Here is a 144,179-nt window from a genome sequence, read left to right as displayed (position 1 = left end):
AGTGTACACTTTTGTTTAGTTTGGTTTGACAGTTCTCACCTGTTGACAGGCCCAAAATGTTGCACAAACGGGCAGAAAGTGTCGACTTGTCGGCAAGGCAAACTGTGTGCTCAGCCTTAAAGTGAGCCTTTGACTTTGGGCTGAGAGGGTCATTGTAGCTCGGACTGAATGTCGGGGGAAACGTGTGTTTGACCCTTTACTTGGAGTTTAGTCTGTTTATATAATTTATTGACAGGAAGTCCGCTTTCCATTAAGATTAATTAAATGTCTTTCCTGTTATTCAGCAACATTTCAGTCCCCATGAATTATTTTATTATATCTTATTTAAATGTGTTAAATATTTGTAACAGATAGCTTAAATCATAATTTAACTTTCTGAAACCTGAAGGTAATGAATAACTTGGTGAGAAATGCTCCACAAATCGCAACAAATGAGTAGATTTTTAGAAAGATATTTTTAAAAAGCTAGAAGAAAATGTCTTGGGGGAAAAAGCATATTTACAATTTTGGTATATGATTATTATAGTTTTTAAGCACTTTCTCTTTAGGTAATATCCTTCTTTTTACTATATTTCAGGTAATTTTCTTGTACATTTTACTATTTCTTCTTTGGTGGTTATTGCATTCTTCCCATGTTTTTTAAAGAAATGAAGCCAATTTGGGTCAGGTTTTAAAGGGTTAACATAAATACAGAATAATCCAAATAAAAAATACAACTTGAATACATGTTATGGATACATGAGCAAGAGGGTCATAGTTTAAGGTACAAAATTATGACAAAATCCATTATTCATATATTTAAATTGAAATAGCACCTGTTTGCCTTCTTTCTTCTACTCTGATCAAATGTTCCAATACCAATAGTTTATAAATGCGTCAAAACATTGATTAGCTTTAACAAACCCTCATAACTAAGTAAAGGGAAAAAATAACGTCTCCTGAAAATATTCAAGGCCTTTAAATGGAAACTTTAAACCTTTCGGTCTTTAGATTTAGATCGACATAGATCAGATTGAGAAATCATTAAACTGAGAATTGGTGTTGAAATAAATTTAATGCCAGCCAAAAGAGAAGTTTGCTGCACATTTCATAAGAGTTGTTTCAATAACACACAAGTGGAAAGCTCCGTAACACTTATTTACAGCCAGATTGATTTCAGCAAAACCTACTTAGCAGCTCTATATTTACAGGTCTACACATTGTAACTCTGAAGCAACTTTGTTCTGCGCTCTATTTTTGTAATCTGCCTTACAGTCAGTGTAACATCCAATTCATGAATAACCCCTGTAAAAAAACAAAGCAAGCAATGACACTATTAAGTACAAAAAAATAAACATTGTCTGTTGTTCAAAAGCTCAAATATTCTTATCTTTGGGTAGCAGTAAAAAGGCAGTGAAAATGACAAGTAACAAAACATGAAATTTATCAGGGACTATTTAATACGTCCATGTCTTATTCTAGCATTTAAAAAGGAAAAAGCACACTAATAAAGCGAGTTGCAATTGAAATACTCTCCACTGCATTCTACTGAGGATAAATTAGAATTGCACCCTAATTTGCAATATGATCAGTCATTATACAAAAAAATGCCCCGACTCTCCAAAAGATGCATAGTTTCACATGGTGGTCCCCTCACTGTGCATGTCTTCAAGAAGAAAAAAGTTCCTTCATTTTTGTACAACAACTTAAGGCTTTCTGCGCCTGGAAGAAAGAAAACAAAGGAGCACAAACTTTAATGGGCGTCATTTTAAACCCAAGGCGACAGCTTGAATCTTGTCATTTATGTGACATGGCAAACATTACACACACAAACACACACAAGGTTTAATTTGCTTACTTTTGATACCCAAAGCCAGAGCTCGTGCCTGCCACTGGAGCCTGATGGGAAGAAAAGGTAGACACATAAATTAGAGGTAACTGCACATGCATCAAATTATCCACTTCCTACTAAATTAACCATTTTCTCTGAGAAATAACCAGCTAAAGGCCCAATTTAAAAAACATGTAATTATAAATATGGTAATTTTACACTAAAATGACCACAAAGCATGAGCATAGTGTAATTAACAGTCATTTTATTTATTTATTTGTTTTTTTTTTTTTTTTAGTTTAATCATTGAGAGCTTACCCTGTTTTCTATGTCCTCCATCTGAGCTGGTCCTTCTCCAGACCCTGATCTCCTCTTACGACTGAAACGAAAAGGGTTTTTTTGTCAGTTATCTTGACAAAACATATATATATATATAAAAAAAAAGATTCACATAACTTTAACTTATGACATAAGATTAATCTAAGACTTCAGAATCTCTGCAGGATTTAACATGAACCTAATATCATTCTACTTGTTCAGTTTCACCAACATTTAATTCAGTTTTAACCTAATTTCTGTATTTTTTTAAACAAGGTTGGTTTGATAACCAAGATACCTAAACTACATATTTTTGCTAGTGTCCCAGTCTATTCCTCTCCCCCTGTGCACAATAAAAACTGTGTAGCGCAGTTTTAACATATATATTAAAATGTTTTAATTGATCCTTCCCTCATGTTCTCATCCAGAAAAAAAGTTACATTTTAATGTGTTTGAAAGTTCTTGCTGCAAAGACAAAAAGTATGCAGCACCTAAATAATTTTATACTCAAATTCATTCACAAAAATGCACTTGCGGTGTGAGAATATGCGAAAACTGCCTATTGTATGTATCTCATGGTCAGTTATTATATTCATAATTTTTGCACACGTCACACAGCTGCTCCGTTCACGTTAGCGCGTGTAACAAACAGATTGTATTGGAGGACATCCCATGTCAACAGCTGACTCGAAATCTTCAATCAGCCCCCCTTCAAAATATCAAAAGTATCCCTTTATATGTCAAGTTGCACTCCACATGGAAATATCTCAACCTGTAGCAGTAAATACTGTACCTTGATGCTGCTGCGCACTCTTGTTTTAGTGTCTCGATGTCTGTAAACTGCACCGCCTGTCCTCCACCTCTGGTCTTAAACACGTTGCCCTGAGAAAGTTTTTTTAAAAAAAAAAAACAACACACAAATGTCCGAAAGTAAAAAAAACAGTAAGAAACACACATTACTCACAATTGACAGCAAAAAAACACAAATCAGTGTCCCAGTGATACATAAAACAGGACCCCAACGTGAAATCAAACAGAATTTGATAAAGTCATGCAAAGCATTGAATAATCAGAAGTCTTAAATTAAGCAGATTTTTACCTTGATCAATTTGGTCTCGATCTCCCCGTCGGAGGCAAGCTCTTGATGTCTAAGCACATACTTTTGACATTTCGACAGAGCTTTCTCGTTCGGGGTCGACACCTTGATTGCATTGGGTATGATTGGCTGCATGACAGTGTCTAGGTCCAAATTAGAAGCAGGTTTGTGGTCTACCCATTTCTCCCCACCCGCAGAGTGTGAGCGCCTGTGCGTTGGATGAACCGGAGGGGCCGTCTGGTGATCCCAGTGTGAGAGAGACAAACCAGGTTATTCAGGTGTGACACCAGCAGGAATCACAGAAAGTTTATTGGGTTAGTAGTGCTGGTGGATCACTATGAGGATGTTAACTCGTGTTGAAAATAAATGTGCTACTGGAAGTCTAAGGGGCATGTCCCACTAGAAATGCTGAATTTTTTTTTAATATTCATTTGTTCATTTCAGGTTTTTCCAAATGTAGCTCTCCATATCCCAAACAAACAATGTTCTGGCCTTCCAGTAATACACATTTTCCAAAAGTAACTGAAAACACACTGCTCTGAAAACAGCCAGCCCAGAAGAGTGAATAACATGCAAAGCAGCACAAGAGTGATGTGAAAATGTGTTATGATGACATACAAACGACAGCTGCAACAATATACCGATATAAAGGTATATCGTGGTATGAAAGCTGACTGTTATCATACCGTCTGTATTTACTGTTTATGGTATTTAAAAAATGCAACCAGATGGAGAATCTCACCTGTGTCAAACTTTTCAAACATACTCGCACTAAAAAATAAGTTCAATTATAATAAACAGTTTGTTTAAACCAAAAAACAAACTTCTTTTTATTTTTCATTCCTTTAGGGGTCACTGTAACTGAAAATATTAAGAACTGTTTATTACGGCATACCTCGATGCCATGATGTTTTCTGAGATGGTTATTGTACCATAAAAATCTCATAACGTCGCAGCCGCAATGCAACACAATGCAGATGTGGTTCGCAGGTTAAAGACGTATTCAAAAGCAGAGGTGACTGATAAATGGTTTAGCAAATAAGTCAAGAGGGCGTAAGATCGAAACAAACTTGTTACATAAGGTAGCGCTTGAGCTCTTTACCAGAGACAGTTGGCGATGGATTTGGTTATAGTGCACAGTAAATATGCTTCGTTCTTTCAACGTCAGAGTGTGATGTTAACGTGCTAACTGGCTAACAAGCATCTTCAATTCATCCTGTCGGTCTTCTGGTTTCCCTTTTTGAATGACAAATACAGACTACCGCCCTCTGTTGGTGCGTGCCGTTATTTCCTGTCACACAGGCGCAGGACATACATCTAGTTTGGTCATTGGCTGTCGTCTTTGCGGTGTGTTTAATTGTGATAGTCGGCCTTTGTTGCCACTAGTTCTCTGAGGTCGGTTTGGTGTGTCTGGGCCCTTAGACCTGGTCTGAACACACTGAGCAGGTCGATAAGGAACTCCACCATTACTTGGTGTTACTTGGTGTGTTTTCATACTGATTGTTTCATTTCCCTTCATTAATCAGTCTTTTTCTGAACTGCTTGAACAAAATCAGTGACATTAACAGCGAATTGGAAATCTGTAACGATGACAAGAAAAACTGGATTTTTACAGAAAAAAGCAAATCACGAGTCTGGTCCAGACCTTGATAAAAAAAAAAAACAAATAAAGGAGCTGAATATTTTGTGAAGAATCTAAGTATCTCTGTATGGAAATGCAGATTTGAATTTGTCACTTTGGTCCTCACGTGTAGTCAATCCATATCTAACTCTGGTACTTCTAAATGTTGTAATTCATCTATACACTCACGTATGCGGGCATTCAGAAACCAGCAACATGTCTTTCAAACCCATAAAGGCATGAAAATGAGCACTAAATGGAACTAGCTGGCCAGATTATTTGTTACAGCAACTGATCAAAGTGGGACACTCAAGATGTTTATGCAAGCTGAGTACGTCAAGTGCCACATTAAATCACTCCAGAAACATGCTGTTTGCATTAGTCTTTTAAAATGTGCAATATTGCTGCTGCTGCTAAATGACAGCATTTGCTTTGATAAACAGCTATTTGTGTGTGTTTCAGTCCAATTTTGTCATTTCAAGTGGTCTACTGAAATGCATGACGATATAGTGCAAGGAAAAAAGCAGTTCTCGAGAGCAGTTGGCAACAGGAAGTACTACAAATACTACATACATGACATAACTATTCATAAGGCTTAAGATGCCAGTCAAGAGGATTTATAAGCATGACAGATCAGTCTGCATCTGGATGAGAGAAACACCAGCCTACACAGATGCAGCGCTTCTACTTGATGCAAACAAGCAAAGACTACTGATGACATTACGGGTGCAGATCTACACTGAGGCTTACAGAGAAAAACTAAATACATCCTTAAGGGTATCTAGGCTCTAACACACACAAACACACACACTAACCCTTGTGCCTGCCTCTAGGTCTAGCCCATTGACAAGAGTCGTAGCAGGGACCTCAGAGTCTGCGACCCAGCGCTGGCCTCTCCTGCGGCCCACACTGCTGGTGCTGAGGCATGACGCAGGAGTCCGGCTCCTGCTGTGAGGGGTCCTAGCTTGGCTGCTTGTGTCTACAGGAAATCTGTGCTCCCAGTCAGAGATACAGGAGGCTACAGAGGGAAAGGCTGAGGTGGAGGAGGAGCTGGAGGAGGTGGTGGAAGAGGGATAAGCGTCCTTAACTGCCCTAACATTGGCTCGAGTTTGGTGGGAAGGAGTTTGGCTGAAGTCCTGGAAAGTGATGAGGGAACGGGGCCAAGCATTGTGGATGTTAGGGACGCCAGATGAACACAAATACAACAACAGCGTGACACAGAAAAGAGGATGCTGTGTACGGTAAGCAAATAAATTGTCATGTTGAGGATTATCATAATTAGCAGCATGCAAAATTTCCACGTTAAATAAAGTTTCATGAGAGTGATGAAGTGCACACTGAAGGAACAGGCGGTATTAGAGGAAATAACTTACAGGAAGTGGTGATGGCGAGGCAGACCTCTTCTGGCCAAAGTTGCGATCTCTCTCCCGTGACGGTCTCTCAGGTTTCTCTGGACGCTCAGTTGTAAATGCAATGCTGCCGCCACCGCTGCTGCTGCTCTCTGTCACTATGGCCTTGAGCTGCTTCAACTTCTCATCCTTCACCCACAACTTGTTCTGCATCTCCAGCTGTTTGGCGTTCACTCTCCTCTCCTGTTAGAAAACACCAGCAGGAACCAACCTGAAGAACATCACTCAATTCATACATTCTCTAGAATTATTATCATTATTGTTATTTCATTTCTATATGAATGGAAAACCCAATTTTACTACAACTAAACTGCAGAGTTTTTGCACTCCAGACAGTATGAGAATTCTACATGATGAAGTTTGGAGGAGCGAAAAAAATGTGATAGACGATATCTGACATTTTGTTCTTTCAGAACAAAGCTTTCTGTTTTACATTTTGTGGTACAGTATTAAAAAGAATGCAACAATTTTTATTGAAGTATATTGGTCAATAAATTAAAACAACAATAAAATAAACTTGTCAATTTACAAAAATATATTCATTTTAATCTCACGTTTGCACTTTGTTATCTGCATTGAACACAACAAACAAATGATCAGTTGTCATTATCTGCCCTGAAATGTCACATTGGTGCATCTCTGTTCACCCCAAAAGCAAAAATACACATTTTACCTCTTACCTGTAGTGCTATTTTTACAGTCTAGACTGATTTGGTGTGAGTTGCCGAGTGTTGGCGATATTGGCTGTAGAGATGTCTGCCCTCTCTTGAATATAATGGAACTGGATGGCACTCGGCTTGTGGTGCTTACAGCGCCAAAAAACTTCTTTTTAAATACTCAACTTCCAAAAATCATGACCCAATTACTTAAGATAATCTACAGAACTTCTTGTGAGCAATTTCACAATGGAAAATGCAGGAGGAAGCAGAAAGAAGAAATATACAAAACCCCAAAATAGTACAGCTTCTGTAATATATTCCACTTACACACTCCTTTTCCCACTTGAGTTTGGTGTCTGTCATCATGCCCTGCATGCGCTGCTCCATGCGCCTCCTCTCTGACAGCTCTCTGTGCAGACGCTGCTCCCGGGTCTCCAGCTCATGCTGAAGTGAGCGTTTGTCGTGCTCATACATGTCTGTTGTCTTCTGCAGGATATCGATCTGAAGAGGGGGACCAGGAGAGTGAGAAAGCAGTCAAGACATTAAATAAAAGAACCTTTCTCTTGGTGGATTCTCATATTATTACATTTATATCCGATTATAATACTGTAAACCAAATATAGAAAGGAGCAGAGTAAGACAGCTTTCTGGTTGAAGGAGTCACCTTGTATTCCAGCGTTTTGGATTTTTTCTCTAGTCGTTCTAACTCCGCTCTCTGGCCGAGGATGACTTTGTCTTTCTCGCTCAGTCTGCTTCGTTGATCGTGGAGGAACGTCTCCTTTGCATTGAGCTGACTGTCAAACTGCTGCAGCATGGACTTCAGTGAATTGGCTGTGGGAGAACACATTCATGTAAGCTGATCATTCAGCTTTAACGGTTTCTAAATTTTATTTCAAAAGTAACAATAGCGCTCTTTAAAAAATTAAAACACTCCTGCCCACAAAATCCTGTTATCCTAGTTCAGTGACTAACCTCGAGCAGGGGCTCACCTACAACTCCGAATGAGCCAGAGCAGCCTTCCCACAGCTTAAGTTTAAGTAGATTTAAGACTTTTTAATGCCACTTGGCATGAAGTTGAAGACCAATTTTCTAATAACCAAAATTGAAGAACCATTTTATTTTACCCAAATGTTAATTGTAACATAAAACATTTTGTCCAGTAAAAAAGTTAATAATCCACCTCAAATGTTGGAAAACAGCCCTTTTTAGAGTGGAACACAGAGGAAAATGAACATATTATAGTATCATAAAGATATCTATTTGGTTTGCCAAAAAAGTGGAAAATATTGGGCCTGTCTTCTGGACGATTTTGTGTTTCTTAACCTGCATTCAGATTCTACCACTTGGATTCCCATCATTACAAGTTTAAGAAAAGGAATTTGTTAAATTATTTAAGAAAAAAATAGATGCTACAAAATATTTTCAGATTTCACATCAGAAAAAAGATTCATGAAATCCTACTTTCCATGTCCGAGCATTTTTAAGACCTTTGAAAGATTAATTTAAGTCAATTTAATACCTATTAAAGCCTTATTTTTAGATTAATGAGTTTTATTGCTGAACTCAAAAAAATCGTTCGGTCATTTCTGTCTAAAATGATCCATGTAGCTGGTTCTCTATAAATCAGATAATTTTTGATGGTGTGCAAAAATGGCCCGAACCAGTTTTGTTGAACTGCTCTGTCATCATCTGACGGACACGATGCCTCCTCTCCAGCACCTCAATGAGGCGGGGCAGCGTCTGATCATCAGCCGGGTCCACCAGCTCACAGCGAGGCATCGCAGGAAGGCTTTCCATGAGCTGACTCAGCAGAGCTGGATCATCCGCTGTGTGAATAAGGACAAGTCGTGGAAAAGTAAATAAAACGGTTTCATTTCTGAAATGCAGGAACAGACATCAGACTTGGGTTTGATGCTTTTCAAGACCTTTTCAAGATTTAGAAGAAGATTTTTTTAAACAACATTAAGACAGATTTTTTGACAAATCCTCTTTTTCACGTTCAAGTATTGATGGTTAAGTATAAAGGTAGGCAGAATATGTACGTGGTCCTGCGCAGGGGTAGATTTTATATAGAATAGTGGTGACTGGAGTGAGTTAGATTAATCAAGTTATTTTCCACAGATAAAGTGCAGGTATAAGTAAAAGGACAATATTAGGGTTCAGAGGTAGGTTTAAAGATTTGTTACATCATGACAAAAATAAATTAAAAGATTAATAAATGAAATTTGAGAGAATGTTTACGGCAATCAGCACTTCACTTGAGCCTTTTTAACCCTTTGAAGCCTGAAGAATTGTTTTAATTTCTTTAAAAAACATAGAGGGGAGGCAACAGGCTACTTAACAAGACATGACCCCAGAATAAGCAGAACTATTTGTAAAAAGTTACAAGAAAACTAAATAAATATAAAGCAAAAAAAAAAAAAAAGAGTCAAAAACAAACAGGTCAATTATCTAGAAAAGTGCTGAAAATTATATAAAAAATATGTATGTTTATTTTATGTATTTTATGATGTTTTTCCCGCGACATAATTTCAAATATTCAATTATTATTATTATCATAAATATAGTTTTCTGAACATTTTTCCCTATTTTTTGATCATTTTCTTATAGTCCTTCTGTCTTTTTTAAACAGATTTTTAAGTTAAGTTTCATGCATTTGTGGGTCATTTCTTGCTAGATTATTCATTGCCTTTTTTCCTTAGGTTTTCAAAGAAATTAAACCAATTTTCTCAGTTTTGAAAGGGTCACACAGCTTGTAAAAGATGCCTAAAAGAAAACTGGTGTCGATTCAGGTTTCAAACAGTTAATCCTCTTAACAAATTTAAGGGCGATTTACCGGCATTACTGGGACCTCCTCGCTCTTCCAGGCGACGTGACAGCTCATCTTTGAAGGCGCGGTTTCTGTGTCTGCGTCCTGCTGCGAGGCCACAGATTGGTCGGTCAACTGGCCGTGCCACCTCGACCTCCTGGGTCATCTCTGCAAAGCGCATCACCAGCTGCAGCACACACAACAGAAGACCATTAGAAATACACTCCCTTATTTCAAGAAAATTATCTGAAAATTAACAAAAATACCAAGTAGTTTGTAGTTTAATTGTAGATTGATGGCAAACCAGCCAGCAGTTGAGATGATAGTTCAGACATTTACATGGACAACATGATAATATTCGGGGAAAACACGTGAAATAAAATAGACAAGATTTTACCTTAACACCATTCTGCAACACAATCTCTTACCGTCGTCTCGTCATAATCATCAGCCTTTGGGTTGACGCACACAATCATCCTCACTTTTCCTTCTCCATCAAAGTAGTTTTTAAACAGATGTGTAACTTTAGAGTCCCTGTAAGGCACCATCTGGAAGCAAATAAAGGCTCTGTGAAACTGCACTAAATGGATAATTACCAACAATAACAACAAAGATGAATAATATTACTCTGCATAGAAATTAAATTACAGCTCAATAAAACGATGATACAACGGTGAACAGATGACAAAATACCAACCTTATTGGTTCCACACATCTGGTTTTCACGCAGGACTTCCATACAAGTGCGCAGTGTCATCAAGGACTGGTTAATATTACCTGTAATCAAAGACATTGCTGAAGACGTTCAGTGCACAAACATTAAGACTAAATACACCGAAATGACCTCACAACGTCTGCAGGTCCAAACACACTCCTCTGTGTGACTTCAGACAGAGGCCCACAGTAAGCTGACCTGCTTCACGGAGACGGTTTCCCTCCGCTCTGGTTCTGCTGGTGCGCTCACTGCCCGCCAGGTCAACCAGACACAGCTGACTCACATTCACCTGGTTTTTGTCCTGAAATTCAATAACGAGCTGTTAGCATCAACCAAACATCAGCTGGAATCCTTTGTGACACAAAATGTGAGTGTGTTTGTCTTGTTCTCTGTCACAGCCTGATATCTTAAATTGAATTTCAGAAAAGATGCTAAAAAAATAAGAATAAAAATCAATATGTAACTTTGGAACTGAACTTCACCTGCAGAATATGGTCCCCATCAGCATCCAGAGGAGCCTGGGCCAACTTTACTGTGAACACGCTGTGGGAGCGACTGGATTCACGGTTAAGTTCAGTGTTGGCTATCCTCCTTTTCTTTTGTCCTGGAGACACAGCAGAAAATCATAAATACAAAGTGTGACATTAACATCTTCACTAACAGCACATTAAGATTTGTTTCTTCTCTGTGCTCCTTTTTACTCGTTGAATGTGTATTAGAGTCGTTTTGAGTGTAAATCAAGTTTTAGATGATACTCGGGGTTGACACTCACCCTTCCAAAAGACTTCAAAAGCCTCCTCTGTAGATTTGACTTCAACTTCTGTGCAGCCGGCCACGTACATGTTGTGATTCTGATCTTCACGGAGAATCTTAGATTGAGGCGGTCTGAAAAGTTAATGAAAAGAATCAATGTAAATGTTGCTAAGACGATGATGTACGTCTTAAGTGGGACAAGCAGCAAAGACTAAAATGATGTTAGTGTCAAAGTTAAAATAACACACAATCTAAGTGGAGACACACAGACATATTCATGGGTACAGACACATGCACAAAAAGCTTGAGCCATTCAGGGAGGTTTATGGGTTTCCACAGTAACAGCAGGGAGCCAATCCTTCAAGCCACCAAACTGACACACAGCTAGAAAGCTTCACCTACGCTATGGGCAGGGATCTGGATTAATGGGATGGAAATGCACTTATGACCTACACGACAGCAGCTACAGCCAAGTTACTGCTACGAATAAACAGAGTATCGTGTCATGTGCTTTCACTGCCAACGTACATGAACTCATTGTTCCGTACAGGCGTGCCTCCAGCGAGCCACCTACCAAAAACAGGATTTTTAAAAATGCATCTTGTCAAAACAAAATAAGTGTCTCAATGAACTTATTCATCACATACAAGGGACACAGTGAAAATGGCTGTGATGCAGACTTGCGTCGTTGAACAACTACAAGAAAAACATTGGTCGGCACATTAGTTGCATGTGGCGTGTAACTACATGGGTGCAGTTGGAGTGACTCAATATTTGATGACACAGAGCCATCTCATACATACAATTCAACAAAAACAATCTAGATACAAATACGCTTTGCACAAACCATTCTTTAACATGACATTGTGTTTGAAAAAGCAAATGCAGATTTGAAATGCGGTCTTACTTTGGTCTGATTGGGTCAAACGGAGCATCTTCGAGGAGATCATAGATGTAGTTGTTGTAGATTTCGATGTAGGACACAAAAACACTGTAACAACAGTCTTCATCCACATTCTCAGATTTACACGCCTCTTCTGAGCTGATCATATCTGCAAACTCTGGGTCAGCAACCCTCTGCCTGAAAACAGAGAAAAGCAACATCATTAGCAGAAGAACAAGTACTTTAAATTAAGTTCTCTTTAATTTCATCAGTACTTGTCACACCATGAACAGCAGAGAAAGTAAAAAGTGAAGTGAGGTTACTTATAGTTACCTGGCAGACGGCGTTTTGGGCACAGACTGCTGACTGTCTCGCTTCTGTCTCTCCAGGAGAGCATCAACTTGACCCTGGATCTCCATGCCATTTTTATCATCTGTTTTAAACACCTGATGCAGATTTAAGACATATCACGTAAATGTCATATAAAACGGCTATTATAGTTAATGAAAACTTAAGTGAAAACTAAAACTGTGTGTGAAAAAAAACATTTAAGGTAACTGAAATATAAAATTAAAACTAGACTTCTGAAACTATTGATTTGATTGATTTTAAACAATAAAAACTAAACTGAAACAAGCAAACCCACTCTGGAAACTAAACTGGACTGACAACAAAAATGATCAAAAATAAAAAGTAATGAAAAATACAAAAATAAGACCAACTATGCAGAATATGAATGAAAAAAAAAAGTCTTACAAATCTCTTGGCCTGAAAGGGGCCAATGCTGTTGAAGAGCATGTCCAGAGAGCGGGGCAGGAGTCCACCTTCCCCAGGCGAGCCGGTCATGGTGAAGGTCTTACCACTTCCAGTAACACCGTACGTAAACAGCAGACCTAAAAACACAAAGTATCACAATTTCATAAACTCTTTTCATATCACTGGGGTGGATGGTGTTGGTGATATATATTATGTTGGTCAGATGATAAACTTGTTGTGTGATTATAAGTTAAGTAACAGCCAATTAGACTTCAGTAATTAATCATTTATCAAAATTGTTTTCAACTGATTTTGTCTGTTTATCCACGAATCCTTTCAGCACTGGTGAGGATACATGGTCAGTTTATGGGATTGTGCCCAGTGCACATCATTCATGAAATGTCTCAAAAAAACCTGAACTTACCATTCTTACAATGAATCAGGTCCTCTATCAGAGGCTTGGCAACATCCTCAAACAGCTCCATTTGAGTGGTATTTATACCAAACACTTTTTTGAAGGAGTACTGTGTCTAAAAGACAAACAGAAACCAAACATACAGAACATTTAAATCAACATGTAATAAACCGGTTAGTGTCCAAGAAAGTTTCCTGAATCTACTGAATACAACTATGACAAAAAACACTTTTATGGATTTTCTTTGCTAAATGAAAACAAATATAAAACCAAATCATTAACTTCTTATACAGTCGATGGTAAAACCCTTGGGGTCATTTGACAATGTGTAACTAAGTACAAATTAGATATTTGTCAAGTTAAATTGGAACGTATCACTGATGGCATCTTTTTTATCACTTTATCTGTTAATATAGATAATATCTCTTAACTGCGATAACAGGACAGACAAAAAGCATGTAGTATGTGGTCAGTTTGTTTTACACACTCAGGTGACTTGACAAGCAGAGAGGGCCGCAACACACTTACCTCTTTGTATTCCCCATTGCGGTTGGCTTTAAGGCCATCAGGAGCATGAAGCTGAATCGTGGTGCTGCTGATCATCTCAATGCAACATTCCTCATCTTCTGCTCCAAGTGGACGTATACGGCAGTATACCTGAGAAGATACATTAATGGATGATATATGTATATATCAATAGATGAATAGATGAGGCTTTACGGGATGGAGCCATCAACTAGAACTACATTCAGAAAAACCTAATTTCAACACATTATCTTGAAGATCACAAGCTATGATGTCCGTCATAAAATCTTAGAAGATTAAAGCAAACGTTTCCTGACGCAAACTCACAAGTTTGGCATTTTGTGTTGTAAGAATCACTAGATTAGTACAATGCAAATTCTGATTTTAGGTGGATTTTCTATTAATTTCTATTGAGGGCATATTTGAGGAAACAAGCTGCCTTATGACTGCGGTATGATATTGTTTCAGTTTCAGGAATAACAAGGTGAACAGTGTTTACTTACTCCCACGGGGTCTTTATCTATGTTGGATGCCTTTTTGGGGCCAGGCCTCCGAGGAGTCTTCCCTTTACTGCAAGTGATAAAAGAGTTAGAGAATCAATGTCAAACACAGAAAATAATGTATGCTATATTCAGTATATTACACACATAACTAATTAAAAATCCAGATAACACCTCCAAGTAGCTAACACTACATGGCCAAAAGTTTGTAGACACCTGAACAGTACCTGGGGCTCACACTCTAAGGTTCAGTTCATCCCCAAACTCAGAAAAATATACATTTTTTTATGGCTTAGGCTATGGCTTAGTCTCACCAATCATTTTCGAATTCACAATGAAAATTCAGACCTAGATACTTTTGTGTGTGATTAGAATGTAAATATGGTGCCAGAGTGCATCAAAAAAGCATCACAACAGAGCTCGTTTGTAAAAACAAAAAAAACAAAACAAAACAAAAAAAAAAGTACCATGGGGGATCCCCTAGGCCTCTGCTGAGGGGCCCCCATATGTCCTAAAATCTGAGAAATGGCCATGAATGTAGTGTAGTAGGCTGCATCGACTGGTATTGCCTCTCGGCAAAAATGAGTGAGGACAGCAAACACACAAAAGGTTAAAAACAGGAAATTCATTTATAATGTCTACTGATATATACTATTAATGTTTATTTATTAACTGGCCCCTGACCTCTTGTCATATTGCAAAGGTGGCCCCAAAAGCAAGTTTGCCAAGGTCAAACCTTGAACCTACACCTAAACTTTATTTGTGTAACGTTACATGTATGTGGAGGTCAAGACCGTCTGCATACTTTAGCCATACACTGAAATACTAATATTCACTGTAATATATGCCTAATATTGAGGGTTCCTACAGCCAAAGGAAAGTAAGATTAAAGACTTGTTAGACCTTTTTAATGCCACTCAGAATGCCATTTAAGGCTAATTTTAGAGAATCCAAGACTGAAGAAAAATAAAACATGAACTGACATCAGTTAGTTTGGATTAGGGTCTATTTTGCTGAAATATTTACTGCAGCATAAAACATGACATTTGAAAAGTTAGATGATCTGCAAGAAAAGTTGAAAACAATGAATATATTCTTCCCTACTGAAAACAAAAAAATACATTGTTCAATTATTTTATTTGTTCTGATGTTGTAAATGTATATGAGTGTTGTTGGTTCCTCTATCAGGATCTGCGTGACATTAAATTTGGTAAATCATTTTTTGAAAAATGCTGTAAAACTCCAAATACAAGTCTTGTCCCAATTAGATGCCCAGTCTATTACTGGCCCCAGTTTTGCTACACATTTTGACAAATGAAGACCTGAAGACCATGCAGTTCATTTTTATAGAAGTTCTTTGGATGTATAAAACCAGTTTTTGGCTATCCATTGGAGCTTACTGAGCTGCTGAGATTACGCATTAAAAAATAACAGTTTAAACTTTTGTCAGTATGGACATGCTACACACACGGACAGCTTGGTAAGACTCTACAAAACAGGTCATTTTACTGAAACCATGAGCACCAAAGAAGAAGTAAAACCGACAGAGTAAACAATAGAGATGAAAAAAGGCTTAAATAAACAATTTCGTTTTACTTGCATCTTTGCTGAGCAACAGTTTTGTAATAAAGGAATTAAAAGCTTGTCCCATATAGACGCCTGTCCCAAATATAAACCTGTTGACTTCAGTGGTTGAAGCAAATAATAGCCTGGGCTAGTAATTAACGTTTTAGGGCACATATTGCCAATTAATTTGAATTTTTACTATGAAACATCAGAGAAAAAGTACCAATAATAATACCAATAAAGACCCTTTTTATAGATTAATGAACTGAATGCCTTTTAAGATTTTGTAAGGATCCTGTAATATACTCTGTCGCTTCATTTCTTTATCAGTGACGCTAACTAGCCAAATTAGCACAGGTGTCGCTTGTTGCTAACGGCATTTCACAGGTGATGGTAAACAAAAAAACATGAACTAAATACATGAGATCGACATATTTATTTAAATTACCATATTAATATTAAGATAACAGAAAGTCGACTACGTTTTTCACAGAGATACTACGTGAATACGTGACAGACTGGCTGTAGTGTCAGTTGAAAGGTGAGCTCATAAACTGACAGTCAGCTAGCGTCAACCGGCTAACAGCTATGCTAACGTTACGAAGCTAATGCTAACTCTACGGAACAAACGCTGCTAGGTTACGTTAGTTATCTCGTTCGTTTCGCTACCCATTTGTGTAGTTGTAGACTTTTAGCCGTTTCTTGAGTTAAACGTAAAAAGGTGGTTATACTCACTTTTGTCTGTGCATTGTTTGTGTTGTTTAACTCCCCTGAACACAGAGCGCCTCTTCACGATTTCAAAAATTCCCTCTGTGACACGGTTTTCCGATCGGCTCATATTTCAACCAATCACAGAGCAGACACGGCAGCCAGCAGCGGAAGTCCCGCCTCCAGCTAGTAGTAGAAGTAGTAATAATAATAGTAATAATAATGATAATAATCATAATAATAAGAGAAGAAGAAGGAGAATATTTTATTTATTTATTTTATTTATTTAAAAAAGCAACACACACACACACACACACACAAAGACAGCAAGATTAGACAATTAAAAAAGTCAAAGTAAAAATTACAGTAAAAATAAGAGATATAAAATAATAATTATAAGAATTACATTAATTAAAAGCTGGACTATTTTTCAGTTTTCAGTTGTCGTTTAAAAATTTTCACATTAGCTCACATTAATTTATTTGTACCCAGTATGTTAAGATTTTTGTTTTGTTTTATTTTATTTTAGTACCTTTTCTCCCTTTGTTTTTTTACATTACATTTCCATTCAAAGCTTACTCTTAAAAGCACTTTCTTTGCAATGACCTTTCAATCTTGTAAGATGTTTGCATTTGTTTTCTATATTACTGTTTGCTGTGGCAATTTTTTTTTGTACTTCCCTGTACTTATTATTTATGATTGCTGCCATACTTGCTCTGTACATTTTCAATAAAAACCCTTAAAATAAAAAAAAAAAGGATTAGAACAAGCTAAATTGCCTCTATATCAAATATTGTAATACAAATGTATTTTTAAACTTTTAGAACATGTAGACAATGTTTTAAAATTGTTAATTTCTGTAAGTGGCTCTCCTCATGATGTAAACAAAGACACTATTTTTCATCTGAAAATAAAAAATAAAAAAAATACTCATATATAGTATTCCTAGTACCCACTACTAAAAATGCTAGGATTGAGAGGCTACCCAGATATCTTAATTAGTATTAATTTCATTTATACATAAATATTATTTAGGAAAATTGATCAAGGTGTCACAGAGTATGACATTACAAGGATGTTATCCTATAATTATACTGTATTATTTTCAGCAAATTCTACTTAAAAGACACCCTACCTTTAGTCATTTTCTTATGTGGTTATTATTGTTTCAATGATTAAAAAATGAATTGAAACCATCTCTGATAATACAAAATAGACTTCTCTTGACTATTTTAATCTTTCTATACAGTTTTACTGAACTGACACTAAAGTGACACACACACATGTTTGGTTAATAGTTTATTTTAAAAATAATAATAAATAACATTGTATATAAATACTTTTTTTACTTTGGCATGTCTCAAAGGGCTACAGGGACAGAAACAGCAATCATATGAGGGAGATAAACTACTCTGAAAACATTTTCTCTGTATCACATATATCATACATTAACAATAATTTATGGAGCTGCTACTTTACAGGCAGCTCAAACTCAAGAGCAAAACATTTTTCTTCCCTTGTCATGACTGTATCTTTTGTCTTGACGTGTTTTTTATGAGTGACAGTACAATCCAATAGAGTACAAGCACTATTATCAAAAGGCACAGTGTGTTAACGCAGCGCTTCAATTTGAAATTGGAAGTGAAATTTGCATTTTGGATTTTATATCATTTTTGTTCTTTGAAGCTGACAGTCTCTTCATACCCCACACGTGTGGAAATCAGATATCAAACCAATATTCAAAGCAAATATTTTTTTTATAAACAAACTGCCTCATAATGTAGCCAATATACCACATTCAAAGCATTTTGTTAAATTTTCATTGTATCCATGTGCAATTTACGTCCTTATTTTCATTGTTTTATCCTCATGTGTAACAGTAGTCATCTCAGCGATGTCTGAGGGCGTAGTACCACCTTGAGTTCAGTGCAGACTGCATGTTACCATTCAGTTGGATCCTCAAAGCTCAGGAGCATCTCTTAAAGGTGTTTTACACTGCCATTAAAAGTTTAGAATCACCTGTTGTATTGATGTGTATTTTAAAAGGTTTAAAGTGTAAAGTTTAGGGAGAACTACTGACAGAAAATAAATATGTTTTTAAATACGTAAATCAGTTTATAATCACCTGAAAATAAGAATTGCTGTGTTTTCGTTACCTAGAATAAGCCGTTTTAATCTACATAAGGAACGGTTCCTTTTCACAGACTAGATACAGGATACCAAGATGCACTGTAAAAAGAAACTAATTGTTTTAACTTTAAAAAGTTAGTGTCTGTGCTACCTTAAATTTTTAAGCTGAGTAATTTTCAGAAGTTACAAAAATTACCTTAACTTGTTTTGTCAAATTCAGTTAATTGAAAATTTTAAGGCAGCCCCAACACTAGCTTTTTTTTTTAAGGTGAAAGATCTCTTTTTACACTGTTGCGCCTAGGCCCCCGAAAAAGTTGCTCAAAGATTTTACATTGTGATGATAACACACATTTTTAAATCACTTTTCTCGGCTAAAAGTTTTACAAATGCATAACTTTCATGGTTCAAAAATTCAGAAAGACAGATTCAGATTTGACCTTGTTTGCAGTTCGAGGTGTTCGAGTTTTAGAGGCGTCTCTTTTACAATGGTGGTCTATAAGAAAAAAGATTTTTGGGCCACAGAGGATTTTTTCCACCACAATGGCGCGCTGCCACTGGCAAAAATATCGGAGCACGGCTGAGCGGTGTTCCTGGGGACCTGCTCCTCTTCCACCGTGTTGTTCTACAGTAGCCCAGAGCAGACACATTTAAACACTGGCTCTAGACAGAGCCATCTGCGTTTTTGTGTCAGCCACCGGAGTTTTCTTCCTGCTTGGCACACGGGAGAAGTTTCAGTTCAGCACCGCAGCTTGCCACTAAATTCTACACACTCAACCTTTGACAGAGATAAAAACCGAATAGACATAAAATGTATTATTTATATTTTAAACCATTTTAACCCCAAAAGAAGAATAAAGTGATTGAAACTGCCATATAATCAATGTCCCCACAGTGTCGCCTGACAGGGGAGAATACTGTTGTAACTTTGATTTAGAAATGTTTTTTTTTCCAGTCCAGAAAAGTCAAAGCCACCCTTGATCATTACTGAACCAGTGCAACTGGGCTCTAAATATTTTTACAAACATGTCTTTTGGGGGCCCTTGCAGTCTACTTAGTGGTTGGATTTAATAGGTTCAAACAAGGAATACAAAATTCTGGATTTTTTTTATCCAATATGCCGAAACATAACAACTCATTTGGCCGATAACCGATACCGATATTGATATATCCACTTTTTTTCCCCATCTAATTTTAGTGATTACCAAGTCTTTTCTGTCGTGGAATTAACATCATATCATGAATTATCATGCAGATAATGCAGCAGATGAAAACATAAATACAGTGCTTTTCCATGTATCTAATATTCATTAATTTTGCAAAATAAGAAAAAGCATGTTGGCTGATTCAACATTTTATAACCGATATTGGCCGACACCGATGGCATACCAATTATATCCTGCATCCCTAGTCTAAACTGTGATTTGACAGTTTGTAATATTTTCAGTGCAAAACCTAAAGTAACCTTCTCCAGCTTGTTACGGGCGTTATTGTGCACTTAACACTGATACAGGAACCCGTTCCCGTTTAAATTCAAACACATTTTGATGCTAAGCTTTCATTTTTTATAGCAATGACTGATAATTTGTTCTTTTATTATTAAATTGATGCTCCGAGGTATCTTTGTCTCTTTCTGCCCTTTCAGTTTTCAGTCTAGTGGAACCACTGTACAGCTCTTTGTTCTCCAAAATACACCTTTCATACAAAAATATCAGCTATTTGTAAAGCAGACTTTCTATGACCTAAAAGCATGGAACAGCATCCAAAAGTATAGAGTAGTCCTCTCAGCTGTTGGACCAAATCAAGCTTTTGTGGCAGGCGATTCCAAACTTTCAAAAGGCAGTGTGTAACAGCCATAATGCACTCTTTTCACGTGTCTGTAGCATGGGGTCCCTCAGCTGTGACTTATGAAGCCAGAGGTTGAGCAGCAGGGGCTGACCTTGGCTGAGGCTTTCTTCGAACCTTTATCACGTTTCTTTTCTTGGCAGACGGGAGCAGAGAGGAGAGGTAGACTGTAGAGGAGGATGATCGTCAGATTCACCACCACACAAAGAAGTGCTACACCCGCTGAGTTGGCAAAGGTGACGGGTATAGAGTGTTCGAGGAGCCACGGGCGCCGCGTCAACATGTCCTGTTCAGCGGCCTTCATCTGGAAGTGTGTGCCGAGGATGCCGCAAACGTGGAAGAGCTGATGGCTGTGACCTGCAGAGGGGGCAGTCGAGTCGTGTTTGAGCTCAGGCAGCACAACGACAGGTCAGAGAAACAAGAGCAGCAAAGTGAAGCCCTCACCACTGAGCAAATAAATCACATTGCAACAGAATGAAATAATCATGGAGGTGGTTATGCATTAGTGTTGTTTTGCAATGCTAAACACAATAAGGACACACTCAATGTGTCAATGTTAATCCAGTGTTTCACAAAGTTTGAGTGGTCAAAGATCTGAAACATGATATTAGACAGAGAGCAGTGCATTTACAAGCAATTTGACCGGGAAACTAATTCTTCCAATTCACTAAGTGCACATGAAAGCATTCAACAGCAACCTTATACTCCATCCACTTTTTAATGTTTATATCATTCTTCTCTAAAGAACTCTGCAAAATTTAAATCATATTTTTTATGAAAGAATATTGATGTAATTATCTATCAGTCATCTGAAAGTATTAAAGTATCTAACATGCATAACAACAGCAAAACTATATCAAAACATCTGTTTACAAACAGTATAATGATAAAATAATAAAGCTCTCATTAACCAGTCGTATTCTCAGTAATTTCCACACACATGCATGTTTGCTAAAACCTAATATTTAATACATTTCTGCATTAACGGTCTCAAGCACGGATGGATTATGTGCCTGTGCTGTTCATGTGTAAGTTTTTTAAGAAGTAATGTTTTAGTTAAAATGCATGTGTTTAGGAAGAGCTGAGCAAACAACTAGATGAATGAGACAGATTATCCTGCACAAGTTTGTGCAAGAATTTGTAAAAACGATGTTTTGACATAGTTTTTCTGTTGTAAAAGAATTTTAAATAATTTTCTCAGTTTTTGGATTCCTTATTCACAGTGGAGGCATGTGAGAAAAACTAAGTTTTCGTCATGAATTCAATGTAACGGGGGGTTGAAGTATTCCTTTAAGATTTTTTTGACCGTGGAAATGAGCTGTAAACATAACACTGCTGCATCATCACCTTGAAATTGATATGACTGAGCAAACACATACACATCAAGTAGATGTGACGCAGCGATTGGCACATATTCAACATGCTATGACATCAACAGGAGCGACTCCTGAGATCAGTCTTACCTATGTAGTCGAAGCTGCCAGGTGCCAGGCGCTCAGGTAAATGTGTGGCAAACAGGAAGCCTGTGAGGAACGCCAAGGCGATGTGGTTGTAGTGCAGGAGGTTGGTATCGTTGTCTGTGCAGCCCTCTCCTACACACAGAAACATCTGTGGACCCAAAACACACACACACACACACACACACACACACACACACACACACACACACACACACACACACACACACACACACACACACACGCACACACAGAGAGGAGATTTAACAGATTACAGTCTCAATTATTACCTCTTTTATCACCTTCAGATTTCTTAATGAGGCATGAGTTCCTTTATTAAGTATCTGTTAATGGAGCTGCTGGGTGGTTTGCAGTGTAAAACTGTGCTTAAAGTCTCAAGGGTGTAAAATGTTCCTTTTGTCACAGTAATAGGACCAGATTTGTATCATTATATCAGAATTTGTGTAAATGTATGTGCATTTAAAAAAGCCATACTACTATAATTACTTTAAATGTCTCATCATCAATGAACCTCATTATGGACATTATCACAAAATCATTTATGCAAACGTGTGAGCATGGAGCACCAGAGCCTTGAACATTTTTTGATTTTTCTCTATTTATTTGAATCCTTATTTTATGTTAATAATTTTCTCATGCTTGAAAGGTCTTCGTGTTCGTGTTGTTGTCAATTTTGTTCATGTATGTTTATTTTGTCTTTATAAACCAATAAAAGGAGAATTTAAAAAAAAGGAAAAAGCATGATTTTGTTGTCTCATTCTTCACTGTTTTGCAGAGAAGTTATTCCAGTTAAAGATTAAAAGGAGGAAATTTAAAGAATACTGTTTCAAAATAATATTCAGTATATTTTAAAACAGATTTATTGTACATATATATATAAAAATATAAAAAAGGTCACTGATGAATTGAGTAATTGCATCAAAATTCTGTTTAAGTTTTGAAAATGATCAGATATGCAATTAAATGTTAGATATTAAAGTTTAATGACTTTAATCACATATTACCTACTTTAAGAAAAAAATAACTGTATACATTAAAACCCATTTTATTTGCTGCTGGTTAAAATATTCTAACATAATTTACACAAAAGAAATACATCAGAGAATGAAAATTGTGCCAACTAACTCTGCTTTGCCTTACTTGCTTCGGTCTTTTAATTCCTCCTACTGTGTTTATTATTATGCAGCAACAAGCCTGTTTCAGATTGAATGTTACTGTTTCTATGACACACGTGTCACCTGTTGTGTGTTGTGTGAAGACAGATGTGTGTGAAGTGCAGAGCCGTGGCCCTACCCTGTAGAACAGAGGAATGTTGTCAAACAGGTAGGGGTAGGCGAAGGCCATGACACGGAGATATTTGCTGAACTTTGGACTCTGGCTCTCAGGGAATCTGAAACAAAAGAGGGCAGATGTGATTTTCAATAATGAGGAAAAATACTTATATTCACTGAGTATTCCTCATAGTGACACTGTGTTATAGCTGTGGAGGAAGATAAGCAGAAAGTTCTTGCAGCATCACCACTTGTAATGCCATGCACACCAAACACCATCATACTGAAATACTGAAGGAATTAAAATGGAATTAGAAATCCATATGTGTTAGTAAGTCCTGTGTTTTAATGTCATGTCATCCTGAATCAGCACAGTACAGTTCTCTGCTGAGGATCTGGTGTGAAGCAGCTAACAATTGCAGCAAAACAAAGAAATCTGTTTAAAAAAAATCATTTTTGAAATTTAAATCAAAGAGCTTTAAATATATAAATTACTTCATAAAGATTGTTTTGTTTTATTCAAAATATTTATTTATGCGTCACAGTACTTTAATATGCACAAGTTTAAGAAAAAATTATCATTCAATACCAGGACGAAACTCAGGGAGTCAGGTTCATACAGAACACGTTTTGCGACTCTTCCTCTGACCTGCCCAGCTAAAACTACAATTAGAGTAAATCTCTGTTTAGGGCTGATCCCTACAGTCGCGCTTCGGTAACACCCTTTGTGTCGAGCAGAGAGTTGCTCAACTGTTGAATGTCAACAGTGTCTGAAGAATGGAGTCCGCCCTGTCATGTCAAAAATCACATATATTTAAAGAATGAAACTGCATTCATACCATCAGTTGAAGCACAACATTTAAGCAGATTAGTACGAGCAGATGTTTAGCAAATACTTGTTCTTTACCTCTTCACGATGTCATGATTGTATTGCAGATATGGTAAGCCAAGCCTTGGCAGTGGGGAGACATGAGTGAAAGAACAATAAATTAGCCAGCCAATATTTATCCAGTACATGTAGAGATAACAGTGCTAACAGTATGACCACTGTTGTAAATGAAAGGGGAGGGACAGACAAAGGACAAAGACAAAGGTCCTGTAAGATTGAAATTGAAATATTTAGATTTTTCATGAAAACTTCAAGCTCCACTGTTGCTTTATCACAATGTTCAGGAAGATTTATTTCAAACATTTATTCACTAATACTTTGAGAGCAGTCACATTAAAATGTTGTGTATGGACCACGACAGTGGTGGAAAATGACTAAGCACATTTACTCAAGTACTGTACTTAAATAGAAGTTTGAGGTACTTGTACTTCACTTGAGTATTTCCATTTTATTCTACTTTATGCTTAACCTTGACAAAAATTTAGATGCGAATGTTGTACTTTTTACTCCCGACATTTCTTTGGTACCTTCAGTTACTAATTAAAAAAATGTCATAAAAACAAATTCATTTTTAATGAAGGACTTCTACTTGTAACAAAGTATTTTTACGTTGTAGTCACTTCTACTTGAGTAAAAGCACTTCTTCCACCACTGGACCAGTACTAGACTTTCAACTTACATTATCCTTAGAGACTGTTCATTATTTATTAGAGGACAGGGTAATCTTTTCAGCATTCAAGAGGGACTTTATTTATTTTGACTTAGGGGAGGGACACATAACTTTAAATGGTTGTATTTTTATTAGTATTATTATTTTTAATAACATCTGAATCCCAAAACCCCCAGGTGGATTAAGACATGTATTCTTGAAAGAAAAAAGGTCGCCATTTATCATAGCCAAGAACATTAAAAACAGAAATGATCTTCAGATTTTCCCTTGCCATTTGCTTGTTATATTGTTAAAAAATTAGGCCTAAATATGGTGTGAATTTTTAAAAAAAAGTATAGTGGAGAGAGGGTTTTCCCTTGTTATTCAGACAGACTCAAGAAAAAAATAATCCTGGGATGGACAAGATAAAAAGAAAAGTCACTCCCCTCCTCTGAAAAACAACCAACAGTCCCTTATTTACAGGTGAAACTATGATGTGATTGATGTTTGCCTTTGGAAAAAGTTAGGGATAAAATCACACTTGAAAAAAGACACTGGACATAAATATTCTCCTCAAAAATGTATACATAACAGTAAAACATAGACATGCCTACGTGTTACCAAGTTTGTCAACAATAACTGAATGTGAGTTACTTTGCAGCAGTTTTGCATGTATATTTAGCATATGAACATGCTAATATTTAGCAGCTAGCATGCAGTGTATTAGTATGTTTTGTGCTAACATCCAGTGCATTCCACTAGCAAAGATACTTGTAGGAAAACAGCCAAAATGATATTTAGCTCAGAGACTTAAAATTGGGCTTAGCTAAAACTAGCATTTTTTTCATGTGCACGCTAGCAAGTTAACTTTTTACTCTTTGAACATTAATTTTCTCACCATACCTGGAGTAGCAGGCAACGCTGGTGCAGAAGATACTGTTGAACACAGCAATGGGGATGTAGCAGTGGTGGAACAAACTGTTCACCCATTTGTCAGGAAAAACATAAGCTGAATAGATGATTGCCGACCCTGCAGGAGGACGCAGAAACGGTGCAAAATAGTCAACTTTTAACACACTTTAGGAATCTAATTCATCAACACTACTTACTTCAATCAGTAGCCTATAACTTTAACTGAAAATTACTGCTTAGGTCCATCTTAATGGCTCGCTTTTGCCTAAGAAAATATCAGTATATTATAACCATAATTATTTGCGATGCTGATCTTTGTTATCTACAAATGCAGCATATTTTGATTGAATTTGATTTCACTTGTCGGATTTCGACTTGCAAAACATGGCATTCGCTGTCTTACGTAACAAAACATTTTAAGATACAGCTTCCGTTTTTACTTTTGTAAGGTACACTAAATTTCATGCATCATGTACTTATTTTAAGTACCATATCTGGTTAGAAAGTAGGAGGTGGATTTGTTAGTCATTTTTTTAAACAAAATTTGGTTAGTGATATTAACTTGCGGGATTGAGCTGAGTCCTCAGATAAAATGAGTACAAGTATAATCCAAGTAAAATGTGCTAACATCTTATATGTTCAGTGTTTAAAAAAATCAAAAGCTTTAATCCTAAAATTGTTCTGTAAACGTTTTTCTAATAAATTATAAATATAGAAACTTCTGGTCCGCCTACATCTGATCTCAACTCAGCCAATTCCCCATATACGGACACAGATAATTCAGTCGGTTGAACAGATACAGATAACAGTGTACTTGCTCAACCCCACTAACTAGTTAAGTTATTGACAAAAGTTCATACAACAGAATCAGTAAAGGTGAACTGCATAAACTCACCCAGGCTGTAGAAACTGAGGGCGCCATAGTCAAAGAAGAAACAGATGTGGCGTGCCCGCGCCGACATGCTGCTGAAGGTGTGAGCACAGCTGGATGCCAGCGGATAAATGCAGCAGGTGAGCAGGAAGACCACCAGAGGCCAGATGAAGGAGTCCTGCCATGCTGTCTGCATCAGCACCACCGTCACCACTTTCCATAGGAAATACCTGCCGGAAAAAACAAGTTACATTAAATTGATGAGACTGAATTTGATGCAGCGGCACTGATTTTTTGTGTGTCTGTAAATTGCACTTCTGTCATTTCACATGACTTATTTTTGGAGCTTGATCATCATATCAGCAAACACATCAACCCATAAGAAAAAAAGTTTTGGCTTTATGTTAATGCAGAGCTTTACGTTGTTTTTTTTGCAGCCCAGTCGCCAAAGGGAAATTTTGTCATTGTACGTTTCTGTAAACCATGAATACGTTTCATTTTGTTTGATATGCATCATATCAATGCTTCTAGCAGCTGGCTTTGTCATCAGGAGATGGAGAGGAAGGTGCATGATGCCTATAGGTGAGATGTCGCCAAGCTGCAGACCACTGATCGAGACCAATAAAGAACAAAACTGGCTGTGTTTTCGGGAGTCATTGCTGTAATTTCATCTGCTTTTTAGGCGTCATGCAAAGTAGATTTCTTTTATTATCACAGCCTGGGATAGATCAATGATTTGCAGCAACACTGATTGTGACAGTGCACCTAGCATGTATTTTCCCCATATGCCAAATATGGTAAAAAAAAAAAAAAAGGACATCATAAGGTGGAAAATAGTAAAAATGACAAATTTCAAGGCAAAAGTCCAGAATGACATCCAAAATTATATAATACATGTTTTGATGCTTTGATGGCTGTGGGATCAAAAATCGCAGTTTGAGTAGGTCTCGATGTCACATTGTTTTGCACAAAACAGTATAAATGCAACAATTTTGTTTACACAGTGTATTTTAGACGTGCTGTCAGAGCTGAGATGGAAATTCCAAAATTAAACAAAAATATACAATCTTGCCAAAACTGTATGCCAAAATCATGAACACAGTCAAAATAATGAAATAATGAAGAATGAAAAGCGTGTAAAACGCACCAAACAGTCCCTAAGGTTTTAAAAAGAGGCTTCTTGACAAACAAAACTACAAAATAACAAAGTATAAACCTCCCGTGTGACACACAATGAACTTCTTTGGCAGACATAAACAGGATGGCATCAGACATACATACACAAATATATATATATATTTACACACACACACACACACATTCCCCACACTATGACAGCCAGCAACAGACAGCCAATTAGCAATGTGCATGGCATTTAAAAGACACACACTGAGCTTGTCATCCTTCCACCTGTCAGTACCTGTCAATGAAAGACGTTCATAATTAACTATTACTCAATTAAATCCCACATTTGTCAGCAACTGTCGGTTACATAACAGCTTTAGTTGTTCACAAAAAGCTCAGTCTTATCAGAGCCTTTAGTTCACCTTGTGTATCTGTTTCCACGTCTCAGTGCATCTCATTAACAAATCAGCCTTATTTGTGCTCTTCCCCGTCACTGAGCAGTTAACTAATTGAGGCAACTCATATGAAAGCCTCAAGCACAGATCTGCTCATTAGCGGCTTGCCTGTAGGCCTGCACTGTGCCCCCAAGACACAAACGCCCATGTGACCTGCTCCAAACGCATGCACGCACGCACACACACCCCTCTCTCTCTCTCTCACACACACACACACATGCACACGCACACACACACACGCACACACACGCACACACACACACACACACACACACACACACACACACATGCGCACACACACGCGCGCACACACACTCCCCGTATTGTGATGTCTAAGCAAGTGGCACCTCAGCAGGGAGGAAGTGCAGTGCGGCTCGTGGGAGCAGTAACCTCTGTAGTAACTTTAAACTCTGACTTCTGCTCACATAAACACACATTTGCAGAATGAAATTGTTGCATCAGTTAAGTCTTGGATATATGTAACCTTCATGCTGTGATGAAGTGTTTTTCAAACGGAGAGGAGACGCAGAAAGCTGAGGAGCTAAATGTTGCTTTTATGGAGCGCCAGTTAGAATGAACATACTGCGGTGAGATGTGCAAAAGACAGAAATGAGCCTCGTCCTTTCGGTTCCTTCTCTCACTTCTTTTCCTCTTCAGCTTTTAGACTTTCTCGCCCCATTTACACATGCACTGTAAACCTGAAATTATGTACATTATCCAGAGAAGCTGTATGTGAGAAAGAAATGTCTGAATCGTTTGAAATGGACATTTTTCACAAACTTTACCTTGCCAGCTCAGAGTACAAAGTCTATGTAATGTTCAATTGAGGCCATTTCTGAACAGAGACGGTCACTGTCTGAAGAATTCACAGCGATCGAACGGGCATGTTGATGACAAATTCACCATGCAATTGTCTCGAAACCAGAAGAAAACAAACATCCAAACGTAAAGAAGAAGGGTCATTTACACAAAGACGCCCTCAAAAAGGTCAAACTTGAAAGACATTGCGATTTGAGAACTTCTATCCGTGTGGGCCGAAGTCGAAATTGTCTGACGAATTTAAGGAACTGCAAGAGATTAGATTGTTTCTGACCAAATTAAGATTTGGTAACGCTTTACCCAGACATCACTGCAATTCGCCTAAACGTAATGTTTTTCAAGTACGTGAGAACGTGTCTGACACGTAATATCTCCTGTTGTTTCCGAAATGTGTGAAAGAAAAAAATCCGCAAAGTCTTCTTGAGTTTACTCAATTTTTGGGGTCAGCTAGGTGAGTCAACTCAGTCTGAGAGGTTCTGTTTGTTTCATTAAACTTTGTTGTTAAATCAATTAAACTTGAAGTTACGTTGTTTCATCACATGAAGACATTTTGTTTTGTTGAAATGACTTGAAAGTTTTAAGGCAGAGGTAGTTATGTTGTGTATAGGTGTTAAATGTGATATCCAATTTATAAAGCAGGTTTGATATCTCTCTGCACAACAGCTGCTCATGTGCTTCTAACAGCTATGTTCAAAAATGGATCGGTGGATTGTGGTTTGCAATGTGAGGCTGAAATGTGCTGTATGAGACTGAGAAGTGGACTCTTAATTTTGCTTTGGATAAAAAAATATCAGAGACAGTGACTCATCTGAGACACACATATCAAACCTGTTGGGTTAGTAGAATAAATATTGGCACTGTACGTTTCTGCAGACCACAGACATGTTTGCCAACATGTTTGTTCTTAAAATGCCCGTTTTTTTTGTGGCCAAATCATGGCTGGCCAAAAAAAAAAAGGTTTTGTTTGTTGGTTTTTCACAGCGGTCTGCAGCTAGGCAGCCACAGGTGTCACACAATCCACCTTCTCCTCCACCTCTTTATGACAAAGTCTGTTCACACAGTCAGAAATACTGTACATCACTTCAGAAATACTCATGTGATACATATGAAACATACAAGTTCCTGAAGACCTGTTTCTTTCAGTGTTTTTATGTGTGAATCATGTACTCTATCTTGAACTGTGTTCTCCTGCTGTGATGTTATTGCTGTTCTCATGTTTTGTTCTTTTAACTTCTCTCCTTTTGTACAGCACTTTGTAACAGAGCTTTCAAAAGGTACAATATAAATAAAATTTTACTCACTTACTTATGGTTCACAGGAACATAAAACGTCTACATTTTCTGCTGGTGACTGCCCTGAAATTGTCCTTAAATTATAAAAAATAAGGCTTTCTGGGTATTCTGGATTGATTTGATGAGGCGGACATTTATGCATTTCAAACCAAACAGTATAACTTGACATCTTTACAGTGTGTGGTGAAAAGGTTGCGTAAATGTATGATTAATTAACTGAATAATTGCAGCTGTACACTGGGAGTCCTGTTGCACAAACACTAAAAGGCCGTTGACAGGGAGGCTCTGCAGGAGGTGAATGGGACCACATGGTTGCTGGGATGATTGACTTCAAAACAAACCTGTCTATGAAATCCTTCTCATATTACTTAAGTAAATCCAGCCTGATGGCTATGAGCGATTTGGCACATATACCCGTGCCAAGTGTCTACAATATCTACAACGGCTTTATTACTATGTAAAGTCCCCTGCTCTCCTGGTGTCTATTTTACTCCTTGAAAAGTGCATTTATGGTCATAAATAGACACTGAGATCTCTTCCTGACATGTGCTATGAATACTAAGCAGACAGATACTGTAACTCTGGAAATGAGCCGTAAAAATTAATGGTAGTCTTTAGTCAGTAATGTGGCAGAACTGATATAATAAATCCTTTCTTTGCATGATAGTCGGTATAATAGAGCTGCAACTTATGAAACTGTCAGTCTGTGAAGCCACAAAATGAAGCTCTAAGTGACTCTGACCTGCAAGCTCTACAGGCAGTGCAAGATTCCTGTTTAAAAAAAGCACAGACTATCACGAAAACAAACATTATTTGAAAGTATTTGAAAAATCCAAAACAAGAAACAAATATCAAAATGCTCTCATCACATGTCAACACGACAGGTAGTAAACACACATTTAGTTTCTACGTTGTTAAGTTCACAGCAAAGCATTGCAGCAAAAATGAAATTTGTCAGCTGTACCAGGTGGGCAGAAAGTGTGTCCAGATGTTGAGCGTCTCATTGGTCAGCTGGAAGAGGCTCAGGATGCAGTCGGTGGCTGAGCTGCGGGGGTGCCGGTAGCCAGAGATGATGCTGTCCTCGTGAAAAACCTCAAGAGAGAAAAAATTTGATTAGTTCTCTGCCAATTTGACAGCTTAAAGAAATGCCAAACAAAAATAAAAAAAGACATGAGGCAAGGGAATTCTCTAGTGTTGCATGTGTAAGAGCAGGGATCCCCCACAGGTGTAAATATGATTTAAGGTGAAAGAAAGAAAATCGATACTCAATCAATGATGTAAAGGATACAGTTACCTTTTTAGTAGGGTTAGGGGACAAAAACCGATTCAGCATAGTATCGCGATATTTTGTGTGGCGATATTGTATCAATACACAGCCAAGTCTCTTTTTTTTAATTATATAACTTAATATAACAAATGCAATTTAAACTTTTAGTAGCCTCCTAAAAAAAATAAATTGATTGCTTTTTTAGTCCACTAGATACATTTTGCTGCAAGGAAAATTATTAAAGCAAAAATCTTTAAAACATCATCTTGTTAGATAAGACCATCTTTTTTTCCTTTAGGGGACACAAATTAAACAAATAAAGAGGGAGACATCAGGTTTTGGATGAACTATTCACAGCTCGTGTACATACAAAACTTTAATGAGGAGTCAGATACAGGTATTGATTTCTTGCAGGTTTCTGATTTAAGAGTACTCCTTTACCTACATTACATAACTTGACAGTTGATTTAGTCCAATGCAACTTCAAATATTTGTGCAGCCCTCTTAAACAAAAGCGTATGTTTTTTCAATCTTTGCACTCACAGAAGAGATTAATAATGTTTATTTAATGAAGTGAAATATAAAAGGTGTAAATACGTCAAAGCATGACTGTCAGCAAAATGAACACACCTATTTTTAACATTTCAGTTTTCTTCTCCCAACATTGCTTATTTGCTCAGTCTGATTGTGTGAAAGCTGAAATGTCCTGTAAAGACACAGTGAAGCTGAACTTACTTTGGGCACTTGATTGATGGTGAAGACTCGTGGTAACTTGATGAGGCTGAGCATGACGACTGCCAGGTGCTGCTGTCGCTGTCAGGGGGAAGAGCTGAACTGAGGCGCTGGCAGGGTGTGCCTCCGTCTTTATAAGGTTTGTGTTGCCTTGCTGCCCTTAAGGTTTTTCCTCTTCATCTCCTCCCTCTTCAAACCCAGCGAGAATATCCAGTGTACCTGTGCCACTCCTCCTCCTCCTCCTCCTGCTGCGTCTCTGGAGGTGGAGTGTATGTGCACACAGGTGTATACTCACAAACGCACACACACACACTCACAGAGAAGTACTGTTTGGCTACGAGATTATTCTGTAAAGCAGGGGTGTCAAACATATGGGCTGCGGGCCAGAACCGACCCACCAAAGGGTCCAATCTGCCCTCTGGATGACTTTGCAAAGTGTAAAATTTCAAAGAAGTAATTAATTCCAGATCACGACTGATTTATATCTCAGACAAATTAAAAAGTTAATGCGACTAAAATGTGAGGAAAATGTCTTTATTATTTGATATTTTTTTTAGGTTGCTGAAAAAAAAAAGATAATTCTTGACAATGACTGGTGAATTTCAGTTGATCACTATATCACTATAGATATCACTATAGACAGACACAAAAAATAAGCATTTTTATTGTATATATCTAGAAAATATTCTAAAGTAAAAGTCCAGTATTTCTACCTTGAAATGACTTCATATCTGAAAATCGTGGCGCTCTAACAGATACAATAAACCCCCATAAATTCTGACAATAACTGAAATAGCTGAGTTCAGGACATCACAAACTACACCCATACTGAAAAACGCAGCACTTTTGCTGTATCACTGTAAAATATTTAATGGTTTTACTGGTTTGGCTTGACATTAAATTGTGCTGTATGTGGCCCCTGAACTAAAACAGAGTTTGGCACCCCTGCTGTGAAGGAAGACACGTTTTTCAGCATCTTAACATTCACATATAAAGAGTGCTGTTTACAAAACAAAGCTCTTCTTTTCTGATTGCATAATCCTGCCTCAAAGAGATGACAGTCAAGCCGGTAAGGCAGGTTTCCGTTTTTTTTTTTCAAATTAGTTCAATGACACACTAACTGCTGCGTTTGACATTAATGGTCTGCACCAGAGGCTTATATTTTCCTGCCACAAACTCTCAGCAAGTGCAGCTCAGCTCAGCTCTGAACTCAAAAAGCTCTCTGAGTTTCAGCCGCGCCAGATAAGCTCTGACATCATGAATGAAGGGTGTGAATCGCTCTAGCAGAAAAGTCAACAGAGTTCCTTTCATGCCACTTTCTTGCACCTCTCCTGGTTAAACTGGCATGTCATCATCTGTCCGCTCAGACCCGACAACGACAGCCGTCACACCCAGCAGAGACGGCTGAGCCCAGCCTCACCTCCCCGGGCCTGTTATCTTGTTCAAACTGTGAAGCAATGAATGCAAACACGTTCCGCTGCGACCGCAGAATTAGGAAGTGGAAAGCAGATGTTGTTTATGGTTTGTCTGACAGTTTGTGACACAGAAAGGGAAAATTTAATTACATTTTGCTGGTGTGATATATTTTTTACTATGTCGACATCACTTTCTACAGAAGCTCTTTTGCGTTCAGCTCATTAATCTATTACAGAACGTCAAGCTCGCTTAAGTTTAAACACATACGATTAGTTAATGCTTAATCTCAAAGGCTTGATGGAAAACTCAAATTATTCTGAAATGCCTAATCCTCAGTATAAAGTCCATTACTGATGCTTATGTTTAAGAGAACAGTGTGCAAGATTTTGGGGAGTTAGTGACCTCTAGTGGAGACATTACAACCAGCTGAAACTACTCCTGGTTTGGATTTCTTCAGCGATCTTTGTTACGGAGGTTTTTACCTTATAAACAAAATGATTTCAACCAGTAAAAAGCAGTTTGACATTACAAATCAATGTGTCTTGCACGCTGTTTGGTGACAAGCCGCTAGCGCAGCAGCTGCTAATGTGTGCTCACCTTTCATAGCCAAAGGCAACCCGAAGTGCTTTACAGATTAGTCAAGTCAAAGTTCATTGTTGCCAAATCACAAAGTATGCAACAAGGGCTTTACAAAAGTAATCTCAATTTCAATTTGATCGATAAAGTCCAATACTTCATATCACAATTAGCATTGTAGAGCTTTACAACATACGACATCCGTCTGTCCTTCGACCTTCAACTTACGATCCAGACGTTTAGGAGGTTTTTATTGGGAGTGAAATTATCCGCAGAAGTCCCCTCCCCCCAAAACAAACAGACCAGGTGATTAAAAGCCGCATAAACACTGAATAAAGAAGTGTCATGTAAAAGAAAAATATCTGTGTTTTTATGACAGTGATTTACAGAGGAGCTGCTAACTACAACAGCTGACATGAGTATACAAAAATGTGAAAGGCCTTATCTAGAGTCTGTGTTTGGTTTGTCCATTCTGGGATACTGTAGAAACATGGTGGGCTCTTGCTGTAGTCTTGTTAATTAAAAAAAAAAAATAGTCGCCATTTAAAAAAACAGGCAGCAGGCTGCAGTTAGTCCACGGGCCATAGTTTGGTCACCCCTGTCCTTAGGTAGTAAAAAACACAATGATTCTTATTTTCAGGTGATTACACACTAAAAAAAATACACTTATTATATTTCATTCCATTTCTGCCAATATAGCCTCTGAAATACAACACACTGGACCTTTCAAGCTCCACATTTTATCGTACTGTTCCTTTAAACTTTTAGCGCAATCACCAAATCATCAGCCATCCTTTCATTAAAAAACACAGTAATCCATCACGCTGCTGCTGTCTGCAATCACAGCAGCTCAGTGCCATGAAATCATACACGTAGTGCAGCAGAGCACCTTGGGACCTCATTCAGCTTTCTCTCTCAGAGGAGCAGAGCTGCAGTCAGAGCGGAGAAACACAACGGATTCAGGGCAAAAGAAAACAAACCAACAGGAGATGAATGTCTGACTGCAAGTCAGCTTGGTTTGGCCTGGAGTCACTTAGTTAATATGTAAGTCATTAGACTTTAAGTGGCAGCAGTGTAAACAAAGTCAAGTGCGGAGGGTTATACCCCAGAGGATAGAAAACAAGGTCAAATGACAACAACAAAGTTATTTGTAAGAATATGATGAAAAAGAAAACACAGAGAGTGAAATCACAGTAGTCGCCTTTGAAGGGAGAGAACAGATCAGCCCAATATACCTTCTTAATTTTATGTTTAAGGAAACATTGTATTTTATTTCTTTAAAAATAAATTTGGCAATATCAGTTATACTCACCATACTTTCTTTAACAAGTCACCTGCTGAAAACAGTGTTCTGCCGCCCTCTCCGGTTGAAGGTTTCATGACTGTTGCACTGATCATTTGGTTGGGTCAGGAATGTGATCTGTGGCTCCAAAAACGTGGCTGGCACAGTGCTGGTGTGTGTCGGTTTGGCGTGGTTATCTCAGGTTCAGTTTGGCACACAGTGTGGCACATGCAGGTCAACAGCTCTGTGCACAACATAAACAAAACACCAACAGCACTGTGAACAATAAATACTGATAAAAACACACCTCACATGGCTTCTACTGTCTGAATCCAAACAAAAAATGTTCTTAAGTGTTTTTATCAACACTTACAAGCTGTAAAATGATTAAAGTTTATCACACCATCTGTACTTCCTGCTGCTGTTTGATCATCAGCTGATGGAGATTAAACATCAGAACTGCCACCTCATGGCGTACCGCTCTCCACGTCACCACATTGCTTCTCCCATTAATTGTTCTCACCTGAAACCAGCTGCGATGTCATTGTGTAGTGTGAACCACCGGAGGTCGACAGAAACACAATTTCCAGGTAGTGTAGGCAGAGCCTTGTACCACATTCAGAGCATATCTTACGTTTTGTTTGTTATACTTGAGTTGACCGTGTTTCAGTACAACAAGTCCGAAAAAGATGTTGTTAGTGATAACAGTTCTAGCCAGGATAGCCTCTGTTTGCAATATCAGCTGATAACAACACATTAGGCAGTATTTTGGGCAAACAACACTTTAGCAACATGAGCACAGACAAAAGTAGTGTGTCTGGGACTGTTTTAATGAAACACAAATAAGACAGAAGTGCTGATAAACAAAATATAACTTCAGCTTTCCTGAATGTTGATTTACGGAGCAGTTATATTAAGTTTTTAGATTTGGGTTGGTGAGGTCCTGCTGGCTTGAAAAAGCTGAGATCCAACTTCAGGGCGTGCTCCTGTTAAAATTTCCAATGATAGCTTGGAAATTACAAATTTCAAAGTGCAAATGAAATACCCAATATGATTTAGTGCCTAAGTGCACACAGCTCATAATATGAAGTTTTTGCTTTTGCGCTGTGAGGGTCTGAGGACTCAGGGATGTCATATGTTGTAAAGCCCCCTGAGACTAATTGAGATTTGTGATGTTGGACTTTACAGATCAAATTAAAAGTAATATTGAATTGAAACTACTATTGTTCAGCCTCAGCTTTGTGACTGGCCTACAATAAACTTTGACTTGACTAATGTGTGAATACTTCATGTAACAGTTGGGTATGAAATGTGCAGTATAAATACATTTGCCTTGCCTTGTCTGTGAGCACAGTGCACCAAAAAACAGAGAAGCTCAGATTGCAACACAAATGTTATTCTCTGCCCACAATGCCATTACTCCACTATGTCTTTACACAGCAAATAGTGGTTTGCTGCTATGTTAATGCTCTGAATACTGCATTCAGTACCTTTCAAATATATATTCACTAGTGCATCACCAGATTATTTTGTGGTATTATTTGCAGATGGTGATGATATTTTGTTGTGGTTACTCCTCTTATGTTAGACAATTTTACACAGAATAAATCCATAATCAATGTAGTGAAGTAAAAAAGTACACTTTCCTATAAAAATGGAGTAGAAGTATAAGTATTCATTTTATGAGACGGTGTATTCATGTTTTCTTTTAATTTTTCACTTATTTTTATGGATGAAACCTAAAAATTACCCTGAACAGAATGTCTTAGAGGGTATAGTTAAATATATTTCTGATGCAGTACCTGCTGATACTTGTACTATCTCATCTCTCCACAGGGTGTCAGTGCTTTCACACAGAAGCTGCTCAGGTGTGGCCGTGAACAGGTACTGCAGCTGATTATGGCAAAGTATGAGGAGCAAAACCCCTGAAATTTCCACTTGAAATTTCAATGGAAGGCTTTCTTTGAAGGGGCTCAGTCCTTATATTTTATAGGGTTTTACCTTTTTTGTTTCTCTTTTAAATTATTTCATTTATCTCTCAGTGACCTTGCACTACAAAGCTACTTTTTTTTGGAGACATCACAGGGAATTAAAGTGCATCACTGCAGGGACAGAAAGGTCTTTGAGCGCTGCGTGCTTCTTTTATTGACTGTTAATGAGAAAAAGTAACTAGTTCGCTTCAGGCCAAAGCCCCCCTACACACATCCCCTCCCCACCCCCCCTCTCTCATGCAAGCCAACTGAGCCCCCTGTGGCAAGTCCTCAATGTTTGTGTAACATCAGCACAACTACTAAGTAGCTTCTCAAATTAAGCATTCATGGAGTCGTTGCTGCTGATGCAAACGCTGCTTCTTTCATATAAAAAGAACTTTGTTTTTGTTAACTACTGAAGACCTAAAGCACAAATATTTACCCTTGAACGTTTAAATTACATGTGTTCAGTGGTGACAATTATTTGAATTTCCGTTACTCCTTTATTTTTCCCAGGGAATTTTTGTACTGCTTACACCAAAACATTTTATTTGTCAGCTGTAACATTGCAGATACAGATTTTTTCAGACAAAACATGAAATGTGTTGAAATCTGGCACACTAAATGCTTCATGCATTTTACCAACACTAATAATAAAAATCCATGATGATAGAAAATGATGGAAATATTCTGATCTTTTACTTAGTAAAAGTAGCAACACTGCAATTGAAAAAGTATAAGTCCTGGAGGGAAAATGTCGGTAAAAGTACAAAAGTATTATTGGCAAAATTTACTTAAAGTGTCAAAAGTAAAAGTACTTATAATTCAGACAATGTGTTAGCTGGATTATACTATTGTATATTATTTTCTGGATTATTATTACTCATACACTTATATGCTAGCAGAATTTTACCCTTGTAGTTGATTGGGGAGCTAATGTCAGTTTTATGTACGTTAGTTTAATAGGAGCATGTTTGTAAATGAAATCTTAACGTCTAAATTAACAGTTGTCAAGTATATATAGTGGAGTAAAAAGGATATATCAACCTCTTAAATTTCAAGAAGTGGAAGCATGATGAGGAAATAAATCTATATTGTCCATACTGGATCTATAGTGTGTACACTGTATTTATGATTTACCTCCAGCTATTTATTCTGTATATGATTTCCTACTATTAGCATTTCTTGTACTACACCTACAGCATGTGTACTTTTACATATAACTACGGTGGTTCAGAAACTGTGGGGCCGTCCCACCTGGGGGGACACAGAGTCACTGCAGGTGGGACATGGATGACCAGGAGAAAATATGAAGTGAAACAAAGCTGAATATGACGTATGTCAGGTAATTAACCCATTAAGAGTTTGCTGATGCTACTGCATTGGTTGCGGGCATGAATTTACTTCAGTTTCTGAAGGGGGGGGGGGGGCTCTAACTGCTGCACATTTAATACTACTCATACTGTATATATTGAGTGTATTCTATGGTGGTCATGACATACTGGTATTGATGCTAACTGTGATATTTAAAAATGAAATACCATGTTAATACAATACAATACAATAACACTGAGTAAATAATCGAGCACCTCTTAAATCATTTCTATTTCTTTTTGTTCTCGCTTTGTGTCCCTCCCCCAACACCATCTGGTTGCCTTTTCAATCATTTTAGTGTATTTACTCTTTTTGTACAGTTCTAATATTGTTACAGATTCTCTGCTTGTCTACATTTAACCTATTACAAGATGAATTTGACTGATCGCTTTCATTTTATTGTTTTCTATAGACATTGCAATAATATTGTTATTGTGAATGTTTTAGGCCAAAATACACGTGTAGTCAAAGTCTGATATCATGCCAGCCCTAATGTATTCATAGCTTTTACTGTTTATTCCACATTCGATTTATTCTATTTTGTATTTCATTATATACATATATTTCATATTTAATCCTGTATATACTTTGTATACATATTCTACATATATATACTTATATTCAGTACTTGATTAAATACTATATTACTTGTAATCAGTTCTTTGTGCAATATATACAAAGTTAAATCGAAATGTATACCCAAAATATTCATGTAAAGCACAAGTACCTCAAATCTGTACTGAAAAGATCCGTGTGAGAGATTTAACAAGTGGCATCTAGTATGAGGTTTGCATATTGCAACCAGCCGAAATTTCTCTCCCTGCAAATGTCTCTTCACTGAAACACTGAATAAAGCAGTTTCATGTTATAAAATCGATGTTTCTGACACTGCATGTCACAGAGTCTGTTAACTACAGTGGCTGAGGAAAAGTGCTAATGGTCCTATTTAGAGCCAATGTTTGGTTTGTCGATTGTGGGCTACTGTAGGAACATGACAGTGCAATATGACAGACTCAATGACGAGGACTCGCTCCCTATGCTAATATTAACAAAAACACAACGATTCTTATTTACAGGTGATTATACACTATAGAAAATATACTTATTATATTATAATCCATTTCTGCCAATATATACTCATAAAATCCTAGAGACAGAACATGAAGTACACTAGTTGAGTAAATGTACATAGTTCCACTCCATCACTAATTATACAATACCTGATCAGAATTAACAATAACTGTGCAAATTAAGATTTCAGATGCATCGTCTCAATTTCACTGTCCTTGTTTAATGATTTAATTAAATAATTTTCCTTCATTATATTTGCCATTCTTATAAAAATAATGATGAATTCTGCTGTGCTGTTGAGTTGGTGTTATGATGAGGCGCGGTGTTGTGGTTACGGAGGGACAGATGTGCGGTAGACTTCACTGAAGCAGGCTGCTGCGCTGCAGCTGCTCACAGTGTTGCTGCCTCCCTGGTGTTTTGGTTGATGAGGTGTCGTTTGTGTCTCCAAATGAGGAGCGTGCATGTGGCAGACGCCCCCCTGATACATTATTAATAGTTGTTAGACTCCAGGCGCTCTTTTTTTCCCTCTCTGTTGAATTTTAGACTTTCAAAGCATTTTCTCCTTTGCTCAATCTAGAAATACCCCCGCCACAGACAAGCTTTCTCATCTCTATATCATTTTCCTATTTACTCTACCTCCTACTGCTGCTCTGCCTCCTCACAGCTCTCTTCCAGCACCGGCGTTGTCTCCGACTCTGGCTGCTGATTGCACTGTTGAAGACTTTTATTCTCCCTAAACCAAAGTGTGTCAGCCAAATGCGCAAAATACAGCAATTATAGGTTTCGAAAGTTTATTTTAGTGCAATGACAGTTTTTCTGTCTTTGGTTTTCATTTAGACGAGAGGAAGAGACTGAGCTGAATTCGATAACACCGTCTGCTCAATAGCACAAATGACACAAGATAAGAAGTGATTTTTGAAGGCTGAGATGATTCTGAAAAGCTCTGCAGCAGACAGATCAGGTGGCTGCTAATTAAAGTTAATAAAAGAGCATTTAGAATGTATGCTTGTTTTCTTTCTTGTGGAGTTAGATGAGATACCCAGTGTTAAAAAGTAATTAAGTACATTTACTCAAATACAATTTTGAGGAACTTGCACCTTACTGATAAATGAAGTAATTTAATTTTATGCTACTCTATGCTTATACTCCATTATATTTCAAAGGGAAACACTAAACTTTTTACCCCACTTCATTTATTGATACCTTTATTTTCAAGTTACTTTGCTAGATTAAGATCATACATACAAATCAATATTAACAAATAAAATATAGTTTACATATAATATATACATGTTAAGGGTTGTGCATTCTGCATATTGCAGAATATGCGCGTAATGGACAATATTTCTGCAGGTTAAGTGTTCAATACCCAATTTACCAATGAAAAATAACAACTGAAATAATAAAGTGGGCACATGAAATAATCCCCTCTTTAAAGTGCCTGAATCCAGTCCTTTTGTGTTAAATCGTTGGATTGATCGGTGGGGCCCAATCCAGGTGTGTGTGTGTGTGTGTGTGTGTGTGTGTGTCTTTTACCTGCCCTACCACACTGTGAAGTGGTGAAGGAGGTCAATCCTTAGATGAATTAGTCTATACAATCACTCTCAAGAACTCGTAGATTGGCTCGCCATCCAGTTAACTGGAACAACTGGAATCTCCGTTCTTCGATGGGTGTTATCTTCACTGGATGCTCCTCTGGGTGCTGGATTGGTCCAGAAACCCGTCTTTTACCAAAACCTGACCTACAGACAGGTAACACATTCATATAATGCTACACCTACATCTCAATGTAGGCTTCACCTCACTTCAAGCTCTTGACATGAAATATCACAAAGTATCAGTATTACCTTTGATTCAATTCAAAATTTTCAATTGGCTCTGTTGTACACCAAAATTATAGTTTCTCAAACTCAAATACATTGTAAAATTACTCTAAATGCTAATAACTAACTGATACCGATTGTTAGTAGTTAATGAGACCGACAACTGATATTTGGAAATAATAAACATTTACAATACAAATGAAAATGTCAGTATTTAGAATTTGGTATATAACAAACTCCAACACAAAACTTAGTGTAAACGCTGTTATTAATTGTTGAATAAAAACTGAAATGTTCAACATCATGTACAGCAAGTTTTTTTTATAAAGTCAAGAGAAAATTTAAATAAAAAAATTAATGTATAAATGAAAGTAGCTCTCTGAGGTTTTAGAAAGTAAAAGTTCCTCCCATTGTGACACTTTCTTTGAACTTTGTACTTAATTAACTTTATTAGCCATCATTAAAATAAAATGCCAATACAGATAACGGGCAAAATGCCAAATATCAGTCCCAATAGTCGGCCAGGCTGATAATTTATTGTCCCCTAGTATTCACAACATAAATGACCTTGTTTTAAGGTTTGAGATAAGCCTCATCAATTCACAGTTAACCATTATTTTTCCTATAAGGCACATTATTGTAGTTTACTGACGATACTGTAAACTGCTGAAGCAGGGAGAACTTAACTCTGATAAATGAGTGTAAAACTAACAAAAAAGACTTAACATTCAGCAGAACTGGCATTAAACTCATTCTCAGTAACATAAATACACACTGCCAACTTAACAAAGCCAGAATTACCCTTCACTGTATGACATTTCCCACTCACACACCACAAAATCATAGCTCAACCACGACGCTTTTCCCACACAGGAAATGCTAATGCTATTAGCATATGCTAATGGAGTTTTACATTACACCCATTAGCATCGCGGCTAACGTTAGCTTAGCGGCTAGCGAACTTCCAACTCTTAAATTTCTTCACACTCATATCGACAGCTAGTGGACTTTTACTTACTCACCACTGAACAGTTCAATGTCTGAGCCCTCAGTCAGGACAGCAAGTTGAGTTTAAACTCCACATATTGTGTTTAAGTCCAACACAGAGCCCAGGTACAGCAGGTGAATACTTCTGAAAGGGGCAGCAAGATGGCCGACAGCAAAATAACGGAAAATAACAGGTGACAGACCGGCCAGCAAGGGATGCTGGGAGTCTCACCTGGCTGGTTAGAACTTAGTCCATCCTAATGTCAATCAAAATTACTGATGGAAATACATTTTAATACAGTTTAGCATTTGAATTATTTATTCTTTTGTCTCTTTTAAGCCTGGTCTACACTTTATTTTGAAGTACGGTGAATTTTTTATAAAGGGCTTTTATTGTGAATTTCTGTCTTTGTTTTACAGCAGGGTTTTAGGGCCACATTAAGGGAAATGTTTTTCTTTGTTTGAGACTTTGAAAAGACAGACTTTTACAAAGAAAAAAAAATCAGAATCTGAATTGACAATAAACGTGTAATATTAACAGCAGTTGTAACTGCACATTTGACATTTTTTGCAATCAAATTGCTTCACTAAAAGCTGGAAAAAGATGTTTTTACACAATGCATTTTAGTATTTTTATTATGCTTTAATTCTATTATATTTTATTTTGAATATATTAAATTCACTAAATGTTTTGATTCAATTATATTATAGTATTATTTTGTCATTATTTATTATATTTTATTGTATTATTTATATTAATTCATTATTTATTTTTGTTTGTTTATTTTAAGAGGTTACTTTTAATTGTTTTTTTTATTATATTGCTTATTGACAATTTGTTTTTTATCATATATTTTATACTTTTTTTACGAAATAAATTTTTGTTTTTATCTATTTTTTTTTTTTTACTTTATGTTTTAGATTTAGATTGACTTTTGCACTTTTTACAATGCATTATACTGGAATTTTTAAAAAATTTGTTAACATACTCTACAGTCTATAATGTTGTATATTTTCTAAGGCATTTCTTTGTGTGACTGTTAAAGGGTTAAAGGCGTGATGTAGATATGGGGGTGGAACTGATTTCACCGTCTTAACTTTGTGTCAGAAAGCAAAAAAAGTGTATTTCTAAAAAACCCCAACTTTTTGCTGGAAGATTAAAACTTTGGAAGAAAGTCCTTCAACAAGATTAAAACCTTGAAAACAAAACAAAAAGCCCAAACTGCTGGGAAGTAAACTGTCAGTCTGCAGGTGTATTGTTTCTGTTCTCTTTTCACATAAAGCTTCTACATCCAGTTTCTCTTTCCTCACCTCCTCTGCGACCCCCAAACAACACATAAACAAATCCAATAAAGCAGGGTTCAACGGAGTGTTAATTTCATCAAGTGGGTAAATTTATGGACACCTCAAAGCCTGTGGCCTCCGGACGCCGGCGTACCGAGGATTCGCTGTAATGTCATCACGGCCATCTCAAAGGCATCTGAATGGCGGCAGAAGAGGCCGGCACAGAGGCCATGAAGAGACGGGGCTTATCGGGTTTATGTAGGGCTAATTACAGGACTGGGAGACAGACTTGCTGTCAGGAGGGACGGTAATGTCATTAGCGTCGAGGAAAGAAGAAGAATGAGATGTGTGAGGCGAATGTGTGGCTGTGAGGGAGAAATGATGGCTGGATTGTATAAATGCCAGAAGGTAATGAAAAATGCAAGCGGGTGGCGGGAGATACAGTCCTTCTCAGGTGTCTGCGCTTCTCTGTGGATCAGAATAGCCTAATTAGGATAAATTATTAATCAGGATTGTTTTTTCTTCCGAGTGGTTTCACAGAGACGACGTTCAGTATGAACAAACTGTTTCTCTGCTGCAGTCAGAGCTGCTGAACAATAGTGCAGCTGAAACTAAACGTAAATATTTTAGGAAAACAACCGGAAATACACCAATATCTGGACAGAATTATCAGAATAAATAGAGATAAGTAAGAGTTCCCCTTAAATAAAATTCTATTGACAGAGATAACAAATCAAAAGTGGCGGATTTAATGGTCTTACAGTTAAATAATATGGGAGAGTTTATTATTAGGCGGACACAAATTTAAAAGGATGTAATGTAATGGATGTTAGGATGATGGACAAAATGACTACACAGATGATCTCTGAAATTAGTTGTCAATCAAAAGTTGGTCAATTGTATATTTACTTCAAAACAATTGAGATATTTTAAAAAAAGATCATAATTGTGTTTTTGCTAATGGCTTTCTTTTGTATGTTTCTTGCAGTAGAGCACAGATCTCCACCAGGCCTGGTGGATTGTCCCTCCTGGCTCCCTTACAGTCAAAATGGCAGCGAAGATAACAAACACGGTTGAATTATTCATCTTGTATCCTGCCGAACTTTAGTGAACCATAACATATCACGCATGAAATTATTCTGCAGATGTTCCAGCTCTAAATTTGAACAAATTTTTTCTATAGTTTTTGGGCTGGATGAAGGTCAAAGTGTGGCTGGAAACAGACAGTAAGACTTATTGTTTTTAGAAAACTTGCCGCCCCTACAGGCTGGGAAAGAGGAGCGAGGAGTCGGCAGTCAGTGATGGCATAAGAAAGAAAATAAAGCGGTTTTTCAACAATTATGAATCCCCAAAACCACCACAGACTGTTGAACACACAGTCAAAAATGTTCAACCAAAGTATAACACACACACACACACACACACACACACACACACACACACAAACCAACAGTTCACTCCAGTCTTTTACCTAGTGGAGATAATTTAAAATTTGTTTTTTTTCAATAATAAAACATTTGCAACATTAATAATCATTCATGTATGGATCCTTTCAAACTTGACAACATAAACATTTCTCTCTGTTTTTCCTGTTGGAGGGTTTTGCAGCTGACACGAAGTAAACATGCACCCACTAAAATATTAAAGGCACCTGAGTAGGATATTCAGATCATGAATATAGCAGCAAACCTCTATGTAAAGGCAGAGTGGAGTAATGTGAGAACAATTCTCTGAATGTCACATGCCGCTCCTATAAATATACAATGGAGTAAGGCTGCAACTATTCTTAGTATCGATTAATCTGACATCATTTTCACCAACAGACAAAAGATAAGAACTGTAAATCTTCACAAATGTGAAGCTGCAACCAAAAAATGTTTCACACATTTTCTCTAAAAATAGCTAAAACCAATATTCAATCATCAAAATAGTTGCAGATTGGGTTGATTCAATTGTATCAGCACCAAAATTAGAACGGAGGATAATGAAGCAGTAATGAATGACAACATGGTCTCACCCACAAAATACCAAATACCAACACCTCACAACAACACGACAAACTACGACGCTCTAGGAACAAATTCAGCGTTAGTTTTCAACGATCAGGGATGGCGTGTAAAAATATTCTCATTAGATGCATTGTGTCTTTTCAAAATAAACTCCAGTTTTCACAGGAAATGTACAGTTCCTACTTGTTAAATGCACAAAGTCATTTTTTTTTAACAAACTGAGAACCTTGTTAAAAACTGTTTTTGGGTTTACTTTTTTCAGTTTATGCAACAAAAGCACCTGGTTACGTTTTGAAAAAAAAAAAAAAACCACCATGGTTTGCCTAGCATAGTATGCTACACGTACTAACACACCAAGTAGTTATTTATTATTATTATGTTGGTTGACTTTTGGTTTCACACAGGATACGAACAGTTAAAGTCTGAAATTCTTATGCGGACTTTATTATCCTTTATACAGGTGCTGGGAGTGTCAAAAAAAGCCGCCACCCTGTGCATCTCATGACCCCACTAAAGGGTCCCTCGTGTGTTGGTATCTGGCGCTGAGGGCCGGAGTTAGGAGTGAGATCATGTTGTGAATGAAGTTTGTCCTTAAACTGGTGAGTTCCCAATTAAACTTTACAGAGGAAGAGATCTGACCAGAAGTTTAAGAAAAATGCTTTTATTTTTTTACACCTTTAAAAAGCACATTTTAAAGCACAAAGATTTACTCTGTATATAAACACCTCTCTTCCTTGGACTAAAAAATGGTAGCATTTGCACATTGTGCTTGAATTGCAAAGTCTGTACATCCGCTCTGGGTCTCCTGTGGTGTTCACGACCCCAGTAAACATTTTATTGCATAAATCACATTTGACCTCAGCGGTCATTAGTTGAAGTCTTTAACAGATTGTGGAAAGACAGAAAGAATAAAACACTAAAATGAGGAAAAAGAAGCTCTTATACCTGTTACACAGTGAACAATAATAGCAGCTTTCTTAATGAAGGCGTTGCACATTGTCCTGAAAAGAAAAACAAAGCAATCCAAAAGAAATCATGTGACAATAAACAGCAGTTGTGCTTTTGTCTATCTAGCAAATAATCTTCTCTGCAAATTATTCCAACGAATGATAAATGATGCAAACACACACTCCAGCAAAAAACTTTCAAGGAGGATTTGCAGCTACTGGCTCGTTTCCCTTTTAAACAGTAGCTGACTAAATGCTAATCTCTAGTTGCACACGTCCCCTTTACAATAAGCAAGTTTTACACGTCGTATTTTTGCTATAATCTACTCAACCTACATTTGAAAAACTAGCATTTGTCAAAAGGCAGTGTCTCTCTGTGACATCTCCGAGGAGACTTTACATCATTAAATGCTGAATGGAAATCGGTTTTGCACAAAAATAGACAAATTCAAATATACTTGAATCAATGACTTTGGTATAAACAAAATAAAGATAGGTTTTCACAGACAAAACTTCCATTCCTGAATGTTCCATTTAATCTACATTTTTCTACCTGTCCTGTCAAAATGGCAAAGTGTGATTATGTACGTGTTCATGGGAAAAAATACCAACAGCAAATAAACAAAATCAGGATTACCAAGCATGGGATTATCAAAACATGCACTCATAGCTCTTTGCCCCGATCATATTTTATCTTTTTTTTTAACTTAAAAACAGAACATTGGTATAATTTCTTCCATCCACACATACAAGGTTAGAAGTTAGCCTAAAGATATCTTTTAAATCTTTATTTTGGGATTTTCAGTATAGAGCTTTTTTTAAATTCAATTTTTGGGAATAAAGTCAACATTTTTTGAAGTAAAAAAAATAATTTAGTCATAAAAAAAAGTTGTAATTTTGAGGAAAAAGGCATAATTTTACAAGAAAAAGTCTCGACATTTCAAGAATGAAAAAATTAGATTTTGATAATATAATTAAATAACAAGACCATGTCCTATTATAATAAAATCATATTACATGAAAAAAGTTGATTTAATAAGTTGTGTATTGTCATCTAACTGGTTACATGTGAACGGATCGATCTAATAGGATCCAGAGGTGGGAACAAGTCACGAGTAAGTCTTTGCACTCACCCACTGGTTTGTAGACCGATGTTTTGATGCCTTGAGTTTGGCATTTAGGCCATCGCCATCTTGGTTTTTGGAGACAGATTTGACCAGATTTGGGCAGGAGGTTGTGGAGGAGCGAAGGGTGGACTCACAGACTGTAGCGACATGTTGCAGACAGCCTGTCAAGCAACTGGCCCCGCCCTTAATTATGCATAACTTTAAGCCTTGATAGAATGTAAACAGGTGAGTTACTTAAAAATTTACCCCCCATATAGTTTTCATTAAAAATTAAAATGAGTCACAGAGGCCTAAACTGTTTTTTTGGGTACCAATGTACCATGCTGTAAACATATTTATTTCTGCTAAAAGATTGGGCATTTTAACACAGAGGTCGATGGTGATTGACACACTTCTGGAACCAGCCTCAAGTGGCCAGAAACTGCAATTTTTGGCAATATCACGTTGACTTCATTTTTCAGTCCCAAGTCCTAAACTTTGAGTTTTGAGTCCTAAACAAGTCTTGATCTGCTCCTCACCAATGAGTAATAATGTTGGCTAAGCATTCGCTCATTAACCTTGTAAATATTAGTCACAACTAAATGTTTGTGCATCTTCAAATATCAATCAAAGGTGGATTTTGTTGCGTCACTTTAATTTTTGTTGACCGCCACATAGTTTTTGTGAGCAAACAGTATCTTTGGTATGATATTTTTCAACTGACGCTCAGTAACGTGACGTTCGTTCTTTCTGGTTCGCTCCTGAAACTTGAAATGATGCTTTTGGATTGGTTCAAACAAAGTGGATCTTGATTGATTCAGGAAATTAACTGATTTGTGTCACTCTTTTTTAACTTTTGCATAATTTTTTTGCATTATTTTCCTAAACATGCCTTTGAATCTTTGGGCTTAGTATCAGGGTACTAATTATTTTCAAGTCAAAAAGTCCAAGTCAAGTGATGAATCATAGGTGTTAAAGTCCAAGTTAAGATGCAAGTCTTTTCTGATTTGATCTGACTCGATTCCATGTAATGTGACTCAAGTCCTCACCTCTGGTCTTATCTGTACATTACAACATGTATGTATATATATATATATATATGTATATATACGTATGAATGGATGTCTGTCGGGGGGGACCTGGCACGGTCCGTCCCAGGGACCCAAAGTGTCAGGGTCTGCAAAATGTCACTGTCACTGTGTACTGTGTAATTACTGTACTGAGTCTCAAAATGACTATAAACCACAAAATGATGCAAAAACAAAAAAAAGAAGTGTGTCTTGCTCCTATGAAGGAGAGGTAGTGGGGCCTTTTGCATATCTGTGCCCAGGGACCGATTCTCTCATACTCCGCCCATGTACAGTATAAATTGCACCATGTATATTGTGTGCTTGCTTTTCCTTGCAAAAGACTTCTTTGACTAAACACTTTTTTCTTGAAATGCTACCAATTTGTTCTTGAAATATCAGACTATTTTCTTCCCTACAGTGGCCCTAATAATCTGTCAAACATCCTCACCTAGTTATGAATGCTTGAAGCTAGAGGAGTTACAGATGAATCTGAGGAGAGGAAGGTTTACCTGGAGAAATTAATACTGGGTTTGAAGGGAAACAAGACTTATTTGCTATACAAAATTACATTGAAATGAATGACATGCTTCTTTGATTTACTCCTCTTGAAAACATGAAGAATGTTTTCATCTCAAAGTTTTCATCAGAATGACCAAAGAAAATTCAGCACCAACACCTTCAGAAGAACAAACGGCCTGATTCTCCTCCATTAATAATCTTTAAAGGTAGATCGATGAAAGCCTCATTGATGCTGAAGGCTCCACTCTGTTGTGTTTGTGAGTGCTGACTCATCCCCGACTAGAGACTGTACTGTGTGTGCGGGCTCTCCAGCCTATTAGTCGGGTGAATTGTTAGTGTCTCGGCGAGCTTTCTTTCTCCTCGTACAGCGGTCAACAGGTCGGCTCACGGATTAAAAACGCTGAGTTCATGCACCCACAGCAGCTGAGAGGAGCAATGAGAGCCTGTGGGGACCGACAGCCTCTTAATGCTTGTCAAGAATTGACCTCCACCTTCAGTACTCCCAGCATTGTCTATTTAAATGTTATAAACTGACGTGTTCGCGAGACGCAGTTGTGCCTCTGCTGCCCACATGTCTTTTTACCCGAATACACAACACATGCATCTACCTCCACCTACACTTGTTTCCTGCAATTATCGTCTGGAAGTAAGAGCTGTAGAGGAAGAGCTTTTCGGATGAGTTTCCACAGAAGGTCAAAAGCGGGGCATGAAAATGAATGAACATGCAGCTAATGGTGCTGATGTTCAAACCAGTGGAAATAAAAGGGATATAAAGGTTTTAATGTTCGACAATGATGGGTCAAGAGATTCATCTGAAGCTAGAGTTACATTTTTATGGAAATACAAGAGTTAGTTCAAGGTCTATCCTTTGTATATTTCTAAGTTGAAAGGAGCTTAAAAATATCACAGCTAGGCCTTTATTTGGATCTGCATGAAGCTTTCCCTTGATTTTTCTGTTTGTATTTCTTATTTTTTAGGAAAATTAATACAAATTTTAATATGCCAGTTAGCCAAGATTGAATCATTTACATCTGCACGACCCTGACATAATATTTAAAAAGTACCTCCAAAGATGTGAAGAAATTATTGATAACATTATCTGAGACGGCTCATATTTGTAGTCTGCACACCGCACCACTTTAGGGCAACACACCTATGCAGAAAGTTAAAGTCAAGGTCAAGCAAAACTAAATGTGTGTAATGAGTTTGTGTCACCACAGAAATTTTGTTTTGATGCTATATAAAATTAGGCTTAAAAATTGAAAAAAAAAAAAAAAAAAAACCACTGACACTGGGGGTGTGTCTGCTGAAAGAGCTGAGCCAAAGAACAAGTAGCCGTGAAGCCAAAGACTGCAGTTAGAAGCTAACCCAGTACACAGTAGCACACACACCCGAGCCTCAATCAGCAGCTAATAGCAGCTTAAGTTAGCACAAGGCGAACAGCCACAGCTGTGAGTACAAACAGCCAGCAGCCGGGTACTAACTCAGGCTGAAAGACTGAAAGGGAAGTTAGTGATAAATATTTTGGTCTTTATTCATGTATTTATTGGAGTGAAACAGCTAAGAGAGTCTGCAGGACGTAGTGAACTCACCGGGATGTGAACAAAATGACACTGACGCTACGCGCTCTAACATTAGTAGCAATGAAGTTTTTAGGGGAGGAGTTGTGTTGAGGATGGCTCCGGTGCCTCATCGAGCTATGATTGCAGATCAGTTTCTGGACTCTGTGGTTTCAGCGTGGATGATTTATTAGGATAAATCATTCATTAGGATATTGTTAAAGATTGTTGTAGGCCCGATGGGTTTATCTTAGAGAATGTAAGAAATATAACAGAGCAAGTTTGCGGTCGGCTGTTGGTGTCGGGTCGTCACTTTTTGTGGTTTGTCCTGTACTGTTGGCACTAACAGCTAATTCATCATGTTGAATGGAGTTTTTTTCTCTAACACACGTGCAGAACGACGTGCTAGTTGGCTGTTGGCTGTAGTCTTTGCGGTGTATTCAAGGGCAACTTCTTGCCCGAGACAAAGGCTACGTTAGGCGACGCAACAGTCCGTCCTCGTCACTGCTAGTTCTTTGATGTCAATTTGGTGTGACTGGACCTTTACAGAAACAGTGTGCTACCTGCAGTCTCAATACAACAGTTACATAACTTAAGATGCAGGAATGCAGATATTTGTTCACAGCAGCTCAGATAAACACAGTGGCATTGTGGGTGGGAACCTGATGGTGGAAGAGCCAGTTTAACCATCTGAATTCAAATATAGTGGTTTGAGATGTTTAATCCTCAGAGCAGCTTGACTGACGTCTAATACATGATTTAATATTTATTTAAAAAGGAAAATATACTTAAGAAGTTAAACTGCCTCACTTAACATAATCCTTCCCTAAAATTAGTTGGAACTATTTATCTATGTTTTAGGGGCTTCAGAAAAGAACTTCAATTTGCCAGTTTGGAGGTATAAAGTATTTGACGCTTTTTTGTAAAAGGATGACAGCCAAATCAATTTATCTCAGCTGACAGCTTAAACACGGGGTCCTAAAAAAAATACTTCTTGATTTTGAATTTCAGCCTTTTAGGAGTTATACTATTTTAAAAAAGGTTCCAATGGAGAAATGTTTAATGTTATATTAATAAGAATATTATTTTGACATTCTCCATATCATTAATAATATATTCTGTTTTTTAGTGTTTCTTGGTCTCAAAAAGCTTTGCAAATCTACGATGAAATGGTAAAAAAAATACAATTAGAGAAGAGACAAGTGGTGGATGCATCAAAGAATGTCGGAAATATGATTCAAGGAGTTTCATCTTTCTCAAACGTCATATTGTTACTTTAAACCCCACACACACACACACACACACACACACACACACACACACACACACACACACACACACACACACACACACACACACACACACACAGACACACACAGGCGTGTTCTTCCTGAACACACTCACTCTGAAACTAGGTCTGTGCATAATTACAAACACTAGCTCAAGGAAAAAAACAGGAGAGGAGAGCTACAGTCAGTGTTGCAGAAAATATAAAACCTGCAACAGAGCACAGGAGAAACTTTCAGTGTTGAGAGCTGCAGCTGAATAAACTCATCCTTTAGATTATGAACCTCAACCAAAACTGGGACGCACACACACACACACACACAATGTGAGCATCCACCTCACATTCAGTCATCATTAGAGTAAATTCACCTTGTCAGTTATCATTTCCGCTGTATGCTATATGTAGGTTACAGTTTGTCTAGTTGTGCTTGGCACGAATCCCTTTCAAGTAGTTTTTCCAGCGCTTTACCACATCTTTGAAGATGGGAGAGTTGTCTATGGACGCCAGCAGCTGCAGCTGGTTAATGTGCGTCGTGTGATAGTCCCAGCGCGCAAGGTTAGGCGCTGTGGCCAACATGAAGTGACGCAGGTCATAGATGCTCCCGGACCCCGTGTCAAAAAGCGGAAGCATGGCCTTCAGCGACTCCATGCCGCGGCTGAACAGCTGCCCCGCCTCCCTGCCGAGCTTCTCCCCCGCGGTCTCAGTCAAGTCGTAGAGTCCCAGCAGGGAGTAGATGAAGCCGTTGAGGACAAACGAGCTGGGCGTGGTGGGGTACTCTTCATACCAGTCGTATTTGTTCATAAACACAGCTTTGACCCCGTGCTGCGCTGAAGGCACCTTGTAGGGTCCGATTGCCTTGAGGGCAGCGTTGAGGTACGCCTGGTCCTTGGTAAGGAGGTACGCTCTCACCAGCGTGGACATGGCCTGGCCCTGAGCCATGGCCGAGTACCAGCCAGGCTCCAGAGGCCGGAAGCCTTCGCCCAGTTTACGGGTGACCATGATGGGCCAGCCGCCTCGCTCGTCCTGGTTACGCATCAGCCAGTCGCTGGCGGCAAAGAAGGCGGCCATGTGTGCAGTGGTGGAGATGGTGACGTTGTCAACAAAGCCACGCCCATGTAGGACTATTCGCACCACCCGTCTGGGCATGATCTGAGCGGAAACAGACGCAAGGGCAGACAAAGTTATTGAACATTGGAACAAGGATTTGGCATCGATTCATACTCTTCATCTTATTATTTTGTGTCAAAGTGAACGATGTATCGGGCTGCAACTAACAATTCTTTTCACTGTCAAGTATTATATTAATTATTTTCTCAATTGATTCATTGTTTGTTCTACAAAATGTCAGAAAATAGAAAATGTAGATCAGGGTTTTCCAAAGCTCGAGATGACGTCCTCAAATGTTTTGTTTGGTTCACAACCCAAACATATTCATACTGTCAAAGAGGAGTAAAGAAATCAGAAAATAATCACATTTAAGAAGCTGGAATCAATACTGAGTTTAACAGTTGACAATTAATTGATTAATCAATGAACCGTTGATGCTCTAATGTGATAAATCCTAAGCTACATGAAAAACCTGTAAAAGTCTTTGAATTTCATGATCTTGTTTTCCAGGATAAGTAATGGTGTTAGAATATTCTTTTATATTTTGAAACTCACGGGATTTTGTTGTGTTAGCAAAATAAATTGTAACTGTTATTTTTTGCAGCTGTTAAAGTATCGTAGCTCTAATATGTGTTGATATTTGACAACACTTCGTTACCATCACGTAGGTTTCGTATTGTTCCCTCAGCTTTAATCTCTTATTCCATGTATGCTGGCTGGAGTTAACATGTAGGCTCATGAATCCAGAAGGTTGCATATCTCTGCTTCGCTCCACTTGTACTTTTAAATTGTACTGCATCTCTGAGAGGCAGCAATCTTTGTGGTCGTGAATGCTCAAGGAAATTTTTTTTTGGGTCCTTGAAATGTCATGGAAATGTTCAAAGTTTTTGTCCATGAAAACATGTGGGAAGATACTGAATTATAAACAGTGATTTAACAGTTTCATTTTTTTTTTTTTCATTTTTCTCTTGTCCAGTTACATAATTTTTATTGTTTTATTACTTTTAGCACCAAACTGACCTTCGTGGCCTTCACAGCCTTGGTGTTGGACAACCCGACGCCCTTCCTGAGGTCAGTAACCAGATCTCGGGTCAGAGTGCTCCAGGTGGTCCGCGGCCCGACACCGTATGTGATTTCATGGTCTTTGAAGGCGATGAGCTGCGTGTTGGTCACATAGTGGATGGTGAACGGCGGGCCCTTCTCCGTGGTTTCCAGGATCACCGACACGCTGCCGTTGGAGACAAACTTGATGTCCAAGCTGAGGATGAAGTCTTTGGAGTTACCCAGCTGGAGCGAGACGCCCTCTGAGGTCTCTGTGGTGGTGGGATGAGAGGAGGGTGGATGTGAAAGATATACTTTACAGGATATTTCTAAAACAATGTTAGACCAGTATTTCCTACAAAATTACAATCTATGTGTGACGGTAGGTGACGCTGGAGCAGGGGTGCCCCTCTAAATTTGGAGGTTTTTGTGGGTCTATGAACACAGCACTGTCAGGCCTCTTTATGAGCCCAGAGTGGCTGACATTCTGCGCTCTCATAATGTGATGCAATGAATAACAGAACGATATTTATATTTCAACGGTGCTCCTAATGAATTGTCCAAAATTAGAAAATCAGTATGTGATGCCATATGTTGATATTGTGGCGGATCACCACAAATAAATAAATTAGCGGGAAACTCTGCAGACTTATTTTCTGTGCTCTGAAAGTTCATAAAAAGGTAGCGTCCAGGTGCCATACCATAAGTAGCAGGCATCCAAAGCCCCTGATCAAAGCGGAAATATGGCATCGTTATGCCGGCTCGCTGTTTTGTATAAAAGGTACGATTGCAGAATGGGGTACAGTTGTCTTGCGTTTGAGTCGCCACGGGAGGTAGTAAAAGCGGCGTAATGAGTTCTGTGTAAAAGGGACAGCCAGCAGTATGGGACCATGAGCAGGACGGGTGTGGCGTTCTGACGGCGTGTTATGTGTGCCACCCACCTCAGGATATTTATAAAGAAGCTAGCAGCAGTTAGTAACTAACTCAAGGATGAAGAACAGCAGTCGTAAATGTTCACAAACTGAAAAAACAATGAGGTCAGGGAGACCCTTACCCTCAGTGCTGAGGACGAGATCAGCCACAATAAAACAGGAGTGGTAAATGATTGTTATTAATACGTTATTCAATTTAGAAAGCGCCTCTAATGTGTATGTTAAATGTGCCATTAGAGACTGCCGCGCCCGTCCCACCTCTTTTGTTTCCACAGTGCTGGTACACTGTCTAAAATCCCACGCTGGAGCCAAATGATCCTGCTGTTGTTTGTTTGTGTGTAAAAATGCAAAGGTAGTGCAAAGAAGGGACTTACTAGCGGCCTTATACCGTGATCTCTCTGTAAAAACAGCTCAAGAGAGACAGCACTGGAAAACTGCAAATATATTAAGCGAAACACCAAACGAATGAACCTGGGGCAGGTTTTTGCTTTCGCTTAAGCTGGCAAGCGTGTTTACAAACAGTAACTGACAATCCTGCATAGTACACCTTTAAAGTGTGTAAAAATCACAGCAGGAAAGAAGTTTTTATAGAGTTTCTTCAGGTGCATCTGGTCTAAAAAACATGACTAACCTCATTTGACTGAATTTACAAACTCGTGACGAGCTCTGGGTGACAATGGACTATTTTTAGTGGACTGACTGGAAGCCTTTTAAAGTGCATCTGTCTCCTTTAATGTTTCATTGAAAGCTTTTATGTTCACGAGATTCACTCTGTAGTCACATTCTCAAATGATCAATAACAGTTAGAAAACGTCTGTGGTCAAAACCCCACTCTTTATTACAGTCTTGTAACGTTATTACCTGTGTGAAGTGCCTCGCTCTGTGTGTGTGTGAGTGTGTGGGAGAGAGGGAGAGAGAGTCTGAAAAACACGCAGAGACAAACTCCTCATGGGATGTACAGTACAGATGTGTCACTGCACACGGGGCTTAATTAGGAGGACAGAAGGGAAGAAAAACAGAGTGGTAGGAAGAGAGTGGAAGAGGAAGTTGATGCACTGCAGCAACTTTTCTATTTGCATCTCCACATCTCTTCTCTTCAAAGTGAGAAACTCAGATGATATTCAGTTTCAACACTGCCACCGCTCCTCTTACATTATATCAACTCAGTACCAGGCACTTCAGCTGCTGTTCTGAATTCATTTCAACCCTCTTAAACACTATCAGCCTCTGCAATGATCTCTCCTTTGGCCTGCATTGCTAAAAAAAAAACCCAAAAAACTTTTCTAATCAGAGCTCCCGAAAGGATGCAGAGAAGAAAGAGTGTAGGAGTCAAGGAAAAAGAGGGTAATGGCATGATGGGTCGCCTCAAGTGCCCTTAAAGTCGGCCCGAGATGGGAGAGAGCGAAAATGAGCCAATAGTGAGAAGACAATTGAGAATCACATCTCACATGACATGAGCTGAGGTAGCAGAAGGAGACGAGGCCGCCTGAGACACAAAGACAGTCGATCAGGAAGAGAATGGAGAAGAGAGCCAGTCTGGCAGGGGCCTCTGGATGACTACGGCTCTTTAATGCACTCATAAATCCATTACTTAAGGCAATGCAGAGAGTAAGTGGATTTGTACTCTGGCCCCGTGATTACTCTGGCATCAATAAAGGATGGGCAGGGAATATAGACGAGATTTCACCTCCTCTGCTCGGCTTTGCTCTCTGGCTGTTTAGCAAAGAGGCAGGAGACAGAGATGACATGTAGCTGCGGATATGTCGGCGTGAAAACAAAGCTTGTGGGCATAATGAACACTATAAAACACATATTCAGTACGTGTTGTGCACGTGTGGGTACAAAAGAGTTGAAGCAACAAGACAACAGTCGATGCACGTTAATTATTTGCCACATCCTCCGGTGATTACATCCGGACATACAGTGACTATAAATGGCATCCACCCCCTTGGGATGTTTTCATGTTTTTAGGGCTGCAAATAAGAATTATTTTCATATCAATTAATCAGCCAATTATTTTTCCAATTTATCTTATTTCCATGAAATGGTGCAAAATGCCCATCATAATTTCTCAGAGCCCAAGGCAACAATTGCTTGTTTTATAAAACCACCAGTCGAAAACTAAAATATGTTCACATTACTATCATACATGACAAAGAACTACAAAAACTCCCCACATTTGATGAGCTGAACCATGGACTAAATAGCGTTTTTGCCTAAAAAATGATGAAAAATATGATTTTGAGTTAATCACAGGAATGCTTTCTATTTGTTAACAAACGTGACATCCCAAGCCCCCCGAAATGCGATTCAGCCTTGCTTTCAACTTTTTTCATTGCATTATACTGCCGCGAAAAAATTCCCTGCAGCCCAAAAAGCATTTTTCCCATAAAACATCAATGTAAAAGAAAGTCGATAAAACTATTCCAGGAAACCTTTGGTTAATTATTGCCTCATTCCCACTGAACAAAAACCTACTAACACACATAAAATCTGGCTTTTTAACATAATGGGAAGCTTACAATCAGCAAATGACTCGTAGTCACTGTATTCATCGGCTCCGCCTTCGATCGGCTTTGATGAAAATACAACACCCGAGTGAAAGTGCTAATTTTGGCTCTTTTACTGACGAGATTCGGTGACGTGCTACCACAAATTCATGGTCTGTCTCCACCCAAGCAGCACTGGGACATGGTTAAATGTAGTTTGCACCAAATGTGAAAGAGATTAAATAAGTAAGAGAAATAAAAAAGAAGCAACCACCATAGCATTTTTTTCTGGCCTCCACTGTACTTTCCAGTGTTTACCAATCTGTTTTCCGGCCTATCCATAATGTCGAACATGGCACACCAGAAAAAAAGGCACACACACACCTGCTGCAGAGCAGAGTACACAGCTAGTGTCTACTGGCAATGGGAAAGCAGTGTATTGCCTATATTTAGCAGGATTTTCCTGTGTTAAAAAAAACCCTGTACATGCACTAATTTTGGTGGGAAAGGGGTATACAACTCTTTCTTTAATGACTTTTTGACTCCTGGAAGTTTTATATTTGTAAAACTTTCCTCGACTTTCTTAAAGGCTAAGCGGAGCTAGCCAAGCAAGAACTTGTAGGCAGAGCCTGTGGGTGAAAACACTACGGTGCATATTTAGTGGGCTGCATAATGAGAAACAAACCTGAAAGCTAGAGACTTTTTTGGCACATATACCAGCATTTCCATTGGACTGAAAGGGCTCCATCTTGGGGTCTGGTATCTTATATCTATGCAATGTCTGCAGTCATTCATCAAGATCGTGTTTACAGGACGAGACTGTCATTTTAAGCAGCGGGTCATTTTTAATTTTTGTAAGGGAATAATGTAAATGTAGCAAATTATTACTGACTGACATCTTTATTAAAACAATGTGAGTTTGGTTAAAAAAAACACACCAGCTGTTACTCCATTGTTTCTCACAGTGGAGCTGTTCAAGGAGTGTTGCTGTTACCACGGTAACCACAAGTGTCTTCAAATCAACCAGGACTGAAATCTCAAGAATTACAACTTTGAAGTGTCAAAAAAGTCACTTCAGCTTTGATTTCAATGTCGAGAGACAATAGAACATAAAAACTTCCGAGCCAGCCGGCGACAGCTGTCACTCCACTCTTTCTCCGTACGCAGATCACCTCGCTAATTCTGGAGAGTGTTTAGTTTGTACAGATTGCCTTTCTGAACTATCAAACAACCACGAGGGGATTCGGAAAATGAAGGTGCTCAGTGGTGTTCATGCAGGATTGTGCAGATGGTAGATGGTAGGTTATTATCAGGGGACGGACGATTGATCCACTTGTCAGAGGATTTGAGAGGCTGTTCAACACCAGCGCCCTAGATACAGTACGGAGAAAAAAAGACCCAAACAGAGGAGGAGAGCAGGGGGAGGGAGGTTAAGACAGAAAGAGAAACTGACAGCAGAGGGAGAAAACAGGAAAAGTTTAGATGACAGAGCAGAATAAGGTGTTAGAATGGAGCATAATATGATTGCAATGTTTAGGAGGATCACTGAGGGCTGATAAGTGGGCGGAAATGAGTAAAGAGAGGTGGAAAACGGACTGAAATCTGGGGTAGACGAGGAAGATTAATGAAGACAGAAGACTGCCTAGGGAGGGCTGAGGAGCGATGATGAAAACATGATGATGTCGAGGAAAGAGAGAGCTGATGATGGCGAGTTGAGGCTGTAAGGCAAGGTGAGCGAGGAGCAGAGAGAGAAAGAAAAGTGTGGAGCGGTGAAATGAAAAGAAGTTGTTGATGATGAGAGGTTGGAGGAATTAGGAGGAGGGGGAAATTACAGTCGAGGCAGCAGCTCAGTGGAGGACACAGCGAGAGGAGAGAGTGTCCTGGAAATATCAGCAGGAGATCAAAGGAGAATAAAGACAGCTCACAGTCAGCACTCAGTAAAAAAAGATTCTGACTTCTCCCAAATCCAAAAATACCTCTGCAAAATATCTTGTGGCCTTGGTCATTTTGCAGCTGTAAAACTAGGCCAGATTTCCGTCTTGATCATAATAAACATATTTTATTTATAGTTTAGATATTTACACCGCTCTTGAGGAATTCACAATGAAAAAAACACTATCTGTCCATAACCCACAGGCTGAAAAATATAAGAAAAATGTCAAATTGATTGTAATATTTCTGACCAATATTGTGCTTTAAATTGGAACCATTTTTCTGTAAATTTAGCTTCAGGTCTGTATTTGTGGTCTACATTGAATTAAATATATCATAAGCATTATCAAACGATTATTCTTTCTACACTAACAGAATCATAAGATACTGTTGTTGCTTGTTTGTGAGGTCCTCAGAGGTCAGACACAAAGTTTTCTATTAAAAAAAAAATCGACCACTTTAACACATACTAACCTATTTATGAAGAGTGAAAAACAAAGTCAGCCACCGCACACTGAAGAACTGTGCTGTGACTTTATTCAGCACTCTGAATAAAGTCACAGCACAGTTCTTCAGAAGCTCAAACATCTGGTTGGACGGAGAAACTCACCTATATTTAAACATTATTCAAGACTCAGAAATCAACAGGTTTTTGCACTTTTTAAGAAGGTGGTTAAAAGAATGAAAGAGGAAAGCTGTGTTTGCACAGTTAAAAAATAATTCACCACAGACTCTCTCAGTCTGCAATTTATTGACCCAGACTTGATGTAGACTCACTACTGTAACTGTAATAATATGCTCTGTTGATATTTACCTTTGTAATGTCTCGCATGTTATGTTTTGCTATGTCCTTCTTCATTTTGCTTATTTGACCTTGCCGATATTGTTATTGAAGTAAATCTGTAAAAGCTGCAGGGGGTGGGGGATGAGGAGGCAAACTGTCTTGTCTGGTTATGTACTGTTATTTTGTTGCTTAAAAAAGTAAACTATTTAAAAAAAACAAAAAAAAACTGCCACCAGTGGAAAACAAAAAAAATCATATTTTGACAAAAAAAAGCAAGACAGCACAAGTGGCTCCATATTTTGACTTGATAAATATCACGTTTGGGCACATTAAACAGAGTGTGCATGGCTGCATGTAAACAGGAATGTAAGTGGAATATTCATTTTCATTTTCTTTTTTGTATTAAGTTTATGAAACAGACTATTTTGTGCATGTAAACAGTCAGTTAGCATATACTTTACAATTACTGATCTATTTTTATCTAGTTTTTTTAAAAAACTGACACAAAGTGTCACTCAAAGCCTCATCAAAGACCTTCATATTTATTCTGTTATGAAACTGCTTGTCTTTTAATGTATTCTGAAAATGCGTTGATTAAAACATGAATATGGTTTATTTAATATCAATTTCCAGTTAATATTAACAAAGGTTAAGATAAATCACTTCTGATCATGTTAAGGCTAATGATTTCTGACAGATGATCACCAAATGACAGCACTGAGTGCTCTCCACTGCAGCAGAATGAACTAACATTAGCTTCACACACTGACAGCATGAGCTGCTTCACAGCTCTGAATCCTGGAAAACCCCAACCACAGCTACTAGACTGATTTGCTTAAAATATGAACATAATTAATGTAATATGCTAAAAAGATGAATAAAACATTTTTGTCAACCAATTCTATGAAAAGACCAAAACCAACAATTAATATTTTCTATATACCAAAAGCCTGATGTACTGTAGTTTATTCCTGTGTGCCATAGACTTCCGATTTTGTCCACATATAATGAAAAATATCAGTGTTGCTTACGAATATTAACATGTCCAGTTTACAGTCAATCTAAAGTCCTCCTGCTGTATATGTGTATCAGTCTGCAACTAAAAACTGCCCAAATGCTCCTGCAACAATCACTTTTTCTATGAAACTTGGTGTGTTCATTGAGTTTTTTAGGTGGGAAGAGGTTCTTTGTAACAGAGGTCAACATGTCAAAGAATTGATGGGACTCTTTTTTCTGACTGGCTGTGCATATTCTCTGGCAATTAGAGCTTAAGGTCAAACTTTCCCCAACTTTTAGATCAGTGAACTTTGTCGCAGAATCAAACCCTAATATTTAGAAGTGGCTGCTGCAGCTTTCAGTAGACACTGCATTGCAGCTTGCTTCATTTGACACAGTCTCTGGCTTTTGTTTGATATCCAGTGTTGGAAAAAAATGATTTCTGATCCATTATTAATGCAGTTAGCACGTTAGAGATATTACATGGATGTCACTGTCACACTGAATGTCCCACTGAACCCGACTGAAACCAAAAGCGCTGGACGAAGAGAGGGAAGAGAGCCAGCATCAGGGCGGGGCTGACCCAACTTGGACCGAAAGCTGTTCCTCTGCCAAGTCTTCTTCAGGCTAATGTCCAGTCGCAGGGGATTTTAGTGGATGATATGTGATTGAGGTTTACTCAGCAACGGTAAATCAGAGACTACGCGCATCTTCACAGAGACATCAGCAGCAACATGCCCGAGCAACTGGATTTAATTTTCATGTAGTTGTTGATTTGAATGAACTCATCCTTAAACTCCAAAGATGGAGCAGGATCAAGTACACGTTTTAATTTCATATTTCTAAACTATGTTTAAAAATGACTAATAAATCTACCTTGTACCTTTAAACTTCATAGTTTATATGGGAAAAAAAATCTTTGAATATTCATATTGAACAGCCAAACCTGACTCAACTGACATATTTCTGAGCAGCCCTAAACAGCAGCCCCTCCGAGCCGTACCATGTCAGAAAACTTTTAACATAAAACTGCTATATTCAGTGATTTTACCCGTTTAAATCACAGGGTTTGTTTGTTTTGGAGAGACCTCTGCGGATAATTTGGATCATGGTAAAACCCTCCTAAACAATGAATACTGAAGGAATCCAAACCAGGAGTTCATACTCAACACATGGGAGACTTTTCATCTTGTTGCAATCTGCAAACCTCACCGCTAGATGCCACTAAATCCTACACACCACTCTTTAAAGTAGCCTACTTGACCACCTGTCTAAACCTATAAACTAGATCAACTTTCATTGACGACACGCACCACAAGTGGAGCTTCTGAACAACAGAAGGCAATAGTTAACTGCCTTTCATTAAAGCCCGTATGGCACACACAATAATTTACAAAGAGCACACTAACCAGACAACAGCCTGGAGATTTATTCTGTCCTTTGCCCTACAAACATGATTAAGGTTAACTGGCTTCAGCTAATAAAATTGGGAGACAACAGTTTTCATGTTATTCACGCTCTGGATAAACAGGAGATGTCTGTCATGAAAAAAAAAAAGCTGACTAAATGTGTTTATGTCTGAAGCATCAGCGGGAATTTTCACAATGCATTTCGACAGCATAAATGTGACAATGTCTGACTCAGTGAACCAAATAGGATCAAATGTGTGATGTGTCTGCTGCTTCTTTAATCGTCACAATTTTCAGGAATCTGTCATTATGTGGTGGGTCCACTGTCAACCAGCACAGTCTGCCAGTATTCTCGCACTGTGGCCGTGACTCACTGCAGACTATCATCCTGTCCTGAGGGTGAGGTTGCATACCGAGCCTCCTGCAGCCACAGTTAACAGGAGATAAGCTCCTTGCCCCGAGGCCATCTGGGCTCATGGACGGCTTACATACCTGGAGCACTGAACTGGCGCACGGAGGTAGCCCGGGTCTTGTCGTGGACACGGCTAAGACCGCAACCTTTCGGCACACTCCAGGGTGCCGTGCTGGCCCTGCTATCTCTGTCCTCTGCGGTGTCGTAGACCTCAATGTGGGGAGGGCGCTCCGTCAGGTTCTTGCTGTAGTGGCTCAAGCCGTACTGAGCGATCTGGATGGCGTAGAAGTAGCCCTGAGGGCCCCATTGAGTGGACAGAGGCACACCTGGGTGGAAAAGACGGAGGCAGGGAAGGAGGACAATGATGTTAAATAAAGAAAGAAAAATTACCTCTTTTTACACACAGACGTTTGACTCTTCATCATGTTGTTTTTTTTCTGGTTGTTAATTTCATAGTGTCTTGATATCCTTCTAAATGTGTGTTTCCATGATCATCTCGTTTATGTAAATATTTTTTAAGCTCTTTTCAGTCTATTTCAAGCAAATGCTCCTTTTCAGATGGCAGTTGTCACAACAGATTTTTTCTGGTGCGGTGTCACATTGAGCTCATAGCCACACTCATATCAATAAACTGTTCTAAAATTAATTATTGATATCATATATACAAATTTAGACACCCTCCAGTAATTGGATGAGACCGACTGTGGCAGTTACAAAGATTTAAATCTGGGCTTATTTTATAAACAAGGAAAAAGAAGAAAAAAAGCGCAGAAAAAAGGTAAGAAAAAGAGACATCACCAGCAATGTTTAATGATTGGATGGTGTGGTGAAATTCAAGCTAATTTACTGCATTTCACCCGAGGCGAGCTTTCCTGTTCACGCAGCCAGAAATAGCTCAGCAGGAGAATCACTCTGATTAACAGATAGTTCACTTAAAGACCTTGTGACAGTGAGAGCACATGAGCAACCCAATCGCCATCCTTCTGAGAGGAACATAACATATGCCTCCGCCTTTCAAACCAATCACCTCTGCATACAGATCAGCTCACTTATGTTCATCTTTCTTTATTGCCTTTTGCCAGTCGATGACACAACACACAAAGAAGGCTTATCTTTATTTTCATGACAGAAAAGGCTGTAAATGGTTTTCAGTCTCGCTCGAGTTGAAAATGGAGGTGAAGAATGAACTGATGGAGGTTATGATCAAGCTGTTGCTTTATTAAACTGTTTAGAGACCACGCAGCTGGACTGGGCAATATGGCCTATTAATAATGCTGCAATATTTTTAGGCTGTATTTCCATTTGGATATATATCTCAATATTTTGAAATCTTTTCCAGTCTACAGTAGACCACTAAAATACTTAACAACTTACAATAAATCTAAGTAAAGGCACTTTGTCATTGTTATTATAATAACAATGTTATATTGCACCTTTCACAAATAAAATACGGCTCAAATTACTTACAAAACAAAGAAGAATAGAGCAGATATTCTGGAGGACAGAAAGCGTGACAATTAATCTCAAAGAACATTCACTTCTTTTTTGACTGAAGTGAAGTAAAATGTGTATGCACATACACATTTGTCATGAGTTCTTACTTGCATTATATGTACTATTATTTTATTAGTTAGATACAGAAAATCTTAGTAATGATCTTAATTTGTTTTTCTTCAATTGTATTACCAATCTGGAACACCTGACATCTATCTTTGGTCTTCTCATTGCACAAATATAAAGTCACTTTTCACCCATCAGGGAGAAGCTTCACCAAAACCCTTCGTCCTCCCGTGAACCCTTTATTTTCACAGACTATCTTCATTACTGTGAAAAATGATTTCAGACTGATTAAATATATTGCGGAAAACAATTAGATTTTCTTAACTGTAAAGTGGCATTTCCACTGATGTGCAGAGGTAAAAGAAACTGCATATTTCCCAACTGCTTGACTGCAGTGTTTCAGATGCAGACATCATATCGAGACAGTTCATCCACAAAGATATTTCATGCGTTTGGTTATTTTTTTTTTCTTTTTAAAAGTCAAAGATGACAGATGACGATCAGTAAGTTGTGTGGACAGTCCCTCCTCCCTGCTGTCCTGTATCGTAGCAAACATTCCCGGGTAATGCATCGCATCACTAGTGGAAAGTGAATTTATGCCCCATTTTCATGTTTATTTTTAGATAAATGCATATCATAAACCACATTTAAGTAGTAAAGTCGTCAGAAACATATCCTGATTGAGAACTCATACATTTGATCTATGTGTTCATAAAGGAACGCACAAAATACACAAACACACACTCTTACATCCCCACTCAAACACACTTTCCAATCTCATGCCAGAGTTTTCTCCATGCTTGTCTCGTTGCTGGTGTCTCCCTTGACAACTTAAGTCAAAAGACTGTCAAAATCCTCACTCTATAACACTAAGTAATCCATGTGGAATTGACTGTTAAGCCTGCACATATTTTCATGACTCCACAGAGCAGACTTTTCTAAAAAAAAAAAGAAAAAAAAGGGTCTACTGCCAATTACACTATACTTTAAGCCTACAGAAGTTAATATGCAGCAGAAGTGCGACTCCATCTCATTGTTATGCAGCTTTGCTTTTGACCTCTAGCAGGTCAGCAAACTGTGACATCTGGATGAAGGTGAGTAGACATTAAAGCTCCATTAAGCAATATATTTAATATTAATATTGAATAATATTGAGCTAAATGACTAATGTGTCGTGTGGAAGGGTCGACTGCTGAGATCTTTACAGATTTTGAAATGTTTTTGAGCAAACAAACTCAGAGAATCTCACAGTGAAGAAGCTAAGTAAACTGGTGCAGAGTGTTCAGCGTGTTGCAGCTGACGGCCAGATGTTTTTCTCAGGAGTTGGAGGGGACCAAAGCAGAGCTAAAAGGCCAGTGAATATTGGACTGACATATGTCAGGCTGTCAGAAAGACTGTCAAGCTGCCACTGGCGCCATTTGAGTTTTTACCTGCACGTATGTACAGTGGATTACTTCTTAAAAGGAGCAATTTTTATATTTTGAACTTACATACTAGTATTATATATGGACTGAGGCATAAGGCACAGTTTTATATTTTACACACTTTACACACTCAGCACATTATCCATATTGTGGTTTATTCACATACTGGTGCTAGTTGTCTATTGCTGCATTTCTTTACAGTTATATTTCTACGCACTTACATACTCAGCATATTATACATACTTTATTTTCAAAATATTTACATGCTGGTGCTAATTGTTTACTATCACTGAATTTCTATTTTCATATACATGTGCTTATTTCTACGTGCGATAATTCTCTGTGCAACTGTAAAAAACCACAATTTCCCCCGTGGGGAAATCAATAACGTATTTCTGATTCTGATGACCAGTGTGGCTGGATAGTTGCCCAAAGATTGGATGAACTTTTGTAAACGCCCCTGAGTTCGGGTGAGTCATCAAACATTTAAAACCGTTCTACAGGGAAAGAAAAGTCTGGAAACTTGATGTAAAAATTCTCAGATTCTGGTTGTTTTTGAAACATATTTTGCATTTAACAAAAGATAAACACAGGGACACAGGATTAAAACTGAAAAAAAAAATGCTTTTCATTTGACTGGGTCTCTAATGTTTGCTGGGTGATCCAGCTGGGTACATCATGAAACATGATAATACTATATTTATTTTGCTGGATTTACCACTTTCTACTACCAAACACAGGAAATAAACACTAATACTGCAGCAAATGGCAATTACCCAGCTGGAGACCAAGTTAAGCACTAAACCCAAATCACATTTACTGGAGGTGCAAGCCTTTTGGAAATCTGCACACCAACTTCAAACCACAATTTTATCAACTTTTTTGACTTGCGCAGATCGAACTGAGACAGAAATGTTGTCTTTTTAAATTAATTTGTGGTTTGGAGTTGCTGTGACCTCGCTGTAACCACAACGATTTATAAAACACTGTCCTGGATCCACAGACTTTTTATCCAAGTCCTCCTTTGTCTTCACTTGGCAGCGCTGCATCCATCTTGGTGCGCAGGTGTTGGGTTAAGAGAGATCAGGCGTCATGTATGTTTACAGCGAGAGTGTTAAGTGAGAGTCTGTGTGTTTTATCAAGCACTTAAATTGTGATAAAACAGTGTGTGTATGTGTTTGTGCAAATGTTTAAGTGATGGCGGTCTGCAACAGAACCGGGAGCGAAGATAAAGATGGTTCCAGGAAAAGCGAGAGACACAAAAAACGAGAAAGTGATTTAAGAGGCTGTTGTTAGAGAGGATTAACTACTTCCACTAATGATAGTGCTCTGGCTGCCGGGGCTTCATTATTCTCAACTTTTGTTCTTTGTCTCACGGAGGCTCTGCTGCAACAAGGAAAAGTAAGACCTCAATTTTTAACCCTCTACTATAAAACCAAATCCCTCCAAGTGCTGGCACATTAAGGTGCTGCGTCTTTAAGACTGTCTTATAATAAAAACCTTGAGAGCATACTTTTGTGCTCAACAATTGGCTGTGAATTCTAGACTAATTTATCTTTACCTGGTGAAGGTCTGAGAGATGAAACACTGTGTGCTTAATTATTGTAGTAATAGGAGAGTGTGCAGGAATTCGCTTTTCTTCACCTATGACCAATTTCCTCCTCCACAACTATAAAAAGTCTTTAAAAGTGTCTGTGAGCCTCCATTTTCTAGACTAATTTATCTGAAATCACCTCAATTTATTTTATTTTTTTAACCTCAATAATATCACAGTTTAAAGTAGCTTGAGATTTTAGTACAATCTGAGCGTGTCAACTAGTTTGACCCCTGACACAAGTTACATCACAACAGAGTACGGCAGAGGCGAGAGTGATGTAAAAGGGCCATCAGGACATTTAATGAATATTGCTGAGGGTCCTGTTAAATAACTTTTTCATGGGTAGCAGGGTGCGTTGGGACTGAAATGCTCCCTTGACCTTGTTTAAGCCCTGCGGTTCCTCAGACTGTGACGGGATAATTAATGAACTGCTATTTTCACCTATAAAAATATGCTAAGTTGAAGAGTTGTATGCTTGGGCATGTGGAGTGCTAAATAGCAAGAAGCCTTGGGCTTAATTAATGGACCTTGTTAATTTTTCTGTGTGTGTGTGTGTGTGTGTGTGTGTGTGTGTGTGTGTGTGTGTGTGTGTAGGAGTGTAGATGTGTTTCCTCTCTTGGACTTAAAGAAACGGTCTGCATGAAATGAGAGGGTGAGAATAACTTGGCTCCCTGCTGCTCAGCCCAGAGGTATCAACAGATTTGTCTAGATTCCTGTCTGACCCATTTTCTGCTATATACGTTCCCTCCCATACATGTGTTTTCGTGCGTCCTTAAGGAGACAGTTTGGATTTTCTGAAGTGGGGTTATACAAGGCACTTATCCTTAGTCAGCCTACTAAATATAGTAGATTAAATATAGTAGATGAGGGTAAGAGAGTTAGTAGGGTTAGTATGCTTAGTTTAGAGAAGCAGAGGAGTACCAACGCTTAAGTTAAGCAAATAAAAAACCCAACATATTTTAGCTACATAAAAAATAATAATAAAACATTAAAAAATAATAATCTAAACTACTTTTAAAAAAATGTTTTCATTGCTTTACCTTGCCACAGACAGCAATTTCTGAAGGGGAACTGAACTGAAAGTGAAACTATTCTGTGCTCTCCTGACAAAAGAAATTATTTTACCATGCAGAACACACTATTGTGTGACTTTGTTGTTTTAAAGGGTTAGTTTTGATTCACCAAAGTTACACAATAAAACAAACAAACTACCGACAAACTTACTACTAAGAGGCAGCTGTAGACCAACAGCTTCTGTGTTTCACAAGGTAAAATTACTACTTTTTTAATGGAGTCTTGTGGTTTGAAGAGAGCAGTTTAATGGCTTCAGTTCACTGTCTAAAAGGGCTGGTAAAGGGGTCAAAATAAATATAGTGCACTCCAGGGGTCTTTAAACGTCTTTTAGCCCAAGAACCCCTTAGCTGTAAGAGAAATGGAGCAGGGACCACCTGCATATATTGTAAAAACTTAGGTGCATATTAAAGCGGGCAGATGGAGGCTGTCAGGCAGAAGGAAATATCGGCCTCAGGCTGCAGCTTTGACCTGTATTTGCTTTTCAGGCAAACTCCACTTTCACAAAGGGAACTGTTGCAAAAGTAAAAATATGTTTGTATCAGTGTGCATTTTCAGACATATTTCAAGTTTTTAAAAGAAAAAAAAAAACACCAAACAATAATTTGGCTGCCTCTCTTAAAACTGATATTGAATTTTTTTAGGGCCTCTTTTTAGATGGCTAAAATCCACTTTGCTGCTCTCCCTGTCCACAGCAGTACATCACTTAGCTTCCGTGGTGATACTCCAGTTTGCTTCTCATCTAATGTAGCCTAACCTGTCATCTAATGATCACCGACTATGGACTAAGTACCGCATACAACCCTACTTCAAAAAATCCAAACTATCCATTAACTCAGACTGCAGTTCAAAAAAAAGTAACAAGAACTACAAAAATAAAACCAGCCAAACTAATTGAAACTGATTGTCCAATTGTGTTATCAGGCTTTCTGACCTGCCACATAATTCAGTATTCTCTGCATCCATGTGAGTATTACAGCCTCTGAGTGTGTGACAGAATGACACACACTTGGTTTGAGATTTTACTATTATCATGTGATGAACAGAAAAGCAAATTTGTGTCAACAGTTTAAAAGAAAAAACACAAAGTGGGTAAACTGTACAATCTGTCTCAGCAAAAATACTTATGTACTGTTAGCAAACTGCTCCTACAGACAATGGCCATCATTACCCATAAAGCTAAGCTCATCAAGTTACTGACACACCTTTTATTACATCTCCCCACCAAAACAAGAGCTCTATTCTTTGGTGGAAAAGGACTGTGGCCATCTTTTTCATCTGTCACTTATTGGTTTAAATTTGTTAGGAACATTTTTGGGGGCGTCAAACAACTGCGATATTTTTGGTGTAATAGAGTTTCTTTTCTATCACTGGTGGCTCCACCTGTTTGACACCAAAAGAAGGATAATGAATATCTATTTTGTAATTTCAGGCAAGTATACAGGGTCACTTCTTCAGGCGGGGCACGGCACTATATTGATGACTATGTGGTTTGAACTGATAGCCTTTTAAAATGAGCTATTGATCCTTCCTGGTAATTATTTTAAAAGGAACCCCGAAGAGAAAACCACTTTGAGGATGGACTCAAAAGTGTGAAGGAACATGGGGCGGGGATGGATACACTCATTTAACAGAAATCCAGTGACAATACTACACAAAAAAATGCTGACGGTGTCTGAGTGAAGAAAAGATACACTAATAAATTAACTTCACACAGATCGTTTGGTAGTGTTAAAGGAGGCTAATAGTATTTGGGAATGGGTGGCAGAGATTGAGTAAGTGCTTTTGAAATCTGATCTATCTTTTTAATGAAGTCTTGATTCACTTCCTCACAGATCAAATTGAGAATTTCCGATGCATCGCTTAGCTGGAGTACACCTCATTAAGTACATCATATTTTTCTCAGTGATATTGGTTCATTAAACGCCTAAAAATGAATCAAAGTTTATTATAAAACACACTGTAAATTCGGTTGGTAGCTCTGGGCAGCAGCAAAGGCAACATACCATTAAAAAGACAATTCAAAGTGTACTTGTTAAAAGGTTTTGACTGTTTATGTTGGAAAGTAAATGTGTGTGTCTCAGTTCTCTTGCATTGTATATCAGGAAAGTCTGCACTCGGACAGAGAGGCTCTTTAGATGCAAAAAGAATCAATTTAACACAAAAAAGGAATAAAAAATCACTTTTAAATTACGGTCTCACTCCCAACTCATTAAATATCAACTCAGACATCCTCAAAGCCATATTTTTTTCTAAACCTAAGACGTGCTTTTGTATGAATTTATTACAAGTAGAAACTGTACATTTCCTGTGAAAATGGACATTTATGTTGATAGGAGATGAATTATGTAACAAGCTAAAAATTAGCATGCTGTCTGTGAAAACGAGTGAGATTTTGATGTGTATGGGGCCAGTGACCAAAAGTCGGTATTTGATTATTTGGGCGTGAGAATCTTTAACAAAATTTGCAACTTTATGTACATGTGATGAATTGTTTCTTTTTGACTCTGAGGAGCCTTTTCTTTTTCGCCAGAGTGCCGGCAGTTTTTCAACTGACGTGTTGATTTTGGCTAAACACACCTGACACCAATCCTTTCAAATACTGGTGTTCCTCTATTAATTAAATAAACAGTAGGAGTTTGAGGTTTTTAAAAATATTGATAGCTACTCCAACTTTAAGCCTCACTTTGAAAATTTAAAATCTAAAAAGAGAGTGTATTTTTAAACATCCCTGTGGTTAACATCAATAAATGATGAACTTACCTTCCACTCCACTTATACACTTGACACGGTCGCGGACCTCCACATTGTATCCCTCAAATGACATGAAAACCCCATCTGGGTGGTAGGGCTCCCGCTGCGTGTAGACCTTTGAATAGCTGTGCTGGAACTCGAACCGGTCGTAGCCATCGTACTGCACCACTTTGCCGTACACCTCAAAGTATTTTTCCATCCAGCTAAAGGGCAGGTAAATCTCTCCGCCCTCTCGCCGACCTTTGATTGTAGATTCATCATTGATCAGGCAGTCGATTTCTTCATACTTGATTCCCGCGACACCTCCGACGACGGGCGGGGGCTCCGGAGGTTGCGGAGGGTGCTGCTGGCTGCTGATGCTTGCATCCCCCACCTTGGGACTTGGAGCCACAAAGGCGGCGCGGGGCAGGAAGCGCAGGGAGGTGTCACTGGAGCAGCGGTTCCACAGCAACACGGTGATGAGTGTGAAGAGGGCGCAGATAACGATGAGGGTCTTGTAGTTGACCCGAGCAGCCAGGCAGCGCATGGTTACAACTCGCCTACAAGACACAAATACAAGGGATAACTTAGAAGCCGGTATGACTGATAATTTGTCGAGAAACAGTCAGTCAACAAGTAATCCACAACTCCTTGTAGCCTTTATTTTTTTATGAATTCCATCAAACAGTACTGACTCATCATATCCAATTGGTGGCTTTCAAAAAAAAAAAAGAAAAAAAAAAACCTTATAAACCCATTTTATAGACTTGCTTTAATGTGATGTCATCTTTTTATTTCTTTTATTTGTTTTATTTTTTTTAATCATTTTTAAATTGTGGTTGTATTGCTTTTGTTATTTTTGGTCTTTTTTATTTGTATACTTTTATATTAATGTTTTGCATCCTGCATTTCTTTTAATTTTATTTAAATTCTATCCTAACTTTAGCCTATTTCTGTCTCGCTCATGTTGAGTGAGACTGTCTGGCTTACTGCTGTTGACGCATTTTGGTAGGAATGCTGTATAAGTATCCCCTTTCTGCTTTTGCTTTGTTTGACATGGCACTTTGTAAACTCCCTTTTAAGGGTGCTATAAAAATAAAAATTGTTATTATTATTATTATAGTATACAAGAGCAAAGGATAATGTGAAAAAAATGGAAATACAGTGACATAAAGTCAGTGCATAACAGCAATGCAACTACAATGCAACAGTGAGTACATGCATGCTACAGACTACTACTACAGTACAAAGAGTTGCTCCTAGTGACTAATCCTAAGAAAATTCTTAGAATAATGATATTTTCCCTTTCAGTTAGGACTAGACTTTGTAAAGGTAACAGCTACTCACAAAGCATCTTAGTCATTAAGAGAGCTCCTAACATAATAAACTGACTTCACTACCGTTGTTATATCTTTATCTGTCACAGAGATAAAAAAATTCAAAATTTACAGATAAGCTCAGTCTTTTCAGTTTCTGTTTAAAAATAATAATTGATGCAGTGGGTTACAAGGCTCCATAAAGTAGTGGAGTATTGGCCTTTAATTGTGGAAATGCAGTAGTTATAGCAGCAGCAACAACAATTTTCAGTGTGAACACCGCAAACGTGTGAGCCGCAGCAGTTCAGCGAGGTAGCAGTCACGTGCTGCTCACGCATGCACTGTGTCCGGGGTGTTGACCTTCCATGAACAAAGTGATCACACAGCACTCTCATAGTCTGTTATTGTGACTACAACAAACAATTTATTTCCACTGGGTTTCAAAAGCTCGCAGGCTCACAAAAGGGCAATCAATCACAAAAGAATGCGTCATACTTGGCAATGAGGTTAACCACACCACCTCACTGAGGGAAAAGTTTCTGTTCCCTCCTCGCTCAGAGTTGCTCTGAGATTTTCCCTAAATCACTCCTAAGCTTGGACTGTTTGCTAAAATGTTCTTAAGGTCAGCTTAGTAACACTTTGAGAGTATTCTCAGAATTAATTGCTGCAATATCTGCCTTTACATGCAGCAAGTAAGTGGACAGATTCCTTGTCTACCCCTGACTTGGAGCCATGATTTCACAAAATGCTTTTTAATGTCAGAGCCTTTGGACTGACTGCAGTGAGATGGACAGGCTGTATGTGTGCACAGTCTGTCCTTTCAGCAAGAATGGGTCTAATTTTGCAATTTGTCAAATGTTTAGAGGTGTAAAATCACTTATTTTGGATTCTAGAGGCCACTTAGTGTCAGTTTTAGTCAGACTTTGAATTAAAATCATTAAAAAAATAAGGATGCATTTCTAGCCACAATATTTCCTTTCATCCTGCAGTATTTCTGTCACAGAGAGCCCTGTTTGAAGTCTTTGTTATGCACATGTATGCATTGAAAAAGCTGATTACCCGTATACATGAAGAGGACATCAGCTTTCTCCAGGAGAAATCTACCTCGAGGAAATCTCTAATCCTCTCTCCATTTACTGAAACCGGGTTTCTAGTTTACATCAAAAGAAAAAGTGAAAAGAACCTGGGTACAAAACACTCTGCTCTTTTAAAATTGTCCTACATTAGTGAAAGGTCTGTTAATTTATTCTGATAATAATAATACAAAGAAGATGATAAGAATGAATTCAGTAGTAATAAAAAAATAATAATTTGAATACAGCCAAAAGAAACCAGAAAAATCATCTGATGAAAATTAGGTCCATGGTAAATAACACTGCTGAGCAACAGTCAAGTGCAGTAAAAGTGTTATCCAGTGATTGTCTCATTCTCTCATGAAAACTGCAGAAAACCCAAGAGACTGCTGCTTAGAACAACTTTCCCTAAATAGATGACAAGTTGTAATTTGTGTCAAACACACATTTTTGCTCACTTTTGTTTGGTGTGGAGTCTATCGAGCTACGAATGAGTCACAAGCACATGAGGACATGAGTTGGTAAATGTAGAGCCTGTTGATGATTAACACTGTAAACTCAAAACAAGACTAAATTCATCGTGGTCACACATGGAAAATGGCAGGTTTGTGACCAATAAGAAGCTCTGGCTTTTGCTCTGATTGCCGGCGTGTGCATGTGTGTCTCATTTACAACCCAACAAACGACCATTGTCTGCAACTGGTCTTTTAGTCGACTCATCCATCATTTTTACTTCATGTTTTGGGACTCTTTCAAGTCACTATTGCTCTTTGTTGCAACTCACAAATGGTTCTGTCTGACACACTTGCAATTAAAGGAATAGTTCAACATTCATTTAACAGCTAATTTGATTTCTTGCTGTGAGTTACACACTTTCAGCTGGGTAAAGACTGGAAATGGGAAAACCACTATTCTGGCTGTGTACAAAGGTAAAAATTAAACCAAAAAACTCTAAAACTCACTAATTACCATGTTATATCTTGCTTGTAAAATCCTTACAAAACACTGTGTAAAAACTATTTGCCATTTTATGGGGGTTTATGTGCTGGACTATTCCTTTGAACACATAGTCCTCTGAAATGTGGTGGCAAGACAATAACCCAATAACCCTTTTGAAAGGTTTACACCATCACTCACAATTATGTTCAATATCGACATTTCTAAATCCAGTTTAAAGAAACATTTCCTTTACATAAAACATCACTGTCACTACATGATTGTTTATTTTCTTCTTTTATCAGATAATGTTTTCTGTGCTCTTCTGCTTTATACATTTATCTACTGCAATTATCTGGATGTATTTTATCTTCTATGTACTTTTAGGGCTTTGGTCAACATTCATTATTACAGTGACTTGACTCGCTCACAGAATTGTATTCAATAGCACCCCTACAACATTTGAAACTGCACCAACTCCCATTTTATTTATAGGTTTGCTGTTGGCCTAATTGTATATGAATGCAATGGGACATGTTGCTGGGTGAATCAGTCTTGATCCATGTTTTCATGTCCTCTGTTTCTCTAGCATTTTCTCCCAGCCAGTGAGAAATCAATACACATACTGAGGTCTCCTCCTCTGCACTAATTACAGCTTACTCCTCAAAGAATTCACTATTACAGTGATGACAGAGTCCTCTGATGACAAAGGAAGGAGGAGGAAAATCATTATTCCCCAAGTTCATTTCAATATTCCACCTTAAACTAGACGCCGCTAAAGGTCAGCTCAATTAATGTGCATTAATTGGATGTTAGCAATATCCTACAGCACTGCAGAGTCAAATTATGGGGCGAGGGGATTCCTGAACAAATTTAATGTCTTCGAAGACTCTTACTAAATAGCAAAGTGGACTTTCAGAGTGCTTTAACAAGCAAACGTTGAGTGAGAGCTAGTTCAAGAAGATGAATAGCCTCCTTCTAAATTAAAGCTTAGGAGGAAAACTGTAAAAACAATCACTGAATTTTGGCTTTGCTTGTGTAACAAAGCGGATGAGACGTGTCTACTTAAATAAGTACAAAACATCCATTTCTCTGACACATAACTGGATCATTTCTGCTTTTTGTTTGAACAAAAAAAGGAAAAAAATAATTATATTCTTTCTTATGAGGTCGAGTTTAAAGAAGTTGCATGCAACATTCAGAGCAAATCAATGATTCAGAGTCTAGGAGCAGGATTGTTTGCACACGGCTCTTAACATAGAAAAGGCTGCAATGGCAGCTAGAAGTTAGCAGTTCATGGTGCCAACTCCATAAACCATGCTGACAGAGCTGACGTCATCATTAATGTCATCACTTCATTACTTTTATCTTATTAGACACTGGAGTGGAATTTTCTGAGTTATGGCCCTACAAATGTTTGGTGAGATCACAGTGACCTTGAAAGTCTTCAACCTAGTAACCAGTACCATTTTTGAGTCCAAGTGGACGTCTGTGTCAAATTTATTGAAATTTCCTCAAGGCCTTCTTGAGATGTTGACCTATGACCTTTAAACACCATTCAGTTCATCCTCCTCTCAGAGTGTATGTTTGTGCCAAATTTAAAGAAATACCCTCAAGGTGTTTTTGAGATATTGCATTCATGAGAATGAGACGGATGCAAGGTCACAGTGACACTGACCTTTGAGCAACAAATTCTGATCAGTTCATACCTGAGTTCAAGACGTTTGTGCCAAGTTTGAAGAAATTCTCTCAAAGTGTTTTTGAGATATCATATTCATGAGATTGAAACACAAAAGTCTCAATGAACTTAAACCTTGACCAATGGCCACCAAAATCTAATAAGTTCATTCATGAGTCCAAATGGATATTTTTTGCCAAAATTGAAGAAATTCCCTCAAGGCACTCTTGAGATACTGTTTTTACCAGATTGAGATGTATGTACAGACAACCCAAAAACATAACGCCTCTGGCCATCGCTATCGCTGACGTGGAGGATTGAATGTTTTTAAAAAGCAAATCTAGATTCTTTCCTCCGCCACTCTCTCTGGGCTTCCGTAGTTACAGTGGGCTACACCTCCCTCCCACACTTCCCTCCCAGAGATACACACAAATGACAACAAGCAGCAAGGCAGCAAGTATTGACGACAATGAGGAGTATGTTCCCGAAAAAGGAACAGTCTCGTCAGTAGTGTGGAACTGGTCCAGTTTTGTGGCATCAGATCTTGCACAAACCACAGTCTGCTGGAAGGTTTGTTTTTAAAGTTGTTTCAACTAAAGGCAGCAGCACGACCAACTCATTTCAACATCTCAAACAGAGGCATGCAGCAGAGCGGGAGAAATATGTCTCACTCTGAGATGCAAAAGACCGCGTCATCCCACAAACACCCGCTAAAAAGCAGCTGACATTAGCAGAATCATTTTCCCATTGTGTCCCGTATGACAGGAAAGCGAACCGCTGCATGTTTGAGATGTACCTCTCTAGCTCACAAGTATTGATTGAACTTTCCTAAATCAAGGAAATAACACTGCAATTCTTAATTTAGTTCCCCTTTAATGCTCCATAAGTCACATAGAGGTCCTTTAAAACTTTTTGCTGATGCTTTCTGGTCAGTTGTGCAAGTAAAAAAAAAGCTTTGGTGTATCTCTGTGCCCGATAAATCATTGCCACACATACAAACTATCACTGATATTTAGAGAAATGTCAGCTTGGTGCAGCGATGAAAGATTGGGCTCTGACAACACTGAAAATGCGAGGCAGAAGGCCTGGGGACTGCACCCTGAAAGATAAGTAGGACCGGCCCTGTCATGGAACCGACTATAAATAATTGCTTCTTTTTATAGTGATTCGTCGCCGGTGTTGAGCTCAGTCTCAAGGTGGATAGACATGGGCTTAAGCACTGCAGCAACAGAGTACCCCAATGCTTCACTCTGACTATGAGACGATTCGTCTAAGGCCACGTCCCATTTTCTCAATGTAATTTACACACAACAGTAGGCAAACTGGAAGAGGAGTTAATGTCATGGACCAGATGCAATTGTTTTGGATCAAAATCATGAATGTTTTTTATTCAGGTTATTCATCTCTCTCTCTCTATTTCTCATCCACATCTGGCACATAAATAATAACTTGCTCATTCACCATCTGGTTGAAACTAGCTCTAGAGGTTAAAACTCAAAACTAGATGAATGGAAGTTTCATTTCAGAAAGAGAGCAAAACTCAGGACGCTCCATGGCTCTGTCTTTGATTTAAGGAACTGGAAGATCCTTCATATTGGCGTAAGAGGAATGATTTCCACATCACAGGAGGAGAAAGGAGGCTAGGAAGCATAAGTAAGCTTGATGAAAAAGACCCCTGAATAACTTGTTCCATGTTATATTTAATACCATTTATGGGGAAATCTTGTAAAACAGATTCCAAATCAGCACTGAAAGCAGGCGGTTGCAAGTAACGGGTACTGACAATACAGAGTCCATACAAAACAATACTGACTAAAAAGCTGGGACAGTGATGGGCTGCTATGGGTTGCTTTCATGCAGGCCCTATTTCCAGTCTAAATCCCTGCGCAGGCAGCTGAGCCAATAAACTCCAGTCTTTCTAAACTCAAATAATTGTGTATTTAAATGCACAAAAGGGACTAATAACATTTTTTTTATGTCCTGTTAACTAAGTTGACAAAAACAATTCAGTTTAACAGTTATTAATGTCCTCTTTACTGTTTCCACAAATGAGGATGTTTGTAAATCACATCTGCTGCTTATGCACAAGTTAATTACAAGGCAAACAAACAACATTTAGCTCGTTGCTCAGACAGAAGCTGCATTGTCTCTGGTACATTTTGACCCAAATTCACTCACATCTATTAGGAGTCTGTTCTCAACAGAAAAACAACAGCATTGGTTGTTTATTCAAAGGCCTAGAACGACTTGTGTTTAGGTTTTCCTGACAAGCAACCTCTTCAGTTGTTCGAATAATGACTGTCCTCGCTGAGCAGCAAAGACAGTACTTGTGTGGTGTGTTATACAACCACACAAGCTGCTCAGACTGCAGTTTGAGTCCTGTTTCCTACCAAGAGCCCACTTTAGTTTTTATACCATAAACGCAATCTTTCCCTAACCATTACCATGACCACAATCTTTTGCTAAACTTTGAGTATTTTTTAGACATTAAAAGATGTAGTATGAAGTATTTTCCTAAAAAGCAATATATAGACTCATAAGCCTCTTTCGCACTGCTACAAAAAACAAAAACACCCACTAACATCTGGCTTTTTGATTTAATGTGAAAGGTTACAATCCACGTCCTGGTCAAATGACTCTGTAGTAGTCATGAGTATTCATTTAGCACCAGCTCCGATCGGCTCTGGTCAGCAGTGATGGGAGAGATAACACCAATATGGGCGTGCTATTGTAGCCATCTTTACATTTTCACTGGCCTCGATGCTCCTTTCTTCTGTTTGCTGACCTGTTGTCGGGCCCGTCCATAATGTTGCACACCAAAAAGCCATACTCATCTGCTGCAGAGCACTGTACACAGCTCTGTTCTACTGATAATGGGAAAATAGTCTATTGCCTATTTTTAACATGTACTTGTGCTTATTTTGGTAGAGAAGGGGTAAAACATGACGTCATCCCTCTCAATCATCACTTACGACCCACTAGAAGTGTGTGGCGGTGTATTTTTCTGCAGAAACTCTGCTCCTCTGCCTGTATTTTCTTGTTTTCTTCGTATTTTCTGTGCTCGGGACATTTATGGGTGTGTACCTGGATAGCGCTCAGATGAGGTCAGGGCTTTATAAAAAAAGGAAGCAACCTGGTGCCAGACTGTAAGCTGCAGGCATTTAAGAGACACAGCACTGAAAAAATGCAAATCTAGCGAGCAGAAACCCCAAACAGGAGTGTATCTGGGGTTGGCTTTCCCTGATACACTTGCTGACAAACAGTAACTGGCAATCCTGCAGAATATACCTTTAACCACAGAGGTGGGGGATCAGACATAAGCTTTAGAACAGTCACATGCATCATTTTTTATTTTATCCTTTAGGTATAAGATATGGATGGACCTTTGTGTAATCCACTTGTTGTCAGCTCAACTCAGGGAGTGTTGCAAAGATATAATCCCTCTGGTAATAAAACTGTTTTGATGTGGAACAGAAAACTACACCGACAGAAAATATATTAAAAAAAAGGCAGATGTAACTGGACAGGAGGTGAAAGACAATCTTGCTGGAGGATAAAAGTCTTCCATGCTTGACAGATTAAGGAAAAAGACACGGGAAAACAAAATCAGCTTTTCAGTTTACGTGCGCTCAGTGTCCCGCTTCGAAAAAGTGAAAAGTGCCTGAAATAGCCGGCAGTGACTTGTTGAGACTTGAGATTTTTATAAGATGGCATTATTCTTTGTGAATATCTGAATGATTTTACCCTGCAGGGAGGGGAAATGAATCAAGCAAAGCTTGGGCATATTATTTTGTCAAATCCATTTCCCCTTGTGCACCACAATACTCATATTCTTCTTGCTGTTTCACAAACCAGAAGTCCCATGACTTTTGTACCAGTTCAGTGGCTCTGGGGTCAATATTCTGCCAAGTATTTCATGGAATAAAACTGACGATGAAGCAATATCTGGAGTTTTGTAAGTAAATAATCTCTGTACTGTCAAGGTTTCTGTGTTACAATAATGTGACTTATTAGACTATGAAAACTTTGCCTTAAAAACGTATCACTGATCACTCACTCTTCATAAAATGTGGAGATGTGTGTCTTTATCAACTGCATATTGATGTGATTTTCTCCAGTCTCAAGATGAGCAACAGGGAAGTGAAGGAAGCTGAAGACACTTGATTATTTTATTTTATTTACAGGCTGGTCACATATTTACAAGCTATATGTGTTACTAGGAAGAGTAATGTATTCACTTGAGAAAAAAAAAATCCTCAGTTTCTCTGAATTAATGAAATTATCATTAATATTTATTTAATATATTTATTTTATTTATATATTTTATTTAATATAAAAAATCTTGTTTGTCTGAAATAATGTATGATAATTTCATTAATAAAAAAATTTAAAAGAATTTTCAAGATTATTATCTCATTAATTTAGAAAAACAGAGCAGATTTTTTTTCCATTATTCAGAAATTACAATAGTGTTAAATCAGTAAAATATGGAAATTGCATTGTGCTTCCATACACAAGTACTTCATTTCTAAGTAGAATTACTTTATCAGAAGAAAATGACCCAATTTATTCATATAATGTTGCTATTTGGAGACATATTACACTAATGGTTTATAGGGCTGAAACTATGAATTGATTTATAGATTGGTTGGCCAAAAGAAAATTCATGTTCAATACTTGAATCATTTCAGTAATGTCCTTTCCGTAGTGGCTGCAGGTTTGGTTACAACCTGCAGCCCTTTGCTGCAAATCTGAATATCATTTAGTTGTGGACTGTTGGTTGGACAGAATAAATCATCGACATACATCAGCTGGGGGTTTGGAAAACTGGGATCAACAATTTTTTTCTTTTTGTTTTCTGATATTTTATGGACTAAACAATTATCCAATTGATAATCCTAGTGGTATAATTAAAATTATTCAATAATTTGGATCATCATTCCATCAAAAATTGGCATTATGTGTACTGACAACTAAACAAAATGTACAGTTTTCTAACAACAACAAGCTGCTGGTAAATCCCATCTGACTTTGTAAGCGCTTAATGATCTCTGGCTGACAAGTCCGACATGATACTGCTGACAGCTCTACGCTGTAGCTGCTTGAGCGAACATCGACTTCACAGACTAACAGCACGAGCAACTTCACAGTCTTGAATTCTTGAGGTCCCAGAGGTGCTCACATGTCCATCCTTTCTGCTGCTTCAGCAAAGGCTTTAGACTTTGATTGTGTGAATTTGTCTTTGAGCCGTGATGGACTGTAACATATGAGGGATCTCTGGGTGCCCTGATGGATGCCTCATCAAATGCAGCAAGTGATCCCTTGGCTCAATACGACGGGTACTAATTCTGCCTTACACAACAAAACATGCAAATATTTGGATGTCTTTATCCCCCAAAATCCTCATTAACAAGGCTGGGAAAATTCTTACAGGCACTTAATTCTACAGTTGTTTTTAATGATGAGAAAGGGTTTGACGTTTTCAAGAGTGTCTCTTGAAATCAAATGTCTTCACTGTGACCTTGTTAAATGAACTTGGGAGTCAAACCAGCTGCTAATCTCTGTCCTGGTCCCCAGTGCCGAACGTACAACATTTACAACATGTTTAGACTGCTGCAGCAGAGATCACAGGGATGGGTGAATGGAGTTGTTTTCTTCTCCTGCTGTCCTCTGGCGTAAAAATCACGAGCAGTCATCACAGCAATAAAAGCTGAGTGCTCGTGAGCCACCCTTGGGGAGCTATTGGAGCAGAGGCCCGGTGTATGTGTGAGATGCAGGTGTTGTAGTCCTAACTAAACTCCTGACATTTTCACTGCTCTCCTCCACAGGTGAAGTAAGGTGGGGGTTTGAGACTGCCTGTAAATTATTATCTCATGCTGAAGCTGTGAGGCATGTTAGTTCCTGCAGAGAAAGAGTGTGTGTGTGTGTGTATGTGCGCACGCGTATGTGTGTTGTGCTTTCGAGCCTGATTATTATACTGTGTAGGCATTGGGGTGAATTCAAGGCAACAACTGACAGGGGGAAAAATAACTTGCATCTTTATCCCACAGCCATTTAGTATGTGAGTAGAGATACTATAAATCTCTTTTTCGACACTCACATTCTTGAACCATACATCATGTTATCAAAAGAAACTATTGAAAGCGTTGGTAAATATCATAAACAGATCTGTCTCACCAAAATATGTTAACACTCTCTAGCATGATTTGCTCAATTTGCACAATCAATGGATCACAGAAATGAGTAGAACTTGTTGTGTCATAAAGGCTGAGTCACAAATATAAAAGGTGGCATTAATGTGAGGTCAGTTATTGAGTCATTAATTTTACCATTTAAGATGCAGCTCAGCCCTATCAGAGGTGAAACCATAAGTCACTTGAGACTGTGTAAAATAGCAATAAATCAAGATTGTAAGAAAAAAAAGAGGGCTTATTTGTAGGGAGGCGCGATAATATCAGCATGTCATCGGTATCGGCAGATATTAGCTATAAAAATGAAATTATTAGTATTTTTCTCATTTTGCACAGTGAATCAATATTACATACACTGAAAAGCATTGTATTTTATATCTCCATGTGCTAGTGGGTCATCATGATAAGAGTATGCATAATATGATGTTAATTCCACTACAGAAGAGACTTAATGATTACTAAAAATAGGCGGGTAGTGGATATACCAATATTGGTTGTCGGCCAATTGAGTTGTTATATATTGGCATATTGAACATCAGCAAAAAGGAGTTGTTAAGGAGGTTTTTATTGTGAGCTGAAATATCTGCAGAGGTCTCTTCCTCTCCAAAACAAACAAACCAGGTAGTAAAAATGAAAAAAAAACCAAAAACAAAACACTGAATAAAGCAGTTTCGCATAACAAATCAGTGTTTCTCTAACATTGTTTGGCATGTCTGAGACAGGACGCTAGCAGCACCTGTTAACTATAAAGATATTTTTTACCAGGAGCCAGACTTTTCATAGAGGTCTCTTACTCTCCAAAACCAACAGACCAGGAGCTTTAAACTGATAAAGACACTGAAGAAAACAGTTTCACTAAATAAATAAATAGTGCCTCCTTGTCATAGAGGGGCTGCTAACTACAGTGGCTGACACACTGGCATTATCTAGAGCCACTGTTTGGTTTGTCCATTCTGGGCTACAGTACAAACATGGCGGGACAACATAGTGATCTTCGAAGACGAGGACCCACTCTCTATGTAAATATAAACGGCTCATTCAAGGTGATGAAAACACAAAGATTGTTATTTTCAGGTGATTACACACTAAAGAAAACGTACTTAAATATTATATGACATTTCTACCAATATTTTTCCCTCTAAATCCTAAACACTGGACCATTTAGATCACTTAGTAGACAGAGCTGTGTTAATTTTGTGAACGGCGGAGTCTGCAGTTGGCTGTTTCAGCCTGGTCACTGTGTCGGCAGACCTTCTGTCTCTCACTGACTGCAGCTGAAACCACAGAGCTGCGGCCACAGCGAGCAGAGAGGTCTGCATATTCATGAAGCAGCACCGGGAACTCACTTCAAGGAAAACTGCTGGTCCTACTGTCACTGATGTCTGCCCAACAGACAACAGATTTTTTGGGAGGGTTGTTTTCAAAATCCAGTTGCATAAGTAACTGGATAAATTCAGTCTTAAAAATAACAAAATCTGGTGACAACATGGCTGTTGCGAGTTTCATAGAGTTTTAAACAGGTCTTCAGAATATCTTTCCTATTGGTCGATTCATCCTTTGGTTTATAAAATACCTCAACTGATGCACCAGATGGTTTGTTTCACAGAACCATATGAAAAGCAGTCACTGGAAACTGTTTGGGCCGACACTTTCAAATAATACTGGCCAGGCGGTTGAATGAACAGTCTGTCTCTCGCTTTGTATCACAGGCGAACTTTAACCAATCAGATTAACGAACCAACCAGTGGAGCCAGTTGGGAAATCAAACTTTTGACAAAGCAAGTCAGTAGGCATCTATCTTTTTTTCCAACCCTCTAAAGATGTAACCACAGCCATTTCTGCATGATGAAAATGCCAGATGTCAAAACCTGACGTTTGGCTGCCAGCCTACTTGCCCATACCATTAAAAGATATGGTTGCTAGCTAGCCCACCCCGCAGTCCTTACGTCTCTTCCAGCTGCTCTGAGACTACAAAACCAGCAAGTTTACTGATCTGGCATTGGGCGGTCAAGGATCCTGCGATTTTTAAAAATATTTTTTAAAATCTACTGATTTCCTTGCAATTTATGGGACATTTTTTGTCTGAATGCAGTAAAAGAAAAGTGATCTCGGCCCACACTTCAAAGGGTTAAAGGACTTAAAACCAGCTCTGTCGTTGCTGTGTGGGTAATGTGTGCAGATGGATGTTGTTTTGCTTCCCTGGTGTCGACAGGGAGCCTCCAGCTCCATGGAGCTCTATACTGTGATAAAAGAGCTAGTTGAAAATTTGCAAAGTTTCCCTTTAACGGCTGTAGCAACTGTAATTCAGCCAGCGACTGTAAAAACAGATAAACACAGGGGAGCATACACATGTAAACCGACAGATACATAAATGCATCCATATCCAACGTCCTGCCTCTGAGGAGAGCGGACAGAGCTCCACAGAATGTTTTGGCGAAGGCGCCAAGGTTCAAAGCCACTGATGAACTCAAGCTGTGCCGTTTTACAGGGCACCCCTTTATAGACGCCTTTTTGAGCCAGCAACCACCTTCCTGCGTGCCACAGTAGGAGACTCTCGGGCCTGTCATCCGGAAAGTGTGCGTGGTTTCATCTGAAGTGACTTGAAAAAAGGAGCTGCAGTCGGGAGAAGAGCAAAAGCATCGTTTCCGTCTACAAAAGCCTTCGGTGCCATTCTTTGCTGTTCCATAATGAAGAAATACTCTCCAGTTCTGCTATAACTGATGTGATTGCAGCATCTAATTTCTTTAGGAACTGCAATTGCTGTTTTGGACAAACAGTTGCCTCTCCATGTCATAACAAACACATAAACCACGCCTGTAGCTGCCAGTAGGTCATCAGAGGAAAGCAATTATTCTGAACCATTGTAGTTTGGAGATAAACGCATTTCTTGAAGCCTGACAAGATGGATGTTCATGTGATATCAAAAGAATCTATCTGCCATACAAGGTAATAAAATGCCAGAAAAAAACAGAAAATCGCAATTTCCTAAAGCCCGATGTCCCATTTACCCATAACTTGTTATGATGCCCCACAGCCCCAAACCCAAAAATATTCATTTTACCATAACATAGGATAAAGAGAACCAGTAAATCCTTGCAACTGAAACTGGAGCTACTTTTTGCTTGAAGAATAACTTAAAACGATTAACCAATTATGAAAATAGATTCTGAGTGACACAGTTACAATTTTGGTAACGCTGCAGTGTCACCATGAATCTGTAAAACATGCACTTGCACTATTCCAGGCCTGCAATTAAGGTATGGACACCATTTTTCCTGCATTGCTTTTAGAGAGGCAGATACATCAACACAACAGACCAACAAGCAAACTTGCATCACTGCTCAGTAATAAAGCTTTGTTTAGAGGCAGCCCAGAAGTGAGTAAACTGCTTTAAAGTTAATGTGCCTGTGCGTTTTATCTCTAGTAGGAGGATTAAGCAGGTCATTACCAAAAAGCTTATAACTGAGGCCGACTGAGGGATTAAGTAAACTCCTAATCAAATGGAGGAGAGACCAGAGAGAAATGTATAAACAAGACCTCTCTGCATCGTTTTAGAGGCGGGTCATGTCGACTGCTTGTCCTACAACATCATAGAAACACATTTGGGGAAAAAAGAAGAGGGGATGTCCAAGATAAGAATAAAATCATGCTATGGCAAAATTTAATGAATATGGTATACAAATGCTGCAACAATAATCTGGACCATTTAACTAGCAGTTAGGGGCAAAGAGGAGAAATGTTTTGGCACTTTCTTCAAGGGTCACTTTGGTAATTTTGATCCTGGCCACTATTTCCCCATGTTTTGTGTCTAAGAGATAATGGCAACAACAATTTTCAGCTGGCAGCTATAAAACTGGCTGCAATGTACCTGCTTGGGGCATTTCAGCACTGTCAGTTTACGCCCTCTAAAACTTTGTTAGCGGCAAAAACAAGCACTTTTAGTGGAAGTACATTGATGGTGCACAAACGTCCAAGTGATTACATTGCAGGATGTTTCGCAGCTGCCGGTCGCAGTGCTCTTACTCAATACTGGACCAATTTCAAAAAGTGTTGTTCCCATTCGTCACTTAGACACAAAAACATGTGAAAATAGGCTCCAGGTTGACAAATACTGAAGCTACTCTTTACAGTAGAATCAGATAAGTTAATATTTGAAAACTGTATTTCAGCAAGTCCACAAAAACTGGAGTGTTGAAGTATAACATACGAGCTAACTGACAGACTAATCTTAAGGGTGATATTGGTTATCTATATGACCAATATCAATTTTGCAAACAATGTATTTCCAAAATTAAAATGAATAACTAAATCAATTTACAATTTACTAACTATCCATACGTTTGAATGGGAGTATTTTTTTGTACTTATGATGTTATCAGATATTATGTTTTGAGGTCCTGAAGACACTGCAGCCCATGTTTCTGTCAGTTAATGAAGCAGACATGTAGCCTGCAGCTTAATCCTTTTGAGTACTATTAAAAATATAGTTAAACGGAAACAAAAACAACACAAAATGGCTCAAGGATCTACTGCTTAAAAGCAATATACACAATAACATTTCATCATGTTTTCTTTTCTTTACAGAAAGGATAAGAGTAAGCTCAAAGGAAGATTGCCAAGATTGAGACCAAAGTAAACATCTTTCCACTTCTTTTTTATGTTCTTTGTGACTATAAATGCCTGCATTTTTCCAAATATAAAAAAAATATATAAAAAAATGTTTTTCTGCATTAAACAGCTCCCCTAGTTTTTCTTTGTGAGCTTAATATTTACGAAATCATAAAGAAATCAGCTAAACTTCATCATTAACTCTGTTGAAACTAGTTAACACTCCAAAACTTAAACGATTCGACACTCACTTTTTATAACTTGATTATTAAACAAGCAATAAGTTGAGTAATATGGCAAATGTTACCAAGGAAAAAACAGGCTCAACAGTGTGTTCACTCTGGTGGATGATGATTTCAAAATACACAAATGATTATAACACACGGACCATGTGACACAGCTGTCTTCAGTATCAGCCGTGGTATAAAGTGGTGTGCCATTATCCAGGGATTTTCACATTGCTGCACGGGGGTGTGTGTCTCTTCATGCGGACACACAGTTCCCCATGTTATACAAGCTAATGAGCCCGGAGTTAGTTCAAAGAGCTCCATCTTTCCTTATGCTATCAAAGATGATTCAGTGATGACAAGAGGAGAAACGCAGAGCTTCAGGGGACTTGTAACAGCTATGCCTAATCATTTCATCATAAAAGGAAGACTGGTCTATTTTTCACAGTGGACAAAAGAGCATGCAGAAAACGTAAGAATTAATTTGTCCATATAATGAGGTCTAGCACAAATTGGCATCCACAAAAGGTTGTTCTGTATATTTACAGAATGTTATTTACATGCACATACAGTACGTACGGTTATTTCACAAAACAAAAATTTGCTTCAGCTGGATCGTAATCAGGCATTGTGTATGAGTAAAATATCTACGCTAAATAACATCTACATAATGACTTTTCTTCTGAGTTTACTAGTTACATGACTGTGTTTAAAGTGAATGAATGCTGCCCTGAATCAAGAGGTTTGATGATATTGTTACTGACCTCTAATCCATTCACAAAGAAACGGCCAACTGACTGGACATCCTGTCGACATTCACTGCCAAGTCTTTCCACCGCTCCTTCTTTTGGTATTTCTTGCAGTTTCCTCAGCACCTGACGTGACAGAGATGACATTACAATTTCATTACTGAGACATGACGTTACATAAAAAAAGTACATAAACATGTATAGAAATCTGTAATTTTGTATGCATAACATGCAAGAGCATGTATGTGATGTAAGGAGATAATGTATATTTGAATATGAACCTACACAAACATATTTATAGATATTGGTGTTTCATTTTGTTTAAATTTTTCAAAGCTTTCAAAAGCTTCAGTTTTTTCAAAGCCGTCTCTTTTTTTGCCTCCCTGTCACAAGTTGCATGCTAATGAGTTGTGAGCTGTTGAAGAGAAGCCATTTTTCCCTGTCAGTGTTTCGTTTGAATAAATTTTAAACTTCTAAAGAGCTAAAATTATTTCACATGGAAGACAAAAAGAAAAATCCCCAAAAAATAAACATTACTTGCAGCAAAAGTTTTGTTCTACTGTTTCCTACCCCAAACATACTACCCCCAGATTCATCATGTGACTCCTTCTGTGGGTCCTCACTCACAGGTTGAGAGGCACTGCCCTGCAGGCCTGTGTTGCTTCTTTAGGCCCAGACACACCAAACTGACATTAAAGGACCAGTGGTGATGAAGGCCAACTGTAAGGTTGCTTCATGTCACCTGTGTCTTAGCTGAAAGGTTGAACATGAGCAAACTGCAAAGACTACAGCCAACTAGCATGTACGTTCTGCGCCCACATGAGAGAAGGAAATAACTCTCCATACCAGCAGGCGGCAATAGTTTCTCAGTATAACTCAATGCAATTCAATACAACTGTTAACAGTTTACTGAAGCTCACTTACTTAGGCATAAATAAGGGTGGGGCTGTTTGGAGTGACAGGCTGTCTGCAGTGTCCTCAGCTTTCATACAGACCCATCCCTCGCTCCTCCTCCATGTGAGCCTCACACACAAATATGGTCACTTCTAGATCCAAAAAGTCAAGATGGCAACAGCAAAAAAGTTGAACTTGAGGTATCAAAACAGCAGTCCACAAACCTGCTGACCGAAGCTCTGATTCTTCGCTGAAGACCAGAAAATGGTCTTCAGGACAGCCCTAATAAAAAGTTTGCTTTGACTTCACTCCCTCTTGAATAATAGCGGTTTCTTTGCTTTCCTCGCTTGGGTTTCTATTCTCACCTGCTGAGCTGAACTGCCAGTCAGAGTGAATTCATTCATAGACAGGCTCCTCCCTCTCTGATGCTGATTCATAATGCCGAATCACTTCACAAGAGCTGACAAGTGCCAACAGTGCAGGATACACCCCCAAAACTAGAGTGACAGATACTCACAGATGGCCCAACATTGACTTAAAGCCGACCATCAGCTTGGTGTGTCAGGACACATACATCCACCCCAAGTTTTCGCCAACAAAACGACATTTGTCACTAATCTGCATCTATTTCCATAAATTGAAAATAAATGCTTATTGCTATTCAGAGTCACATCGAAGTGCCGAATGGCAGGCTTGGGCCGTGTTCATCCCAGTGTGCATTGAGTGAAAGTCAGTTACAGTTGAAAGGTTTCTGTTCTCACATGTTCAATATTAACATGGCTTACAGGATTTTAAGTGTTAGATAATCATGCAGAGGAATGAATTCCTAAGTACTCTGAACATCTTGGTCTGAACAGGCTCCACATGAAATCCTTTAACAGGCTAAATGTTTCCGGAGCTAAATTATGATTGATCGCTCCTGCACACTAAGCAGCTTTTCAACACAAACTTTTCTGAGGGAAACAAAATCATCAGCTGTTGCAATTCTTTTTCACTGCAGCTAATTATAACCTTAAATCAATGCTCCACAGACTCTGACACTGATGCTCTATAAATTAAGACGAGGAAACAAATACATAATTGTAATTGCAGCCGTGATGAATTTCTGGGCTTGCCGACAGCAGGGTCATTAATGTACAACCAATCTATCAGTGCAAATACGCTGAGAGTGACATGGATACTTTACTCTGCAATTAATCTCACCAATGTATTTCTAGCCCCTGTTGAAACAGGTTGTTAAACTAAAGAAGGTGCTAAATCGCCACATCAAGGAGAGAATATTGATTTTTTTATGAAATGTGCTTATTGACAAAGCACTTAAATTAGATATTGTAGAAATAAAACCAGCTGGGCTCCTCCTGTCACTGCAGCCCCCCCTGCAGTTTTACAACGCTTAAAGAGAGAAAAGATAGAGAGGCCAAGAAAACGACAAGGCGAACAGAATCCTAAAATATAATGCAGTTCAAAAAGAAATAAGTCAAATGAGTCAAAGAGGTCAGTGTGTCATTCATTACCACTGAGATTTATTCTAAATCAATATCTGAAACTTTCTGCTGTTGCTACCTTCAGTCTCTGCTCTCAACTGGTTGAAGACAGCTCTTAAGAACAATAAAATAATACTTAGTGCTAGAGTTGGGTCAATGTCTGGTTTACCGGTCCAGTCTGGTGTACAAGCTTGAACCAGTTTGATTTTATGCAAACTGGCTGAACCAACATTTGTACCCATGACAAGTTCTGGCAAATAAAAAAATTGTCTATTTAATCAATCCGTGCTGACAACATCACAGCGCGAAAGCCAACTCATAAAACATCAGTAATAAGCAATACGACAACGTCATTAACACAATATTATGTTTTTTCCAGTTTTTGGCTTAACATCAAACCGGTTAGAAAATTTTCACACTGGCCCAACCCAACAGTGCTGATACAAACTGAATCAAATCTTCGCAGCCTTTTTGTCTGTTTTTATATTCACTCTACGCCAACCCTGGCTAAAGAAACAAAACTGCTAAAATTATTTAAGATAATTTATGTTCAAAATCTGTGGCTACTTCCCACATACAGGATATATACATTACAGAGGTCTAAGAAACAAAATAAATAAAATATTTAACATAATTATGCTCTGACGGCACACAGGAGGATGTGTGTTTGCGTAACCTGGCTTTTTCTGAAAGATGGCACATGTACCCAGACAGAGTGAAAAGGGAGTAGAAATGTCAGCAGTCTTAATCAATATTCCCTGGCTACTGTATGGGCGTACTGATGCTTTTTGGAGGCAGGTGTGCTGCAGGCAGATGGTGAGAAGTAGAAAATGAGAGTAAACGTCTGCCTAGAGCAGCTCATTATTCCTGGAGCTTATCCTGCACCACTCCTGCCATCTATGCATTTTCTGGGCATCATTTTATTGTAGATATCTCCTCTCTGTGAACATCTGGGTATGGTGCTGTCTTGCTTTAAAGAAGTATCTCAGTTGAGTTGAATAGAAGCCAAACTCAAGTCAAGAATAGCACACCAATCTATACATACTGTTATGTGTGGCCATTTGAAATGACATGCATCTGTGTTAAACCAACAGGACTCACACAGGCAGTGCCATCTGCTCTTCACTAAACACTTGGAGAAGTCACAGGAGCTGAGTCTGTGAATGTGGATGTGCCACTAAGGTTCTCAATTAGGAAACTGTCTTCAATAACCCCTGCATGCAACCGAGACAATCAGTTTCTGATTTTCTGCAGGTATCTTTAAAGCCACAACACAAGAAAAAAAACCCTACTTTCCTTTCCTTTTTGTGGCTGACAGCACATTTTTTGTTTCACGATCAAATAAAAATATATCATTATTAGTTTTATCGGCGGTGTCTTTAACCATTTAAAAACTGGAGCGACATCACTTTTCTTGTGCTGCTTTCAGATGCCTTTAAAAAGTATTTAAACCTGTGAACCCAGAGCAAATTGGTGCAATTTCTTTCAAACATGGGAAAAAGGCAATGAGCAACTTGGTAAGAAATGTTCCACAAATTGCAATAAATTAGTAGATTCAGAAAATTATTTTTTTTAAAAAAAGGGAAAACATATTATCAGAATTACATATGTAAATTAGGTTACAAAATTGTTATAATTTTTAAGCATTTTTGACTTGGTTTTTTTTTCGAATAATTTTCAGGTAACTGTACGTTTTACTAATTTCCTCCTCATTTTGGGGTCATTTCACATTTGTTGCTCAATGTTTTTTTTTTTAATGAAATCAAACTAATAGGCTTAGGATCCAAAGTGTTAATTGTGTTCCCTCTTAACATCTAAATAAATAATTACATTTTTTACAAAACATATTTATAAGTTATTTAATGTGGGAAAAAATGTACTTTTGGTCTATCTTCACTTTGCTGAATAACAGAATAAACTCAGTGAGGCAGAGTTAATCTTGCTTGAATATATGTTTCATACAACACAAATCTGAAAAGATCTTGGAACAACATGTATACACAAAGCCATACCAAAAAACCTAAAGTAACAAAACAATGATTAAGTCTTACATAGTGTGTTTCACACGTCCAATATTTTATCACTGGAATCTAAACATCGTCCTTATCTTATTGTCTGTTAAGCTCGAGGCAGCCTGGAGCCTCCTCACATGCCTGCATACTGACAGTGAAGGACTCCGAAAATACATAAACCATTACCACAGATGAATCATACATCCATACAATGACTATTATTATACATGATGACATTTATATAGTTTCATGTCGAATCATTTTCCACGACAGTTCTCTGCAGCCTAACACAACAGTCCTGTCAGAAATCCAACACTCATGAAGGTGTAATGCTCCAGTTTTTCTGAAACAGTTTAAGGGAGGGGTTGATTCAACTCAATGATCATTTTCAAGGATGCAATTTGTGGTGCTCTCCATTTAGATAAATGGAGTTAAGATAAATAACAGAGGCATCTCTCTCTAAAATGCAATACAGTTCAAAAGCTCCACACGCAGCATTTAAAATGACCTAAATGTTGAAAAAAACTCTTCTCTAAAACAGTTTCCTCAAAATCTGAACTCATGAAAGTAGGATTTACTGCAGGACTTGTATTGTATTAGACTGCATTAAGCTTACTGAGCTTCAGGAAAAACAAGTAGTTGTGCTACGCTGCACATAAAAGGCCAAGTAGCTAATGAGTGAAGTGACATCTTTTAACGACATTAATAATGAGATGCAATGCATCAGGATCTGTCTGGTTTCACTCAGCAGGTGATTGATTACCAATGTCCTGGAGTAAACTCTGCATACAGATAGATATTTAAAAACAAAGTTTAAATGTCACTGAAATTAAAAATGTGTTCATTTTTTGTTGGTTTTCATTTGATTGTAACAATATTATAAAAGATGTTTTGGTCTGGTCTTGTTTTGCTCCAAATGTTCATTATCTTTAAAAGGTGTCTTGTCTTTAAAAAGACAGATAAACAAAACAAAACTGTGGTTGATGCGAAAAAAAAACAAAAGTAGTTGATGGACTATTAGAGGTGTTTTGATAAAAAGGTACAAAAGTCCTTATATAATTTTATCAAAGATGAGCTCCTTCCTTGACTGTGGTATAAATTACTGCTAAAATCACTATAGCAGAAAATTCAACTACGTTTTTGCTTATAAAAGAAACTGCAATTACGTTTGACTGGTTGACTTAAGTTTTTGCCAGAAGTTTAATTTAAAGTTGAAGCCAAAGCAGGCCAAAGTATGAGTTATAGAAATAATCTCTTAAGGATGTGTTATTACGAAAGGCGATGAAAGCCAAGAAGCACTCCAGCTCCTCTTCAAGGTGGCTTAGCATGTGGCTCTCAAAGCTTAGCACTGCACTGACACCATTTTCATAGCCTTTACATATTGTCCCATTCAATCGACCTTTCTTAAGCATTGGGCTGACACTTCGCATATGAATCATGAACATCAACTTTATAGCTCTCCCCTGTGAATACATTTTGAACATTAAGCCGAGGATATTTCTTTTACGGCGGCTTGACTGAGAATGATATTAGGTCATTAATTATTCTAGTCGCTCCTCATTTTCTGCCATCTTGACACAGGCAGCCATCTATCAGGATTTGTAGTTGGGGTAAAAAGAGAGATGGAGACCCATCTGTTGGGCATTCATAATACATCCATTTTCTCTGGGGAGTCAGTGGCTGGCCAAACACTGCATGATCGCACCACTGATGCCACCATGGTGCCAGCCATCGTTGACCATCTGATGCCCAAAGCAATTTCCAAGAATTCCGAGTCCGCAAAGTGAAGAGCTCAATTAATAGAGATTTCTGCTTGCAGAGCTGGAGCGAATGAATTAAATGTGATCACTTCTTATCACACATTTTATCAACTGCCTCTGCACACACACACAAACACAAACAGACACACGCAAAGTGGAGGCACTGTGGTACACATATTTACAGATTCAGAACAATTTTTACTGTCATCCTTTCAATTAGAGTTTGGAGCTGAAACTCGTGATTATTCTTGCCATTGGTTTTTATTTCTATTTGTTCCAATTAAGTGATGAATCCACACTTGACTACTAGAATATTTTTCAATATATATAATTTTCAAGTTCTCCAAGCCCAAGAGTTTATCTTCACTTTGCTTGTTCTGTCAAATTAAGAGCCCAAAATCCTAAAGTTATTAAATGAACTGACCTATATGACAAAGAAAAGTAGCAAATTCTCACATGAGAAGCTGAAACCATGGGAATGCATGGCATTATTTCTTGAAATATCTTTTAAACAATTAATCAGCTATCAAAATAGTCAATTTTCTCATTGCATATTGAGCTACATCCTCATTTAATGATGGCTGACAGGTTCTGGGATTGCCTTTTGGCCAATTAGTTTGCGTCTTTTGCTCCAGTACAGACTGTTAACCCGCTGCTCAAACAATATTGTTCAAGACTACTCAGACTACAAACAGACTATAAACACTAAAAACATTATTCCGATGCCAACATTTTTTCCTATTGCTCACAGATCTGCATACATATGGATATATCCGTCTACAGAGATTGGTAGGTATTTAACTTCCATATTTGGATACATGCATTGAAATATTATAGAGTACTTGGGGGGAAAAAAAAGTCTAACGTAAAAATAGGAAATTAAAGGTAATGAAAATAGGCCAACAACAGAAAACAAGTGCATTTGGAAATTAATTTTGTGAATACCATCAAATAGACAATTTAACCATTAATTCAAAGTTAACTTTGACTTGCTCACCTCATTGTCTGTTAAATTGCTGCTTGGCTAGCACAAGCTAAGACAGCAGCAGTGGCTTCCATCCAATACCGAGCCGTTTAACAGTCCCAGCAAACTCACACTGACACAAAAACAGCTGGACTCTGTCATTAAGCCCATTAATAAGCAGCTCTACAAAGATTTTATCTCAAGATAGATATCGGTTTATGGTACTCAAGGTAGATGCTGGATAAAAACAGCTGTTTTGGAAGACACATATCTGCATGTGTAAGTCAAACCTAATATAATATGTGTGTTGTCCACTAAGTTATGTGCGTGTACAAAGAGGTAAAGGAACAAGAGACTACATTCAGAAGTTTAAATCTGTCATTGGAAAGGAGACAAAGAAAAAGAGTCTCTTTTCAGGCCAGTATTTTATACCAAAGGTTACAAAACATACACTCTTAACAATATAACTGAAACTTGCTCATCACGTATTCATAACAACCCATGAAAAGTAATAAAAATTAGGCAATCTTGATAACGTTTTATGAACTGCCATGAAATAATACAATACTTCTTTATTAAAACTGGTCTAATTAAATCAAAGAAATATGCATAAATTAAAAATCTGTTCTTTGCCAAAACATTGATCTTCAATCTCCCCTTTTCCCAAGAAAGGACATAAACCTGGGGGCCAATGCTAGTCACCAATGCTAGGCATATTCTCCCAAAGCATCGGCCCCATGCCAACCTCTACCAACTCTCAAAACATTAGGGTAATTTTCACGCTGGATTTAGCAAACAAAGGGGTTTCAGCGGGCCTGCATCACATGCTGTGAGATGCGTTGTGGTTGTCACAAGTGTTCAGGAACACAGACAGTAAATTCTGACGTTATTTAGTGGTGCTTTGCATATATTTGGAGGCTCCGTCGCTCCCTTTTTGTGGCTAAATTGGGTGCAGCTGTTCACCCACTTGTTTGCGCTCTCCTTTCCCATGCAGACTATTTTCTATTTACAAAACCTTTAAAAACAGAACTATATACTTCCATACTTCACCTGTAGTATCATAAGTAAGTTACACTTAAATAAACATAGACACTGCAATACTTTTTGCATTCAATCTTTAGATCATTGCAACATCAGTGTTAAAGTGACAGAGTCAAAGGATGAGGCAACAAGCACAAACAGGCTCTGGAGAGCAGGAGGAGTCAACGCGCATACGCAGAATAAAACAGAGAAACTTGAGAAGTGAAGCTTCTCTGAGAGCCACTCCTGCTCTGCACTCCAACTCTTAACTGAAGAAACAGGATGAAAGGATAAGACTTGGAGTGGGAGGCGGCAAAGACAAGCTTGCAAGAGGAAGCCAAGATGAAAGTAAATAAGAGTTTGGAAGTTTTTGGAAGCTGAGTAAATACCCTCGGTGCCTGTCAAGACCCTGTGGTGCTCTCTGTAGTGAACTCGGCGTTCAGGTTTGTAGGCAAAAACTGGCGGCAGAAAGACTTTACCATCGGATTCCAGCAATAAGTCACAGAAGCAGCAAATAAACATATATACACACAGCAACGTTCAGCATCAGCAATAAACAAGATAAGCCACAGGAATTATTTATTATCTCATTAGGTATGCAAAAGCTGAAGCTGTAAACTTAAATCCACCAAACTAGTGTCCACATGAGACTTTATTTACAGATATTTAATTTTGCTGCTAGACGAGACTTAAAGCTCATCACATCGTGTTTGTTCTACAACTTTTTCATTACAGATTAATCTGCAGATTTTCTTCCATATTTGATTTATTGCTTCATTTATGAAATGTCAAAACAGTGCAAAAAAAGGCAATTGCACTTCCCCTAAGAGTCTAAGATGACATCTTCAAATTGTTTGTTTAGTCCAACCTATAGTCCAAAAAGAAAAGACATTCAATTTATAATAAGAAGCAGCAGATCTTTAAATTTGAGGAACTAGAATCAGTGAATGTAAGAGACTTTAGCTTGAAATGATTAATCAAAATTTTAAAAAGCTGCAAGTTAATTTTCTGTGGATCATTTAATTAATCAACTAAATCTTTCCGCTACAAGATAGTTGCCTGGGTCCAAACCTTTGAATCCACCCCATCGACAGACTTTGAGTTGACTAATTTGTCTGGCACCATGACATAAAACAGCGGTTCCTTTTTCTAAAGACAACCAATGTGCACACCGGGGACTCGATTAGCCAATCAGCGCCACGGGCGAGACTAACAGCGCTGTCAAACTGTTGTCAAGCAATGCTGCAGAACCAAAAGGGGAGTAATAAAAACAATGGCGGGCACTACGGACAAGACAGACGCTGCTATTAAGGCTGATCTAAATCAAAATTTCTTTGCAATGTCTTTACTTCACTCTGCTATTAAAACCCCGTCAAAACAAGTATGTTGACATGACTACCCATTACTGTGACTTTAAATGTCACTGTATTCAGGCGGATATGTGGGTCTCTAGTTCAGTGATTAGGGAACATTGAATCCCCCCACAGACATTAGTCTTGTTTTTCCATAGCTTTGTGTAAGGATGCAAGTCAACTACAGTAGAAATCCAATCATTTCAATGAGAGCCTCCATGATCTCCAACATGTTTACAGATCTCCTCCCTATGTTTTTTTCGGTCCAGTATTTTCTGCAGCAGATTTCAGACAGACCTCATGCATTGTGCCACAGGCAATAGGCATAAAAGCAAGTGAGCTATCAAATTAATGGGTGTACAGTAATACAGCTCTACAACTCTACAAATTTTCTGAGTAAAAAGTTCAACTGCATGTTTAACAACATTAGAAGCATGCTAACTGTGTAACATAAAGAGTACACGTACAGTGGATTACACGTCTCCTAGAATAATATTCTCTTCTACTTCGTAGACTTGACAAAAAATACAGACACAAAACTATGTGGAATTGAGGCGTTAGAGTGGATCCAATGTCAGACTGAAGATGGAAATAGAGTTTAACAAGTTGACAATACTGTCTGATATCAGGCAATTAAAATAGAACTAGTTTGTTTATAGCAAATTAAACATGTTTTCAGGAAATCAAAACCCAATTATTTTCTGACTCTCCTGACCCAAAAATAAATCAAAAGGCCATGCCTAGAGTGCAGGAAAATATATTTAGTTTTTTAAAGGACAGAGGATGAGCACTCGTGCAGAACAAGTACAGAAAGACAACTGACACGAAAACATGTGCTACCGGCCTCTGTGTATCTGACGAACAGCTCTGAACTTGTTAGCAGCACAGACACCTCGGTTTGAGCTCTGAAAAAGCAGAGGGCTGTGCCCCAGCTGCCTTTCACATGAAGACAAGACTTGCATCTTCAGAACCTTGTTAGTTCTCTGAAAAGGCCACCGACTAGTTTGGAATATTAAGCAGCTCATGCTGTCGGAAATCAAAAGGATTTTGGAAGAGAGTGGGAAGCTTCAAAAAGGCTTTGATGGTATATATCGCTCAATCTCCTGCAGATATGACGGAATGAAGAAATAAAGATAAGGGAACAAAGAGCTTCTGAGAGAGGAGGATGGCTGAGGTTACGCTGCTCCTCTCAAGATTCTGCATATGCATTTATCATTATTCCGCAATCAGAGAGACTTGCTCTTAAAATGTCAAGACTTCTGACTGGAAAGACTGATAGCATGTGAGAGACAGAAATAGAAAAAAATAGGAAAGTGGGACAGCATAATGTTTCAGGTCATTTCTCGAAACAGGCACGCTCAAGTGAGGCAGTTGTCTCACTTCCAGTAATGTTCAAATGCGAACATTACATTAATAAGTAAGTTACATGTCAGTGCTATAGCGTCTGGCACTACTGTACTCCGTGCGGAAAAGGAAGCATCAATAGATAATGTACAGAAATTTTTTGATGACTTGAGATTCACCTTATGTTTCCGGTCGATCCTCTTCTGGGAATGGGAACAGTAATTAGGGTGTGTGGATGGAAAAATACTGTTTCCTTATGAACAAGACTAAAGGGGGACAGAGGAAGGAAGCAGAGCAGAAATCTTTGTTATGATTTCTGTGTGGGAGAGGAAGCGTTTTATCCAATTCTCTCTGGAGGAATCTAAGGTCAGGATCCTAATGAAATGACTGGATCACCAGCGGCCTTCGCAGGAATAATTACAGAAGCAGCAAGTTCCCGCTGAGAGATTCAAAGACAAAAGCACACTATTTTTTCTTGGTGTGACTCTTAGCCAAACATGTTGATCTAATAACAGCACTCCTTTAACAGTGAAAAAACTAAATAAATCAACCATCACTTTGCAGAGGGATTAGATTTAGCCTGATAACATGTCTCATGCAAACGCCCTTCCTTCAGTCACAGGAAAAAACATACTGCCCTTGATGCCTAAATGCAGTCTTTGGTTTAAAAAAAAAAAAACTTAATTTGAGATTGAGTTGAGACCTAAAGAGTCACCGTAGAGATAATCAAGAGATTTAATATATAAAGAGCCTTGGCTCAAGGAGGTGACGAATTTACCAGAAATACAGCGACAAGGTTGAACATCTGCGGCAATAGGGGAGAGCTAAATGGTTCCTTCTAGCTGTCTTTGCTACATTCTGCAGGGTTACCAATAAATAGCCTTTTCAAGCAAATTATAACTTCAGTTAGCGTCCCGTCAATCTGCTTTCTCTCTTCCCTGTAATTGCTCTTCAGTAATTCCCTTCATCTTCACTCTGTAGCTCTTGGGCCATTTCTTTCCATTATAGTTTATCCTGCCTTCATATGTTCATATGATCACACAGGAATATGTTAAGGGCATTAAGGCTGTTGTACTTGGTGATTGAGGACTGTAATCTTCTAGTTTTACACATTGTGCCGTTGGCTGTGCCAATTCTTTGACACTGTTCGCAAGTCTATCAGCTTGTTACTCGGTTTGTAACCCAGAACGTCCATGTGGCTTGGCTGCAAAACTTCATGCCATGGTCCAAAAGACTACTGGAGGAATTTCAGAAGTGGAGCATCTGAAGAAGTCTTTTTCTCTTTGTGCATGTCAGCTCCATGATTAGTTAACTTTGATGTTATCACAGACATTAAATTTTCATTTTGTGCTGTGCAACACCAAATTTTACTATGAAAAGCATAGAATTTTTAAAATCAAATAAATGGTACAATACTCAAGTAATACTCTGTTAAATTATTAAACTGAGAAATATTATTCAGTATCTTCTCATTTATTCTCACCAACACCACTAATGAATATGCATTTAACCAATGATGCAGATATATTGTATATATTTCTTATTCTTATTTCTATGTAAGTATATAGTATGTTGTAGCATAATGCACATTTTTTAATACATACTTCAAAACTTTTACATACTAGATTTCTTCATTATGCAAGGAACATTTTTTAATAATTAATTATATATTTTTTACACACTTGACATACTTAGAACATTATGGAAATTTTCAAATATTTTACATACTAGTGTGAAAACGGAAGCAAAGTGCACATATTTTTACATTATATTTTCTATTTTCATACTTAATATTTCTACTGTCTTTAATTATCCATATTTTACATCAGAGCGAATGTAACTATGACAATCACAGTTCCCCCTCGGGGATCTGGCAGGACTGCTGAACTTAACTGTAATAGATTGTACAGGTGTACATAATCGGCCACTGAGCACATAGTGCACTATATTTTTTCCCCACCATTTTGATATGAGGGGCTGAATGTCATATGTTTGCTTAATATTAGTGCCCTCAAAAATTCCTACAGTGGAACAATGCAACAGTACCAAAGTGACATCTACTAACAATCCAACAATGCAAGGCATTTTAGATGCAGAATTTAGAGTCATGCAACACTACACCTGTCAGTAATTCTATAAAATAATTATGATCAATACAGTGCGGAGTGTGTATTATATATGGAGAAGTTAGAGATCTCCAGAGTTGTGCTGCATATTCGTCTTTACTGCAGGTGGAAACATTAATGACCTGATTCACTACCTGAAGACAGAAACCTGCCTCTGCAGTAGGTAGTGGTGCTAAACCAAAAAAAAAAAAAAAAAAAGAGCCCAAAGGTCCATTAAATAAAACGCTAAACAACAAAACACATTTTTTGTTTGATTAGCCTTTTTCTTATCTATACCTTCATCTACAACATCCCTTCTACATGTACACTGTCATTCCATTATATCACCCCACACAAACAAGGCTCTTGCCTTGGTTTTATAATCACACTGTCCTTTCTACATTCAAAGGATAAAGCGGGTTGAAGATATGACATTGAGATAGCCATGGTCCATCAAATTCGTCATTGCTAACAGGGCTGTCAGAGCTGAGCTGAATGGCAAATGTGCTACTCAGGCATGGGATCGGGTGTACAGTAGGTACGGGCAGTGGAGAGGCAGAGGAGAGGAGACATGCCTGTGCTTTGATGGTACAGCAAAGCCTATTTATTCAGCTGCTTTTCTTCATATGTGGATCTGCACAGCGCCAGCAAATTCACTCCCTTTTCTGCAGTCAGCATTCCCAGGGCTTATAGACTTCAGCCGCATTCATAATGAGAAGGCAAGTGCAAAAGAAAAAACGTGAATCATTAAGCTCTCATGCAAAAATAAATGATCAAAAACAGCTCCCATTGTCTTCTAGCATGACACTCAAATTATCTAACATAGGAGATTAACTGGTGTATGAGTGCAAATAAAGGTACTGCATGCAAGTGGACAAAAAATGTTTGTGGTTTGGCCAAAATAATTCAAGTGACTGAATTTTGAGTTTATCATTTTTAGCAACTACTTATCTGAAGAAAACTGACTTTAAAATTTGCTTCTGAGGAATTCTAAAATCGCCTGAGCTATCTCACTTCTGATGTAGAAGAAATTTTGAGCCTTCATCTCTCTTGAAGCCAATCTCTTTGTGTTTGCCTGATTGACTAAAGCCTGCTCAAAACTTTGAGAACAAAGGCATTTTCCTCTACCACGCACTAGCCAGCATTGATTTGCAGCATTCATTTGGGACTCTGCAGAGACTTACAGGTAAAACACCGCTTTAATAACGCATTGAATGTTTTCGATTCTTGTGAGCAGCATCTATAGGCAATTTAGAGTTTCGAGTTCATCTGACCTACATGTCTTTCGACCGTAGGAGGAGACACGAGCACCCAGAGGAGACCAACTCATGTGGAGAAAGCAAATAGCACACAGCAAGACCAGCAGATTTTAGCCTTCTTGATGTGAGGCAACAGTGCAATCAACTGAGCTATTGTGCTATTCTGTTGTGTTTTAAATGTCATACTTATTTTGGGGTAATATTTGAAGAAAGTTGTCTGAGTCTGACCAGTTAGCTTCAACTTCAGTCACCTCTGACCTGCCAGTTTGAGGAAGAGCTCATTAGCAGAGAAGCTGCTGAAATATAAAAAATGTCCCATTTTTGTGGAGGAGAGAAAAGAGCAATGAAAAGTAAATTAGCAGCTAATGCTCTGCAGCAAAAGAGTTCACAAACTCTAGATATTATATAGACACCAGATAAGATTTTGATTAAAATACCCCCCTTGGGCAATTTAAGTCAAAATTGCTAATTTGCTAAATTAACTAATTACCACCACACTAACAGAGAACACATTCTTTCTCTTCAGAATACCGAGGTATCTCAAGGAAGTCAAATATTCACACAGTGGGCTAAATGTTTGGGCAAATGGTAACCCAGGCAGTAATTTTAGCTCCACTCCAAAATTACCCAGACATGATGCAAAAAGCTGAAGGCCACACAGCTCTTATGAATAGTGCCTTCTCATGCATATAAACCCCAAAAGTTTTCAGACTGGTCTAGAGCTTGGTCTTTGTGGTGCTCCAACAACAATTAATATAAAATGAGCATTATATTACAAAAATAAGCAACTATCAATCATGGACATTCAGTATCTGTGTACGTGAAAGATGTACACAGGGCAATACTGTGCGTGTACCTTTTTTATCATTCTGTATTCCCTCTCTAAATTTGGATGTTTTTGCAGGTACTTGAACACAGTGCGGGTGGAGCTCGTCATGAAATCCCATTTTTTCTCAACAGCAGTTTGAGGAGTTGAAGTCATGGGCTGGATAATTGATTTGTCAAAGCAGTCAAATCCGATCATTTCATGGATGAGAGGAGCAGCTGCTGCAGAGGGAGTGAAAGCAAACTTTTAGGCCCAGCGCAATGGAAAGATGTTTTACTTTCAAAGCACCTGAAGATCTTCTCATTGTTCCAATAATCACCAACTCCAGATTGGTTAAAATAAAAGCTTAATTCAAGGAGATATATGTAAAAATATGCAGTTTTTCCCTGCACTCCCTCTGCTGTTACTGCGTAGCTTTTTACTAATGTTGGTCCTGTAACGTTATCCCCACCACTCAGTTGAGTGCCCTTTCCACCAGTAAAGACTGACCTCTGGTAGCATGTACTGGGCAATACAAGTTGATGTATCAAAAAAATAATTATTTTGGGATTTATAACTAACCTGGTAAACTGTAATACTATGATATCGCCCATGCCTTTATCAATGTGACATTTTGACAGGTCAAAGAAGGAAGGGTACACATGTTAATAAGAAAATCAATGTTAGTTAAATTCCATTCAGTTGATTAAGTTTCAGGGTCCTGACATTGTGAATGTTGGCTAACTGTCATGTCTTACTGGGAAACCTGAATGTATATTCTTCCAGAAACATCTGTACTATTCCTACTGTGACAGGCTAAACTGCCTGCCATTAAAAAGACTAGCTAACTCCTTGCACATATTTAAATTATTCTTAACTTAATTATATGCCATCATTGTCCAAAGGGCAATAGAGACTGTCAAGGTTCTCACAAAAATGTTGGATAATTGTGTGAACAATCAATATTAGTCTTTTTGGAACAGGTAGTTACAGCTCAACTTAAAAAAGGACCTTTCTCACTGTGGGAACATTATACCAGTGCAAGCACAGGTGCAATTAATAACTTCAGTGATGGCTCTCATACATTTAGTTGCTCCTGTAAGCTATACAAAGTGAAGGGGCTGACAGATTGGGTAGTTTTACTGTAAATCAACTGATAAATGAGGACTCTTTTGACATCAAGTAGTTAATCTTTATCTCAAGTTATTGGATGCTACCAAGTGCTCAGACACAAGGCTACAAACGAGCCATGAAGAAAAACTAAAACAAGTGCTGATGATGCAGGAGCATTGACTGCTGCATAACACAGCTGGGACATCCTCCTGGCTTAATATGTCCAGCCAATCCAATAAAGACTTAACAGGTCTCTGGGGCCAAGGTCGCGCCTCCTACCTTAAAAGAAGGAAAACTTCATTTGCAAGCCTAATCATGTGTGAATGTCACAGAGGCATAGCGAAGGAGGGTCGTGGAAGGCTAATTTTGTTCAGGGAAGATGAGAGAGCTTCACAGTCTCCCGCTTTTGCAATATTGGAGGGTGTTAAGTTGTAAAGATGGCTATTAAAACAATTAACTAAGACATCCTTTATCCACATTGGGTAGTAAGAGTGGATGGCTCTTATGAGAGGGAAGTAAAATGGCAGCCCAGAGACATTTCACTACACAAATTTCAGTCACTACGTGCCTCAATTATCAGACTGGATGAACTCCTTCAAACATATAATATTTGAAGGCTTAAATTGTCCCTCTACTTCTTTCCTGTTGTGTCAAAATAAACAAAAATAAAATGATCACAGTAGGGTGCATCTCACACTTTTTTAGCATGGGAGCAGGGCCAAAGCAAGACTGTGACCGTCCTCAACTGAGCCGTGCAGACATCACGGTCAACTGCTCAAACGTGCAAGTGTTCAGTAATTTTGTAGCTCCTACATAATGCAGGAGTCACTGTTGTTTGGAGACGTTTACTCCTCTGCTCCTATTTTAAATCTTCACATGACTGACAGGAGTATTAGTGAAAAATATTTCTATCATCATGGTCTTAAACTTGTTTTGTCTGACCAACAGTCAAAAAAGGAAAAATGTTCTTATTGTCATATAAGACAGAGAAAAGCAGAAAGTCTTCATATATGAGAGGCTAGAACCAGAGAATGTTTGGCATTTGTACTTGAAAAATGGCTCAAACCATTAACCGACTATTAAAATTGTCGCAGTTTAATTTCCTGAGGATCGATTTTCTGACTTGTTAAAGCCCTATGATGAATTCTCTCAATATTAATCAAAAAATACCCCAAACTCAACACTTTCTGCAGCTGCATCTTCATAAAAGGCCTTCTAGATGTTTTGGTATGTACTCCTTGCTTTTTGTCTTGTCTGGGTTTGTTCTTGGAGATATTATAGGATTTATATGATTAAACCAGAGCCTGTGATTGTTGGATCAGTGGACTTATTAATTAGATTATTAGCAAGAGTAACCAAGACGGTTTGGGTGAGTTTTATTTTGTTTCTGTCAAGTTTGAAAAAAGTGTGTTTTATGGTGAAATAACAAGGCAATTAAGCCTTGTGCACAGCTGAATTTCTCTGTTGGTGAGAATATTAATTTTCTTGGCATTTAGTGGGATTCTATTGTGTATTTATTTGGAAAGCAGAAAGTAAGTAGCAGATTTACTGTCCCCACACTTATACAACTGTATACCGTATACACTGGTGAAATTTCAGGAAGGTATAAGGATATGAAAAATAGGACACTGCCCAAACATGTGTTTTTTTGCCAAAGTCCAGGTTTCCATCATCTCTACGGCAGAGGTGGCGCTCCACAGATCGCATGACTTCTAGTCACAGTGGCCATAATTTGAAAATAAAACCCAGGTAGAAAAATACAGAAATTTTACTTTAAAAATATAATAAATCCAAAGCAGCAATAACACCCCACTGCCCAACAAACAGTCAATAAACTATTGGAACAAACAAAAACAACCAGGAACAGAGTAGACCAACCTGCCATATGTGTAATTAAGTTTTTAACCTAAGTTCCTTTACAGACTAATGGTTTGGACAAGTGAATAGTAAAGAAAGTCTGTAGTAAAAAAAAGGAGTGAGAATCATTCAACTTGTCAGTATAACTCAACAAGCATAAGTAACTTTGGTTGCACAGAAAAGAAGCTGAGAGACAACGCTGTAGCATTTCTATTCACTGTCAATGAATAGACACTGAGACTGCCGCCAGAGACCGTTGTGTCTGGAAAGAACAGAACTATATTGTTGGCTTAAATGTGTTGCTAAGCCATGAGAACGACGGGGTTAGGGCGGTGGGGTTCTTGAGTTCGGGTACTGCGACAGATAGGACAGAAGGCAAACGCACAAGCACTCCACACATAATCATGAGCCAGCCAACCAGAAGATCTTGCTCCCCGTAGAGTGCTACAGTTCCATGGAAAGACTGTTTGGACCTACCAGCTCTTAATCCTGGCTGCACCCACAATACAAAACCAATGTTAGACCCTTTTTTCTGAAAGACTTGTTCACTGAAAGCCAAAAAGTATGGTGAATAATGAGACGGGAGCATGGGTCCATATCTGTTGTCTGTGTGCCTGGGTGCAACCGAGGCCACTCTCTTTTGTTGTAGGGGTGGTTGGTATTTAGTGCAGAGGAGGGGTCTAGAGGAACGTGCCTGGGGGAGGGTTATGGCTCCAAAGTATGCAGACATAAGCTGTCTGCGTGTTGCCTTTGAAGCAGGCCATGGTTGGCTGTACTGTGAGGGTCACGGTGCAACGGTTTACAACAGCAGTGTCCCACAGAGAGCTGGACTCATCCGACCCCCTCACCCCACTGCCAAAAATGAACACAGAATGAAGGCTAGAAAAAAAAAAACAACAAAAGCAGCTATTATGATGAGCTTGTTGGGTTGTGAACTTTTGAGTCTTCATAGATATAAAGAAGAGCTAACATTGACAGTCTACAGAGGCAATCAACAGGGTTGATTATAAAGTCATTGTGCCAAATGCCATGTTTGCAATCATAGAGCAATTGTGTCCTGCAAGCCAGCTCAGAACAATGAGCCAAGAAAAGATGATTTAAAACTTAAAACTAATTGTAATATGCCGGTCTGCCACATTTTTATTGCCCAATGTGACCCGATGAGACGGTGTTTTGTCTCCACAGAAAAAAAACGCTGTACTTCCTGGCAATTCCAATTTCAGGGTCTACTCTACTCTCCAAGACTTCGCTCTGCTCTGCTTGTGTCTGTCTTTGCGCGAGTCGAGCATGCCATGCGAAGACATACACAGACAGCCTTGTTTGCTTCATATTTGAAAATGCGGTCACCCTAAAACATTGTACAAGTTAAAATGCAAAAGACCATTCACTGCATCTTGGAGAACACCATACAACTGGGTCGTGAAGATGGCTTGTTTTGTAAGAGTTGCGTGTAGCTCTTTTAGCTCAGTGAGTATTAAGTGTTAGGTCAAGCGAGAGAAATTTGCATTGCAAGTTTTAAAGTCTACTGCTAAGATTATGATTTTATATATAAAATAATACAATCTTTTTCATACTTTTAAAATTGTCATACTTCACAAACATTTTAAAGTCATTTGGTAAGAAAATTACATCACTTTCTTTCTTGTTACTGCAAACATTCTGTAGATTTGGGAAACTCCCTGCACAGATCATAGGGACAACTCAAGAGCCCCAGATGGGTCAGGCCCCTGCTAAGAGGAGAAAACCATCTGCACAAAGGTCCTTGGTGTAACGTGGATATAAAACTAGTCTGTTTCATCAATATCCAGCATCCACTCAGCATGCTATTGAAGTGAATCACGGCAATAAAGGGTCTCAAAGGAGCAACATACACAAGACAGCAGCTTCCATTCTAGACGATGGGATGTTAGGAGCAGGGAAAAAATGACTCATCTGAAGAGAACAACTTCAGCAAGAAAAGGAGTATCAAAAGTAAGGCTGCATAATTAAATGGTTTAAAGCTCACTATCTCGATTCAGGTATGCAATCTCAATGACGATTTGCTTTGGCAAGTTGCATACTTAGAATGAGTGTTCATAATTTGTCCCTGACGCGGCAGTTTGAAGAGGACACTCTTTCTGAACCATTCATTTCAAGAACACACAACTGTCAAATCCACCAAGCTATCTGCGAGGTCAGGCAACAAAGAGTGTGCAATCTTTGGTCCCAGTTACGTGGGAGGCGGACACAACGCTGGCCTGTAGCTTTTCTAGCGTTACTGTAAATGTAGAATTTAGCTCTACCACAGATATTCAGGGTTTTCCCTGCCATTATACAGCCATGTATCTAGGTGACCTGATGCACCCGAAACGACTGTTGGCTATCGAGCAAACTGGCAAACCGAATTCACCACAGTGAAACAGCCGAGCAATCTCAATCAGTGAACTTTTGTCAATTGATTATTAGTTAAATTTTTTACTACTACTTTAACTAATTATTTAGTTTTGTTTAAAAAAACAACAAATAATTTATGTGTTTTTCCTCAATCTAACTCACAGAAATATACTGCATATACTTTGACAGCATTGCATAACCTATTGATTGATGGATCAAATTAAAAAGTTTGATTAAATTCTTTACAACTAATTAATCAATTGTCAATTAACTGTTGTCATCAAAAAACCAAGAGCTATATATTTTTCAAACGGGCTCCTAATGAACCGCCCAGCTCCTTAAATAGGAAATCTATTCATGGTGGCATATGTTTCAATCATGGCAGGCCGCCAAAACTAAATGAATGAGGGAAACCCTGCTGTAAGCACCGGTAAAATTGTGTAAATGTTACTGAACTGGAGGTAAATTAGTTGAAGAATAAAGAAGAAAGCAGTATTGTAAAATAATATCAACAATAGGAGATGACAAGAAATGCAATAGAGAAAAAACACTTTTCCTGAGAAACATGGAGCCCGAATTAACAGTAGAGCTGCTATCTTTTCTTTAATTTTTTATTTTTTGTTGAACCTTTATTTAACCAGGTTGGTCCCTTTGAGATTAAGAATCGCTTTTTCAAGGGAGATCTGGCCAGGCATTAAAATTTGCATTAAAAGAGAACTATCTATGGCCTCATTACCACTGCACAAAAAACCTGCTAACATCTTGCTTTTTAATGCAATGGGAAGGCGTACAATCTGCATTAACACCCAGGTCAAATGACTCAGCAGTAGACACAGGTTTTTATCGCCTCCAGCTCTTATCGGCATTGATGGACACCCTGGTGAACACACTAAGTTCAGCTCCTTAACTGCCAGGATGCAACTACGCGCCATCACTATTTACCATCCGTCTTCTCCTAAGCAGCTAAAACACCAATCCAAATACATTTGCACCGAGTCTGAAAGAAATACTGAATAACTAAGAGATAAAATTACTGAAACGTTTTTAAAGACCTCTGTTCCTGCTGCTGTCTACTGTTTACCTGTTTTCCTACCTGTCTTTGACGTCGCATGAACACACCAACAAAACAAGCGACACACCAGCTTACAGAAAGGCAGACTTGTGTGACGCAGAGGTTGGTTCATTGGCAGTGGGCACGCAGTCTATTGATGATATTTAGCAGGTTTACCCATGTTTGAAAAACCTGCATGCCCGCAATAATTTTGGCAGAAAAGGGGTACACGAGTCATTAAACAACACTAGCTCCTTGAGTTTCAAGTCATTCTGCAACTAATTCTAGGCTGAGGGTTTCAATAAAGAAAACGATAAAATAGCCTGATGTGAAAGTCTGTTTTTAACTGATCCTGTGAATAACCTGTCAAATACTACATCATACCAATGCCAAAATCCCCCAAAGCATTGCAATAAAGCAGTCCTCCTCACTGATATACAAAATCAACCACAATGGCCTAAAACAAAGATAATAAAGGACTCTTAATACAGAGATATCAAGGGGATAGCTACCACGACAAAAACATTATTATGAAATGTGTACACTTCAAAAAATCCCCATTGTCTCATGGTATAGTATTTCTGCCCAACCTTACCTGCCACCCAAACATTTCAGTTAACTTCTCCCAATGCATTATTACCAAACTGGAGCAAAGAAAAAGCCAGTAAGTTTAAGTCAAGATTATTTGGTCAGTGTGGGGAGCATACAGATGTGAAAAATCCATACATGTTAGCACATTCAGGATAGAACTCTTGACTTAAAACTGAATGCTGAGGACACCGCAGAACAATAATAACAAATATAATGTTAAATATTTAAATGCCTCCTGCTAATAATATTTGGCAGCATTATCTCTTTTTGGGCTGCTGGTAGAAAACAGATGGGAAAGCCTCAAAAGTGTGAGAAAAGAGTCAGCCTCGCACAGACCTTTCCTTTATAGCTTAATTAAGATGATAAACACACTCCAAAAAGAGGTCTTGTAAACACAGAAGAAAATAAATGTTACATTTGCTTTGCTTGCTCAGATAAGGATGAAAGTTTCATAATCCAAAATGTTTAATTCGATGGCAATAATAGATAGAGAATTACACTTTTTTAAGCACACATTTAAATATGTAATCATGCCTAGACTTGGATCTTTCTGCTGCTGGTTCTTGTTCAGGCAAACATGTTTACTTGGCAAAAAGCTTGGGCATAACAGTGCAATAACAGGGATGGCATTATTTTACGGGAAACTGCCTAATTAAGAGAGCAGGTGAAGAAGCAACTGTCACAGGTGTAAGGCTCATAATTGTAACAGTGCACTTAAAAGGACTGGGCGTGCTACGAGTTGCGTATCTGGTTTCTACTTTGCTCCCACTCTGCAGTGAGATTGCAACAGAAAGAGGTAAAAATCTGTGAAGTTCAATAGAAAACAATGTTACCATTTCACAGCTTTCTGTCCTATGCTTCAATTTCTTAAACGAACCACGCATTTCAAACAAGAAGAGAGAACTTCAGCCACAAGGACACTTGACTGTTTTGTGCAGTGTTGGGGAATGTGCTGATTAAGGGCACTCATCAGAGAAGAGACTGAAATGGCTTTGGAAGGACACACATCAACAATAAATCAAAGCACAGCGACATAAAACTGCACTCTGCCAAATTCAGCAGATAGCACAAGATAGGGCCCCATATTTAATATTTGCTAGAGATGACAAACTGAATGGGGAAATATGGGTTTAGAACTGTGACTTCCGTGAAGTACCATACAACCAAAGAGATTTGGTGAAATTGTGCAAGCAGACTCCAAAGACACTAAACAAAACAACAAACTGCTCAGTGATCAGAGCCGCATCTATCACGCTGTGTGACTATGGGTGTTTGTGGACCCCAACAGGTCTGGGGACTCCCTGAGCAGAATTGCCCATGGGGAGCCCCCCCCCCCCCTCCCCCCCCCCCCCCCGAGAACTACATACCTTCAAGGGCTGGTTTTGTTTGCATTCATACTTACTAAAAGGAATGCTAAAGTGATATACTTTATAGAGCTTGACCCAAATATTCGGCTATTCAATATTATTCAATTGGGTAGGTATTCTCTTTTCAATTTAGGCATTTGGATATTCTTTTTTTCTTTTTGCAGAGGGAATAAATGCCATTTTAGGGTTTGTGATGCTGCTGCTTCTCCTGTCACACTCACAGTGACAGGAATGATCATTTTACTCAACGGTTATTAACAGGTTTATTGACTGAGTTGAGCCATTTCTGTGTCGGTGTGAGCAGCACCGGAACGCAAACACGTGAGCCTCCCGCAGTCATCCCGAGTGGAGCTCTGCCTGCAGCACAGAGCAGGTGAAGTTAACATCCTCCATAATGAGGACACTTATTATTTCAGACGCACAATGAAATTTGACAGACTAATTTAGGACACGTAGGACAGATTGTTGAACAGATAAACTGTGAGGTTTTTTTTTCACTTTACAAACTATAAAGTGTCACAAAGCTGTCAAGCTGTCGGACGCAAACCGGGCTCTCTCTCACGTAACACTGAAGCTCCGTGGCGAGAGAGAGGACAGTGTCTCTCCTCTCACCTGACGCAAGAAAGCTGTGAAGAGCACAGTGTCTCCCTCACCTCATGACGGTGAACCTCTGGGGTGTGAGGTTGTTGGCATGGTGTCTGTCATAAATTATGAAAATTATCATGCACAAACATAAAAATGCATTAAAATAGGCAGTGGAAACCATAATATAATAACATGTAAAACATAAGTGTAATTTGAAAGTGGTAAAAAACACCAGCATGCTGCGTGGTGTTTTCTGCTGGGGGGGGGGGGGGGGGGGGGGGGTGGGGGTGTGTGACTTTTCAAAAGGTACACATTGCACCACAGCTGGAAATGGCCTTAATACATCTAAGAGGGGTGTATAGTATAGCTGTTGATCAATACCAGTGACTAAAGGAATAACTTTGTCAGGTGCTGAGATTTTATGGATTTCAAAGCTTTTTGTTGGGTCTGAATTGGTTGCAGAGCGATGCTGTACGTTTTTTTTCTTACTATTAAAGTATTGTTACGAACACAATCGATTTCCAGTGTTCACCTTTATATACAATTTTTGCAGAGAGATATATCGTGTGTTTCTCTTTCCTGGGCGTTTCTATCACAACCCTGTGCTTTGATTATAGAGTGAGAGCTGCCCATATGAGCAAGCTTGCCAAACTTCAGCCTAGTGTTATTACAGTCTGCCCGCATTTCAAAAAAAATAGTACAAATAAGCACTCCGATGAAACAAGGTTTTGGTTGGAAGAGTCTGGACGCCCTGCCTGGTTACTGTAAAAACTCATAAACCTAACTAACTAGAGAGTAAACTATAACTTCCCATTCTTCTTTCTTATGAATTGTACACCTAGTTCTGTCCACTTGTTATACCCATCAGCCAGTCTGGCAACACCCTGGCGCAACAGTTAGTTTTAAGCAGCTTTAGTCCGTTAAGTAGTTTAAAGCAGCAGCCTGATTCTTCAAAACCACACTTTAAAACACGCAAACCAGAATTTAAGCAATAAACGGTTAAATCAATCAATACAAGCTTACTTTATACACATTTACTGCTGCAAAATTAGCACCACATTTTACTGGAGGAATTTAATATTAATGTTATTTTCTCTTTAAACTATAAAACAACAGCAAAACATAACAAAAAGAACAAAACATTGAAAGCCCACGGAAAAAAAAAAAAACTATCCACAGTGATGTAAAAACAGTAAAAGAAGGCATGATATGACTATAATATGATTTGAAGTGTCACGTAAACCATATTTTTTTTTATCATATATCTATCTACATAAATATACAAATAAAGCATAATGATTGCCAGTATTTTACATAAAGGAGAAAGTGTTTCATTTAAGAGATGTGAACTGCAGAATGGGTTACGGTGGCATTTTTCATACGTGTAGCTCCAGCTGTGTAAATAAATGTGAGGTAAAAATGTATTTATGCAAAAACAGTCATTACTACACATCCACAACACTGTAGCTTGCATATAAAATGTGAATAAGATACCTCAATCCAACAGGAACTGCTCATTAGATTGTTTGCACGGTTCCCAGTGACACCGTTCATCGACGACGTAGATCATTGTGTTTCATTTCTCTATGAATGTGTGGCGTCAGCGAGCAGAAAACATATTAAAGAGCAATATCAAACATAAAAAACATGCCATGAAAATGACGGCTCTTCACTTTTGGCATGTGAAAAGTGAGTGTCTTCCACTTCCACTTTCCACTAGGCGAAAAGCTAATTTGCATCCGCTTCACATCCATTGCCTTTCTGGTTCATGGTGTAAATTCAGAGTATCAAAGGACAACAGACAGCACCTGACAACAACTTTTAGAAATGGTAGCCAGCTGGCTGCCAGGGATCAATGTTGGTTGCCAGAGTTGACAGTTGGTGGCAGCCATAATATCATAGATTACGAGCATAGCAATAACACATTCACAATAATTCCATTCCCATATTTCATTTTAACTTTTCATGAAAGCTGAAGAAACTTCATAGCCACTTCCTGAGAGTTTTCAACCACATCTTTTGTTTATAAAGAAGTTTCCTCGCATAAAAGTACATCAGTTGAAAGATGCAATTCCTTTTGAGATTGCTGCTACAAGACCAGAGAAAAAGGACTGTGTGCATTGGCTTTTGCCTCGCAGTAAGGTAGTTATACCTACCAACTACCAAATTGCACTTTTGGGCGTACCAGACCAACCAAAAGCTCCTGCTTGGCGAATGGACGTAATGCAGAATCCTTGTGCGTTCGGGACACAATGGAGGGCCGGCTGGTATACAAACAATCCTCGTATTAACCACATAAAACTGTAAGCCTAAAACATTGTCCTCTAGTAACATTTGAGGTGCAAAATATGCAAATCAGTTCACAGAATCTTGGTTTGAATTTAATCAGTGCTGTCTTAGTTCTTACCGGTTTGATCTCAGCCCTCCCGCTTTTCCACCATGCTGGTAAGCAGTACGGCATCGGCGCCATGTTAGCAAACTATTGCTCGCTCTCATAACACGACTTTTTAAAATATGTTTCTGAAAACACACTATAGAGGAATAGGCAGTTGCAAGTAATTTAATCTTGATTTATATTCAATCAGCAACTGCCTTGTGTTACCGCTTGAGGTGATGTGATTTTCAGTTGGAGGTTTTGAGAGATGAGACAGGACCGAAACGGGTCCTGTTTCTTGATGCACCTCTACAATCCTGGTTCCTGATATGGCGCGCATAGGGTGACGTTGCAAAAGAAACCATGCAGAAAGTTTACAGTCTTGCAGTTTTAGCAACAACCTGATATCAGTGAAACTTTGCAAAATTATGGTAAAGCCAACGGTCATCCAGCTCAGCTTTCACCAGGCGGGGAAAGAGGGAATATCTAGGCACACTAGGTTGGATGGAGGGAAGTTTTCAACCACAGTTCATTTACACATTATCTACCCTACATTTATTTTTGATCATTGGAAATTAGCAACATTTATCATTTACAAAGTCAGGAGGGAAATTTTTTTCCTCATAATTAGTATCCAAAAGTTAAAGCGTCACAATTTCACTATCAAGGAAGTTCATTTCCTCCCTGAAAAATAATTTTTCAATGTTTGGATGTGTGAGACACAATGTGAAAAGTGTTAACAAAGATATTTTCTTTTCCCCTAATTTCAGGATTCAGTAAATGGTTTGAAAGTTTGTGCCATGATTTGTCTGTACTTGGCCGGTGTTTCATACTCTCAAGTGTGGCGCACCCGCAAGTCCACTCTGACAAATATATGCCTTTGACATGCTTTTCTCTGCTAGCCTTAGCTCTGCTTTGCTACTCAAGATTTTTGCTTCTCTTTTCATTTGGGTGGAGCTGCCTCAGCCGTTGATAACCACTCTGATTACTTGTTTGACCTCTACAAATGCACGGAGAATCAGTATATCTGACAGAGTAAATCAAGTGTCGCACGGACAGACTTTAATTTCTCTAAAAGGGTTTTTAAACAACCCAAAAAGTGGTTCGTAAACATCATCAACCAGAATAAAATGATATGGTTGATGTGGTTGTTAAATGGGGCAACTATTAGTCTTGACCACAGTCCAGAATGCTTCAATTGCTGAAATAAACTCAGTGATTAAGCAAAAAGACTGCGTTATTTAGGTTGTGAGCTTACAATGGATTTCGATGCAACACAGCTCAATATATGTAATCAGGCTGGTTGGCAATAAACATGACCATTTTCCATGTCCCTGAGAACTTTTACCTAAATTCAACTGATCACTAAGAGAACATGATTTTTCTGCTTTAAAACACATCGAGACATGATTGAGGGGGAAAAGATACATCAGCACTTGTGATCAGTGTTAACATGCTAACATGCTTCAACGTGCTACTTGCAGCACAATGTGCAACATTTAAGGTATTTTCTGTTGCCTGCAACCGTTAATTTCACAACATAAAAAATAGTCAGTATAGGCCTTGTGGTGTAGTTTGACATATGTAAATCCAAATCAGAGCAGCTATGCCGAAAGTACCTAAAGTGCAATATATAATGAAAAACAATAGTTGATAATCTGACCTCCTAAAACCAGCCATAAAAGCTGTTTCTGCGCTCTTCTTTCAGTTGACCTGATCTCTGTGATTAGCATAAGAACTTTAGGTTATTTGTTGTGTGGGCAGACAACATTGAGGACGCCAAGGGACACTCGTTAAATACCACGCGCTTGAGAGAATTTCACAGATTTCCGAGGAGTAGTTAAACCGATCAATGTGCAGACCAGTGGAGGACATAAGCTCTGTAAGACCAAAATTAAAAAAATTATGTCTCTACTGCTGTCCACCTTCAGTTGCTATTTTCATTTGCATCCAAGTGCGTTTTCATGCCACAGGGGCCTTCCTTTAAAACAATGTTTATAAATTGGGAATAATATGTATGGACGGCGTGCACAGTACAAACTTAAGTCGTACTTAATTGAAGCTAGCTTGAGAGTTCGATTCCAGCCTCGAGCCTTTGACCTTGGACGGTCACATTCCCTCTCTCGCCTCTGATGTCTTGTCCTTGTGTATCACCACAGTAAAGACATGCCAAAGCAAGGGTTTGAGTGCTCATTTTTAAAACAGTGACAAAGTTTCATTTTTCAATTGCAAAATGTTCTCAGCTTACAACATATCTTGGTCACAACTTCATACTGACAACTATTTAGGGATTGATCAGCTCAAAACACATGGGGTTTCAGACTTTAAAAGAACCTCTATCAGCTAATATATTGTTGTCAATCGTTCTTAAACTCCTAAATTTACTATTATCTATACCGGCCCCTAAATAATTCTCCAATAATTTCTGGCTTTAAATACAAAACCTATTGTATTTATCTTACAGTGACAGGTTTTAAGGAGTAGCAAAATAATTTTCCACTGTTCTGCAGGAGAATAGAATAAGTAGAAATGCCCTCTAATGACTAATTCCCCTGACATTTAAACAGATGTTTTGAAACTTAGACTATTTGACTAGTGTCAAGGTAAAGAAAACAGTCATAAACAATCAAAACTGAGCACAAATTTTAATACAAATTTAATTTAGGGTTTAGAAAGTTACCCGGAAATTATATGCTTATACTCTCTCTAAGGATTTGTTTGACACTTGAAATGTGTGGCACTTTGCTCCAAAGCAATTATGAAAACAGCTCAATGTATCTTCACAAAACTGACAAACAACCAACTAAAAAAGTTAAAAATTTACATTGACTGAAAAACAATATTTTGTTTTTAGGGGAAAGATTAACCATCATTCCTTAGGGTGAAAACGCGATCACTATATGCAAGACGGCCTTCTAAATCTGCAGTTTTATAAAAAAGGAACTCATCAGAAATGTTTTAAGAATACTAATTTGTTGCATTTGTTTGGATTTTGGAATGTGTTAATCGATATAATAATGCACTAAATAATTATTTTATTATTATTTACATTATTATTATTATCATATAAGTTTAAGCCACTAGTAGTATTTCTGGTGCCAACTATAGCATAGGGGCAACAAAATTTTTATCAATTAGTCAACTAAACACACACACATCCATAAAACTTAAGTCGTTTTTGTGAAAAATCTAAGTCAGCTGCTTATTACCCATCTGTGTCTTTTCTCTCTCACATTTATGCCTTTCTGTATCATAGCAGCACCTCCATCAACAGACTGACAAGGTTAACCATTTAACGCCACAAGAGATCATTCGTTCGTGGCTTTTATAAGTACAATGCCTTTCTCACTGCTGGACATTAACAATTAACATTATTATCGTATACATCAAACTCAATTCATCGTTTCTATTCCTATAATACCAACTTTCCCACAGCTCTCTTTTCTTTTCACTTTTTTTATTAACCATTACACCTCTCTGTGCAGTTTATTCATCGCTAATAATTTCAGACATTGTAACTAGTACAAAACAGTTTGATGAATGCAGTGCCCCCTCCTTTGTAAATTGCCCCTAGTTCCTATATTCTTTCTTTCTCTTTTTTTTCTTAAACATAATTCTTCTTTGTTATTATTTGGTATTTATGGAGGGTTTCAACAGTATGACATTTTTGCTAACCATCCCAAATATTATCATGGTTTTACAGCATCACTGCATATAATATTACAGGATAATTGTCATAAATATCAGCTACACTGCCCTTAAAAGATATGAAAACTATTTTTTTGTTGAACAAACACTTATTATAATTAAATCATTGAATTTTTTTTAATGGAAATATGCGTAAAAAGTCTGACAGGTAGTCGAGGAGAAAAGGACTAGCGTGCCCTCACAGGTGAGATTCCCCATCCAGGTGCTTTTTTCTCATCACAGTAAAGAAAAGAGTATACAATGTATGATAACTGCCAAATTTCAAAAAGTAGTATACAGTGTTAGGGTATACTGCTACAGCCCTATAATGTTCTTCATTTCTTGTTTTATTCATTTATTTAGTAAGTTATTTAGATTTTGTTACCCTTTCCTAAGCTGCTGGATCTGAGTGACTTGTTTCGTTCTTTCATGTGTCAACATGCAATGAATGACAATAAATGAACCTTAAAGCTTGTATGTACATTTTGTATAACTACTGTACATTCAAGAATCATACACATAGACACACACTAAAAGTCTGTATCCTAAAAAATAGTCTGATGCAACTACAGCTGATCCTTAACAATGCACGCTTTTAGCGGCTGGGAAGTAACCAAAACTGACAATTCAAGATGTGCATTCAATGACCATTAAAAAGTACATTAATTGTCATCGCATCTCTGATTGCTGTTCCCAGACGCACAGCAGCACAAAGCGGTCTTTACCTTCAGTGTGTAATAACAGGACAGAGAGGCTGCACAGATGCGTGGCGCTTGTGGGTGGAAATATCACGGATGGGAGAAAGATGTTTGAGGAAAGAGAAGTTACTGCACATAAGACAGACACACTATCCCTTAGACAGGAGGAATAAACAATAAAAAGGAGTTATTCTGTTGCAACGGCTTGCGAGTGAAAACACATATTTACTGGAAACCAACAGCAAAACTCCAAAACAGATGACTGGACGTTAGCTAACCGGTGGCACAAGTTAAGTTTGGTCCATTCACAAAAAAAAAAAAAAAAACCCTGTCATGGCTTCCTCGCTCACACACCTCACCACAACCTCTTCAACAGGACTTTCATGTTAAATGTTGATATTATTCTTGCAGATAGACCTAGCCAGCTAGCTAGTGAGCCAGCCAACAGCTACTTTATACTAAGCAGATGTATCGTTAGCATACAAGCTAACAGGGGTATTGCATTCCTGAGACAGAGTCAACACTGAGCTTTGAAGTTCCTCTGCTCGCCCTCCGGTACCGTTAACACACACCGACCAGCTGAAGGTTGTATTCAAGACTTTTAACGGTTAACTGTTTCACGAGGTTATGTTGTGACAGAAAAGGAAACTGGTGGGATTTAAATGTTGCTTCGCTGATGTGAAACTGAACTGTGGAAATATCAGCTAGCACTGCATACGAGTGTCTGGACAGGAGGGAGCCAACAAGACGTAACGTTAGCGAGCTTACCTGCGGGATTAAAGGTGTCCGAACGAGCGGGAGTTTGTTCAGAGGACGCCAGAAGTAGTTGTTTTCGGTCGGTGGGGTAGTTTAAAGGAGTCCTGTTTAACCTCAGGCTGAATCACGGTTCAACGGAAGAGAGTGGCTGACTGTACTGCTTCACAGCCACAACAGCGACTGACTACAGCACAGATCTGCTCCTCACTGGGAAGGATCTGCGGTATCGCGAGAAACGACGGGAGCTCGGAGATATCAAAGAACCAATCAAATTAGCCGGCTGGAGCCAAGGGTTTGTTTTGCTGGTGCGCTGTGTGAAATTAAATGAAATAAAATAAAAATAAATATTAGATTCAAGTCAAATAAAATAAAGTAAAACAAAAATAAAATGTAAATTAAATTAACAAAATAAAGTAAAACAAAATAAAATGATTGGATTTAATCTTATTAAATAATAAATCATATAAAATCAATATATACCAGATTAAAGTAAAATTAAATAGAATGGTATCACAGTGAAAATAACACAAAAATAAATAAATAAATAAATAAAAATAATAGTTGTTTCTTTTGTATAAAATCATATCAAATAATCAAAAAATGAGCAGTATGTCCAGCTGGTCTGGTAAAACATCTACCTCTGTCCTCCTGTATCATTAAATTTCTACTTAATGTGCAATGTAAGTGTACAATATGTTTATAAGATATATTATATATGATGTGTTCACTTTTGTTATTTCAATATACGGAAATGTCAGGTGATTGTTGCTGCAAACCAGTTTTCCTATGGGGACAAATAAAGTATCTATCTATCTATCTATCTATCTCTCTATCGAGATAGAGAGATAGATAGATAGAGATAGATAGATAGATAGATAGACAGATTCCTTCTAGAAGTAGGTAGAAAGTAGAAGAAGACTTATTTGTAATCTTATTACTAATTTAATTTTTTTTAACAAAGTTTAAAAAATGAAATACAGTTTGTCCTTGTATGTCCTTGTTAAAATGAAAATAAAAATAAATTAAAACAAAACAAAATAAAATAAAATAAATAGTAATTAAATGTGTCACAATGGGATTTGAAAAAGTTATTTGAAAAGTTAATGCAAGATTTGATTTTTTTTTTAGAACACATGATCGCAGAAAAAACTAAGTTTAAGCGAAGTCCCTAAAAACTCTTTTCTTTTTCCAATATTACCAAAAAATATGTTTTAAAAGTACACTGCTATTTTAAAATTGAACAACATGGCAGATATAAAACTAAAACTGGTTATGTATTTGATGAATCTTGATTAAACAGGTTCTATAGACTGGACTGATCGTATGAACAGACTGTACAGACAGAAACACTTCATGTAGTCTTGGGCAGCATATAGAGATTCACTGAGATGCTAAATGATGCTTTCATTTCATGATATCTAAGAAAGAGTAAAATTGATGAGACTCTAAAAAGTAGTATTTAATTAGCTAATCAAAACAATCCAGTTTTCTTAACGAGTCATTCTCCATCTTATGGCACCTTGGGAGGAGTCACATATCTTGTGCAGCAATCTGATATTATTTCATGTTTTGCCTTCTCTCTCTCTCTCAGCATAATGCATTATTCACTTTGCTCAGGCTGAGCCATGCTCATTGTATCACTCCAGTTGGGAAGACACACTCGATTTCAGTGTGGTGAGGAAGTGTCTATCTTTGGTGATAAATCAACGGTATTAATGACACCACGCTACATAATTATTAATCCTGCAGAAGGAGGCGATACCTGCAGAAATAGTATAAGATCCACACAAACACAATGCTGTCAAGTTGCAGCTTTGCTTATTTTCTGTTTCAGTCACAATTACTGGGACCTTTAAACAATGTAGCCGCCATCAGCGTGACCTTTTCCTTTCAAAATGACTATTGTTGCAAAAGTAGTGGCATGTAAAGTAGATTGATTGTGGCTTCCAGCATTCCTCTACCCCCCAGGTGACGTGCGATTTTGATTCCTGTATTTCATTCCCCTCCCTCGTCTTCATCCATTTAATTCTTCACCCTGAATTTTGTTGATGAGTTTCTGTGTGTGGTTTGATTTCTCCTCCCGCAGAATATTTCACCAAGAAAGACCATACCAAGAAAGATAAAGATTTAGATTAGTGTATTGCATGTGATGGATTAAGGGTCTGGAGGAGGATGAAAGGTGAGAGATGAAAGGATGAGAGTCGAAGGCAGAAAGGGATGAGGGTGGAAGGATGAATGGATGAGGGTTTAAGGGTCAAAAGGATGAGAGTCGAGGAATGACGGGATGAGGGTCAAAGGGATCAGGGTCAAAGGAGGAAAGGATGAGAGTCGAGGGTCAAATGGATGACTGTTGAGGGATGCAAGAATGAGGGTCAAGGGATGAAAGGATGAAAGTCGAAGGTATAAAGGGATGAGAGTCGAGGGTGGAGGGATGAGGGTACACCCGGTGGCTCAGTTGGTAGAGCAGATGCCCTATGTATAGAGGCTGTGTCCTCGCAGCAGTGGCCGCGGGTTCGAGTCCGGCCTTGGCCCCTTGCTGCATGCCATCCCCTCTCTCTATCCCCGTTTCATGCTACATCTGTCCTATCTAATAAAGGCAATAAAAGCCCCCAAAAATATCTTTAAAAAAATGAAGGGATGAGGGTCAAGGGATGAAAGGATGAAAGATGAAGGTATAAATGGATGAGGGATTAATGGGTAAGGCTTGAGGAATGAAAGGTTGAGGAATGAAGGTTCGGGGGACAGATGGATGAAGGGATGAGGGTTGATGAATGAAGGTCGAGGATCGAGAGATGATGGCTTGTTCTCAGGGTCATGTCGAGTGTGTTGATGGACGTGTCGAAGGTGAGACCACAAGGGAGAACTGGGGGAGTTTAGACTCTGAGTATGGGAGATGTTTCTTTGAAAATTTGAAATTGGATCAAGAGAGGGAAGAAGTAAAAGGCAAAAAGGGATGGGCAGGGGGAGAAATGAGTCAAAGAAGAAGAAAATAGATCAGGTGTGCTAACTTACTTTTGCACAGAAATGGGATGTGTTTGAGGAGTGGTCTTTGTTCCCGAACCTAATTATAAAACTACATATATATGCTGATGCTTGCTTATCTTTGTCAATTCTGTTGTACTTGTTTTAGCTGTATGTCTATGTTTATCCTCCTGTATGTTTGTTCTTGGCACGCGAGCCAGTGGAAAACACAGTCAAACATTCTGGGCCAATAAGGCTGATTCTGTTCTTATTGCCTAGAGTATAATTTATCCTTGGTTATGATTTTAAGTGTTGAATCAGCCTTTTGACAGACTGGTGACCAGCCCAGAATGTCCTTTGCTTTCTTTTCACCATCTCCCACGCCTCCATGCAACCCTGAAAAAAGAATGCATGAAATATAAGCACTTGTCCCACGTTATTGTTAATGATTAAGGCAGAGTGTGCTGCAGTATTCTTGATGGGAATGAGGAAACACTGCTGAAATGTGTTACATAAAGTGCAATTTCAAGCTTTTCTTTGAGCTCTAATGTCTTTTTCATGAGGCTGCATGAGGGTGTTTCAGCAAAGACTTAAATAAATGAGATATTCCCCTCCCTTTAGTATATGCTGATTCCAAATCTTATGAAATACACCATAAAAAGGATAAAAGAAGATGATATAATCACAGGCAAAGTGAGCTTGGGGTACAGCACATACATGATGCAAGAAAGTAACATCTCGCCTTTGAAAAGAATGTGTAAGTGCTCTAACACTTCAGTTGGAGTGTCATATATGCACGCAGTCGACGGGTAGCAATGCTGCCAAGGAAGCTATAGAAGTCCTAGTCGAGGATACTCATTAAAACCAGGTATATACTCACTAAGTTTGCTGGTCTTCTTTTGGGAATAGTTCAAGTCAAAGCTGCATCTAGACTTTAAGAGGATTCAAGCTTTTCTTCTATGTATGCTCTGCTGCAAAAGGTATTCTTATTGTTCACAATAAATATTATAATATTATTATTATTATATATATAACTATTGCAAAGCTGCAAGGAACTAATGTAACATCATTTTACCCACGGTAAGATGTTGTCTGCACTGATGAGTTTGTAGCCATATGGCTGTAAGAATGCCAATGTCAGTCTGTCGGTCGATCCACCACTTTGGTCCAAACTGAAATATCTCAACAAATATTTGATGCAATTACATGAAATATTTTGCAGATGTTCATGGTGCCCAAGGGATGAATTGCAATGGTCTGATCTAGCTCCACCAGAAGGTCAACAGTTTCCCTTATTAAGTTAAATATCATAGCATGTAGACCTACTCCATGGATTGGCAACATTTTGTACAGATATTCACAGTTCTTAGGCAGTGAAAGATAATGACTTTGAGAGTTTTGGAGTAACCATTCTTCGTATACCACCATGAGGTTTTTTGTGAAATGTCTTGACAACTATTGAATAGTTTACTATGGCAACTGGTAGATGTTTGGTTTGCAGGATGGAGGCAGCTAGCACTTAACGACGCTAACAGCGCAAACAGCATGAAGAACTAACAGGGCAAATAACATTAACAGTGCTGACAGAGCTAACAGTGTTAACTGGGGGGACACCGAAAGAAGAGCGCTTTGATACTGACCCGATATCAATGGTAACCACCATATGATTGCAGCGCAGGGCAGCTGCATTTTGCTAGCTAGTGGGAGTCCGGCTCAACTCTGTTGTAAAATAACTGTGAAATGAAAGCCATGTGATGCTAACAGTTAGCCATGTCAATGTGTGTGTGTGTGTGTTTGACTCTTAGCAGTAAGTGTATAGCACAGCAAACCTCCCGCCAGTGAAAAACACACAACCCATGTGACCGCTGCAAATGGAAATTATGTATGTGTCATTTGCATCGTGGGGAAGTGAGATCTGATCTGAAGTGGTTACTGGAGATGCATTAGATTGCCAAGTGTGAACAGACAGACTTAGAGCTGCCCATTTGTAATGGGATCACCAAAGATGATAATACCATGATATTGATAAATATCATTAATTCAATCACCGAGATGGGAACAATGTTTTGTTCACCGAGATGTTTATGCATTTCCACAAGCAAAATTATTCTTACAGCGAGATTTTCATTAATATGTTACATCATGTTGATATGTTGTTCTTCTGTCTTCCAATATTCCTCTGTTAGAAAAACAAGGAAATCCCTGGTGATTTTTTTTCTCAGGCATTGTGTGAAAATGACTGTGGGAGGACAATGTTATGTGGAGCTTTATTTTCAGTGTGAAATATTAGGCTGTGATTATATACAGCGTGCCTACGAACTGTACATTAGTTACTCTTTAAACTGTTCCTCGTGAAACTGCAGGGACAAGAAACCAAAGCCCTTTTTCAGTTTTCTTAGAGATTAGGTTCTTCAATTAAAAAATCTTTTGATTACTATTGTTAATGAAGTTGTATTTTTATATTATCATTAACATTGTTTGTTTACTCATCAAAAACTGACAAAAAAAACCCCAAAACCCGAAAACAATAAAAAGTTACAGAAAAATTAACTGAAAATTGGCAAAAAAACAACATAAAAACAAAAAACAAAAAAAGAACCCCCAAATACAAGAACAACCTGACAGTAAAAAGCTAAAACACATGAGAAATGAAAAATATGCTAAAAATATATCACTTTTATTATTCTGAAAGATAATGAAGAAGGATATTTTTTCCCATTTTTTGTGATAATTTTTCATCTCACTCTCTCATTTTTTCACATTAATTTCCAGGTTGTTTTCACATCACCTTTTACCAATTTCATGCCATTTGCTTGTTGCCTTTTCCCATGTTTTTGAAGAGAATAAAACATTTTTGCTCAGGTTTCAAATGTTTAAATACTTGTGAAAGACTTCTAAAAGTCTTAAAATGATGTCCATCCAGGTTTCAAAAGGTTTATTGTGACAGGAAAGACAAGCAGTTAAGTGTAGTTAATTCGATTTTTTGCTGTGTATTTGTGACATTACACTGTAAATTTAGCCTGACAGTATGTCTAGAACCATTTAACCGTTTAAACTCTACATTATATTAAGAGCTGCAAGGGTAATGGGACTTACACCAGACTGAAATGTACAGGAAATGTAGCTTCACAGCTCAATTCTCCACTCAACATGCACACTGCATGTAAATCCCCCTTGTGCAGAGTAATATTCTGCACTATCACTGTTGAAAGGAAGACGTACTGCTAGTAAAAGTGCAGACCCAAGAATTTGAATTTGGGATTAAATAGAAGCAGTTCAGAGGAGATAATTTCCCCTTGTCAGTCCCCCCACTGCAGAATGCATAACGAGGAAGAAAATGTGTGTGTGAGTCTCTTTTGGAGAAAACTCAACAAGAGTTCGTCAATTGACAGAATATTTCCGAGCTTAATCACATTCCTGGTTGACAAGCAGCGACAGCGTTCTCCATCAAACCCCATTTGCTGAGAAAAAAAGAGGAATTTAATGGAAATTAATCAGTTTCTTTTTTATTTTTCAAAGTCCCACTCAAAGGCTGATTAAACACATCACAACAGGAAAGATTTTTGGGTATTTTTTGTAGCTCAAACTCTCAAAGTCTGTGCTTACCTCTGAGTTCAAAATGTGAACTCACTGAAGCTATTTAAAAAGAACTTCAAACACCAGTCCTACTTTTAATACCTGCCAGAAATCATTCCAGAGCGGCAGCGGCAGAAAATAGGGATTAGCGGGCTTAATGCTCTGTCTTAAAAATCAAATTCCCTCCTTAAAAATGCTGCACGAACTGGAGTCAGGATGAACTTTTCTCGAAAAATGACTGTCAGCAGAGGATTGGCAAAATAGTGTAAAATAGAAAAAAATCTTTGAAAAAGCTATAAAAGTATAATAAAATGTTGCAGCCAAAATTGAATGTAATGTGTGTGTGCAGTTTCCCTTGCAGCCAGAGGGATAGCTGGGAGGATCTCTGAGGTCATAGTCCTCTCTCTGGGTCTTTGTAGCAGGTGCCAACTCCAAACTGACTGACGGAGTGAGATAAGGTGCTCAAAATCCCTACCATTCATTTGATCTATAGCTATTGGTATTCTAAGTCCGTTTCTCATTTTAACTTTGGAAAAGGAGAAAAGGTGCGCCACTTTAATGTGGTGCTCACCATATCTGACATCAACCTCAGGCACACGAAAGAGAAATGAACTGAGTGACAGCGCTGCGGACAGAGATAGAGCGAGGGAGGGGGGGGGTCTCGCTGTAGATGGAGACATTTAAAATAAACGTCTCTCTTTTACAGCTTTATCACTGTGACAACATCTAACCATTTCTTTTCCAAAGCCTTGGAACGTCAGTGGGTGATTTGTGTGCTGTATGCTCAGGATTTGTTTGCCACATCACATTTTGCAGCAGACTAAGCTTTGCTGAGTGTGATATAATTTGCACTAATGAAGAGTGGTTTCACCATCTCATAAAATACGGAAAAACCCACAGAGACCGTTCAGATTGATAACAGTTTGTTAGTACGATTGCTAATTTACATTCTTAGTCCTTGATAGCTGTGTTGCTAATGGAAGATGAAGGAGAGCAAAGGGAAATAATCATATGCTTATTTTCACACAAGCCACCAAGGGACATAAATGATACAGCCCTGATGCAATTGGCTTTAGAAATTAATTCCCTGCAAAACTGTCTTGTTTTATATTATTTCTAAGTGGTGCATTGAAACAGATTCATCAACAGCAAGTTAAAAAAGTGGGATTAAGGGAGTTAGTTAGTGTTGGAAAAGTGTGTTTGACAGAGAACAGACCCTTAAGTTAGACTGAGAAAGATGTAAAACAGTATCTGTGACTATTGTTAGTTATTGTGTCACGAACAAACACATGTCCAGCCCACATGGACTTATGGACAGCCCGCGCTGACACATGGACACTAAAAAATACTGTTGCAGCAGTAAAATATTTATCAGACAAGAATATAAATTCATAGATATAACATTTTACTGCCTGGTTTATTATTTTTTTCCTCATTTTTATAATTGTCTTTCCCGAAGAACCCATCATAAAAACAATTAGGGCTGCCTCTGAAATTCAAATCATCAGTGGACTTCTTCAAGTCAAGCAGTATTTTTTTTTTTTTTTTTGCTAATCACTGTGCGGTGCAGCGTACTTCTGGGGATGTTTTGGTCCCCAGATTTTGCTGGGGAGTGAGCGCTCCTAATTTTCACACTACTCTTTGGTTTGATACCTTGTGTTTGGAACAAAATGTTGCACATTTGCGATGTGTTGTTTACTATATATTTAATGCCTCTTTTACACTGTGCACTTGCTGATCCCTGTTTTTATATGAAAAAAAAAACCCAACAACAACAACAACAACAAATTGTCAAATATTCGTTTTGAGTCAATCCAGAGCTGTCCATGCAAAATGTCCCAGTTTAAGACCTTTACATTGAGATGCTTTTCAAAAATCTTATCAAGTCTGCTCCAAAATCAAATCATATCACATTTTAACGCCTGCCTCTACGTTTAACTTTATGCTTAAATGTAACCTATTTTGACATAATGTGAGAGAAAAAGAAGGACAATTCTTTATGGATCTTTGAACGCACCCCATGCAGGGAAAAATAAGCTTCAGCTGAACAATATTTCTACATTCCTGCAGGTCAGCAAAAGCAACTCATTAGTTTGCATGTAACAACAGCACTTTGGCACTTGATGCTCTCCCTGAAAGGCACTGACTGAGTCACAGATGCTCAGATTAAGATTCCTCCCAGAGATGAGTCCGTCTGCCCGACTTTTGATTGATCTGAGCGTCCAGAGTGCGCCGTGAACTCAGCTTCTTTTGTCTTTCACTTTATCGGCTCTCTCAAGGTCATAAAAGATTCATGTGCTGTGGCTTCCAGTGTTTTTTAATTTACTTTTAAGTAGAGCATTGCAGGGAGAGACACCAAGAGAGGAACAGTGGTGTGTTGGTTTTATAAATATTTTCTCAGCCCCTGAAGAAAGTTCTGCTTAAACAGAGAACAAAGTGAAAGGAGGCTGACTGAGGAGTGAGGAAAACAAGCTCTTTAAACCAAAGTATCCAAAAAGCAGTCAATTGTTGTTGTTGTTTTTTTGTATTTTTAAAAAGTAAATCTACTCCCACACCCACACTCTACTTTAAATTAATACAAACAAACTCTCTGGTCGTGAAGCTGACTCCTCAGCATCTCCAGTGCAGCTAACTATACCACAGATACAGAGATTATGAATTAGAGATTTAAAAGGTATCATAGTATTTTTCAAATTGGACCCTATTTTACCATGATTTTGTATATGAGTGAGCAACAATTTCTAAAACTGGTCCAGTATTAAGCGAAAGCGCGGCAGCTGGCGGTCACAAAACAGGCCTCAATGTAACCACTTGGGGTATTTGTGCATCATCAGTTTAAGTCGCTAAGTGCTTGTTTTGCCACTGACAGGCTTAAATTGTTATTATAAGTGCCTGACAACATTATAAAAAGGATACCTGCAGATAGTTGTTAAACTTATTAAAAAGTAAGATCCTTTTTGTTTAATTATAAACAGCCCTGAAATCAACATCGCTAAACCCACCAGACTGATTTAAATTATGAATAAATCATTTTAGCAAGTATGGAGCCAGCATATTTTCACATCTAAACTGGTGAATTAAGGGTTTATTTCAACCAAACCAGAGTTGGTGGTTGTTGGAACAGAAAGACAAACCAAGATGGTTTTATAAATTTTATTTGTTTCTGCTAACGTTGAATTTAGCGTATTTCACGATGATCAAATTAGTGTTTATTCAAATAGAGTTTGGTGGGTTGGGCATTAGTGAATTCAGAGCTGTTTCTGGTTAAATAAAAAGGAACTTTCTCTTGAACAAAATGTCTGTCTATGTTGGGATCATTTCCATAACTTTTAATTTGAGCCTGTCTGTGGCAAAAACAATCTTTTTTCTTTTTTCTTTTTCGGGACATACATTGATGGTGCGAACATGCCCAGAGTGGTTACATTGCAGCCCATTTTGTGGCTGCAAACCGCAGCAGTGTCTCTCAATACTGCACCATTTTTGAAAAAAATGTTCCCACTAGTCACCTAGATACAGAAATGTGTGAAAATACTAAAGTTAACTTTAATCATGCCTTTAAATCTGAAATGAAATGTGATGTCCTATTTCGTGAAAATTATTATAAATACTGATTAACTGGTGTAACAGCTCAGCTCATTTGATATTACAGTCATTTATATCAAAGCAAAATTCCACAACGCAAATGTGACAAAGCCGTCAACCCATCGAATATCAGTATGATTGCTTACTTTAGTTAAAACACATGACAACTCCCTCCCAAAACAACTATTGTTATGTATTACTTTAAGACTTCTTTGGCAATTACCATGAAACTGCTCATTTTTAAAGAGGTTATAGAAGTGCTGAAGCAGGCAGCTCCTCCTGACAGCCGAATGAAAGCTCAGCTTTTTCAGTTGCTATCCATCACTGAGCTAAAGTGTGCTTTGACAAATTTGAGTCTGTGCACTTTTCACTGGATGCATATGTTGAATCATCCACAGTTTCACCGAAAGGCAACCTGTGGTGACTGTTTTTTCAAGAACTAATCTGGAGTCAAGTGTCATTTTACTACCACAACTACATTAAAATATATTAATTTGAGAAACAGATAAACAAGTGGAGGCCCCTGCAAATTAAAACTGCCGCAGTTCTGCTGATAATCTCATGGTGATACTTTGGTAATTGCGGTAGGTGGTGCAGCTGGTCATTAGGGGGATAACTGCGGCCCATGGGTCATTGTCACCAGTCCCCTCCTTCCCACACACACCAGTCGATTCACAACAGAGACCTGGACGATTAACTGCATTTTCATGGCATACAGAGTCAAAGACACACGTGACCACCTGAATCAGTCATGTATTTGCATATAGCTTTTTCCTCTAAGGCTTTTCATTTGCAAGAGAAGCAGAATGGCAGCTGTTCAAGGATGAGCTGTTTGTCTCCTGTTTAAAGGGGAACTCAACCAATTTTAAAAGTCTGTAGCTTTTGGGGAGTTGCTACTATGACAAAAAAAGTAGTTTAAAGCCTCTGGGAACCCAAATCACCAAAAACTTTCTTAATATGTAATTTAGGATCTTTCATGCATAAAAAAGCATCAAAAATATCAGACATTAGCCTCAATCCAAATTTAAAATTTTGTTATTTTAGTTTTTCAGTTTTCTGAAGCTGGGTTGATTTTGGCGTGGATATCCCCAATCAATATCACATAACATCGATAAAGCCAATCAAAAGTCAGGTGTCAGTTGATACTAATTAAACGTGCCAAATTAAAATCCCTCAACACTTCGTTCAGTGGGGTGTGTTCGGACACACTCACTCTGTGTGCTGGGGCTAAACTAAGATAATCTGCAGCCTGCTCTATAGACATATTTAATGGACAAAACAAGAATGTTACTGACTTTGAGTCATTGTCTGCTATTTGTTTGTTCAGGGCCACACAATAAAACCAGTTGATTAGTTTGTGGTTGCATTTTTTTCTGAAAGAGGTACCAATTTTCCAGCAGTGAGAAAACAGTCACATATTTCTCTACAAACGGCTGCCTGTGTCTGTTCCTGCTACAGGCAAGATGTTTAAAGTCAGCAAGAGGTAAGGAGAAGTCACATACAATGTGGGAGACTATAGTGTTGGCAAACTCCAGCTGTCAGGTTACAGCTCTGCAGACACTGAGGAGAAATTATTAAAGAATTTAAATAGAAATGGTTTCGGGACAGAATAAGCTTTTCAGACAGCTGACAATGAAATCTGCTGTTCGTATATTGTGTTCATCTTCGGTGCATTGTCATTTTCTCGTGACTCAAATAGAATCAATTACAATTGTTTACTGTTAGATTCTTGAAAATGGGATTTTTAAAAAAAGATTATGATTGCCACAGAGAACAAGTTTGGAGGACCGTGAAACAGCTTGATGATAACAAATCACTGGCTGCTAAAAAGAAAGAAACATTTACTGTAGTGTCTCCCCATGAAAAGGTCTGAAAGGGGCATAAAATAATAAATCAAGACAGACAACAACTTTGCTCTGTGAATATTGAGCTGTTAAGTTTTGACCAATATGCACTTTTCTTTCCTCATAAACTGCCTTTCCTCGTAAAACTAACTGAGCAGACCATTTTTCTACAGGAGGAGAATAGGAATGGATGAGCACAAATGCAAAAAGGGAGAGCAGCTTTATGAAGCTTCTTATGGGATAATGGAAATTATGCAAATGAGGCCCAGACGTTAAAAACATTAACACAGGGAGAAGTTGTGAAAATTACAAAAGTTCCTGATAAAAGATAAATTATGGTTTCATTTATCTCCACAGCTTTCACTGCAGTGATTTTTTTTTTTTTTCAGGAGTAGCTCAGCTGAAACTTTTCTCTCTCAGGAGACCGAGGACATGGTGCTTCTCTCTGAGAGGAACAAGTGGTTGCCTTCATGAATGCCAATCATGTTACTGTGGCTGCGGCTGCTGTAGGAGGACACTGACAAAGAAACAGTAAGTTAGTGAAGGCCATTACAGCGGAGACAGCCATGCTGGTATTATATGACATTTATGTTTGGGAAGATGTATTTTGTAGATCACCTAATTTGATTAATTAGTTAATTGAGATGGTTTACATAATATAGTTAATCAATGGGAAATATGTTTATAATCTGTATTTTAGTCTTATTTTAGAGAGGGAACTACATAACATGGTGCACCTTACTAATAGTGTTAGTAATTAACGTCGGTGAAGTGACGCTACTGTTGAAGCTGACACTAAAGTGGACCAAGCTAAACAAAAGAAGCTGTCACTGTGCTATGACTTTACCCAAAAGTACTTTAAATTCAGTAATAATCAAGTTTAAGGGAATACTTCACTTCACAAAGGTAACTTTAGATATCTGTGCCAAATTTCATGGCAATCCATGTGATTGTTGTTGAGAAATTTTACCAAAAAGTAAAAATGTAAAACTCATAACTGCACTAAAGAAAAGGTCAGAGGATCACCACAATCAACAGACTCCAGCTTTCTTTCTGTATGAAATCTCATGGCAAATTATTATGATTATAAATAATCCTTGAGATATTTCCAACACATTCTCATCTCAGGTCATCATATATTGCAGCTTTGCAGTGGACTTTCATGTCTACATATTATGCTCTAAGTGTCCTTCTGCGTCTGCTACTGACATTATGGGATGGCTCTACCATGATGTTAACAAATGCACATGGTGGGAAGACGCTGCACGTGGTTATTTTTAGGCAACACAAGCAAATGGCAAATATCACTGGGACGTCAACTAAAGCACATGCTGGCACAGATGGTACGCTGAAGGAAAAAAACATTACATTCACAGTGTCATCTGAGGTTTGTTCAATCCATCCACTGTCCCTCCTGCCCGCCCTATAGGCATCCTCGCACTCCTTATATTACATCGTTACTGGTGACTTATTAACCTGCCGCGTATCATGCAGATGCCACAGATTCTATCCGGTAGCTTTCTCAACTGACTGTCTGTGTATTATACTGACACTGCAGGTGCCGTCCAAACATCCACTGGTGTATGATAACACCGCAGAGGGCTTAGGCCACGTTCTCAGCTGACGCCATCCAGTGGCATATCACGCAGATGCAAAAAGTGGATTTTGGCATCGGGATTGTTCACTGAAAGCACTGCTTTCGCATGCCTCCACAGTGAACAAAGAATACGGAGAAAATATTTTATATATTGGAGTCATTATAGGGTCCATGTTTAATAACAGCAGAACATCTGTTTAAAAACTCTCACACAACTCACGCAGTGTAATTCAAGTCTTATTTTTCCAGTACTATTGTTAGTACTTCCTAAAACACATACATTTATGCTAAAACCTTTATATATAAAACACTTATAAATATGCATACGACTATATATATGGTATACGACTATAGAAATTAGACTTGGATCATACTACAGAAGTTGCATAAGTCAATAAACTGAAGTTCATATAGTTTCGCTGTTGTTAAATGCAGACCCTGTTTACTTCAATTAATGTTCACATGTGAGTAAAACAGTTTTTGAGTACCACGTTCAACGACTTCAGAATGACAACAGGCTGCCTGGAGGTGGATTGACTGATCAACTGGCATTGCCGTGCACAGAGCCACGGCGATAGCCTGCCTGAAAACATTACAGCAGCTACAAAGTCTGCAGAAACCACTTGTTCTATGAAATTATGCCTCATGTGCTGTAATTGAGCCTCTTTGCCTAATTCCAGCATACTGCACAGATTATCAGATCTGTGTCAAATACTCCTCCACCTCATTATAAACATGAGGACGCTGCTACAGATTAGCACTGGGCAAATATGTAATTATGCATCATCCACCGTGTTGAAATATGATTAGGCACAAGCAGGGATGTTCTGTGTGAATGTGTGTGTGTGTGAGAGATACTGTACATATAGACAGATAGAGATGGGTGCAGAGTGTCAGTGTGACTGTATCTATGATTGTATGAGCACAGCAACACTGAAAGAATCTCAGCAAGGTGAATAAAACTAACAGAGAGACAAGAGATGTATTTGAAAAGAATGAAGAAGAGCATGTTGTGTTTTCAGTGTTTAAGAGGAGCAAGTGAATGTTTCAATGTTCTTTCCATGATTAATACTTCAAACGTTCTCGTATGTCTCAGCTACAGTAAACCAAGCAGCGGCAGGGCTGAAATCTTCCTTTGTTATTTGAACTAGATCTCACATTGATAATCAAAAGAAATCTCATTCCACAGCAGATGAAACACAAGCAGCGACTCCAAAAATCGAGATCAATCTGAGCTTTTTAAAGAAGCCTTAATATTATTTTTCATGTGGTGTATTTTAAAATTGCATTCCAGTGGAGGGAAAGAAAGCGAGCAGGTGACGGGAAGGGGGAAGCTGAAGAGCAGCGAGTCTGCACGGTAACGTCTGACTGCTGTAGTTGAGCAGAATGGAGAGGCCTCATTAAATTTTAATTGCAGCGCGATGCTGAGTGCATTGCCATCTACATCAAGACGCATGTGACCTTCTTCTTTCTCTTTTTACTTTGACCAAATGTGAGTGTGTACAGTCTCATCTCTCCTCTTGTCAGCTAAGCAGCCTTGTGATTAAATAAAAGGACGTCAGAGAGAAAACGGACTCTAGTAATTTTCTTCATTTACATTTTTAAATGATAAACAGAAAAGCATTCAAAGCTGTTCAGTATCCCACAAGAATAGTCTGCCTTTATGAATATGGGCATCTTTTGCTCCATAGAGGAAGCTGCTGCACATGCCTTAGACACGAGAAATTCTGCATATGGCATTGCAGTAAGCATAGATGGATTACGAGACTATGGACTCTTGGGCACTGATGTGGAAAAGACCCCCTGGCAGGGCAGGTACTCTGACTTTCAGCCAACAGCACAATAACCAACTTCACTTAGAGATAAAAAAAAACAAATTCTTAGTCTCACAAAGCCAGACCTACTGTATCTAAACACTGGAGAAAAGTCTGGTAAACCCATCACCATGAAGCATTGGTAAAAAAACACGTTCTTGGTTTTTTGCATTTCTTTAAATCAGTAGTTCTCAACTTTTTAGTGTCCAAAACAGCTAAAATGCCAATTTGCCTGTTATCAGACCATTAAATAGCCAATATCACTTAGCATTAGGGATATGGTTTAGTGGCTGCCCGCCACACCTACTATTAAGCCAGAAAGCCAGATCCTTTTTTTTTTTTCTTAAACTGATAAGTACCTATATTATAGTGCTGTTTGCACTATCCCTTTGCTGCTTCTATGTTGCAAATTTACCCGCTGACGGACAAGTATCTTACCTTATGTTATCAAGCAATAAAAGGAAACTTTCTGTCTGAAAGTGTCATTTTCTAAACCTATGTATGTCGTTTTTGGCCACCACTCAATGGGTTGATTAGGGTCATTTAATGGGCTGGTAACATCCTGATTTGGTGCCATTGGTCTCACATCTGAGTTGAATTTAACAATGAAAATAAACTCCAGTCTCCTTTTTTTTTCTGGGGACCTCCTGGAACTCCCTTGTGGACCCTTGAGGATCCTCAGACCCCTGGTTGAGAACCACTACTTTTAATAAACCACAGCCAGGCCCTGAGCACTTGGGCCCCTGAGCCTGGGCCCGGTAGGCCTGTTCCAACCATGACAGTAAGTTATGAAAACAAACAAATACATAACAAGTCTGCTTTAGATGTGGGGAAAAAAAGTATGACTAGATTAATACGTGAAACACTCCAGCCCAAATCCTCACGAGAGGGTCTGATTCTTTTTTATTGTCCAATAAGTGTTTCAATATAAACAATTCCCCACTTAAAGTCAAGTGTATATACACAATAAACCCCATGAGGCTACAACAATACAAATCACACTCCAGCATCAAGAATAAAAACCTGAGTCACAGCGCTCTTCACAGGTTGATGTGAGAGGAAGGAGTCAGCAGGAAGCAGCCTCTTCAGTATGCATGCTGCAGGAGATTAGTGTGTGTTTATCGTCTTCCTGTCCTGGATGGGTGTTGCATTACAAGGTATTGTCTCCAAACTGCCAGAATCAATTAATATGAATAATGAATGCAGACTGACGGTGCTGGTTGTGTGAGTGCTCATTTTGTTCCACCTCCCTTTGTTCTTGTGCACACAGGGCGGTTTAATTTTGCAGGAGGTACAAGAAGCCAATTCTTTCATGGATAAAAGTAAAATATTCTTTGGGCACCACATGTGATCCACAAGCCTCACACAATGAACTTGTGCACTCCAATAGCTAAATATGAACTCCCCTGTCTCTTAAAAAGGAAATTGAGGGCGATCTCATCTCACATATGGACTGACACCACTGAGTGAAATCAAGAGGCATCAAGGGCATTACTCACCCTACTGAGATCACTTTACACACTTCAGCAACCACAGCTGGAGGAGTCACACATATTAGCCAGGTCAACAGGCACTAACCAGTAGTCACCGAGCACCAGCAGGCTCTTGGCTCTCTACAGCTTGCTTCAGCATGCTGATTTCCTGCTCAGTGTTCAGTAAAACCACAACTATAAACATGCTTATGCAAGCTATTTTTAGCAAGTAAGTTTTAAGTAATTACAGTAAATTCCACTACTTTAAAACAGCAAGTGGTAGAAAAACTGCATTCAAAGATGCCAGAGACTTTCAGACTTTATCACTTCATGTAATGGATGAAGAATAAGACATCAGATAAAGAGTGCAGAGATTTTACAGCTTTGTGAGGCTCCACTAATTGTTACTTTTAGCATATTCACATGGTCAGAATGACAATGCTAACATGCTGATGTTTAGCAGGTATAATGTTTACAATATAAACCATCTTGGCTTAGTGTGCTAGCCAGTGGCAGTTCTGGCAAACTGGTGCCTTGGAAAGCCTCCCCAAGGTCCAGGCTGCAGTTGAGGTAATTGTGAACGGATTTTACTTGTCTTATCAACTTCAAACGTAGAAATTTAAAGCAGGCTGCACACTAGGTGATATTTTAAAAAATCTTGTGCACATAAAATAATTATCTTGTGTGCACAAGATAAACAAAGATTGTGATATGAGACTTTAGGGGCTCCTTACTTATTGTTCCTATATGAACACTGCGTGTATCTCCCTGTCTGTGTGCATGGCGATGGTGCAGCTCTTTACAAAGGAAACCGAGCTAACATGCTTGCTTTGCACTCTTCCTTGCGTGTTGCTATGGCGATCATCCAAGCAACATGGAAGCATCAATTTTGCATGTGTCACACTCTCCTGAGGAAGGGGAAGAGGTTATAAAGAATTCATTGCAATTGATATTAGTAGCCAGAGTTCTTGTATTGGTTCTGTTGTAAATAATTGACGGTCAATGTGTCGACCTTTGACCCCGTGAAGGCTGATCTGAATAAAATACTATGTCCAGTTACGTTTTTTTTTTGTTGTTGTTGTTGCATTTCAAGAATTTTTGCCTTTTGTTACTGATTGATTATGAGCAAAAACTCACGGATTAAACTAATTACTGTATTAAATTGAGCTGTCATATCGGACGTCTTAATAATTCTAATAGGTGTATTTTGTAACTGGAATTCATATACAAACTTAAAAACTCCTATAAAATGCTTTGAAATCTCAAATGCTATTATTCATATCAAATGTCTCTACATTTTTACAACAGAAAGACAGAAGATATGCAACAAATAACCAAGACGCAGATATTTCTGGCCATTAACTAAAATGGTTGCTATGCAGTGCCAGACCAAGCAGATTCAGCACCCTGGGCACGTTTCCTTTACCATACCAATCAATGCTCTTGCATGAGGGTCTCCAATGTTGTTTGGGCCAAGGACCCCTTGGCTGAAAGAGAGAGGGAGCAGGGACCCCTGTTACAAATACTGTAGTGTATACATTTGCACTGCATACGCAGGCAGATGGAAGTTGTCAATCCTAAGGTCATGACAGCCTCGGGCTTCAGTCCTGACCTGTATTTGCTTTTCAGGTAGTTAATGACAAATACAAGTTGTTGCAAAAGGCAAAGTATGTTGGATTTGTGTCAAAAGAGTTCTCAATGGGCTGAAAAAATTACAAATCGAAATGACCCATGTGAGTTGAAGCCCAAACCCAGCCAATACACGATTATCACATCAGATACTGAACCCAAGCTTGACACCCCAACAAGTTGAGTTTGAGAACTCTAGTGTTTCTTTGACATATTTTTATTTTATAAAAGACAAAAATGTTTTAAAAAATGATCAAACAATAATTCTGCACCCACTTGCAGTAACTCTGAGAACCCAGGTTCTAGCTAAGTGATACGCAATTTAGGGACATGCTAAATTTCCAAAAACGCTCTAAAATATGAGACAGATCCTAAAATTCTAAAAAAGTACAAAAATCCTAACAACATCCTAAAATCCTAATAACATCCTAAAATCCTAAAAACGTCCTAAGATCCTAGAAATGTCCTAAAATCCTAGAAATGTCCTAATATCTGAGAGATGTCCTAAAATCTTGGAACTAAAAACATATGTGGCTGCTGTGAGTATCCTGTTCCAGCATGTCCTGACTCACTGATAAACACATCAACACCCTGAGGGCCTGTGTTGCCTATAGAAAGATCTGCCACTGTTGCTATGCAAATTTCCCAAATTAAAAGTACAGTTTTAATAGTGTGTTGTCAAAATGTAAACACACTTAAATTGATTTGTTTGCTTTTGCAGTTCTGCAGGTTATTGCTAAATCGGTCTATCAGCATTTCCATTATTGACCTTTAAGTCGATGAGCAGTTAAGAAGTTGGTGATTAATTGTACCGAATAGCAGGTAGGACTAACAGCCCCAAATAGTACGCTGTGTATTAGAAAATGTGACAGTTGAGCTGTTTGAAGATCTAAGCGTTGAGGGGGAGCAATATTTTCAAGATCAAGGCTAATTCCCCAACAACTCCTCTCTTATCTGAAGGAAACATCTTAATAATTTCTTTTTTAGTTATACAACTCACTGGGAAACACATCCTGTTATAATATACATCATCGGTGTTGACACTTATCTGTCACTTATTATAACAACACCAGTGCATTATGATATATCTCTGTCCTGATGCAGCCTTGTTTTGACACTGGAAAGAGTTCTTGTGCGTCATATGAGTCTGTCTCCACAGTGCAGCTGCTGTTTTGATTTTACACAGTATATAAGCACACCTGCCTGAATTCTGCATCTAAAAAACCTGGTTGCTGCCCAGGAAAGCTGCCAAATTGCTCTAAACTCCAACAGAGGAAAACCTTCCTCTAATCAAGTCTGTTCAGGTTTGTTTTTTTTAATTTTCAGGCAGCTGCTGGTGGGAGATGAGTTAATTAGAACTGACAACTAAGTAACATTATGAGAAAGATTTAATGCAAAATCTACCTGTGTGTGAGCACTTAAGTTGGGGGTTACCACGGGCATAAAATGCTGCCATGTGGAGAAAAGTGGAAGAGCGTGATTATTTCTGCAGCAACTGTTCCTCCCTGCCTCCTGCAACAATATGTTCACTTTTAACTCATCTCGTTAAATCATTAAATGATGCATTTTTAAAAAGGAGTGAGGGTTTTGTGATCATTTAGTGATAACTGAAGGTAATTAATTGCTTTTAACAGTAAAATAAAACCACATTTTAATGTATTAATTATCTTTACACGTGCTTTAGTTTGCACTATCCACAAATGTAGTTTTTGCTCTTTTAATTCACAATATTAAACATTAACAGCAGATATGATCGGGCTCGATAATTTGCAGAAGCTGCTCAGCATGGCCTGTTGACGTCTTTACAAACACTACCATCTTGTGGTACATTAACTGTCTCACAAGCACATTTACAACAAGCCTTTAGTATTATTTTTGTGGAACTGAAGGGATGTTTTCTTTGAAACATGCTTCATTTTTTTCATCACATTGCATTTACACTTGCCTTTATTCTATTTTTGTGTTTTTTTTGTGTACCAAGATGACATAACTAAGATATTCAGGCACTGGGACTGAATGGGAAAAAAATGCTTTTTTGAGCTTAATTGAACTTTAGGATGATAGATTAAAGGCCGTGCACACTCACACAGGTGTTAAGTATTCTGGCTGATTAGACCTGCCCAGGTGCTCAGGATAAAACAGACCTTTTGTTGCAGGAGACAATTTGACTCATCACAGCAGGAAAAGCCCAGATGTTACTAATAACACTAACGATGGCTCTCCAGTGTCCCAGTTAGCCATACAGCACATAAAATAAAATGAACAAAAAGATCATAGTAAAAAATCATAGTGAACAGCTATATATTCAAAGTAGTAGAAAATTACAGTCATTACTGACGACATTCAGAGGTATGACAACATGACATAACCAGGGCCCTAAAGGGAATTCAGGCATCATTTTTATCATTTACACACAGCTTTGCTTTTCCTGCTGCGACATGTCAAAATGTCTTTTTCTATAAAGGTCTATTCGGCAAGGTGCGGTGCTGTTACACACATCAAACTTAACATAATAATAAATATATAAAAGGTGCAACAGGAGTGAGATCTCAATCAATTTGTATACACCCCAAAAGTCCTAGGTTGTATTCAACTGTGACAAAATGTAGCAAAATGTTCATTTAAATGAAAATGGGTGGGTTGTGTACATGGGAAAAATATGTTATATTGCCAAAATAAATGTGAAATAAAAAGAAAATTGGACCTTTTTTTTTGACGTGTAATAGTAGGAAAAGCATGGGTGAAACTGACAACTTTAACAACAGCTCAGTTCCAGTAAGCTTTTCCAGTGAGCCAGCCAGAGCAATACCAAGCTCTCCCCTAAGTGGAATGCAGCCATCATTAATGTCAGTGAATACAACTGTACTTTTCGTAATGCTGTGAAAAAGGTCTATTGTATGTACAATGAGTAAATATCTACTAGAATTTGGTTTGTGTCTGCTGACTGGGAAACACCTCTGACACACCCACCAAATGAAAGAAAACATGGTTACAGCCCATTTCACTGTTTCGAGGAAATATGTCACTTAACCTGGAAACTGTAGCAAAACGATGCACACCGTTTTCAGATTCCTGAGTCTCATTAGGTAAAACAAGAGAAAACGCCTGTTGGGATGTACCATGGGCATGCAGGGCCTTTAAATAAAAAAAAAAAACTATAAATAGAGACATGTACACGTCCATATTCTTTTCACGATTAGCAGTTTAATATTTAAATGACAGCAGGGCCTCATGTTACATTTGTGTTAACTGTATTCTGTGGTTTTTGGGTGAAAGACACTAACTCTGTATCAAAATGCTGCAAACCTTTGGTCAGTCATCTATGCCAGTGAAAGGCTGCAATTATGTAACGTCTCGCAACGTGAACTGAAAACACAATCAGAGCTTAACAATGTTCAATATAAAAGTGAAACACTGGTTTAAACGACAACCAAGATGTAAACAATGAATGGGTTTTGAAAAGATTCACATGTACAGAATTATATGTAGGCATACACTCATCCCAAGTGCCATCACTGTTCTTTACTCAACAAAGTGACTGATGAGTTTGAAACTACAGACAGGCAGTGAATGAAATGATTTCATGTGTCCCTAATGATCTGTTTATGTGTTTGTTTAATAACTGCTTCCCTGCTTTTTATTATGTTCTGTGGGCCACAGACAAATTTGCACCCTGGTGGACATTAAAGGTATATTCTATATATCTATTATATTTATTCATGTATACAGACGCACCAGAACATGTGCACAAATTCTGTTTTGCTCGATTCTAAGTTTGTTTTATCCACTTACTTATTGAGTTGTTTTAACCTGATCTTTTTAGTCCCTGTGTATCCTCCATCTGTTATGTTGCTTCTCTCGATGCTTATCTGTATTTTCCATGCACAATAAACTAGTAAAATATATAAATATTTAATATTACCATTACCATCTACACAAGTCAGACATAGTGTGATCTAAACACCATAAAGTAAAACATAAAACCATTAGAATTCACCAAAATTATAAACATAATGTATCATCTAAATCCCTCAGTATTAATCATTAATACAGTGAATCTTATTGTTTCACTGGGCCGCTTGCATTCACAAATCAGAGGGTCCCAAGCAAAAACTGCAGCTCCAGCAAATTCAAAAACACATGATTTGATAAAGAAATGGCTGATGCTTCAGTAGAATTTGCTTCAAACATCCAAGACAGCGAGAAAACTTCTTGGGTCTCCAGATTCTGCCTTAAACAAGTTGTTTTGGAAGATGAAGATCTAAATTCAAAGGCCGACAGCCGAGAATCTTCGACAGAGAACGCCTGCATAGAAAATCTGAGGATTTCTCTCAAACAGAATTATAGAAACATGTCTGCATGAAGACTGTGTGTGTGTGCAGGCGCTGCTTTAGTTCTTCAGCAGCAACAACTTGTGAGTTAAATACATTTGGGATTATTTGGATTTGGATGAGCCACATATTTTGCAAACAATCTAAAAAGAGAATGACTCTCCCGTGACAATGAACAGCTTCAGGCTTATTAAACCATTTTTAAAACCATTTCAAAGATGCAATTTCTGACATGATGGGACACCAGTGGTAATGGTGAGTCAACTGATGTTACAAACAAAGCAACAATGTATCAGAAGATTTCTGTTGTGTGTTCAGGAGTAATGAGGTTAAAGAAGCATTTCTAGTTTCCAGCAATAACGATAAGTTACCTAATTTGAGTCAGACCACCATAATGTGTGTCCTAACATGATTCCAGACAGCATGATGAGGACAGCAGTCTGCTAAACACATACACATTATTTTGTATCACGCTTGTCTTTCTGGCAAGTTAACCAAGATTTACACAAACAATCCTGTGTTTGTCATCCAGGGAACGTGTACGATCTCCAGCCAGAAACTCTACAACTCTCTCTGCCAAGTGAAAACAAAAGTTTTCTTCCAGACAAGTTTTTCAAACCATCTCCTCATTAACTCCGCACCAATCATCATACCTCACAACATGTTTGTCTATTATTCAAAATGCCTGCAGTTGCTACAGTTTAAATGTACCTTGGAAGTTACTTATCGGCTGTTACAAATCTGCTTTTTAGCTCATTCACGGAGGATAGAATATACTTAGAAGTCAAGTGGTGTGGGATTAAGAGTCGGGTGATGTGTGATGCTTTATCATCAGAAACTAAGAATCACCTGGTTTTACATCTACGTATGGAGCGGGTCCTCTCGCATAGTCTGCCATGTTGTTTCAGCAGCCACAAATGGACAAATCAAACACTGGCTCTGGATAGAGCCGATCAAAATTTCTCATCAGCCTCCGAACTTCTTGGCACACGAGAGAAGTTCCCAGTTCTGCAACCTCTTTTCTAGATGCCGCTAACGGGTTTAAGTTAGAGATCTTAGATTTTTTCTCATGCACACTTACGACTTTTTTCTCTCAAATTT

At 38.3% G+C, this 144,179-nt stretch overlaps 3 protein-coding genes and 1 long non-coding RNA gene across 8 annotated transcripts; all 4 read right to left on the bottom strand.

Annotated features, from left to right (window-relative positions):
* Positions 1–1,043: 1,043 nt before the first annotated feature.
* Positions 1,044–16,638, bottom strand: LOC121946792 (kinesin-like protein KIF23). 4 transcript variants are annotated; one of them, XM_042491550.1, is made up of 23 exons: positions 16,571–16,638; positions 14,273–14,339; positions 13,773–13,901; positions 13,254–13,359; positions 12,830–12,966; positions 12,407–12,519; positions 12,098–12,271; positions 11,210–11,322; positions 10,920–11,041; positions 10,636–10,738; positions 10,420–10,499; positions 10,151–10,270; positions 9,750–9,909; positions 8,575–8,739; positions 7,578–7,744; positions 7,241–7,414; positions 6,219–6,437; positions 5,661–5,981; positions 3,228–3,461; positions 2,922–3,010; positions 2,129–2,189; positions 1,838–1,878; positions 1,044–1,701 (listed from the first exon to the last, which is right to left on the bottom strand). In XM_042491550.1, the coding sequence occupies exons 1-23, from the start codon at positions 16,582–16,584 to the stop codon at positions 1,686–1,688; spliced, it is 2,925 nt and encodes a 974-aa protein (XP_042347484.1). In that variant the 5' UTR covers positions 16,585–16,638; the 3' UTR covers positions 1,044–1,685. The 4 variants fall into 4 exon arrangements, with proteins under 4 accessions (XP_042347484.1, XP_042347493.1, XP_042347501.1 ...); XM_042491559.1 differs by lacking the exon at positions 3,228–3,461; XM_042491567.1 differs by lacking the exon at positions 5,661–5,981.
* A 1,191-nt stretch (positions 16,639–17,829) lies between these two features.
* paqr5b (progestin and adipoQ receptor family member Vb) lies at positions 17,830–32,497 on the bottom strand. Of its 2 annotated transcripts, XM_042491799.1 has the most exons (8): positions 32,279–32,497; positions 31,241–31,368; positions 26,610–26,815; positions 25,706–25,832; positions 24,172–24,216; positions 23,287–23,383; positions 21,979–22,123; positions 17,830–20,872 (listed from the first exon to the last, which is right to left on the bottom strand). In XM_042491799.1, the coding sequence occupies exons 1-8, from the start codon at positions 32,330–32,332 to the stop codon at positions 20,565–20,567; spliced, it is 1,110 nt and encodes a 369-aa protein (XP_042347733.1). In that variant the 5' UTR covers positions 32,333–32,497; the 3' UTR covers positions 17,830–20,564. The 2 variants fall into 2 exon arrangements, with proteins under 2 accessions (XP_042347733.1, XP_042347742.1); XM_042491808.1 differs by lacking the exon at positions 24,172–24,216.
* Positions 32,498–35,125: 2,628 nt separating this feature from the next.
* On the bottom strand, positions 35,126–42,921 carry LOC121946995. The gene is made up of 4 exons (XR_006106051.1): positions 42,810–42,921; positions 41,501–41,706; positions 35,580–35,793; positions 35,126–35,196 (listed from the first exon to the last, which is right to left on the bottom strand). It is a non-coding gene; the product is annotated as an uncharacterized LOC121946995 (long non-coding RNA).
* Positions 42,922–49,267: 6,346 nt separating this feature from the next.
* Positions 49,268–120,461, bottom strand: glceb (glucuronic acid epimerase b). Its single transcript, XM_042491734.1, has 6 exons — positions 120,285–120,461; positions 88,837–88,947; positions 72,074–72,603; positions 63,739–63,984; positions 54,684–54,976; positions 49,268–53,705 (listed from the first exon to the last, which is right to left on the bottom strand). The coding sequence occupies exons 3-6, from the start codon at positions 72,588–72,590 to the stop codon at positions 52,974–52,976; spliced, it is 1,788 nt and encodes a 595-aa protein (XP_042347668.1). The 5' UTR covers positions 72,591–72,603; positions 88,837–88,947; positions 120,285–120,461; the 3' UTR covers positions 49,268–52,973.
* Positions 120,462–144,179: the final 23,718 nt, after the last annotated feature.

This window comes from Plectropomus leopardus, chromosome 1, assembly GCF_008729295.1.
Source record: "Plectropomus leopardus isolate mb chromosome 1, YSFRI_Pleo_2.0, whole genome shotgun sequence".
Classification (NCBI taxonomy): Eukaryota; Metazoa; Chordata; class Actinopteri; order Perciformes; family Serranidae; genus Plectropomus; species Plectropomus leopardus.
Note: the sequence above shows the minus strand (reverse complement) of the source record. Positions and strands in the feature narration are given on the sequence as shown.

What these genes read in the sequence shown, in the direction of transcription:
- paqr5b (XM_042491799.1), bottom strand. Translation starts at nt 32,332, where the DNA reads ATGCTCAGCCTCATCAAGTTACCACGAGTCTTCACCATCAATCAAGTG. An exon ending in ACACACTTTCTGCCCACCTG is followed by an intron (nt 26,816 to 31,240) that starts GTACAGCTGACA and finishes TTTTTCCGGCAG; the next exon opens with GTATTTCCTATGGAAAGTGG. An exon ending in TGGCAGCTTCGACTACATAG is followed by an intron (nt 20,873 to 21,978) that starts GTAAGACTGATC and finishes CCCCCTCTGCAG; the next exon opens with GTCACAGCCATCAGCTCTTC.
- LOC121946792 (XM_042491550.1), bottom strand. An exon ending in GCAATGGGGAATACAAAGAG is followed by an intron (nt 13,360 to 13,772) that starts GTAAGTGTGTTG and finishes TTTGTCTTTTAG; the next exon opens with ACACAGTACTCCTTCAAAAA. An exon ending in AGGAGGTCCCAGTAATGCCG is followed by an intron (nt 8,740 to 9,749) that starts GTAAATCGCCCT and finishes TTATTCACACAG; the next exon opens with CGGATGATCCAGCTCTGCTG.
- glceb (XM_042491734.1), bottom strand. Translation starts at nt 72,590, where the DNA reads ATGCGCTGCCTGGCTGCTCGGGTCAACTACAAGACCCTCATCGTTATC. An exon ending in GTGTATAAGTGGAGTGGAAG is followed by an intron (nt 63,985 to 72,073) that starts GTAAGTTCATCA and finishes TTTTCCACCCAG; the next exon opens with GTGTGCCTCTGTCCACTCAA. An exon ending in AGGCTGTGAAGGCCACGAAG is followed by an intron (nt 53,706 to 54,683) that starts GTCAGTTTGGTG and finishes GTTTCCGCTCAG; the next exon opens with ATCATGCCCAGACGGGTGGT.